Consider the following 144179-nt stretch of genomic DNA (forward strand, 5'->3'; position numbering starts at 1 on the left):
TTAGGTCTGTATCAGTGTACTGTCATTTATTCCTATAGTCGTTAGAGTCAATTCTCTTTTTCTGGAGCATTCTTTAGGTATCACTTTCATTATTTCCATATTCATTATCTAATCTTTTAGAATTACAGAATTTTAAAAAATCATTGTGGGTAAATGATACCTTTCAAACTCTGACATTTTTCTTTTTAACTGTTCTTTGTTCATTAATGAAAATCTGTGACTCGAGTCTTCAGGCAAACAAAAGTTTTCTCCTTTTGAATGTTAGTAAACTTCAGAGACATTACAAGGAAACCTTCTTTTTTGTTGACAGTTACATACCCAGCACCAGGCTGCACGGGGCTAAGCCGTCTGGCAGTGGCGGGCCTCTCCAGAGAAGGTAGAAAGTAGTGAGTGCCCAGCTATGCCAGTTGTGTGGGTCACGGCTGGAGAAATCCATTTGTCTCCAGCAGCAGCCTGGGTACCGAAGTGGGACCTGCAGGATTTTGAAGGGGAGGGAAGAGAGGGGAAGGAAGCAGATAATATCAAAGGGCATTAAAAGAATGCAGTTCCTGCTGACTGCTTCAAGCAGTCTGCGCATATACCTCTGAGAGTATCCCACTCAAGATTGCTCCACGGGGTCCACAGCACCCCCAAAACCCCAAGTGCCAAATGCACACCAGCTCCCACTATGTGGCTGGATCCCTGTGCATGCTCATGATGGGGCAGTGAGAACAGGTCTGGTGATGAGAGTGTTCTCAGAAAAATGGACCAGGGTCCCTGCAAGGGAGAAATCACCAACTGGAGCTGTGGAGCTATAGCACCACCTTCTGGAAAACAGGTTTCCAGCAGCCAGCCTGGTGAGTTACAAGAAAAGATGGAAGAGTTTTAAGAATTCTGCCACTAGAGGGAGCAGAAAGAGTGGAGCAGCTTTGCCCATTCAAAAGTCGAGGAAACCTGATGTAGCAACCCCGGTGAGCAGCACTCCATTGGAAGGCAACCAGTAAAGGCTCAGGAGGGGTCTGCTACTTGAAATGCGAAAACAGCAATGCAAAAACGAACATGAAAATCAACTATTTCACCCCCAAAAGATCTCAGTAATTCAACAATTGAGCTCAAAGACATAGAATACTGCAATCTAGCTGATAAAAGAATTCAGAATAACTGTTCTGAAGAACACAACTAGCTACAAGAAAACTCAACACAATGATATTAGGAAGGAAAATACATAACTTTTTTTTTTTTTTTTTTTTTTTTTTAAGATTTTAGAGAGTGTGCATGAGTAGGGGTCAGGGAGCAGAGGGCAAGGGGAAGCAGACTCCTCACTGATGGTGGAGCCCGAAGCAGGGCTTGATCCCAGGACCCTGAGATCATGACCTGAGTTGAAACCAAGAAATGCTCAACCAACTAAGCCACCCAGGTGTCCCAAACAAAAGAATAATTTATCAGGGGCACCTGGGTGGCTCAGTCGTTAAGCGTCTGCCTTCGGCTCAGGTCATGATCCCAGGGTCCTGGCATCGAGCCCCGCATTGAGCTCCCTGCTCCGCGGGGAGCCTGCTTCTCCCTCTCCCACTCCCCCGGCTTGTGTTCCCTCTCTCGCTGTGTCTCTCTCTGTCAAATAAATAAAATCTTCAAAAAAAATAATTTATCAGATGAAAAACATAAAAGAACCAAATTCTGGAGTTGAATTCAGTGAATGAGACTACAATAGAGAGCCTTTGTAATAGAATAGAGCAGATGAAAGACAGAATAAATGACTTAGAGGATAGGACTTTTGAAATAATCCACAATCCAGAAGAGGGAGAAGGGGGCAGAAAATTTATTTTAAAAATAACTGAAAGCTCCCCTAAACCTGGGGAAAGATTTGGACATCCAAATTCACAAAGTTCATAGATCACCCTATTATCTCAATGTGGAAACACCTTCTCCCAGACACGTTACAAGGAAACTACCAAAATCAGAGAATCCTAAAGGCAGCTAGGGGTAAAAAGAGCGTAACTTACAAAGGAACCCCCATTAGGCTATCAGATTTCTCAGCAAAAAAAGGCCCTATAGGCCGGGAGAGAGTGGAATGACATATTCAAAGTGTCAAAAAATAAAAACTGCCAGCCAGAGTTAAAAAGACTTGCCCAACAGACAAAAGCTGTGGGAATTTATCACCACTAGGTCTGCCTTGCAAGAAATCCTGAAAGGAGTTCTTCAAGCTGAATTAAAAGATGCTAATCAGTGACATGAAAACATCTTTATACTGGTAAAGGTGAAAAATACTCAAATTTAGAAAACTCTAATTCTATAATAGGATAGTATATTAGCCACTTAACTATATAGTATAAAGATTAAAGAGTATTAAAAGTAACTTGCTACTGTAATTTGCTAACAGTACGCAATATAAAAAGATGAATTGTGATAAAAATGTAGGAGTAAAAGTGTAGAGCCCTTAATAGGCAAATGAAGATCAGCTGCTATCAGCATAAAGTGGACTATCCCATGTGTGAAATGTTTTAGGTAAGCCTCATGTTAATCACAAAGCAAAAATCTAGATTGACAAAAGATTAAAAAAAGGAAACATATACACAGGGTATACCCACCATGGAAAATTACAAAGGTGAAACAAACAAGAAGGAAAGAGGAATCAGTAAGATGGCAGTTGTAAATCCCTACATATCAATAATTACGCTAAATGTAAATTGAATTCACCAATCAAAAGGCACAAAGTGGCTGGATAAAAAAAAGTAAGACCCAACTATATGCTTCACACAAGAGACTCACTTCAGCTTTAAGAACACACACAGGCTCAAAGTAAAAGGATGTAAGAAGAAATGACATGCAAATGAAAACCAGAAGAGCAGGGATAGCCATACTTAACATTAGACAAAACAAACTTTAAGCCAAAAATGGTAACAAGAGACAAAGAAGATCATTATAGAATGATAAAAGTCATTATATCTGAAGGTCAGTTCAGATATAATGAAGATCAGTACAGCAAGAAGATGTAACAATCATAAATATGTATGCATTCAACATTGGAGCACTAAACAGATGAAACAAATATTAACAAACCTGAATGGAGAAGTAAGACCAGAGAATAATAGCAGAGGACTTTAATACTTATAGCAATGGATAAGTCATCCAGACAGAAAATCAATAAGGAAATGTTGGAATTGAACCATACTTTGGACCAAATGGACCTGACATATAGAACATTCCATCCAATACCAACAATATATTATTCCCAAGTACACAAGGAACATTCTCCAGGATAGATTATATGAAAGGACACAAAACAAGTCTTAGCAAATTTAAGAAGACTGAAATCATACCAACCATCTTTTCTGACCACAATGGTATGAAACTACAAATCAACAAGAGGAAAGCTGGAAAATCTATATGTGGAAATTCAACAATACTTGTGAACAACCAATGGGTCAAAGAAGAAATTAAAAGGGAAATAAAATTTATCAAATGAAAATGGAAACATACCAAACCTATGCAAAAGCAGTTCTGAGAGGGAAGTTTATAATGATAAATGCATATATTAAGAAGTCAGATCTCAAACAGTCTGACTTTATACCTAAAGAACTATAAAAAGAACAAACTAAGCTCAAAGTTAGCAGAAGGAAGGAAATAAGGATCAGAGAAGAAATAAATGAAATAGAGACCAGAAAAAAAAATAGAAAAGATCAACAAAGCAACTTTTTTCAAAAAGATAAATGAAATTAACAAGACTGTTCACTAGACTAAGAGAAGATTCAAAATCAGAAGTGAAAGAGGAGACATTACAGAAATAAGGATCATAAGAGCCTACCATGAATAGTTACATTCTAACAAATTAGATACCTTTGAAGAAATCTATGAATTCCTAGAAACAGAACTCACCAAGACTGAATCAGGAAGAAATAGAAAATCTGAACAGAACAGTAAGAGACTGAATCAGTAATCAAAAACCTCCTAAGACAGAAAACTGCAGGACCAGATGGCTTCACTGGCAGATTCTACCAAACATTTGAAGAAGAGTTAGCAATCCTGAAACTCCTCCAAAAAAATAGAGGAGGGAACACTTCCAGGCTGTTTCTATGAAACCAGCATTACCTTGCTATCAAAGCCAGATAAGGACCTACATATAAAGCTAAAGACTTATAACTCTGATGAATATAGATATACTCAACAGTGAAAAATCAAAAGCTTTTCCTCTAAGATTAGGAACAAGACAAGGATGCCCACTCTCATCACTCTTAATACAAATGTTGGAGATCCTAGCTAGGACAATTGGGCAAGATAAAGAAATAAAAGGCATCCAAATTGAATAGGAAGAAGTAAAAAATTTTTTAAAAAGATTTTATTTATTTGAGAGAGAGTGTGTGAGCACGAGCAGGGTGAGAGGCAAAGGGACAAGCAGACTCCCTGCTGAGCAGGGAGCCTAAGGTGGGGCTCGATCCCAGGACTTCGGGATCATGACCTGAGCTGAAGGCAGATGCTTAATCAACTGAGCCACCTAAGTGCCCTGGAAGAAGTAAAATTCTTGTTGCAGATGATATTTTATATAGAGAGAATCCCAAAGATTCAATTAAAAAATTGTTGGAACTAATCAAATCCAATAAAGTTGCAGGATATAAAATTGACATAGAGAAATCAGTTGCATTTCTAGAACAGTGAAACATCTGAAAAACTATCCCATTCAAAGTAGCATCAAAAACAAACTGAATTTACCAAGGAAGTGAAAGATCTGTATAGTCAAAACTACAAGACTTCATTGAAAGAAATCAAAGATGACACAAGCAAATGGAAAGGGATTCCATGCTTATGGATTGGAAGAATATTGTTAAAATGTCCCTATTACCCTAAGCCATCTATAGATTAATTACAATCCCTACCAAATCCCCAATGGCATTTTTCACATAGAAAAAAAAAATCCTAAAACTTTAATGGAACCGGAAAAGACCCCAAATAGCCAAAGCAATCATAAGAACAAAGCTGAGGCATCACACTTCTTGATTTCAAACTAAACTACAAAGCTTTAGTAATTAAAACCACATGGTACTGGCATAAAAACAATGCACACAGACCAGTGGAACAGAAGAGAGAGCCTCAGATGGAACCACTACATATATGGTCAAATAATATTCAACAAGGCAGCCAAGAACACCCAGTGGGGAAAGTAAAGTATTTCAACAAATTGTGTTGGGAAAACTGGATAAACACAGAAAAGTGAAACGGCCCCTGATCTTTTTTTTTTTAAGATTTTACTTATTTGACAGAGAGAGAGAGAGCATGAGCTGGGGTAGGGGCAAAGGGAGACTGAGAAGCAGACTCCCCAGTGAGCAGGGAGCCCAACACGGGACTTGATCCCAGGACCCCAGGATCATGACCTGAGTGGAAGGCAGACGCCTAACCAACTGAGCCACCCAGGCGCCTTGGGCCCCTAATCTTACACCACCCACCAAAATTAACTTGAAAACGATCAAAGACTTTTAAACATAAGACTTGACACCATAAAACTCCTACAAAAAAACAGGAAAGAAGTTCCTTGATACTGGTCTGGGTGATGGTTTTTTTGCTTATGACACCAAAAGCACAAACAACAAAAGCAAAAATTAACAAGTGGGACTACATCAAAATGAAAAGCAAATTTTGCACAGCAAAAGAACAACAAAATGGAAAGGTAATGTATAGAATGGGAGAAAATATTGGCAAAGCATATCCTGGACAAGAGATAATATTCAAAATATATAAATAGTTCTCGGAGAAAACACTAAATGGCGGATGGCACTGGTGCAGTGGGAAGGTCTGGAAGGCTTGGGGGCCCTGGAATGGGAGGCCGTGGTGGCTTCCGCAGAGGCTTGGCAAGTGGCACGCAGGGCGGGGGTTGTGGCCATGGTGAGGCTGCGGCCAAGGCCAAGGAGCTCTCGGAGACAAGGCGAAGGCCAAGAATTGGATCCCTGTCGCCAAGCTGGGGTGCCTGGTAAAGGACATGATCAAGTCCCTGGAGGAGATCTCTCTCTTCTCCCTGCCCATCACGGAATCTGAGATCATTGACTTTTTCCTGGGGGCATCCCTCAAAGATGAGGTTTTGAAGATTATGCCTGTTCAAAAGCAAACCCATGCTGGCCATCAGACCAGGTTCAAAGTATTTGTTGCCATTGGAAATTACCATGGACACATTGTTCTGGGTGTTAAGTGCTCCAAGGCAGCGACAGGCATCCACGGGGCCATCATCCTGGCCAAGCTTTCCATCATCCCTGTGTGGCAAGGCTACTGAGGGAATAAGATCAGCAAGCCCCACACCACGCCGCTATGGCTCTGTGCCGCTGCGCCTCGTCCCTGCCCCCAGAGGCCCTGGCATGGTCTCAGCCCCTATGCCCAGGAAGCTACTGGTGATGGCCCGTATTGATGACCGCTGCACCTCAGCCAGGGGCTGCACTGCCACCGTAGGCAACTTTGCCAAGGCCACTCTTGATGCCAAGACCTACAGCTATCTCACCTCTGACTTCTGGAGAGAGACTGTTCACTAAGTCTCCCTATCAGGAATTCACTGACCAGGGCGCCTGGGTGGCTCAGTCGGTTAGGCGTCTGCCTTCCACTCAGGTCATGATCTCAAGGTGCTGAGATCAAGCCTCGTATCAGGCTCCCTGCTCAGCAGGAAGTCTGCTTGTCCCTCTCCCTCTGCCCCTCCCCCCCACTCATGCTCGCTTTCTCTCATGCTCTCTCTCTCTATATATATCTCTCAAATAAATTAAAATCTAAAAAAAAAACCAAAATGGAATTCACTGATCATCTTGTAAAGACCCACATCAGAGTCTCCATGCCGAGGACCCAGGCTCCAGCTGTTGCCAGGAGGCAGTTTTACACAAGAAAAATAAAGTGAATTAAAATCTGTTAAATAAACGTGTATGTGTGTGTGTATATATATATATATATATATATATATATATATAAACAACTCACACTACTCAATAATGAAAACCAATCTGATTAAAAAATGGGCAGAGGAACTAGACATTTTCCCAAAGAAGACCTCAAAATGGCCAACAGGTATATGAAAAGATGCTCAACATCACTGATCATCAGGGAAATGCAAATCAAAACCACAATATCACCTCACACCTATTAGAATGGCTGTCATCAAGAAGACAAGAAATAACCATTGGTGAGGATGTGGAGAAAGAGGAACCCTTGTGCACTCACCATTGGTGGGAATGTAAATTGGTGCAGCCACTATGGAAAACAGTATGGAGGCTCCTCAAAAAACTAAAAATAGAACTACCATATGATCCAACAATTCCACTTGTGGGTATATACCCAAAGGAAATGAAAACAGGATATTGAATAGATATATGCAATTCCCTGTTTATTGTAGCATTATTCACAATAGCCAAGATATGGAAACAACTTAAGTATGCCTGTCAACTGACGAATGGATAAAGAGAACATTACACACACACACGATGCAATATCTTCAGTCATAAGAAGGAAATCTGCCATTTGTGACATGGATAGACCTTGAGGACAGCTAAGTGACATAAGTCAGAGATGAATACTGTATAGTATCATTTATATGTGGAATCTTAAAGCCAAACTCCTTAAAATAGTAACATAATACTTACCAGGGGGCTGGAGGTTGGGGTAATAGGAGAAATGTTTAAGTGTACGAACTAGCAACTAGCAGATAACCTAAGTCCTAGAGATCTAATGCACAGCATAGTGGTTATAGATAACAATATTGTATTAGAAACATCAAACTTGCTAAGAGACTGATCTTAATTACTCCTACCACAAAAAAATAATGTGAGGTGATGAAGATGCTACCTAGCACTATAATGGTAATCAAATTATAAGTGTACCAAACCAATATGTACACCTTAAATTTACACAGTATGTCGAATATATTTCAATTAAAAAAAAATTGTAGGTGGTTTTGACTGTGCAGTTTATCACACACTGTAATTTAACCCTTATAACAACTCTGTTATAGATGAGGAAACCATGGCACAGAAAAGATACAGAGAAAACTTAAATCCTTGTATATTAACAAGGATTACAAATATTACATGTGGTTGATCAAAGATTCAAACCCGGGCAATCTGTCTTTGAACCTTTGCTGTGTAATGGAAAGTATTAAATATAATGGAATAATTAGTAAGGTGCCTGGCCTTTAAGTGTTACAGCTGAGTAGAGGCAATGAATATGTAAATTACCAATCTTGTTACACTAATAGAGGTGTAATAGTGATTATGTAGAGCAAGAGAAACGCCCAGTACCACCTGTGAGGTTAAGACAGGTTTCCAGGAGGTCACGTTGCAGCTTGAGTTTGTCATTCGGACGAGAAAAGGATGTGCCAGGCAGAGGAAACAGGAGAGACAGAGGCACTGCTGAACGGAAGTGTGAAATAACTGGGCATGTTTAGGGAACTGCACATATTTGAGGAGCACAAGTCTGTGTGATAAGCCTAAAGGAATGCTAGTTGGATCAAACAGAAAGCTGTATGCTGCATATAAAATGGTAGAAATACCAGAGTTTTAGTTACACTAGTAGTTCCTTTGTGAGTCAGGCATCGCCACTCTTAACCAATACTTGGTTTTCTTCCCCTTCTCGTCATACATGAGACAGGAGCTTTCAGTCTTTTTGTGATCGGTTAGGGCCGTGCGACAAATCCTGCCAATGGGGCCCTACGTGGTCTTTTCATGTGGCTACAGTGACTGCTAAGGCCTCGCGTCCCCGTTTGTGGCTTACAGGACTACAGCTCCAACAGCCCAGTTCTTGGAGTGCTGGTCTGTAGCAAATTCCTGCCAGTCTGCATTGGGCAGATAGCATGAGTAAGAAATAATCCCGGGGCGCCTGGGTGGCTCAGTTGGTTAAGCGACTGGCCTTCGGCTCAGGTCATGATCCTGGAGTCCCGGGATCGAGTCCCGCATCGGGCTCCCTGCTCAGCAGGGGGTCTGCTTCTCCCTCTGACCTTCCCCCCCTCATGCTCTATCTCATTCTCTCTCTCAAATAAATAAATAAAATCTTTAAAAAAAAAAAAAGAAACAATCCTTTTTTGTAAAGCCACTGAGATTTGGGATTGTTTAAAATTATATCCAAAGACCTAGCCTCTCACAGTCTGTTTCTGTATCTCTTCTGTCTTAAGCCCTTAAATCTTTCCTGAGCTCTCAATCTGTAAAACCAACTTCAGACTGTTCGTCTCCCCATGAATGTCTCATCACACCTCAAATGTAGTAACACCCCAAACTGAACTCTTTGTTCCCTCAAACTCAGGCTTCACTTACTCAGGATCTCAGTGAAACGTACCAGCATTTACGCTCTGGTCTAAGCCAGAAACTTCAGCTTCCTCCTAGGCTTTTCTTGCTCTTTCAATGTCCACATCCAATATTTCATTCAGGCAAACTTTTATTACCCAGATAGGGCACATTCACCCATCACTGACCGCTTATGCACCCGATGTTTCCCTGCTCCAAATGCTCTCCTCTCCTCCCTCTTACCTCCGAAAACCACAAGACTATTCCTAAAATCCAGTTCAGGGATGCCTCGGTGGCTCAGTGGGTTAAATGTCCGCCTTTGGCTCAGTTCGTGACCCTGGGGCTGTGGGATTGAGTCCCACACTGGGCTTCCTGCTCAGCGGGGGTCTGCTTCTCCCCCTCCCCCTGCCCCCTGCTCATGCTCTCAAGTAAATAAATAAAATCTGTAAAAGAAATAAAATCCAGTTCAAATGTCACATCCTAGAGGCTCTTCCTCACCTGCCTTGGCTGATTTAAGTGATTTTTGTTTTCTCATAGTGCCATGTGCATAGCTCTACCATAGCTCTAACCACTGCCTTGGTGTTTTTTTGTGTTTATTTATTTATTTTAGAAAGAGAGAGAGCAAGCACGTAAGTAGGGGGAGGAGCAGAGGGAGAGGGAGAAGCAGACTCCGTGCCAAGTGTGGAGACATGGGCTCAATCCTATGACCCCAAAATCATGGCCTGAGCTGAAATCAAGAGCCGGACACTCAACTGACTGAGCCATCCAGGCGCCCCCACTGTTTTGTTTTGAATTGACTTGTCTGTGACAGAAAATGTCTGGTTTAGTTCTGTTCCCTATGTTGCTCAGCAAAAGGACTGGCCCAGTAGAGATTCAATACCTCCTCGATGAATAAGAAGCATTACTGGGGCACCTGAGTGGCTAGTTGGTTAAGCGTCCTGACTTCGGCTCAGGTCATGATCCCAAGGTCCTGGGATGGAGCCTTGAGTTGGGCTCCCCACTTAGGGGGAGTCTGCTTGTCCCTCTCCCTTTGCCCCTCCCCCAGCTCATGCTCTCTTTCTCAAATAAATAAAATCTTTTTTTTTTTTTTTAAAGATTTTATTTGACAGAGAGAGAGAGCACAAGTAGGCAGAGCAGCAGGCAGAGGGAGAAGCAGACTCCCCGCTGAGCGGGGAGCCCGACACGGGACTCGATCCCAGGACCCTGGGATCATGACCTGAGCCGAAGGCAGACGCTTAACGACTGAGCCACCCAGGCGCCCGCTCAAATAAATAAAATCTTAAAAAAAAAAAAAAAAAAAAGCATTACTAACATATTTTTGGGTGCATATATTAAAATAATTCAACAGAATGAGCACTTGTTATACCTAATGGGTTGCTGTATATCATGCATCCAGAAGGAGCAAAGTCTCAAAGAAAGTAATTCTATACAGAGTGAGGGTGATTTATCATCAAAATTTAACCTCATGCCTTAAAGACCTAATAAGCAAAATTTCTAGACATAAGAATGTAAGACAAAATATTAAAACAGAAAAAGGGGAAAAAAACCCAAAGCCTTTTAAATGAAAACTATACATGACAATACTTATTAGATGTATAACACCCGAGCAAATCTACAATCACTGGGCTTAAGTTTGCATATTTTTAAATGATTAGTAAATATCATCTGGGCTGACATCATGTTTGTTGTGATACCATATGAAAATGCCTTCTAAGCTATACACAGTATTTCTGGTTCATGGACACTATGAAAACTCCCTGTGTATAGAATATCTCCTAACTATGGCCCACCAGTTAATATCCAGTCTCTGCAGCTGTTCCGTCATCCCACAGTCCACTGCCGTGGTAGTGCCACCAGCTGTGACCACCCTCAGCTCCTGACCTGAACTGAAATGACAGGCCATCTCCTACAACTGCTCCAATCAGCTCCCCTTCCTTCTGACTTATCACATTTTCCCTGCTCTTCTCTTTTAGAAAGTAATTTCCCCGTCCTTACTAGGGCTGATCCTTCATCCCGTCCCCTCTTCAAGGGCTTTCCTCCAATGATAATACCGTCTTTTGCATACGTCCCTTTCAATTACCACCTTCCTCTCAGCCTACAAACCTCCTCAACTCTTCCCCACTTAAAGTCCCTTTCAATCTCCAAGTTTCCATCCTTTCCTACACCATGTTTTCAAAAATAACTTTTTCTATTTTTCCCACTTCCCAAATTCTCTCTTTCAAAAGAAATCTGGCCTCTATTTCTCATCAGTATTCAAACTACTCTCAACAACCTTGGTCAAATCCAGAAGCCTTTTCTTAGTCACAGAATCGGGTTACACAATAGCCCTAAGAGATTTTTTTTAGAGATCATCTCATCTAAATCTACTCCCTTTATTTATATTGAAGCCCAAATTAAGAACACAATAAAATACTATGCAATCAGAAATGCTGATGAACTATGTACTGTTTTTGCCCTTTTGCTGAGATTGTGGGCAAAGAAAATGAAATTTGAAAGGTGAAGCAGCAAAACCTTAACAGCAGCTGCAAGATTGAATCTAAATTGGCTATCTTAGCTCTGAATTGCTCAGAATGATCGATAATGTATCCAGACAATTTCAGAGACTACCTCCTTCACGAGCAAGATCTCAGAATGCAGTTGACACTGCAACAGGATGGATAGATTGAGAATTTGATGTTTGTCAGGAAAGCTTTCATTTCCAATTCTGAAATGCATTTTGGTGAAAACTCCCTTCACGATCCTGGGAAGTGGTGACCTTTTTTTTTTTTTTTTTTTTTAGGATTGCAAGCCAATTTATTTTAGATTGAAGGTAAAAGTTTGATTCCTTAAAAGCACTTATCACAGTCTGTAATAACTTGCTTTTTTGTTTACTTGGTTTCTTAGGGGTGAGGGCTATACTTGTGTTGTTATTGTATTTTTTAAAACCTGGAACATAGGAATGCCTGGGTGGCTCAGTCGGTTAAGTGTCTGCCTTTGGCTCAGGTCATGATCCCAGGGTCGTGGGATCAAGCCCTGCATTGTGCTCCTTGCTCCGCAGAGAGCCTGCTTCTCCCTCTGCCTCCCCCCCCGCTTGTTCTCTCTCTCTCAAATAAATAAATAAAATCTTTAAAAAAAACCCCAAATATTTCTCAAACAGTTCTTAGAATATCTGCATTAGAATCACTTGGGAATCTTGAGTCCAAGAGGCTGGGAATCTAACTTTTAAAATAGCTCTCCTAATTGTTAGTCAAGTTGGAATATGTGACCCACTGTCCTAGAAGGCGAGTGTGTAATAACTAATATTTGAGTTGCATAAGCACTGTAGTGAATTAAACTATTCATGACCCTCTGAATAAAATACTATGGGGAATAGATAAAAAGGATAGTTCCTGCTTTTAATGAGTTTATGACTAACTTAAACAGAAAATAAAACCAAGTTCAAGAGACTCTTGTAGGCAGGTGCCTGAGTGGCACAGTTGGTTGGGTATCCCACCCTTGGTCTCAGCTCAAGTCATGATCTCAGGGTTGTGAGACTGCGCCTTGTGTTGGGCTCCGCACTTAGCGTGGAGTCTCCTTGAGATACTCTTTTCCTTCTCCCCCTCCTGCTTGTGCTCTAAAATAAATAAATAAATCTTTAAAAAAAAAAAAAAGAGCCAGAGAGACTCTAGTAGGGGGAAAAAAAAAGTATCAGTGAAATGTTTGTCAAAGTTACTAAAAGGACCAAGTAGAATAAATCAAGAATGTTTTCAGGAAGAGGTAAAATCTAAGTCAGGTTTTTAAACAGACTTCAGTGGATGAGAAGGAAGAGCTCAGTATAATTAAATAATTTTACTATGGAATTTTCAGTATCACAAGGCACTAGAAACTCAGTAATAGTAAGTCTGCCACTGTAAGCTTCACTGTAGAGCAGGCAGAAGCCAGACAGGAACTTGACAAACCAACTTGACTTACTGATCTAGTTTTCCTTAGGGTTTTAATAGCAACCTGTCAAATCCAAAAATTCCTAAAAATTGAATCTCACTGGCTTACCATTTGACCTCTTTTATGTGTTTCCCACCTGAAAATAGGGCCAAATATTTACTATAATTAAGCAGTGGGTTGGGAGGACTTCAACAAACACACCTTTAATTCTAATTCACATGTGTGCTAAAACAAGGGCAAAGATTTAACTAGAATGGTTATAATAAAAAAAAAAAGACAAAAACAAATGTTGGCAAGGATGTGGAGGAATTGAGAAACAATACATATTGCTGATGTGAATGTAAATTGACGCAGCTGCTTTGGAAAACAGTCTGGCAGTTCTCCAAAAAGTTAAGCCGTGTCACCGTATGAGCCAGCAATTCTACTCCTAGTATTATACCCAATAAAATTGAAAACATACGTTCATACAGAATCCTGCTCACAAATGTTGATAGCAGCATTATTTATGATAGCCAAAATGTGGGAGCAACCCAATGTCCATCAACTAACTGATGAATAAACAAAAATGGTATATCCATACAACAGAATATTACTGAACCATAAAAAGCATGAAGTACTGATACACACTACTCCACAGATGAACCTTGAAAACTCTGTTAAATGAAAGAAGCCAGACACAAAAAGCCACATACTATATGATTCCTTTTATATGAAATGCCCAGAATGGACAAATATATTCAGACAGAAAATAGCTGTAGTGGTTGTCAGGGGTTGAGAAGGAGAGGGAATGGAAATTGACTGGTAATGGATACAGGGTTTCTTTTTGGGGTGATGAAAATGTTCTAGTATTAGGTAATGGTTATGGTTGCATAACCTTGTAAATATACTAGCAATTACCGAATTTTACATTTTAAAAAGGGTGAATTTTACAATATGTGAACTATATCTCAATTTTAAAAACTGAAGGAAAAAAAAGCAACCATGCAACTCAAATAACAACTTACAGGCAAACTCTGGGATCCTCCAATCAATCCAAAATGGCAACCCCTTTAAGCTTGTCAAGAATTTAGCAGAAGGAATAAAAGCTGAGGATAAAAGAGTAAATACTTACACACTATGATTGGAAACAAGGCAAGGGTGTCTCTTTTACCATCTCTATTTAATATTGTATTAGAGACTGAAGCCAGTACAATAGGTTCTGCCCCACCCCCAAAAGTTCCTAAAGGCATCCAGATTGGAAAGAAGGAAATAAAACTATTTGCAGAAACATTATTGTCTACGTAGAAAAATCTTATAGATCTACTAAAAAGCTACTAGAGTTAATAAATGACTTACAAATTTCTAGGATTCAAGATCAATCTACAAAAATCAACTGTATTTCTACTACAAAGCACTGATGAAAGAAATTAAAAAACCCAATAAATAGATAGATACACCATGTCCATGGATCAGAAGGCTATCATTATTGTTAAAATGTAAATTTCCCCCAATTTGGTCTACTATAGATTCAATGGACTCACAATCAAAATCCCAGCAAGCTTTCTGATAGAAATCTAGAAATTCCAGTATAAAAAGGCAGCATTCAGATCAGTGGGAAAGGATAGATTATTTTAAAAATGTGCCATCACAAACAGCTTACCACCTGGAAGAAGTAAGATTGGGCCTCTACATTATAGTAAACGAATTCAAGACAGATTAAAGCAAATGTAAAAAATTAAATAAAAATCTCACAAGAAACCCAGGAGACTGTAAGTATAATTTAGGAGCAAAAGAGACCTTAACTATGACTAGAAGGTCTGAAATATAAAATTAGATACATTTGACAATAGAGCTTTCATATAGCAAAATGTGTGTGTGTGTGTGTATGTGTGTGTGTGTATAGTGTATGGGAAGCTTGTGAATTATCTTTGCAACTTTATAGTCTAAAAATATTTCAAATAAAGTTTAGAATAAAATGCATAGCAAAGTTAATAAAGTCAATGGTCAAATAATAGACCTGAACAAAAATATAACAAGAAACAACTAATAGCTATAATATATATAATGCATAGCTATTATAATAGCTATAATATGGGGCACCTGGGTGGCACAGTTGGTTAAGCATCTGGCTCCTGGTTTTGGCTCCGGTAGTGATCTCAGAGTCGTGAATGTCACATCGGGCTCAGTGTGGAGTCTGCTTGAGTCTCTCTCTCCCTCTCCTTCTGCCCCTCCTGCTTGTGCTCTCTAAAATAAATAAATCTTTAAAAAATAATAGCTATAATATATAATAGCTACAATAAAGATCTCTTTCAAACTGAACAAAGAGAATTCCTCCCCCCCCGCAAAATAAGCAAAAGATATAATACTCAGTTTAGAAAGCAGCAAATCAAATACCACCAATTCCCCTCCTCCTATAAAAAAGAAAACCACCCAAAAAGATCTACAAATTCAGTAGTGGTCAGGGATACATAAACATAAAATTAGGTAATACATATTACTTTATACCAGTCTTGTAAAAACTATAAAGCTCTAATATTTACTCTCGGTTGGACACAGGGGAAAGGGGACTCATGTATTATTAGTGGAACTGTAAATTTTGACAGCCTTTTTCAAAAGGCAATCTGATAACCTTATTCAATTTAAAACTATATATACTTTGCAACCTAGCCATTTGATATCTGTGAAACTATTTCCCATAATGAAAACTACCAGAAAATAGGACTTATATATGAGGATGTTTCCTGCACTGTTCTGTAGTAGGGGGAAAAAAACCCAAAAGTGACACCAAGAGAATGCCCATCATATGCAGCCATTAAAAAGAATGAGTTGGAGCTATACCACTTGACTTGGATTAATTTCTGTAAGATATTGAGAAAATCGAGAAAATGATCAATGTATACATGCACTGTGCGTGACTAAGTAACAGGGAGAAAACTATGCTATCATCTGCATCAGTTATGGAAGAAGGAAATGTGGGAAGGAGGGGCTAAGAAAAGGTAGAGCAAAGAAAAAAGGGAAAGGAAAAAAGGGGGAAAGGGAAAGTAAATGTTTTTGTGTGTACATTCTGTTTATAAACTCTCAGTAGTAATTGTCTCTAAAACATCAGTCTGCGTGTTACCTCTCTGAAGCACATTTCTTCACTAGCTCAAAGTATCACATTTCCTTCAAATGAACATACAACAAAAACCCCCCAAAAACCAAAATTAAAATGCCTTGGCTAAATCAACCCTGAAAAATGTGTGCCAGTGGCTGTCACACATTCTACAATATTTATGACCTAACATACATGGTATTAAACCTTATTAAAAGTGACTGCTTTTTCAGTCACTCTCTTGTTTCAAACAGCTCATTCTAGTGCACAGTGTAATGAAGAGACTGGTCACCAACTCTGAGGCCTAAGTCCATGAGCATTCTCATTCCTGTTGCTCAGTTATTCTGTCCCATCACAGCAAGTACATCCTCAATCTCCTCTTCGTATATACTTATTAGTACATACTTATAGAAAAAAGAAAAGACAAGGTCCTTGCCCTTAAGAGCCTACAGTTTCTTTCTTTTTTAAGATTTCTGTTTTCCCAGTATGCTGAATTCCAAATTTGGAGGCACCTGGTGCACATGGTGTGTAATACCTAAGTTTAACTTCCTCTATGCTGGATAAACGGTAGCAAGAATAGTAGGCAATTAATTAATTGCCAATTATTAGGCAAAACCCTGGAGAGAAAAAAACAGTAAGAGCAAAACTATGTGGTCACCATAGAGCCAGGAGAATTTACACATTCTAGGTTTAGTAAACTCTTACAGAGGAGAGGGGCTGCCATTCCTTACTGCTCATATTATATCCACGAAGATGAACTGCTTCTCAACCCTGAAAACCTGGCTTTCTGTAATATTAAAAAACAAACAATTCAGAAGGCCCACACAGCCTTAACAGCAATTTCTACCAAGCATTCATAAAAGACGTAATTCCAATCTTATGCGCTCTGATACAGAAGTTTATCTCAGGAGGCTGGCTTAATATTTGAAAAATCAAATTCATATTTTAACCATAACCATATTAACCCTGGTTAAAGGAATAAATCCCATTTACATTACATAATTACATGAAAGGAATAAATCACAATTATATGACAGATGTACCTCCTCAATAGCAGCCAATAAAATTCAACATATTTCCCAAGGTAAAAACTCTTGGCAAACGAAGAGTTACAAGACAATTTGATAAAGGGCACCTACAAATATATCTGCACAAATATCACACTTAACGGTTGAAATACTGAAAGGTTTACTTGTTTAACAAGTAAACAATGCCCCCACAGCCACTGCTATTTAACACTTTACACTTGGAAGTCCCAGCCAGTGCAAACGGGCCAAAAAAAGAAATACATGATGAAAAAATCGAAGAGGAAGAAACAAAACAGTCTGAATCCTGGCTTTGCCACTTACCAGCCATGCAACTCTGGACAAAGTACTTAACTCTTTGCCTCTGTTTCATCTGTAAAATGGGATATTGAATACCTCCTTCACAGAGTTGTTCTGAAGAGTAAGTAAGTTAATATTTTAAAAGTACATAGAAAGTGTCTGACACTTCAAAGCACTGTAAAAGTGTTAAATAAAAAATAAATTATTCACAGATGACTGTGTACACAATCTCAAAGAAGCTAAACTATTGGAATTAAAAGAGTAATAATATTCCCCAAGACATGAAATCATTACATGACAATCAGTTGTATTTCTATATACTATTAGTAACAAACAGAAAATGGCATCCAAAAAGTATCAAGTACCCCGGGGAATAAAATTAATAAAAGACACGAAAGATCTTTCTACAGGGATAATTATAGACTTAATACTATCCCAACACAAACTGGTAGAATTCAACAAAGTTATTCCGAAATGGTTATGAAAACGTAAAGTGTCAAGAACAGTCAAGAGATCCTCCAAGAAAAACAAGGTGGCAGATTTGTCTTACTAGTTATCAAATTCCAAGATTGATGTCTAAATAGTCTGTTAACTCACCTCAGAGAAGGTATCTGTCTGGAATGCTCATCCATTTTGGTATGTCTACCCAGTTCCTCCCTCACTTCTTTTAGATCTTTTGCACTGTCATCTAGGAGAGAGACCTTTCCGGTTTGCTCTATATAAAAGAGCACTACCCAACATTCTAGTCACTTTATTCCACACCCCGTATTTTTCTTGGCACCCATCATCTGACATCATTTTAAGCTATGTGTATGTGTTTTTCATGTCTCTCTCCCCCAACTATAAGCCCATTGAAGCCAGGGTGTTTATTTGATACAATGCTGTGAATCTCCAAATCTACTTTGTTATTTTGTTGAATGAATAAATTGGCAGAAATCACAAAAATTCTGACTGGCATATGAAGTATAGTGTTTAAATCTGAACTAAATTTAAAAACTGCAAACTCCCTTTCACTATTCATCTATTAAATGATGGCTATCAAAACACTCTAACTCTCCCCAAGTTTAAAATAATATTTTGAGCATTCAAAACTGACCAGTATGTAAACACTGGCTTTTAGCAATGATACCTCATACTTTAATAAGGGAAAGGAATGAAACAAGCCCATAAAAAGGGACCACATAAAACGTAGCCCTGAGAATCCTGATGACTCTGATTAGAAAGGCAAAATGATTAGAGGAACAGGAGTTTAGGTATTTTAATCATGTAGGAATTAATAGCTATGATGGTTTTCAACATGTTATTTTATCCTTTGGTGATCAAAATTGTATTTAACTAGATAATATGCTATAGAAAGTCTTACATATTTACAAATTAACCCAATTTTTGGTGAAAATAAGAGTGATGGATTGTGTGAATTTAACATAAAAGCTAACTAATTCAGTGCTCGGAAGATATGAATTTGTACATTCAAGAGAATCCAGTTAAAATGGTGGTCTACATAATGAACAGTAGGGTATACCATTTTAATCTTTGTATTCTCTCTCACTACTATGTGATGTTTTTTCCCCATAGACCTTAAAGAAAGCAAAGTACAAAGGGTCTTTCAAAGATTTTGGTGAGTTAAGGCCTGTCTTGAACCCTGGAGTATTCTCTTGTTCTAGTCTAGTCCTAGAGTTGAGCTCCAGGGGAATTTGGCTTGGTCCTCAATTAATTCAAGTTTGAACGACTCCTGGGAAATGAAGGAACTTCTGAAGCCAGCTGAAACGTTTAGACCACTTTTTTCAAGCAAGACTGGGGCGGTACTGGTTGAAGGTACAACCAGAAGAGGAATGGGTAAACTGAATGCACTGACCTCCTACATGGCACCAATTTTGCTGTATTCCTCCAAAAATTGTTTAGCTTTCCATTTAATCTTTGGCCTTTTATAGAAATGTCAAGAAGTAGTCAACATATTCATACATACTACTTTCATTAAGTATTAACTATGTAACAGGAAATCAGAAAAATCACCAATGCATTTTAGAGAGGCTATGAGGATAGAAAGCATTTAATTACAGTTACTAGCTTAAATTTAAACGGCTCTAGTTTCATGATCTAATGTTGCCAGAGTAGAATCTCTTAGAATAGTCTTTTAAGATTTTTTTTCTGTTAAAATGAGGATTTATAATACTTATCTTTTCACAATTTAATGATAGATTTATTTTCCAACCAATTCACTTTAAAAAATAAAACATGTTGATGAATAAAGCAGCTTATTTCTGGAAGAAAGGCAGGTATCAGACATGAAGAAAGGATTCATTGTGTGTGAACATTGTTGGTTGAGAAGTTCAGCAAATGCTTCCTTCTGGGCTGAGACCAGTATACAGAATCATCTCAATGGCCTGCAATATTTATAAGTAACTGCCATGTGGCAAATGAGTAATCTTATTCTTATAAAAATACCTGCACACAAACCATAAGGCAGCAATACATTAGTATTTACATTTATTTAATGTATGCAGTTTACACACTCACTATTGAACAAAATTGGAATGCAAACAAATATACAAATACCATAATAAGCATTATCAAATGATAACTGGCACTAGTGTTATAAGCATATTAATGGACCTGGTGAGAAAAAGTGGTGGAAGAAGACTGCAGCCCATGGCATTTTTCTTTTTATCAAAAGAAAACGCTCAGTAGCACCATAATGGTAATACTTAATAGAAACACGTAAGATGGAACATCTCAACTGCTATCTTTGAGGTTAACCTGTTTTATTTAAGTGAATTATACAGGAAGGTAACAGTACAGGCAGTATTTTGGCCAACTTCTGTTTATGTCAGCTGAACACCTTCCACAAACAAAAGCAAAAGAAAATAAAGCCAGCCATACGTGGACCCCTCCTTAGTACTTGGTACAAACTCTGCACCGCGCTTGGATTTCATGATTGGAGAAGATACGCATGTGTTAAAACTGAGGTTATGTATTCACTAAAGCCTGAGTGTGTCTTTGGTAGGCTAATACTTTTTCAGCATTGTTACTATTATTCATATTTATGTTTATCTATCTTGTATTTGTCTACATAATCCAAGGTGGCTAGAGAGGACATAATGGAAAACAATATAGCAAAATCCTCAAACAACTAGGCCCTTAAGATCCAGTCTATTCCAAAGGCACCAAGAATCAATGGGGTGCAAACTTCCCCTTGGTGGAAGGTGACTTTTTTGTAATACTTACAAACTAACGGAATTTTTTTTTGTAGTTTTATCTTATTTGGTGCTGTCACTATACCTTTACATTTTGCTTCTAAGGTGGCATCAACAATATACAAGATTATATAGAGTACCAGGTATTTCTATTTCAAAGTTGTGCAAAAACTGCCACAATCTTGCTCAAAGTGTCTAAGTATCCAAATGGTAGCAAATGGGCTGCATTAAGCTTTATATATCTACATTGCGTATGAAGAAAAAAATGAAATTTATGCCCAGTTATGAATAGAAATGTTACAAAGAATATCATATACTGAGAGTAACCTGCAAGGTTCATTAAACAGTATCCCTTAGTGGTTTCAATAAAATGTCACTAACCACTTATCCCTAAGCCTCAAGTTTTCTTCATGAGAATGTTTCTAACTGCATTAGTATTTTATATTGATTATAAATTAAGCCAAATTTCTATCTAAATACACAAGTGTGTGCTTCAAGCAATGTTTTGTGGCAAACACACAAAACATACTTCTCCTAAGAATTATTGTCCTTACAATAATGCACTTTTAAAGCCTTCATTTCATAGTTTGGTAATTAAGATCCACATGAAACACAATGCTTTGCTGAACATAGAAAATGTATCTGCATTAGATTATGTAACCCGGCATTTGCTGGTAACTTGAAACTTAAAGTAGTCACATGTAGTTCAACCAGCTCCAAACAAGGTTGTTCAGTGGTAATTAATTTGCAGCATTTATAGGCCTAAATTTCAGTCTGAATTGCAACTTTTAATTCCATTGTCTGATGTGAGTGGTTGTTATTTGTTTCTTTTAGTGCATCACCAAAATATAAATCAACATTGGGTTTTATTCCATTGTTACCATGTTCTTCAGCAATATGATTCAACTGTGGAACTTCTGAACACGAGGCAGTTTTGGTAAGCACAGAAATGCTACACTGATGTGGGGAATTTTCCAGACGATCGTTTTCTACCTCAGGAAGAATGTTAACAGTAGCAAAGCGGGCATGATAATCATTGGAACCATGACTACAAGAAGTTTTCATGCTTTCTAGGTCAGAACAACTAAATTCAGAAAAATGACTAGAGTGGGAATCAGCTACAGACGGCATACTGTCACTGAGGGATGGTGCCTCAAATTCACTTGAGTTCGTGCTCTGTTGTTCTAACAACTGTGCATCCATGTCCTCTCTGGTCTCATTTATCTTCATGTTACTCTTTTTCCTCAATTTACCACTTTTTGCTTTCTTTCCTGCTGTTGCTTCTTTGGACCACTTGGTGGCACCGGATTTACCTTCAGGCAAGCCACTGCATGAACCACCGGGATGACTTCGGGGGGCACTGCCATCCTCCACACTACTGCTTCCACTGTTGTGCCTGAATTTGGATGGCTTCGATTCAATATCTACTTGCACCTCCATACTGCTGCCTTCTCTGGAACAGGAGAGTAACAAATATAAATACATTTCTAACCTCCTTTTATCTTTATTGAGATAACAGCAAAGGGAGAGGAATTTCTGTGTGAAAAATTCAATACATAAAAGCTATCAGAATTAATGCAGAATATGTTCTATTAAAATATTACTTGAAATAAGAGGACTGTATTTTTTATTATTTTTTAAAGATTTTATTTATTTATTTGACAGAGAGAGAGAGAGAGCGAGAGTGCGCACACAAGCAGGGGGAGCAGCAGAGAGAGAGGGAGAAGCAGACTCTCTGCTGAGCAGGGAGCCCGACGCGGGGCTCTATCCCAGGACCCGGGATCACGACCTGAGGCGAAGGCAGACGCTTAACTGACTGAGCCACCCAGGCTCTGTATTTATAATAATGTTTCAATTAAAAAAAAAAAATAGAAGTAGATACATTTATTGCTTATGCTGTTCCAGGCACTGTTACCTTCTCCATTTTTTTTATCAGAACAGCTTTATTGAAATATAATTTACATATCACAAAATTCACCTGTTTAAAGTGCACAATTCAATGGTTTTTATATAGTATATTCACAGAGTTGTGCAACTACCACCACCAACTAACTTCAGAACACTTTCATCATTCTCAAAAGAAACCCTGTATCCACTAGCAGTCTGTTGCCATCCTTTCTTGCCCCCAATCCCTGGTAACCACTAATCTACTTTCTGCCTCTCTGGATTTGCCTCCTCTGGACATCTCATCGCTTTCTTTTCCTGGAGAACCTAACAGTTGGTAACCATTATTTATGATAATTTTGCCTAATGATAGGAATAATTCTTTTAAAATTAATTTTAAGGGGGTGCCAGGGTGGCTCAGTCAGTTAAGTGTCCGACTCTTGATTTCAGCTCAGGTCATGATCTCAGGGTTCTGGGATCAAGTCCTGCGTTGAGAGTTGACTTGGGATTCTCTCTCCCTCTCCCTCTGCCCCTCTCCTTGCTCGTGCTCTCTCTCTCTCTAAAATAAATAAAATCTTTAAAAAAATAAAAACAAAAAAATAAAATTAAAAAAATACTTTAACTGTTTAACAGTTCTTTCCTTACTTGTCCAATGGGATGTAGGAGTTCAGAATAGAGCCTGCCATTGCTTTGGTGCTGGCATTATCACTAACTGTCCCCAAGCTGACTGTGCCAGATTCTCCACTCAGGCTGTACCGTTCTTTCTGTACATCTGCTTGCACTTCCAACCTTAAAGAGCAGGGAGCAGATAAAAACTGAAATTACATACGATATCAGACTACTATACTATGTATCTTCAAATAATTCAGTTAAGACCCCTACTAATAAGAAACTATTTTAGAAACAACTATCAGCACATTTTTTTTAGTTCCCTTTTATTTGATTATTCAAATTCTACTGCAGCACACTGAACAGTACCAGCCATCCAAATAAAATAGGAAAAATTAGCTGTTTGCCAAGTAAGGTAGTAAAAGAGTAACACAAAAAGGACAGAAAGGATTTTAATTAAATATGCCTGCCATGTCTGAGTGTGAAACAAACTCTGAATATATTAAAAACCAGTCTACATGACAGATCAGTGATCAAAACATCCTGAGCCTCTATATATTAAAAACGATCCTCTAAATTTAATACCCGATTCTTTTAAAAAGACGTAATAAACACTACTATAAGTTAAAAGAATTTGTGTTTAAAGGCATAAAAGCAAGCTACCTAAAAAAATAATAAAAAAATAAAATCAAACTACCTAAAAATAAGATAAATATGACCAACTTATCTTTTAATTCATGCATACTCTCCCACGTTTAAAAAAAAAAACAACAAAGCTAATTAACAGAAGTAAAGAATAGTGAATTAGAGAGGAAACAAAGGAAGACAAAAATGCTTTAATTTCTCCTACTCCTCTGTATGGCTGTTAGTAAGAGACTTAGTGAGAACAAAATAAGCACTAGCACATTAAAGGATTCCAGAGGACTAGACTACCCTGGCCTCAGCTCACACACTCCCACACATCCTGACTCCACCTGCTCCCCCCAGGCCTCAGCCAGTGTCTCCTTTTCTAACATCTAGCACTGCCACTTTCAGAGGTAAGGTCCAGGCTTAAGCACTGCCTTTACTGTGTCCACCAAAGCAGCTCCAGCACTGATTCGTAACATCAAATCTGACAAATGCAGTGAAGAAATTAGCAGAATGCTATGCCTTAGACTTGGTTTTTACCACACCATGGGTATATAACAGTATGAAAGAAAATTCAAACGAGCAAAAATTTTACTGTTTACCACTAAATTTCACTGTTAATATTACTGTTTTCAGCCCTGACACAGGATTATATGTAATCATAATGATTACATAATTACATAATCTTCAAAATTCTCATCTAATAATTTATAGTTAACAGAAGGCAAAAAGAAAACAGAGCACATTTTTCTTACCTGTTAAAACAGTTTACCATGGCGCTTCCTGACAGACTCCCTGTTATACTGGCTCCAGCTAGGGCCATAGTACTAGCCGTCTCACTCAGGTTGTCTCGAATGGCTCCTATTCGATCCATGTGGCTTCCACTTGCACTCAAACTGCCAGTCAGACCACCAACACTTCCCTCCCCTATGCTAGGGTTGTGTCTTGCTTCTGCTACTGAAGTTGTGTCTAAATGCAAATATTTCAAAGAAATTAAATAAGTGTGATTATTAACTTCCCTCTTCTTAAATTCCCCCATGATTTCAGATAGGACATTTTATTATACAACATGCACAGGAATAGGAAAGACATCTGAAGTCAGGAACACGTAACTATGGGGTGAGAGGAAAGGGAACTATCTCAGAGTGTAAAAAAGGATTAGGGACTGGCTTTCGGTATTAAATGGTCACCACGTTTTTACCTTAATAGCCTTGTATGGTGAGAGATGGTAGCTACACTTGTGGTGAACATATCATAATGTAGAAACTTGTTGAATCACTATGCTGAACACTTGAAATTAATATAACACTGTGTGTCAACTATACTCATATTAAGAAAGAAAAAAAGAAATGGTACAATAGACCAAGAAGAAATGGGAGGAGAGAAGTGGTTTCCTCCTTTTGTTAAGATTAAAGATATTAGGATTTTTATATGCTAATGGAAACAAATAAAGATGGTGAAATCAAGCACCTACTATGTTCCAGGTTTTTTCTTTTTTTTAAGATTTTATTTATTTGACATAGAGAGACACAGCGAGAGAGGGAACACAAGCAGGGGGAGTGGGAGAAGGAGAAGTAGGCTTCCCGCTGAGCAGGGAGCCTGATGCGGGGCTCGATCCCAGGACCCTGGGATCATGACCTGAGCCGAAGGCAGACGCTTAACCAACTGAGCCACCCAAGCGTCTCTATGTTCCAGGTTTTAAAAACACAATAACAAAGAAGACATATATATATATATGTCTAGCCCTCATCCCCAAGAAATCAAGTAAAAAAAAAAACAAGTTATTACAGACTGTGATAAGTGTTTTTAAGGAATCAAACTTTTACCATCAATCTAAAATAAATTGGCTTGAAATCCTCAAAAAAAACGGTCACCACTTCTTTTAAAAATCCAGAAGATTAAGGAATTCTTTAAAAAATCTGACAGCTGAGGGGCGCCTGGGTGGCTCAGTCGTTAAGCGGCTGCCTTTGGCTCAGGTCATGATCCCGGGGGGTCCTGGGATCGAGCCCTACATCGGGCTCCCTGCTCTGCAGGAAAGCCTGCTTCTCCCTCTCCCACTCCCCCTGCTTGTGTTCCCTCTCTCACTGTGTCTGTCAAATAAATAAATAAAATCTTAAAAAATAGGGGCGCCTGGGTGGCTCAGTCATTAAGCGTCTGCCTTCGGCTCAGGTCATGTTTCCAGGTCCTGGGATCGAGCCCCGCATTGGGCTCCCTGCTCCGCGGGAAGCCTGCTTCTCCCTCTCCCACTCCCCCTGCTTGTGTTCCCTCTCTCGCTGTGTCTCTCTCTCTGTCAAATAAATAAATAAAATCTTTAAAAAAAAAAAAAAATCTTAAAAAATAATAAAAATAAAAAAATAAAATAAAAAATCTGACAGTTGGAAGATTTACCTGACTCTGGAGGAAAATATGTGAGTTTTCAATAAAGGTTTAATTTAGAGAGGTTATTATTCTCTAGATCAATAAAGTGGGCCAAAAACTGATTTCTAGATACGTTCTACAGATCCAATTGTCTACAAGCTATTACAAGATCTGATACCACTATATTCCATAAAATTATCTGGGGGAAGACTATTCCAGGCAGAGGGAACTGCAAGTTTAAAAGCCTAGAAGTGGAGTGTACTTGGCATCCTCAAAAACATCAAGGAGGGGTGGTATTAAATAGGAGAGTAAAAAGAGATGAGTTCGGAGATGCAACCCAGGACAGATCACGTGGGGCCGTATGGGCCATGATAAGGATTGTGGGTTTTTCCTTCAGTACAGTTGGAAGCACTAGGAGAGTTCTAAGCATAAGAAAGACATGATCTGATTTATGTTTCAGAAGTATCACTACAGCTACACCATGGAATAGTGAGCAGAAGATGAGAAGTTGATGGATCAGCTAAAGAGGCTACTACAATATTCCAAGAAAAAGGACAGTAGCTTGGACTAATGGAATAGCAGTGGAGAGGGTGAGAAATGGCTGGATTATGGCTAAATATTGAAGGAAGTACCAGAATTAGCTGTCAGATCAGATGTAGCGTAAGAAGGGAAAAGGAGGAATCACTGTAAGTGAAGATTTTTGGTCCAACCAACAGCAAGAATGGAGAGGCTACTTGATGAGGTGAGGATGATGGAGAGAACAGGTTTTAGAGTGAAGAATTTGGTTACAGACAAGTTAACCTTGAAATTCTTGTTAGACATTTAAGTGTAGATTAACGAGGAGAATTAGATGTACAAATGTGAAGTTCAGAGGAGAGTTCTAACCTAGATACAAATTTATGAGTGGTCAGTCTACATATTATTTAATAGCGGAGATGACCCCAGGGAATGAGTGTAGATGAAGACTGAGAAGAAATGGCTAGGAGATACAATGAGATGAGAAATGGTTTCTCAAAAGGTAAGAAAAGAAAATGTTTCAAGAAGGAGGGCATAGTCTACCACGTCAAATGAATTGTTACATTAAGATGAAAACCAAGAGTTGACCATTAATTATCTGGTAACATGAAGGTCACTTGTGACTCTGTTTTGGTGGAGTGGTAGAGACAAAACCCTGGAGTGGTAGGGAACAAATCTGATTAGAGTGGGTTCAAGAGAGAATGGGAGGTAAGAAAGTGGACATTATCTTTGCACATCTGCCTGATTATTTCCTGAAGACAAATTTCTATAAGAAATTTCTATGAGGGCCTTTTCATTCTACAGGTATTGTTCTAATTCACATTTCTTTGAATAACATTGCGTTAAAGATACTCTCTATTCACTGGCCATCTGTATTTCTTCTTTTATGAACTACCTTTCTCTTCATATCCTGTTCTTACCAATTTGTATTGTTTTAGGCAAAATTTAAGATTAAAAGTCTGGAATTTCTAAGACATTACATTCCCAGTGTAGGTTAGGTATCTAGAACTCTTTCACCCTCTTTCATCCATTCACCTTTCCCAGGCAATTCATTTCACTGATGTACATCGGGATGAATGTTACTAGGCCGAGTGAAAGGAGGGCAATGCAAATTCTAATTTGCATGTTATCTATTTCCCCAACTTAAACTATTAATTAAGTACATCTTCTTCCTTTGCTTAAAAGACTTACCTACAGCTGTGTTAGTTCCACCAACATTTATATCATTTTCATCATCGAATTCAATCCTGACTCCTTTTCCATTGCCTGCTGAGACTCCACAACCTCCACTTCGACAGAGGGAAATTGGAACAACGCCGTAGACATAGGCTAACATAATAGGAACACCAATACCTAAAGAGGAGTTAAATTAGTAATTATAAGTTAAAAAATAAATCACAGAAATATGAGTTCTTAGAAAGCCTTTTCAAGAGAAAGTGTACCAGAGAAAAGTGCTGTTGTTCTCCAACCCTTGCCCAAAGTAGATTTTCCTAACTGTTAAGGGACACAAATAAATTCAAAACTTTTAAACTTTCAGGTGACACACATGAGAAAAAAAAGATGTAAACCTTTTTGTTTTTAAGTGCCAAGGCTCTATACCTATGAGGTGAGGGTGGGTATCAGCCAATAAGAATTTACTAATTATTCTAACTCTAGGCTCTTGAGTCTATAATACTTTTAACCAATACAGTTACTCAATGAGAGGCTTTCTGTAGGCTCAGTTTAAACTGTCCTTAAATAAATAAAAAAGTAACTCTCTTCTCTTCCACAATATAATGCTTTGTCTTAAAAAACCCTTCCATAAAACTTAAATTCTGTAAAATCTGAGGTAATCGGTATTTGTAAGCATTTTCTTACCTACAGTTACTGCAGCTACAACTGGAGATACTATTACAGACAACGTTACACCACCTGTTATAGCCAAATTCCGTTTGTGCTTTGAAACGTCTTTGCCTTCATATCGATTGTGAATCTTGAATTAAAAATAAAAATGGGGTGGGGGTTTAAAGAAAAAACACATTACATATTTAATTTAAATGAAATAGACCTACATTTGCTAGTAATTTAAAGTGATTTCTTTTATAATTTCATTCACTTAAGTGTCCTAATTCAAGATGATCATTTTATTGTTCTTAAACCATATTCTTACACATAATTTAGTACTTATTAATAATTTCCTTAAATAAGACAGTGATTTAATAGATTTTACTTTGTGTTTACTTTTAAACAGTCTTCAAGAATAGTAAAATTATGTTTTGAGCAAAGAAGGAATTAAGAATATTATTTTCAACATAGTCATGGATTGGATGTTTGACTAATAGGATTACTTCTAAGAAATTTAGCATTCCACAGGTTTCTTTCTAAATAAGCATCCCTAGCGGCAACTGGGCGGCTCAGTCGGTTAAGTGTCTGCCTTTGGCTCAGGTCACGGTCCCAGGGTCCTGGGTTTGAGCCCTGCACTGGGCTCCTTGCTCAGCGGGGAACCTGCTTCTCCCTCTCCTCCCCTCTTGTGCTCCCTCTCCTCCCTGCTTGTACTCTATCTCTGTCTCTCACAAATAAATAAATAAAATCTTTAAAATAAGTAAGCAAGCAAGTATCTCTAAGTGGTAAAAGTTGGCTTCTAGGGAAGATTGCCACACTTTTTTTTTAAAATTGACCTTAACAATCAGTACTAATAAGCAAACACCATAAGTCAATTTTTTCCCTCAGATCCTTTTTTATAAAGAAAAATATTATCGGGGCGCCTGGGTGGCTCAGTCGTTAAGCGTCTGCCTTCGGCTCAGGTCATGATCACAGGGTCCTGCGATCTATCCCCGCATTGGGCTCTCTGCTCGGCCGGGAGCCTGCTTCTCCCTCTCCCACTCCCCCGCTTGTGTTCCCTCTCTAGCTGTCTCTCTCTCTCTGTCAAATAAATAAAATAAAATCTTTAAAAAAAAAAAAAAAAGAAAAATATTATCAAATGACTCAGAATCCTGGGGTCTCATTTATAGCTCAAAGTAAAAGGCAGAAAGAGGAGAAAAAAAAAAAAAGAGAAGAATGCTGCCAGAGGACAGGAGTTAGATATACTTAGCATCTTTGTACAGTACAGGTGTTAATAAATAGAATTTAATACCACAGTGGAAGTGGCTTGTGAGATATATCAACTTCAAGAAACAGCCCAGTATCTTTGGTCTCATGGTTTGCAAGGGCTTAAGCTCATAAAGTACATTTCCCTTCCGTTTCAAGACATATTCAAAACAGCCCTCAAAAGTGTACAGATAGTCTCTAAAATAAAATACTTGAGTTATGAACAATGTTACAGGTGAGGTTTAATAAGATTATTATTATGATGATGTGGTTATCTCGAAGGCTATAAAGTATAATGAGTCTTGTGGGACATATGAAACAGTGAGAGAGCTAGGTTGGGGAGGTGGGCGAAGCCTGCACGGGACAAGCAGCACTCACCTTTCCTAGTCAGAACCCTGCCAGCACTGACTGTACGTGCCTAGGGAATGGGCCTCCATACTTCCCGAAATAGTCCATGCAGGCAGAAATGGCAGAGCCTCCCAAGGCCTCTTTCACTATCCTTCAGTACTACAGCTAATTCTTGCTCCTCTCCCCACTACCATTCCTGAAAAACTTAGCAATGAAGCAGAGAAAAGTCAAAGCTGAAAAACCAACAGGAATCTTCCAGAAAATTTTGCATCCTTAAGCACCAATGGTCAATTACAGTGATCACAACATTCTATTTCTGGTTCAACTTAATTTTTTCTCTTCTACTGTTTTGTGCCACATTTTCTATTTGTTACTGTAAATAAAGACTAAGCTTTTAGATACTTTATCAACTTAATGCATTTTCCTGGGCTGGTTTATAACCCTAAACACCACAGAGAACATTGTTTCAATGGAAAACTAATTCATCGACCTGCAACCCTTTGGGTATATGTTTGAAAAAAGGAGACTTGTAACTGCACCTAAGACATGAACAATGAGGTAAATAATCTCTCCTCTATAAATTATTTGTAGGTGTGCGCAGTACAACAGTCTCTCCTTCCCTTCTACTTCTATTTCTAAGTATCTGAATAAACAGTTTTGTTTTTAGCAAAGCCTTGCTTTGGATAGCTACATGAAAGATTATATAATCAGCTACTATGTTTGGGACCTTAAACAAGTTTAGTTAATTAAAACCTTCTGAAATAAACATTTGGCTCATAAGTATCCATGTTTATCCTTGGTCCTAAAGCTAATTTTAAAAAGATAGTATGTATTGGGGCGCCTGGGTGGCTCAGTTGGTTAAGCGACTGCCTTCGGCTCAGGTCATGATCCTGGAGTCCCGGGATCGAGTCCCACATTGGGCTCCCTGCTCAGCGGGGAGCCTGCTTCTCCCTCTGACCCTCCCCCCTCTCATGTACTCTCTCTCTCAAATAAATACATAAATAAATCTTTAAAAAAATAGTATGTATTGTTATTTTTCTGATTATAAAAGTAATATATGCTGAATATTTATTAAAAAATGGGGCTGTTATATGGAAGACGATCAGCCTCCTCTTCAGTTTAGTCCCAAAAGTCATAACCAGAATTTAATGAAACACCCAGGCACCCCTTAGATAATTGCTAAAGTTACTTCTCAATTCTGAGATTCCATTAATGTAGACAGCAGCAGACTTCTTAGCCACTTCATAAATTATTCCTTTAACCTTTCAAAAAAGAATTATTGCCTAGCTAACGAAGTATAATTCATCACTCATAGGTCAGTGGTAATTATTGGTGTTTGGACTTACACAAGACTGTTATAATCTACAGAACAGCGTATTTACTAATAGCAGTAATCTAAGAAAATAAAACCTTTGAACTAAAGTTGAAAATAATTCAGGAACTGGCTATTTATTCTTCACCTTGAGGGCATGTGTTATTTAGCTATTAACTTTTTATAGACCTAACTTTACAAGGATATACCCATGAGAAAAATATCAGGTGTGTCCTTCAATACTTTATACTTGAAGTTAGAAAAGAAATGTACTAAAGTTTTTGGATTCAGGTAATTTTACGGCAAGTCTACTTTTTATGCATACATACAAGTCTGCCAAACACCGAAAATTTAATATCTTATAAAAAAATAAAATAGTTTTATACTGAAGATACTAAAAATTATCTTTCAAGACAAATAAAAAAAAAACAAAAGAAAAATCATCAGTCTAAAACCTGAAGGTTTGAATAAGATAATGAACTAGTAAGGAATTAAGCATTTTACCTTACGGCCCACATATACAGGAATGCCAATAATCATTGCAGGGATAGCAATGCCAGCTATCAAAGCAATTCCTACGGGAGCACCAACAAGCGTTCCCAGCTGCCACAGTATCTTCTTCTTTCGGCTCCAGGGCTTCTTCCCCCAAAAAGTACATCCTGATGGACTAATGGAAAAGATTATAACTGTTACTGCTGTAAAACATATTAACAAATGACTATAATACATTAAAGCAATGACTCTAAAAGAAGAATTCTCATACTCAGAAATGAGGTTTTCTTTTCTTTGAATTCTGAGTTCATTAAAAGCCAAAAAAATCAATATAAGAACCACCATCAGTTATTTTAAAAGGAAATCAATAACTAGAATTCAGGTTAAATATTTATCCCTAGTCCTTCATTATCCTGAAAATGTTAGGTTAGTTTTTGAAGAGCAAATTAATGCAAAACATGCTTATTTTTAGGCATACAATTATCTGATTATATCAAACTCACTTTGTGGACTGAGGGAATTTATGTTTAAGAAAATTAAATGGAAATATTTATGACCTAGCATAATTACATGGGGGTATAAAATACTAGCTTCTAGTTTAACAAAACAAACAAAAAAAGAAGAAATCTATACTTCCTATTTTTGACTAATTAATCCCAAGTGACTAGGCACAATTATTTGGTTCCTTTTACATTCTTTTAAAATAAAATAAAAATTTTATTTTTGTTTAAAAAATGTTTTTTCCATTCAAAGATACATCATGAATTTATGTCTCACATTACCTGATGTATGTAACTAGAACGAAACACATCCCTCTTAGTATCTTATAAGCACCAAGTTTAAAAATCCTCAAGATAATACGGTCTCCAATTATAATATAAAATATTTAGATATAAATAACTCTCCCCGCCAACCCCAAGTACTAACCAGGCCCAACCCTGCTTAGCTTCCAATATCAGACAAGATTGGGCACATTCAGGATGGTATGGCATAGACTAAATAGCTCCTTCTATAAACTTACCTTAGATAATGTAAATCTGAGATTTCTTTCATACATAACCAACAAAACTCACAACCACAGACAGCACAGGTCATGTGATTACAGCTCCCATCATTCATCTTTATTATGTAAGCAGCACATCGTGGACATGGCTTTATATCATCAGCTATTAGGAAAATAGAGACCTGCTTATTATATAAAATTGGTCTAAAAATAACAACTTCTAGTAGATAATTAATCATAGCAATGCCAAAAAATCTTAACATACAGTTTGTTAACTAATAGCTTTAGCCAGCTATTTGTAGTATTTTTTCAAAGGAAATGCTACAGAGAACATCTATGTAACTTCTTTAAAAAAGTATTTTTCTTCCTTTCTGAGAAAAAGAACATGTTTTACATTAAATTTTCAAATTGTAAACATCTTCAAACACAGCAGAACAATGAGAACAAAGAGCAACAAAATAATAAAAAGAGAAAGGAGAATCAAGGACAGCCCTAGGCAAACTGCAAACTACATAAAGTTTGTCTTTGTTCCTACCCCATAGCTGTCTTCTCTGAGTGGCACTTCATATTCTAGAACTTTTCTAACCATCTCTGCTTTATTAAAATGTAGATATTCTTTATACTACAGAATAGTTATCTTTATCTTTTTAAAAGTCATTTATTCAAATGCTGTTGCTGTACCCTTCTTGTATAATAATATGGTTACAATGCACAAAGGTGCCAAGTTAAAATCAAATGGTACATAACTTTTGGAATCATTGACATAAAGTAAGAGTTATCTCAAATTATACAACTACTTTGAAACTTGGCATCTATTTAATAGCAACCAGTAAATTATTTCACTATTATTAGTAGCCAGCTATATTTTCCATTTACACACAGTTAAGAAAAGATATGCATAGTACTAGCTTCTGAATTCAAGTACTTGTTCCACTTTCTTACATGATAAGCATTAAACTATATTTTCCTTTCTAAAAGTTTTACAGTCAAATTTTACCTGTGCTTTATCAGTGAATTCAGGTTTCCTTAGTGCTTCTTTTAGGGCCAAAACTGTTTTTTAACTTAAGAACTGGTCAATGCTCACAATTAGTATTTTAACAATTTCAAACAATTTTGAGCAAACTGATAACTCTATGCGGCCAGACCAAGACAAATGATAAATACTAGAATATAAAAATTAAAAATATTCATAAGTCACGATTTAAATGATCCAAAGAACAGAAAGTCTGCATTAAAAATTTTTTAACATTGGAGCATGAATTTTAAAAAGCTGGCTTTTATAGCAGATATAATGTCTAGTACATCAAATTAAAGAAACGCTAATACTATCTGCTTAAGTGGCATATTAACTGATAAACTTCCTCATTCCAGAGTATACTCAAATAGTAAATATCTCAATTAGCAGTGGAAGTAAAGAGATTCGACTTTGGCTCTGATACATGCAATCTTCAGAACAAAATGAAAGGTGACATCCCCATTCATTCTTATGGTTCTAAAACACAAAACAGCCTTTTAACATGCTAAGATTACATGTTAGAGAATTAACACCATAAACAATGTATTTTTGATGTCTCTTTATAGATCTATATCTGCATGTATCCATTCTGTGTACTTATTTATCTACAAAAGGCTGTTTTGTCTTTGTCTCCTAAATTAGAAATTTACTGTGCACATTTTATCTCTCTCTCAAAATATTCTCAAATGCAAAAATCCTAAATAGAGTTGTTTTACTGATTAGATGGTCAATTGATGCCCCCCTCCCTGAACACCCTGAACATCAATTAATCCATAGCAGTTTTGTTTGTTTTTTTAAGATTTTTGTATTTATTTATTTGACAGTGAGAGAAAAAGAACACAAGCAGGGGGGAGCAGCAGGCAGAGGGAGAAGCAGGCGCCCCGCTGAGCAGGGAGCCCGATGCGGGACTCCATCCCAGGACCCTGGGATCATAACCTGAGCCGAAGGCAGATGCTTAACGACTGAGCCACCCAGGCTCCCCAATAGCAGCTTTATATTAAAAAAAAGTTTTCCAGGGGCACCTGGGTGGCTCAGTCGGTTAAGCGGCTGCCTTCGGCTCGGGTCATGATCCCAGGGTCCTGGGATCAAGTCCCGCATCGGGCTCCCTGCTCAGTGGGGAGCCTGCTTCTCCCTTTCCCTCTGCCTGCCTCTCTGCCTACTTGTCCTCTCTCTCTGTCAAATAAATAAATAAAATCTTTAAAAAAAAAATTAAAATTAAAAAAAGCTTCCCACTTCTCTTTAAGGTATGTTTGGCAAGGCTTTTTTTTTTATCATTATATTTTTATTTACGGTTAAAATATGGGTTATTGTCATGTTAGGGAAAAAAAACAACAGGTTACAAAACAATATACAGTTCTCAAAATTTGTTCAAAAACTTTCTCACCCCCACCATATTACCTGTAAGGACTTAAACAAAATGTTAATAGTGGTTATCTCTTGGGGTGGTAGTGGTAGGAGACAGAGATGGGGGTCAAAATCCAATTAAATATATATATATATACACACACATATTTTTAAGATTTTATTTATTTATTTGACAGAGAGATAGAGAGCACACGTAGGCAGAGAGGCAGGCAGAGGGAGAGGGAGAAGCAGGCTCTCCACTGAGCAGGGAGCCCGATGCAGGGCTCGATCCCAGGACCCCGGGATCATGACCTGAGCCGAAGGCAGCCACTTAACCAACTGAGCCACCCAAGCGCCCCTAAATATATATATATATATATATATATATTTTTTTTTTTTTCTTAGTTATTTATTTGACAGAGAGAGAGAGAGACAGAGAGAGAGGGAACACAAGCAGGGGGAGTGGGAGAGGGAGAAGCAGGCTCCTGGCTGAGCAGGGAGCCCGATGCGGGGCTCGATCCCAGGACCCTGTGATCATGACCTGAGCCGAAGGCAGACGCTTAACGACTGAGCCACCCAGGTGCCCCTAAATATATTTTTAATAAAGGGGGAAAACACAGTAACAAAAATGAAAAATACATAGTTCATTTAAAATGTTAACTCCAAGTGCATAAACTCCCTAGTAGTTATAGGAAAGTATCTCATGTAGATGTAATACTGTTACAGTTTAAAGATAATTTTGTCATAATACAAATTATTTAATGTACCAGATGATTAAGCACACTTATTTATCTTCAGCTGACTGATCAGAAAGAGCCAATTAATTATTATCATTATGTCAAGCAATTATTAAAAGTGCAGCCAATTTTTCAATGTATCATGATAACAGGAGACAAAAAAATACCAAGATATCTGGAATAACGGGAATTAATAAAATCATTTTAGATGGTAGTTCCCTTTCCTCCTTTTTTCCCCATAAGGCAATGAGTAGCCAAGTTTTTCAGAGATTCGTCAAAAGAAACTATCACATAAACATTTGTCCTGAGAGCTTTGATTTTTAGAGCACTGGAGGTAAAAATGCATACACTTTAAATTTTCAGAATTGTAAGATTTCTGAACATGGAAAAATTCCAAATGAAGTTTTTAAAATAATCACCCTGGGAAGCTATATTTATTCCAACAGTGCTACTAACTGGCTCAAATCCTTTGGGAAATTTTTCTTTCATAGTTACTTTCAAAGCTAGTTAATATATATATATAAAAAAAAAACATTCTCATGATCATATATATATAGTCACATCTTACTTTGGATCCACCCCAAACCAGTGATTCAACTTGGTATGATATTCTAGCTGTTAGACTTAGCTCCAAAAGAACTTCTGGTCACTTCCAGAAATCAAATTGACATTAAGAAGATAATTTAAGTGGCTGTATTGGGATCTAAGGTTATGACCAACAAGGCATTCCAGAGTAGCACTGCTGAAATAAACATAAAATCTTCCACAGTGAATAGAGTGAGAAAGATCAACATTCATTTGGATGACTAAATCATGACGTTTATTTTAAAATTAATAACAAACACAAATCTCTAGCAGGTGACTGGTTTCTCTAGTTTCTCTACCTCAAATAGCCAGAGCACCTAGTATGTGTCAGGAAATGTTTCAACCTTACAGACATTAAGTATTATTAGTATCTTCATTTTACAGATGAGACAACTTGCTCAGGGTCACACAGAATTAGTGGAAAAAGTAGGATTTAAATCTAGACAGACTGATTCCAGAGTTCAGGCTCTTAATACATATGTCCTGTAAGCAATCAATAAATACCCATGCCCATGCTTAGAAAAGAGGGATATTGTTTCCAAATGGACCACTCCATGGCTACAGCTGACCCTAGAGGGTACAGTTTAGGTATATCAGGTCTCCTCTGAATTACTTCTGGACCCATACCTACAAATTATTATTAATACCTTTAAGGTTCACCCCAAATCTTCAGGAAAGGAAACAAACAAGTCAATGAGCAAATTAGCATGAAAATCTGTGTACGTTGTATAAAGTATTAAATGTTGAATTTAAAGTTTACTTAATTTTAAATCTGACTTTAATAGCATGAAGTACATGACTATCTCAGTATACTGCTAGTAGGAATGTAAATGATTTTCTTGACAAGTTTCTGTATTTTCCAAGTTTTTCCATTTTACAATCAGTGAGAAAAGTATTTTTCTAAAAATGACTGAAATTCCAATAAACAGAAATTCTATAAATGGGAAATATTAATTTTTCAATTTTTATTCAAAGAACATTAAGAGGTTCAGAATTTTTTTTTTAATTTTTGAGATTTAGGAGATGCATACATTGTTCATATATAGATCCCCAGGTAATTTAAAAATTCCTAGCCAAAGACACAAAATTCTTAGTGTCCCATAAGGTATGATTCTGAATCCTTGATCCTGGAATTAGATGAGACATCTGTAAATAAAAGATGATTTTTAAAAATCTTTGCTAAGCTTTGCATAATATACTTTTATGAACAACAGTTTCAGACCATCCTCAGTTATCAGTTACATCAATCACCAAGGCACTTCCTTTTTTCTTTTTTTACAATAAAATCTTTCCAACCTCAATACCATTTTCTCCCACAGTAAAGAATGAGTGCTTCTGGGACAGAAATACTAACAACACATAAAACACTTTTGAAAACTGAAGGGATGAAAGGTAATAACAGGAACTATTTGAATACTGCATTTTTTATTAAGGTAACTATAACGCTCTGTTTGTGTCAAATATTTTATTAGACAAAGTTAGACATAAATACCTGCTGCTCCAGACTCCTGACTATAACTAATGGATGAAGAACGTATAGTTCTCAGACGTAAGCTCTGGGCTCTCTCTTGTCGAGCAGCATCACAGGTCTGATTGGGGTGCCAAATCTGTTTACAGTGGTAGCAAAACTCTGTTCCACAGCCTTCTCGCCCACAAGTTAATTTTGGACAGCTAGCACATCCAAATGCTATCACAGCATATCTTCGAAGAATAAGAAAAATGATTTAAAACGGGACATAAAAGAAGAGATATTAAGTAAAACAATTATCCAACTGAAAAAGTTTTCTATTTATACATGAGCAAATAAGTCATAAACCCTAACACTATCTCATCAATATAAAAATGGGGAAAAAATGAACAGTTCACAAATGAAGACATACAAATGGCTAAAAACATTTTTAAAGTTCAATTTTTAACTTCTTTCAATTTTTAACTAAGATGTCAAACTGTATAGTTAACCTAACCCCAATTTTATAAAAATTAAATTAGTATTATATGCACACAAAAAAGACTAGAAGGAAATACACCAAAAATCTTAACAGTAGTTTTGCTGGTACTAGAGTTCTAATTCTCTTCTTTATATATTTATACATTTCTGATTTTTATAATTACTTGTTACTTTTAAAATCAGAAAGATTAAAGTATTACTCATTTAAAAATATAATGACTGTGAGTCAGCTACACCTATCAGTTAATGGCAAACTGTGATAATTCATAAATTTTGTGATTATCTTGTATTTATGCATAAATTCTCATATTAATGTTTCTAAGATGCACAGTAAAAGTGCTCTTCGGTGCCAATCTCCTTCCAAAAAGTACATGAACTTGATTTTCTCAATTCGAAAATTTGTTTTTTCACTTCAGATTAAAAGACTGACAACAGTAGATTTATGACTAGCCCTAATACCTATTCTCTGAGTTAATATTTTGGCACTTCAATAATTTCTCACTTAAAATAAATTCTGGGCACACTTGGACATTTATCCCAGAGAAATGAAAACTTATGTACAAACATGTACATAAAAGCCAAAAACTAGAAACAGTCTAGATGTCATTCTTCACTAGGTGAATGCTTAAACTATGGTGCATATATATGGAATACCACTCAACAACAAAAAGAAACTATTGATACACTTAACTCTGATAAATCTCTGAGGAATTATGCTGAGTGAAAAAAGTCAATTTCAAAGTTATATACTGTATGATTCCATTTATAGAACAGTTTTGAAATGAAAAAATTTTAGACATGGAAACAGATTAGAGGTGGCCAGTGATTAGGGATAGGGTTGGGAAAGCAAGAGTGAGAGAGAGGTGGATGGATTTATAAAAGAACAATAGGAAACATCTTTGTTGTGATGGCATGGTTCAGTACCACGTGGTGGTGAATACACTAATGTACGGTGATAAAATGGTATATAACTAAATATACATACACACATAACACAAGTAAAACTGAGAAATTTAAATAAGATTAGTAGATATGTTAAGAAAGAAAAAAAGAAGAAGAAGAATGTAGCAGGAGGGGAAGAATGAAGGGGGGGAAATCGGAGGGGGAGAAGAACCATGAGAGACAATGGACTCTGAAAAACAAACTGAGGGTTCTAGAGGGGAGGGGGTTGGGAGGATGGGTTAGCCTGGTGATGGGTATTGAGGAGGGCACGTTCTGCATGGAGCACTGGGTGTTATGCACAAACAATGAATCATGGAACACTATATCTAAAACTAATGATGTAATGTATGGGGATTAACATAACAATAAAAAAAATTAAAAAAAAAAAACTAAATAAGATTGGTAGATTATATCAATGCCCATATCCTGGTTGTGACGTTGTTTTACAGCATTGCAAGATGGTACCACCACTGGGGCAAACTGAAGGATCAGGATTTCTCTTTATTATTTCTTATAACTACACATGAATCTACAATTATCTCAATAAAACTTACCATAAAAAATGTCTGGGGGTTCTGGTTCTCTTTGAAAGAGACACAAGTCTTATCTATGTATCAAACATTTCCTTTTGGCTGGAAATTGAGGGGAGTTTTCAGGGTCCTCTTGTTATTGGCAATTAAAATTAAATAGTAACTGTAACTGCTATTTTTATTAAATTTCAAGATAATCTGTAAAATTAGAAAATTTTAAGAGTCGGGAAGTTCCTCTGCTTTTGGACCTGTTGCTCCCTTAGTATCTTACCTTTTAAACTTAAATTTTACATCTTTTTTTTTTTTTTTTTTTCAAAGATTTTATTTATTTATTTGACAGACATAGAGACAGCTAGAGAGGGAACACAAGCAGGGGGAGTGGGAGAGGGAGAAGGAGGCTTCCTGCCGAGCAGGGAGCCCGATGCGGGGCTCGATCCCAGGACCCTGGGATCATGACCTGAGCCGAAGGCAGACGCTTAACGACTGAGCCACCCAGGCGCCCCCTTAAATTTTACATCTTAATTCCCATTTTATTTTTGATAAGCCAATTCTCCAGTTACCATCGCTATCATAAATGTCTTCAAGCATGATTAAATTAAAGGCAATTTATATATCAACATGGGGTAATTTAGCAAAGTTTAATTTCCCTGAGGGCTTATTCATTGCAGTTATCAATAAAAAGAAAAAAGTCCTCAAAGACTCTACACTTTATTTTCTATCAAATTATAATCCTAAGCAGTCTCTAAAATAGTAATTTCACTGAAAAGGAAGGAAATGATTTTTTTTTTTTAAAGATTTTATTTATTTATTTGACATAGACACAACGAGAGAGGGAACACAAGCAGGGAGAGTGGGAGAGAGAGAAGCAGGCTTCCTGGAGCAGGGCGCCTGATGCGGGGCTCGATCCCAGGACCCTGGGATCGTGACCTGAGCTGAAGGCAGCCGCTTAACGGCTGAGCCACCCAGGCGCCCCATGATATTCTCTTCTAAAACTCTTTTCTATCCTAGCTTTTCTTGAAGGAAGGAGGGAAGAAAAGGGACATGGAGAAATTTGTGTGTGTGCAGGGGACAATGATGCTAAGACCAACTTTTTTTTAAGGTCAGTCACAATTTATAAAGGCAGAAGAGAAGTTTAGGCTACCTGGTCAAAATTCCACTTCTACCACTTATTATCTGTATAGTTTCACATAAATCGCATAATATCCTTACAACTAAGTTTTCCCAAAACATAAAACACGGATTCAAAGAAGTTTGGCTCAGCCTCAGTATTTAGCCAAAATCAGCTTCAGCTTTATCCTTGATCTTTAGAATGCCAAACAAGCAATTCACCATTTCAATGACAATTCTAGTACCTCTGCATCTGTGCTTGATTAATGGCCATGTGATCACACAAGTTACTATCCTTTCTATATCAATATAAATAATGTATGGAAGGCGCCTGGATGGAGCAGTTGGTTAAGTGCCTGACTCTTGGTTTTGGCTCAGGTCATGATCTCAGGGCCGTGAGATAGAGCCCTGTGTTGGGCTTGTTGGGCTCTGCGCTCAGTGTGGAGTCTGCTTGAGATGCTCTCCCTCTCTCTGCCCCTTTCCCCTGCTCTCTCTCGCTCTCTGAAATAATTCTTAAACAAACAAAATAAACATTGGTAGGCATTCTAGATATAGAATAAAAATCTTATTGCTTCATATGGTGAAATTTTACTGAAGTATAAATGCACACTGTGTTGGAAGAATAAAATGCAGTAATTATTAGTGAGAACTGTGAAAGCCAAATTTAGATAAAAACTTAACTTTCAAATCATTAAACAGGGATACAGATTAACAGTTAATATGAACATTGAGAGTGCTATAACTAAACTTAGGAGGAATATACCCTTTCTGAGTAAATAAATAGTTATAAAAATATACAAGGTAGATTAACAGAAATTAGGTTATATCATAATTCTAACCTTTATAGGTTCTTCAGTATACTATCATATCACTAAACAAACTTAAGAACTGACTTAATTTTTAATTAATGATTTAAGCTATGAGTCTTTAGAAAAAGTCCTATTAGGGAATTCTTCACATTTTGACAAGAATGAAAAGTAGAATGTCAACTTTGCTATTTTAAAATTTCATGACAAGAGAATTTCCACATCTGGTACAATATCCATGAAAACATGAAAGGGTATGGTAAGAAAACGGAGGTCTCAAAACACATTTTATTCTCAATAATCAAGCTTCAAAAGAGCTTCACAAGTTGCTTGAAGATAAAAATTCCTTACAGTTTTGAGTCTAGAGACTTAAGCTTGTTGAGAATAACTGCTTATAAATAGTGAATACCTATTTGGATTTTTTAAATATGCAGTATAATTATCTGGAGCAAACTAAACAGCTAACATGTAGACTAGCATTCCTGCACGATGATGTCAGTATTTAACATTTGATTATTTTTTAAAATAAAATTTTACATTTACTTTTGTATCCCATAAGTTCATCACACCTTAATTAGTGATATTTGACTTTGGCCCAGAGGAATATTAATTTAATGTCTGGTCATTTGTTGAAAATAAATGTAGGTTTGATGCATCTCAGAAATTAGGATGTAATAATAAAAAAGAGTTGTGATATTTAAATAAAACTGTGTGGGTGTGTGTGTGTTGTGGAGAGAGAGAAAGAGGTAGGGGAAAGCGGGGAAAGGGAAACAGAATTCATACATAGGAAATCATCATATGTACTCAAATATTAGAGATAAAGTACCTCGAACTTGTTTTATACTACTTCCCAGCATTTCTTTTTTAAAGAAAAAGCCGAGAGATCCTACCCCAGAATTAAACATTCAAGTCCCATTCAATCTGTACAAGTTACAAAGAAAAATAGGCTTCCATCCAAGTACGAACCAGGCCCAACCCTGCTTAGCTTCCGAGATCAGAGATCCGTGCGTTCAGGGTGGTATGGTAATCCTATTTTCATGTATATATTGTTTTGTTTTGATTTTTTGATGAATAAAGGTAAGGTAGTTTGTCTATCAGTTTTTTCTTATGCTAACAGTTATTGAGTACTTACCAAGTAAATGTTCATAAACATTCAATCTTAATAATAACTTTGTTAGGCATATCTATAATACAGCAAGAATTAAATGTAGCAGTCACATATTTTGAAAACAGAATGTTAGGCCTCTTGAAGAGGATTTTCATTGTGTGGGAGTCAAACTTATTTTCATTGGAAAACAGCTGTCAAATTACAATGGAAGCAAATGGTAAAACTAAATTAAATATAAAATGCTTCCTTTAAAGAAAAATTTCAGGAGTGTCTCTGTTCTGGTGTATTAAGTGTTATGTGGGAAAAGAACACCCTCTGCAGAATGTTAGGGATAACCGAGTAATACTAGTTAACCTAACATCTTTGGCTTAAACAGTATCCAAATCTTGGTTTAAAAGATGGCTCCATTTCCTTCTACGACCCATTATTTAACTCAAGTCTTACTTTCCATCTCTATTCTTCCATTTCTATCTACTTAAAAATGTTTAAACCTTCCTATTTAGCAGGAGTGGAGGGACAGGAAGAAAGTGGGAAAGATAAATAGGGATTGAAATAAGGCAGTCTTTCCAGAAATATTTTCTGTTCACTGGATTGGCAACAGGAGGTCTATACTAAGGAAGTACTCAATGGTCAAGTTAGGAAAATGCTAAGCAAAATTAAAGTACCTTTTCATTTTTAATTATAGGATTTGCTAAAAGAATTTTTAACATACCAGTGATCAGTATATAGTATGCACTATTTCCAGAATTTATTTCACCATGACGTCTATTTCCTGGGAGAGTTTCACAGTACTAGAGTTCTACAAATTACACAATTGATAACAGAGGAAGTAGGGATACCAGCTAGGTATAGACACTATATTGTGTCTACAGCAAATTCCTTATGAAGGAACTACTTAAGTAAAAAGAACAAACTATACCTAACATGAAATCTAATCCTAAGAAAAACATACCACTCCCCAATAAAAATTTTAATTAAAAAATGAGAAAAAAGAATGAAGATTATCCAGGAGTCAAAGATACCTTCCCCCCACCCCCCAAAAGTAAAGCTTTAACACAACCTTTAGAGAACAAAGAAAATATAATCACAAATACTATTTGATCCAGTTAGGGGGGAAAGTCAAGTTTTGTATGAAAAATCAATAGGCTCATGTTTCTACTTGCTAGAAGTTACTATTATTCCATAGAGGAGTGACTTGCTTAAAATGTTTGGGAGGTCTAGATAATGTTAGGCTCATCTCCTGGTTCCCTCTTTTAGGAGTTGCTTCCTCTAGAGGATGCCTTCTGTTGTCCTTTCCACTACATGCTACAGGGGAGATGTCGAGAACTGCCCAGACTATTTGGAGAAGTCAGTCTAATTTAGGGGTGGTGTCAGCAAGCCATTCTGGCTGCATATCTAAAGCCACATTCTTTAGTAGACTAATTAGTAAGAGAGAGCTGACACGTCTCCTATCATATCAGCTTGGTTCTGATTGAGGGTTTGAGGGAAATGTTATTTTTATTGATTCCCTTAAAACCACCAAAAATTTTAGTATCAATTAACAATGTCTGGTGTAGCAGCAGAATATACTGAATTACATAGCATTAAAATATATCTAGATCAATTTTATGGTTAGGAAGAATAAACTAAAAAGAGCAAACTCAGCTCAAGCAGTTTTCAAACTCTAAGCTCCAACTCTTAGAATACTTTTATAAATGCCTATTCTAACAGATACAATTTGTCACTAGTTATGAATTACAACTTCCACTGAAACACAGTTTACTCATTATGGCTCCCTATACACAAAACCTGCTGTTTTCTAAGTCACATGTATTTGTTTCCTCTGTGGAGAAAATCACAAGTTGGATCTGTTCTCTGTATAAAATTTCTAAAAGGTCAGCCTACAAAAGCATTTCCAGCATGTCAAAAGATGGTCAAGTTATGGCTAAAACCCTTCTTTGTAGGATGGAAATAAGAGCTATATGGAAATTAACTAGAATTTAAAGATACATATTGTTCAGTTCCTAAGCCAATGGCCCCATTTTTTTAATCCATTATGAACAGTATCTTCCACCAGATTTAGAATCATTAAAATGTCAGCCAGTTTGACACTACACAAACCTGATTACAGTTGATCACATTGCTTTAAAATGGCTTACTGAAAAAAAAAAAAGTAAAATAAAATGGCTTATTGACAGTTCCTAAGATATATGAGTTATGTCAGTGGCATATAGTCAGATTGATTCATTCAACAACTCTTTACTGAGCATGGGCTAACCAGCAATTACAAAGAAAAATCAAATACTTTATTCTTTTTTGCCCTCGAGAGGCTCACAGACCTTATTAAATCATTAACTATATTCTTGTATAATAAATGTTCTTGTATATTCAAAGCTCCCCAGCAAAGTCAGAAGCACTTACATGAGATAACAGGGATAACGTATGCTGGTAGAAGGGTGGCCAATTGAAACACATGATGACAAAAACTAAAATGCCAACTTTTTGCTATCTGCCTACAATGTATAAACTAGGCTTCCTGGGCAGAAGGTAATCAGGTATTTTTACTCAAGACAGGTTCTATGCATTCCTTCCTATGTGCCCCTCACCTCAGCCCAACAATTCTCCTAGCCACGGCCAGATTCTTCTCTGAACCTGTGTAGACTGCATGTTATAGAAGCAGTTTAGCTAACTTCACCCTGGTTAAATCACAGCACACAGGTTTGGCTCCTTCTCAAGAAGACTTTTCCAAAATCCTTTTTTTAAAACAAGTTTAATTTGTCCTGGCCCTCAGAAGAGTAGAAAGAATATTAGGTCAGAAACCCTGAGAGATCTCAAATAGAAACCAGGTCAGCTTTTCTTTCTACTCTAAGCTAAGGGCAATATTTCTCAAAGCGTGTTAAACTACATGTTTAAGTAAAATTAATGTCAGATACAGAAAATGGTCATATTGATAAATACCAAATGCAAAAGAAAAAATTCATAATTTCACATATAGCATTTCTAGAAAAAAGCCTTTCAAGTGTGTTGTACAACGGAAAGGGTTAAATACTACATACATGCCAATGGTCCTAGCTGGCTAAGTATTTCTATTACTCACTGCCTAACAATCAGATATTTACCAGTATTCTTTATGCCAGATTTAAATAATAAATGGATTCTAAATAAAATATGTCTCTCTGTGGATTCAAAGATTTTAATAAGTTCCAAGAGGGCAGGGATTTTTGTTTTTTGTTTATTATTAAATTTCCAAGTACCTGGCACACAGGTGCATGCATAAAATATTTGAATGACTGATTTTAAAAAATTAAGGCAAAACTTCAGAAATGGAAATAAGAGCTACAAAAAACTTGCTGTGTACTAGGAATTATGCTAGTAATAAAATTAGAGGTCTAACCCAATCCTTATAACAACATGATAGGATAGAGATTTAAAATCAGGTCTACATGTGCATGGTAAGTAAAACTGAAACCTTTAATGAAGGCTTATGTAGTATTCCATGTTTTCAAAGTACACATACAACTTTTCTGTTACTGGCTGATAGTTTCTGCGTAACGCAACTATAAAGCCTACAATGTAATCAAGTATGTAAAATATGCTCTTAATCTAGAGAGACAACATAAATCAAATATAAATGACAATACATAAATAAAAGTAATGTTGACATGTTTTCTTTGTCCTTTATGGGTAAGACTACTGACAACCACCAAACCAAGAGTTAATTTATAGTCAAATTAATCAAGGTTAATTCTTTGTTAAACTTATATAACAATCAAGTGGTTGTTTTCATAGTAACAGAATCTATTAAAGTAGGTGGTTCTATTATTTTATATTTTATACTTGAGTTAACATTTATCTTCTCCAAAATACTTAGAATATTAAGGCATTTTACTTTTTTTTTTAAAAAGATTTTATTCATTTATTTGAGAGAAAGAGACAGACAGAGGGAGAGCCAGGGGAAGAGCAGAGGAAGATGGACAAGCAGACTCCACTCAAGCCCAATGTAAGGCTAGATCCTACAACCTTGAGATCATGACCTTAGCCAAAATCAAGAGTTAGACACTTAACCGATTGAGCCCCTAAGCCATTTTATTCTCTGACAATGAAGTCTCAATAAGAAGAAAACGGGCAACAATAACCCAAAGTATGAGTTTATGAAACATTTTTAAATTTTACTGAGAAATGTCACCCACACAAAAAGGATTTATACATAAAAACAAATACCCCTGTATCTACCACACAAACTAAGAAAAGTATTAGTAGGGTGATCATATAATTAACAACCTAAGCTGAAACACTTGAGAAGGGTAATGCAATTAAAAATTATAGCAGAAGCATAAACTAAACTATCTCTGGCAAATCAGAACCTATGTTTTACCTCATTTATCAGTGGCTTTAGAAGCCCCTTGATTGCCCCTTCAAGTTCACATCCTCCTTTCAACAGGCAACCATGAAACTAAATATATTCATCCATTTTACTGTTAATGAACACTTTTTTCTTGTTTGCTATTATGAACATTCTTTTTTTTTTAAAGATTTATTCATTTTAGAGAGAGAGTGCATGAGCAGGAGGGGCACAGGGAGAGGGAGAATCTCAAGCAGACTCCCCACTAAGTGCAGAGTGGTGGCGGGGCTTGATCTCACGACTCTGAGATCACTACCTGAGCTGAAACCAAGAGTCGGATGTGTCACCCAGGTGCCCCTATTATGAACATTCTTAGACATGTCTCCTAACTAGATGTCTCCAGGCATACAAGAGTTTCTTCAAGGTATTTCACTAGGAGTGGATCTTCTAAGTTACAGAGTAAATGTATATTCAATTTTAATAATAATATGGCAGCAAGTGAGCTAATCTTACACCTGTATCTTCTTTTATTTATTTTAAAGATTTTATTTATTTATTTGACAGGGAGACACAGAGAGAGAGGGAATACAAGCAGGGGGAGTGGGAGAGGGAGAAGCAGGCTTCCCGCTGAACAGGGAGCCCAATGCGGGGCTCGATCCCAGGACCCTGGGATCATGACCTGAGCCGAAGGCAGATGCTTAACAACTGAGCCACCCAGGCGCCCCACCAATATTTTTTTAAGTTTAAATTTTTCCTTTTATTTATAAAACTTTCCTTTATAATCTGTTTTGATTTTGTCCTGGTGTGTTATGTGTAGTGACAACCTATTTTTTCCCCCTCAAATAGGTACTTTTCACAATTCAGTATGTTGAAAAATCAATCCTTTCCCAGTTGGTTTAGCATGTTTCCCCTAAAATCCAATTCTTATATACACAAGAATCTGTGTCAGCTGTATCTATTGTGTTCTATTAAGTTGATACAGTTGATATCCATTAGGAACACATGATCAATCAACACAGCTCAAGAGAATATACCTATTTAGTGAACAGAAAATTTGTGCCCAGGATTTACTGTCTCAATCTCTTGGGGCCATAGCTTCTGACACTTAAGCTTTTAATTCATGCCATCATTTTCAAACTTTTTCTTTTAAAACTATTAAATGCTTGAAGAACTTGTGAAGTACTTTTTACCCTGGGGTTCCATGATAGTTAGAAAACCACATTCTTTATCCAGACAAAACACAACATAAAGGCATATTCCTCACTATCTGAACTCTTGCTAAATGAGTATTTGCTATAATGATTTGCAAAAAGTGTTTTTAGTTAAAATTTGCTGTCCAACTCGAAATCTAATAAATGTGCATGCTTGCATCAGTGAAAACGCTGTGCAGGCGTCCATGGGACCAAGAGTGATACAACTGTATCCAAGCTGTTCTTTTGACAGGACACTGTCTCCTGCTCAAGTTATTTAAAGGTATTGTTCATTATCCCTATTTCTTCCAATCTTTTTCTTGAGAGTTGAACTCTTCATGGATCCCAGAGTTTGCTTCTGTCATATACCTGGAAGCACAGGCAACCTTGGCCCGGTTTAGAAAGTATCTTTAACATATTATTTTATTATTTATATGTTTTAGCACAAGCTCCCTGCATTAGAGAAAAGCACAGTTTAAATGTGATAATGAATAGTATTTCTAAGTCCTTCACACAACTAATGAATTCATAAAATTTTAAATAATCAGGTAATTTTTTAATGCTTTATTTCCACTGAAATCCTTGGTGGACAGTTAAGTGTTAGTTATACCTGGGAAAACTGGTTGGGATTTGCAAAGGCTGGAAACATTAATTTTCTCATTTAAAATGAGAGAGATAGGCTAGATGAAATCTGAAAAGTTGCTACTCAACAAGCTTTTAATAATAGATTTGATTCAGATGATGAACCCTGAAACTTCATCTGAGAAACTAAACTCACATTCTACCCTTGTTTCGGCTTACCCAATAATCTTGAAAGTTCTGGGTTTTCCCCAATTCTTAATTATACATAATCTCTAGCTTGCTAATGGTATGCTAAATAACATCCAGTGTTCACAGCTTTTGTTATTCTTGAAAAGCATATGACTTTTTAGTCCTAGTTATGACAACCCTACATAGTAAATGCTCTATAAAGAAAAGATGCTATTAGCATAATAATCAAATATATAAGCAAAATTATTTTAAATCTTGAGACTAGCCGTACTTATACCAACATGAACACATGTCACTGTGGCACACATTAATGTGTGTCTTTTGAAAGGGTCATTTGAGTTTATACAATCAAAACACCCCACAACCAAAACCAAACAAAACCCCTGATCATTTCATCTGCTACACTAAAAGAACAATTTTCCAAATGAAGGGGATAATCAATTTTGCCCACAACTAGATCCTGTACTCTACCATCTTATCCCTTTCTTCTGAAAATGCTCAAATGAGTATGTGATGAGACACAATATAAAAATGACTAAGATAATATTCCTGCCATTAGCATCTATGTAACATTGTGCCTGGCACATGGTATGCACTCAATGTAAGTTTGTCTACTGAATAATGAATCACCTGACATGTTAAGATTCTTCTTTTGAGTAATAGCTAATTCTTATTTATCCACAGAAAAAATATTAACTCAAGAAAAACCAAACAAAATCTTACCCACAGTCTGGAGCTGGACACCACCTACAATCAGGATCTGCAACAAGCCACCGTCTAAGCATAAATTCTTCATATTTTTCCATCAAGACATCATCACTTAATATCAAGCGAATATCATGGGGATTAAACCGTTCAGTACATTCTGGGCAACTGATATTAACTCTACTTTCAGAAATTTCTATCCTTAGATATTGTCGTAAGCAATCCACACAAGATCTATGATGACAAGTCATTATCTCAGGAAATCTGTCTTTAGAATGCCGCAAAAGGCACAAAGGACACTCTATAAAGTCTCCAATTTGTTTGCTGATAGAAGTTAATCCATTGTCAGAGGAGGTATTTGTAGAGAAAATGGAGTTCTTATCAGTACACATTTCAGAATGTATACTTTCAATGCTCGCAATTCCATCCACCCCGCCATTAAGCTCCCTGGATTTACGTTTGTTATCCTTTTTTCTCCGAAACAGAGAGCCTATTGAAATTCTTCTTTTTTTGGGTGCCTTTTTCACTGAAGGCAAGCTCACAGACGAAGCAGAAGACTGAAGATCACGATCTGAACCCATTTGCCGATGTAAACTCATGTCTAAAATGCTCATTAGAATTGAGTCAGGGTCTGTGTTTACACACAGCCCTTCATTATATTTAGAAATAAAACCTATTTCTCGTTCTTGCATTCAGATTAAGTCATGATGTAAGAAAATCCTACTTGGTTCCTTCAGCGAATTCTTGAAAAAGCTTGACTTACAGAAGACTGTTATCATAGATGGTCTGAAAAACAAAACACAACACCAAGATAATATTCTTAGTCTGCATGTTTTTTAAATAAACTTACAACCTTACTATGAAACTCCAAACCAGTATGTTCTTTAATCATTAGAGTTTTTTTTAATATGACCAATTTACTGAGTAGTCTACACGAGAATGTAAGAATATACAGTGAACACTAAAACAAGTATTCTTCAATCTTAATATTCTAGATTTGAACTAACCTTACCATTATTAAAATCTCATTAAGAATTTCTGATCATTTTCACTGAGACTTCAATGATTCCCCATTGCTTTTCAGATTTTTTTTTAACTGACAATAAAATATACATGCAAATACAAAGGGTTACTAAGTATAGCTTATACAATCTTGAAGAAGACCAAAGTGTGTGTGGAATTAAGGAATTAAAAGGACATTGTGGTACATGACAAGGCTAGATACAAAGACCAATGGAGCAGAATACAGTCCAGAAAAGAAGTCCCACATATATGGGGATACTTGATTTAGGTCAAAGATGACAAAGGCCTTTTCAAAAATAAAACAAACAAAACAACATAATACTGTTTTACTGGTTACCATCTGAGAAAAGGAACTTAACCTATAGCTCACCTCATGCATAAAAATCAATTCCAGTTGGTTCACAGATCTCTAAGTATGAAAAGTAAAATATCATAAAGCTTCTAGAAATCAACAGAAGAGAATATTTCTGTGAAAAGACTTCTTAAACATACAAAAGTATAACCATAAAAGAAAAGACTGACAAATTGGGATAAACTCAAGGGGCAGTATTAAGGGAGTGGGACAAGACAGTTGCCACATATAACTAATAAAGGACCAAGTACCCAGAATATGGAAAGAACACTTACAAATCAAGACAAAACAGACAATCAAAAAGAAAAATGGGCAAGGAATTTAACAGGCACTTAACAAAAGGATATGAAAAAGTGCTTGGGGCACCTGGGTGGCTCAGTCGGTTAAGCGACTGCCTTCGGCTCAGGTCTCGATCCTGGAGTCCCAGGAGCGAGTCCTGCATCGGGCTCCCTGCTCAGTGGGGAGTCTGCTTCTTCCTCTGACCTTCCCCCCCCTTGTACACTCTCTCTCTCACTCTCTCTCTCTAATAAAAATAAAATATTAAAAAAAAAAAAGAAAAAGTGCTCAACAGCAGTTGTCATCAGGGAGATACAGATTAAAGCTACATTGAGATACACACCCAGCAGGATGGCTAAATTTCAGACTGACATTTCCAAGTATTAGCAAAGATGTGGATTGCTGGTGGGAGTGTAAAATGGCACAACTACTTTGGAAAACTGTTTAACGGTATGTACCAAATTCGAACATATACTCTATTACCCAATTACACTACTAGAAATAACTACACAAGAGAAATGAATGCCTACATGCATCAAGAGATACATAACAATATCAACAGCAGCATTAGTTATAACAAGCCAAAGTACTAGATGCAACCCACACTTCTTCCAACAATGTAATTGTATATATTCACATTCTAGTACACTAGAAATCAATGAAAATGAACAAAATACTGCTTCACACAAAACAAGAATGAATCTCACAAAAAGACAGCATACTGTATATATAATTCTATTTAAATAAAGTTTAAAACCAGGCAGAACTAATCTATGATGATAGCAGTCAGGAGTATAGCTACCTTTTGTGGGGAGGCACAAAGGGAACTTCGACATACGTAGTTGTTACAAAGGTATGTTTACTTTGTGATAAATCACTGACATACAAACTCATGTTTAATACACTTTACTGAATGATTGTTGTATCACGAAGTTTAAAAAAAAAAGCTTGAGCTGGTATCTACACATATCCTTGAGAAAGTCGTGTTGATTTCCCAACACAAAATCTAGAAAAACATTTCACTCAGGCAAACATTATTCTTGTCCATCAGTTTATACCTTCCCATTATTTGCAGTATTCTTTGCTAATTCTGAGAAAAATACAGGGTGTAATGGTAGGTTCTACTAAAATTTTCTGCATATTTTCTTCCATGTTTTTATTTTAACTTGCATCTCAAAATGTCTTCTATACTCCACAGTGAAATATATTTATCATAGAAGAGAACTAGAGAGGGAATCTATCTTGGGGAACTTATCATAAGAATTTGTCACTTAAAATAGTAAACCAATTGGTACTTATCAGTATCACCTGGGAAATTTTTCAAAATACACACTTTAAGAAACTTGATAGCCATATAGTTTTTTTCTCCAAAAGAGAACCTTGTAAGAGTGAATAGAAGTTTTGTTTTTTTAAGATTTATTTATTAATTTGAGAAAGAGAGAGGGAGAACACACAGGGGTGGCGGGTGAGGGAGAGAGAGAATCTCAAGCAGACTCTCTGCTGAGCGCAGAGCTGGACATGGGGCTTGATCCCACAACGCTGAGATCATGAACTGAGCCAAAATCAAGAGTCGATGCTCAACCAACTGAGCCACCCAGGTGTCCTTTAAAGTACTCTTAATCTTTAAACTAGGATAACGAGCAAATTGGAACATGTGTTCATCCTATTTAGGAAATCCTTCTAAAACATTGTGCAAATACACAAATATGCCTCAAAGGAAAAATAAACAAATCCTGAATACTAAAACTTTAATATTTCTATATGGTAAAAAAATATTATAATGTAGAAAGTCAATGATAAATTAGAAAAACGTGTATAACAATGAAAAAATTTCCCTACTATACAAACAGCTTTTACACATTAATAAGAAAAAGATATACAACCTGATAGCAAAGATACAAGGATGTTTGAAAAAGAATTATAAAAATTAGATTGGACACAGTTTTTAACAACCACCACAAAGAAACAAAATTCAAACATTAGATACCCTCTTTATGCACATTAGATTGGCAAAGGCTGTAAAGAGTTGGTGAGCGTGTACTGTTAACATCTCATATACTGTTGGGAGGAGTGCAAATCAGCACAATTTGGGGGAACCAATTTGGCCTTATCTATTAATCTTCAAAACGGAAGTATTCTTTGACCAGCAATCCTACATGTAAAACTTATCCTTCAGAAAATATAAGGACACAGGTGTGTAAAGATAATGTGCAAGGAAATTCACTGTAGCCTAGTTGATAGAAGCAAACAAAACAAGACCAAAAAACCCACACAAACCTGAAAATAACCTGTGTCTAACAGGGGACTGGTAAAAATAAATGAACCAGCCACGATTTATGTGCAATGATATAGAAAGCACTCCCTATATAATGCTAAGCAAGTAACTGCAAAATAGTGTGTATAATATGAGCGCATTTTTGGAAAAAACATATCCACACAGACTTACATATACGTACACAATTTTTGGAAAAATATTAAGAAACCATTGACAATGGTTACCTAGGGAAGTACAATCTAGTATTGACTTTCTGCCTTCTGCAGAGTTTAAAACTGTATCAGATCATCCACTACTGAGAGTTAAAAAAAAAACTAATTGAACCCCACAAGCAATAACAAAAAACATATTTTGCCCTAAAGCTAACCAATCATAATAAGGACGGGGTCCAGAGTTTGTGTGTTTTATATTTAGGTCAGTAAATTAGTGGCATACTCTGATTAAGAACCACTAATACTAAGGAGACTTAAAACACTCTCACTTAAAAAACAAAACTCCATAGGCCTTGCCTCTGAAACAAGGCTCCTTGTTTTTCATTACTTTAGGTACAAAAAATAAAAGTTCCATTAAAAACAACTCAGGGGGCGCCTGGGTGGCTCAGTCAGTTAATCGTCTGCCTTCAGTTTGGGTCATGATCCCAGAGTACTGGGATCCAGCCCCTCGGATCCAGCCCCTGCTCAGCAGGGAGCCTACTTCTCCCTCTCCCTCTGCAGCTCTCCCTTCTTGTGCTCTCTCTGTCAAATAAATACATAAATAATCTTAAAAAACAACAACAAACAACAACTCAGTTTATTAGTCATTGTCAGCCACAAGGGTTATGGTGAGGTACCCCTTAACCTATAGCACAGAGATGACAAGAGAGACTTACTTAAAAATCCACATAATTTAATGACTATCTTTCTGCAGAAATAATCCATGGAAGTGTCTATAAGTGTGTAACTCAAGAGTACTGGGGATGCCTCAATCAAGGGAACTTTGGCTAACTTGGGATTTCTAAGACTACACCCTAAACCACTAAGGAAAAAAAAAAGTACTACAGAAATTCTGCCAATCTGAACAGATGACAAAATGTGTGAAATTAAAAAAACTTTCAGTGATTCAGGAACTTATTTTTAGAAAAAGTTGACTTCATTCTCCAGTGAAAAATAATAACCTATTATCTGCATCATTTAATATAGTACTATTCTTTTTGAACTCAACTTTTTTTTGAAGTAAACTATCAACTATATGAATCTGTATTATGTTCTGCCTCTGAAATGCACGGACCATTAAGACAAAAATATTATTTGAGTTTTAAAACAAATGGCTGGGTTGCAGGTTGGAAAAAGAAGGGAAAATATGTTGTATATAATAGTACCACTATAGCGTTTAAAAGTCCTTTTTATCTGCGTCTTATTCAAGCCTCACTGTTCGATAGAAAAGTTTTATTAATCTTATTTGATAGGAAAACTGAAGTTCAGAGAGAGTAAATATTGCAAGGTAAGTAAATGATAGGGTTAAGGGAAATTCAGGTGTCCTGATACCTCGGCCTCAGTACCATTATCTGCCTGCAGCTGCCTTCATGAAACAACTTCTCTAGTCACTATCAGGATATCAAAAATTATCTCAGAAAATAAAAGACAATTACATCTTACACATCATCTGGGGCCAGTCTTTAACTATCCTTCAACTCCATGTCTCATTCAAACCATTCCTCCTGTCTGAAATGCCACTCCCTTTCTCTCCTCCTAAGCAAACTGTACTCAACTTTTAAAACTCAGATGAAACTTCATTTTGTTTACTTTTTTCCTGATTATCTTTAATTTTTTAATAAGCTTTTAAAGGTAGAACTTGAATATTTGTGATTTCTTTAATACAACAGAGCCAAGGTGGTGTCATGAACATAAACATCATGAACAAATGCCAAATGAGTATTTCTTAAAATGACACAATGTCATTGAAGTGATGATACTATTCCATAACCACAAGAAAACATCAGTCTTGTTATTTCACTGTCATACCTCCTAGGCACATATGTGTTCTATTTATTTTTTTTTTATAGTCCAATTAGTTCATACTAGGTCTACAAAGAGAAATATCAGGTCTACTGTATTAAATACAGAACAGATTATTATAAAAACTGCTATTTACATGGTATAATAGAATAGTTCATACCATTTCAGAGCAGGAACAGATGATGAAAGGCAGTAAATGTACTAATGACATAATTTGAAATATCCTCAACTCCTAATAACCCCCAATCTTGGAAGCTCTTCAAATTGATGTACTAGCAGAAGGATTTATCAGGCTGTAATGCATTGATAACAAAGCAGTGAGGGGGAAAAGATAACTGAAGTTGCGCTCCATAATGTTATGGTTACTGGCTTAGTGGGAATACCCAAAATAAAAGCAGGGATCTGTAATTAAAGACGCTAGAAGAGTTTAGTTACTGAAACAGAAAAGAATAATAAAACACAAGTAGACCCTAAAGTATGTATTTTCAACTAAGTATCTACAATCATAATCATTGTCACATCAATGTCACAAGGAATTCTAGTCACCTGTTAATTAAACAATGAGAAAGGTCTCTCCTCTCCCTCGTTCTCAGTATAGCATAACTCCAACAAGTAACCAAGACTACCAATTGCTGCTACACACTCATGCCCCTAAAGAAAACGGCTGGAGAGGGACGCCTAAGTGGCTCAGTTGGTTAGGCATCTGCCTTTGGCTCAGGTCATGATCCCAGGATGGGACTGAGTCCCCCACTGGGCTCCCTGCTCAGCGGGGAGCCTGCTTCTCCCTCTGCCCGCTGCTCCCCCTGCTTGTGCTCATGCTCTCTCAATCTCTCTCACAAATAAATAAAATCTTTTAAAAAATGGTTGGAGAACTAGTTTTATTGCTGGCAAAGGAGCCCCACTTTTGACCTTTTAATGGACTTCAACTGAAGAACTGGTATTGAGAAGGACAGAGACCCGCACCTGTTCATCTAACCTTCCCTAGTTCAGGGTTCATATCCCTTTAAAGTCAAGGTCTCTTGATTCTTACTTTTTTTACTTTTTGGGGGGTGGGCAGAGGGAGAGGAGAGAGAGAATCTTAAAGCAGCCTTCACGCCCAGTGCTGAACCCAACATGGGACTCATTCTCACAACCCTGAGATCATGACCTGAGCCAAAATCATCAGACGCTTAACCAACTGAGCCACCCAGGTGCCCCTACTTTTTTCTATCTCTTGAGAATATGTGAGGGATTATGAAATAGGAATGGCCCAAAACAAAGGTATTTCTACCAATATGTGTCAAAGATTTAGTAAAAGTGCTGATAACTTTGTACTGACTCATAAAATACATCTAATTTGACACCACACTATTTTTTATACTTTGTAAAGATTACAGAAATTGAGCATTCCAGTTGAAGCATCTAATCAACAATTACAATATTGTTTTAAATGAAAATATGTACCAGATTTTAACACTCAATTTATAAACACAGGATAGACAAGAACAGTCAGAAGGCTCAAATCCACACAAAGAGTAGCCCACAGTTTAAGAAAGGCTGTATGTATCAGTCAGGGTCCTGGCAAAAAACAAAGCACTCTCAAATAGGTAACTGAAGGGCACACTGAAAAAAGTGTGGGCAGGGTTAAAGGAACCAAACAGGGGTGGCAAAGTACTCAGGAACCCACTGCCACCCTTTGGAATGAAGGGGCAGGAGGAACAATTACTGAAGAGGAGCTGTGCAATAGCAATTGGAAGAACAATATCCAGCTTCTCTCTGTGGCTCTCCAATATCCTGCCAATGCCTCACATTGGCTAAGTCCAACAAAGGAGCCCAAATGAAGCAGTTCTTAGAAGTCAACTCCCTCTGGTACACAGAGCAAGGCAGAGATGGGTTAAGAGTGGATCTGGAGGTGCAAATTAAAAAAAAAAAAAAAAATCCAGTACTGGATGTATAAAGAAGAGAATTTGGGACTCAAGACCTGGTTTAGCTACTTTTAGTTATAAAATCCCTATATAAACTATAATACTGAGTCTGTGATCTCCACTACAAAATATGGACGATACCACTCACTTCAAATAGATGTTAGGAAAATAAAGTGAAGTTGACATGTGCTGAAAGTACCTAACAGAATCTGGCATTATACTAAATGTTAGCTAAAATGAAATGTAACACAAGCTTTGTATCCGTAGTGCCCAACACAATGTGTAACTTATAGCAGATGCCTAATAAACTCTGGCTAAATAAACTGTGATGCAGAATACACATAAGTGGAAATGAGTAAATGAGGATTCTATCCATATCTTTACTTCTGGTTTGCTATCAATGTACGATCCTTATTAAACTATATCCAGCTTTTTACACTGTGAAAAGACAAGAACCTTTATCACACGAGTGCTACAGGAGAAATAAAACATGTTAAGTATCTTGACACTATGTCCCTTCAAGAATTATAGATTTAAGATTTCTCCTACTAAACATCTCCTAATCATAAACACTTCAATAGCACCTAATAGCCACCCACATGCTAAATAATTTAAAACTAACGAGAAGGTATTCTGGAATTGTAGAAGGCTGGGCAAAAAAGCTTACGGAAAATAAAGCACTTCCCAAGAAAAAATTCCTTTACACTCCTGTTTTTGCCTCTGATATTCAGCTAAAATTAGGTTTCTTCTGCTTGGAAAGGCTAAAATATAGAGAAAATCCAAAAATTCTGTGTTAATGGTCTAAATACTAAGTGAAAAAAAAGTACCTACAACTTCTAATTTCAATTTTTTTTAGATGTTTGACATCCAGATGTTCTGCACCTCTAAAAACTTGCATGTAACGAAAGTAGCATGGAACAACATTTATTAACACTGTTGAAGAGAACAGCTAAATATAAAATCATTTTCTTGTTTTTAAGTGAAGAGGAAATAGGCACAGAGATCCCTACCAGAGTTCCTATACTCACTAATTTTGGTTACTAGTGAAGCCTGAGCTATCTTATATTCAAGTCAAAGAGTCAAGAAAGAAGATAAACAAGACTTTCTATTTTAGATGCTGTATTCTGTATAAAAAGCATAACAGGCTATTAAACTTCAGCAATAAACACTTATGTTGGGAAGTTGGGAAGAAGATGAGGAATAAAAAACTTATTCATTTCAATGGCTATATATTTGCTATTATATGTGAGACCAGGAGACAAAGAGGGACATTTGCTTTGGTGGGAAAGATATTTATAGTATTTCTCATGTGTTTACAAGTCATTTATATTTCACTTTCTATGGCCTAACCACATGCTCATATCCCACTGTTGGACTTTTCCTTACTGATGTGTAAAACCTATTTATATGTAAAGAACACTTGCTTTTATGTGTCAAAAATATTTTTAAAAAATTGTACTTGATTTTATGGCAACTTTCCAATGCAGGTATTTCAAATTTTCTTAATGAGTTCAAATTCACATATCTTTCTTTACGACTTTTGGGTTCTATACCTGTCTTGGAAGAGTCTTGCCTACTCCAAGAGTGTATTTTTAAAATGCTCTTGTGTTTCCTTCTGGTACTTCTATAAGTGAATTTCCTGGCAATTACTTCTTCAAATATTTTTTACCCTGTTTCATCTCTCCTTCTGCCATTCATATGTTAGATAGTTTAATACTGTCCCATTGGCCATCGAGGCTCTGTTCATTTTTTGTAATGCTTCTTCTCCATTCTTTCGATTGACAAATATTTTTTTATTGATCTTCAAGTTCACCAATTCTACCTCTGCCATTCTCCAATCTGTTGTTAAATCCATTCAGTAAAATTTTCATTTCAGATACTGGACTTCTTAGTTCTAGAATGTCTGTTCCTTTTTAAAGTTTCCACTTCTCCATTGAGATTACCCATCTGTTCAGTCATTATCATGCTTCTCCCTTTAAGTCATTGAAAATATTACACTTGCTTTTTAAAGTCTGCTAATTCTGCTAATATTAGCTTCTGCTACCATTTGGGGAGAGATGGTATTGTCATTAAGTCGTATTTTCCTGATCCTAGTAATTGCCTATTAAAACCGGATATTGTGGATGTTGTAGAGACTTTAAGAGTTTCTTATCTTCTCCTGAAGAGTGAGGATTTGTATTATACCTGACAGTTAAATCAATGGCTAATCAAGTTGGACTTGTGGAGGCTTGGTTTACACTATTTTAGAATGGGTCTTGAAGAACACATGTTTACCAAGTCCCTTTAATTTGGTAGGAATCAAAAACCAAATTGTCTCCCCTGCTAAGGATAGCTGCAGTATCTCTAGTCAGCATTTTCAGTCTTACAGCTGTTGTTTTCCATTGAGCTCAGTGGTATCTTCCATGCACAATTCAGGATTTTAAGGCATTCCTACTGTAACTCCCTCCTTTCTGGAATCTGTCAATTTCCAGCAATTCTGGCACTCCCAACTTCATTCCTTGACACCTCAAACCAGTAAGACTGACTTTCTGCTTGATTTCCAGCTGCCCTGCGCTGCATGGTCTTTTCCCCAAGAGGAAATCTGTATAAATTTTTTTTGAAAACATCTGACAGTTTTCCAAAGTATATCTTCAACTAGGTTCTGAGATACAGTATTCTTGAGTCTGTATATGATGCTGTCATAGGAAATCTTAGCCTAACATTAAGTATACATTATCTCTAAATTATAAATTTACTGTACAGCTTTTTTTTTTTTAAAGATTTTATTTATTTATTTGAGAGAAAAATAGCAAGAGAGGGAACACAAGCAGGGGGAGTGGGAGAGGGAGGAGTAGGCTTCCTGCAGAGCAGGGAGCCCGATGTGGGGCTTGATCCCAGGACCGTGGGATCATGACCTGAGCCGAAGGCAGACAGTTAACAACTGAGCCACCCAGGCGCCCCTACTGTACAGCTTTTAAAAACTGATCTTTAAAAGGTGTTCTTGCATTATCCAATACTTGCAACTGTAATGGCTTCTAGGAATAACTAAATTTGTTAAGCTTTTTGCCTTTTTATAAGTAAACTGTGTAAGTATTAATTTAGTCTTTCAATAAATATGTCCAATGTCTATCATGTGCCAGATATTCTTCTAGGTAGTAGATATATAATACCAAAATAGAAATAGGCAAGGCCCCTGTTCTGTGGAATTTTCATTCTAGTACATCTAAAAAACTGAAAAAAGACATTTCAGACTATGTCTTCCCCAAACAATGGTATGGGTGATTTTGCAAAGACCTACATTATAATAAAATGATGCCCTTTTTTCATATACATAATTTTGAAAGAATAACTGATTTTATATTTGGGCATATATAGTAGTCCCATAATCTAAATAAATACTTATCAAATCCATTTTAAAGCTTTCTTTTAAAAAACTATATATACCCTGAAAGCAACTCTGTTTTTCAATACAACAATGGTTTTCTGACACCATAAGTAGCTGGCAATTTAAGTTATACAAAAAGGAATCACTGGTTATTTGACCATAAAAACCTACTATAGAGAACATTCATTTAGGTCACTGTGCATAATTTCAGGAACCAATACTGCTAAATAAACAGTGGGGGAAATCTTCAAAACCTGACTCATATCTTTGGTTCTACCCTTCCTCCAGTGTTAAATAAAGGTTCCTAAGGCAGTGAGAAAAGTAGTATCTATCTTTCCGTAGTATCTCCTATATAGAGAGTTGCAAACAACAACCTATCAAATTTAAATATGGCTAGGTACAATTTAATGTAGTGACTACCCAAAATCAGAATTATCATAATCCATCTTTTGATCAGACCACAACTAGAAGTGATGTATTAAAAATGATGTGTCCTTAATGATGTAATGTATGGTGATTAACAATAAAAAAATTAAAAAAAAGAAGGTGTGTCCACACATAAGCTAATTTTAGCCCAAAGTAAACAGTGCTTTTGTAAATCTGAACTACCTCATTAAGACAAGTCTGAGGCATTTAATTTTCTTGGATTTTCATATATGGCTTTCTCTAAACAGAGATAAATCACTAAAGTTTATTATAACAAAGTTTGCTTTACTCAAAAAGATTATTTAAATGTCTAAAGTTTTTTTTTTTAAGTTATATCATTCATTTTGCCAACCTCAAGTCTGGAAATGCCCTATTTTCCTCTAATAGATCTGTCCCCCAATATAGCTGCCAAATTCAGCTATTGTAGCAGTGCAGGTTCTGGGCATAATTCTTGCTGCCCAAATAATATTAAGACACACTCTTTTTTTTTTTTTTTTTTTAAGATTTTATTTATTTATTTGAGAGAGAGAATGAGATAGAGAGAGCATGACAGGGGGGAGGGTCAGAGGGAGAAGCAGACTCCCTGCTGAGCAGGGAGCCCGATGCGGGACCCGATCCTGGGACTCCAGGATCATGACCTGAGCCGAAAGCAGTCGCTTAACCAACTGAGCCACCCAGGCGCCCCTATTAAGACACACTCTTATAAAAACTCTGAATTATTAAACATCTCTTTATACTACCTGTTAAAGTAAAAATATAATAGGCACAACAATAAATTTTTGGAGAAGGATAAAAATGCTTAAAAATAACAGCTAATACATGGATAGGCTTTGAAAAAATCCATGAAATCTCTAAAATGGTATACTAAATTGTGAATAACTGTATATTCTAGGGACAGAATCGATAGCTTTCAAGAGATTCTCCAAGGAGTCTAAAGTGTAACAAAAGGTTAACAGCTACCGCTGAGATGTTGGAATTTAATTTGCCAGTAGTAGTTAACATCAGTTTCTGTAAATTTTCTGCTCTCAGTAATTTATATTAGTATGATATTTGTATCTGTACTAATTGTTAGCTCAGTTAGAATGCACTTGTATCCCATTAAGATTTGAAGCTGCAGTTCTTTCCAAAAGAGTTAAGTTTTGGGGAAGGTTAAAAAACAACTCTCATCCCTAAAACAAATGTCTCAGGTTCATAATGCAAGAATAAACATGAGGTATGTATACGGCCTAGAATAATCTATCACATGTTTAAAATCTAAAATTACATAAATAAAGGCTAATCAATATTGTAAATTCAAAGGACAATTGAATATAATATGTATGTAAAGATATTTAATGTTATTATGTCATCTTCACTTAAAATGGCAATTACCACTGGAAAATGTTTTTATCATTCCTCATAAAGTAAATCAATGACAATAAAATGTAATGGACACAGAGGTAAAATATTTGCTGTCCAATAAGAAACAATCAGCAAGGGTGCTAGAAATACAATCTAAATGCCTTTCAATTATTTGAATGTCTCCTCAGAAACATGAGCATATTATATGCAGCTCTAAGGAAATCTGGGTTCTATTTATTGCTACCAAGTGGTTTTGTGGCTTTGGTTCAGTAACCACCTCTCTGTACCATCTGTAAAACAGGGAAAACACAACTGTGGCAGAGATGATGTTATATACGCACCTGTTTCATTTTCCTCCCAAGCACATAGGAGGACCACATTTTCCATTCCACTTGCTGCTACATGCGGCCATGTGTCTAGTACTGACCAATGCAATGATGTATGCTCCTTCCAGGACTGGTCTCTAAATCATCCCTTCACACATCTTTGAACTCTCTCTCTTCCCACACTGGCTTGCTGAATGTAGTAATCCTAGTGGTGACTCCAAGCAGGCCATAGGGGCAGCTGAGTCACAAGATGGAAGGAATGTGGATACCTGAGTCATCCACATGGTTCTTTGTGTGAGAAATAAACTTTTATTCTGCTCCACCATGAGATTTTGGGGTTGTTTCACACACAATTATCTTAACCTACCTTTGTGGGGGAAAATAAAATGAGGTAAAAAATTTAGAGTAGCTGGGGGGGGGGGCAGGGGTTTTTAAATACTATACACATGTGGGGTAATGACAGCAACTTTTTATCCAGAAAGTAAGGCATGGGCTTTGGAGTCACAAGTCTGGGTTCAAGTTCAGCCTCTGACACTTACTGTGCTGTGTGACATTGAGTTAAATTACTAAGACAGTTTCTTCAACTATAAAATAGGAGTAATAATAATAATACCTGCACCCCACCAGATTAGGATTAAATGAAATAACATATACAAAGAATGCAGCATAGAGTATGGCACATATTAACTACCTTACAAATATTAGCCAAACTAATATAAATATCTAAGAAGATGGCACAAATGTAACTAAACCACCTACTGGATAAAACTGTTAGAAAGATTATCACACTTTAAGGTTAGATAAAACAAAACAAATTGTTGGCTCTGAGAGGGCTTTTCTAATGTAATCAGAAAAGTTAGCCATTTGGAAGTTTGGGATACATCATTATAGTATATTAATTTCTCTAAGGCAAATATAAATGTTTTTAGTCTTATGTTTATATAGCTACAAACCTACCTCAAGTGGTCTGATATATTTTTATTTTGATAAAAATATTTTGATTTATTTATAAATCAAATATATTTTGATTTATTTATTTATTTGTCAGAGAGAGAGAGAGTGAGCAGCAAGAGTGGGAGAAGCAGGCTCCTTGATGAGCAAGGAGCCCATGCAGGGAGCCCGATGCGGGACTCAATCCCAGGGCCCTGGGATCATGACCTGAGCCAAAGGTGGACACTTAACTGACTGAGCCACCCAGGCATCCCGTGGTCTTTCTAATATTAAAAATGGACAATTTTGATTCAACTACTTATAAATGGATGAGGTGGGGGTAATTCAAACAGATCATTAGCACAGGCAAGTATCAGTTTCCAGCAAGTTTTTTAGAATGATTCAAATACACTATTTTGAGCTCTGTCCTTTAAATAGTTTCTACAATTTCACAGAAAAAGAAACTAAAAGTTCAGAGCACACTATTTCCATATTCCACAAAGCCTCTCCAAAGAGATAGTTCTTAAACAGCTTCACAAACATACACATGCCACATTTACCTATTGAAGCCTATTCTTGGGAGGTAGAATAGAATGGTACTTCGTGGTTTTAATAATACTCATTACAAATAATACTAATTACTTAATCTATTACAAAAAGTAAGCTGCTGCAGAAAGCAAAAGCATTATTCATTCCATTTTTCCAATAAGAAAAAGATTAAAAACATTTTGGCTGCCTCATTCGAGGCCCTCTTTGTTCAGAAGGGCAAAGCAATAGGGAAATAGGAAAGCATAATGCAAAATCCTGGGCATGACAGAGTACCCAGAAACATTCAAAATGTCAGGCATGATGGAATGCCTAGAGACATTCAGAAGTTTTAAAAAAGGTTTTTAAAAAAGTATCTAGTTGTCAAAAAATTTTTGAACTGGTTAAAATACTCATTGCTACAAATTAACAGAAGGGAAATACTAACCTTGTCTGAAATCTCAGCCAGGTCTATCTACTTTTTTGAGTTTCAATTTCCTTATTTGCAAGTTGAAGTAACTGAACCAGATAATGTCAAAGGCCCCTTAGTAACACTATGATTCAAACAGTTTTAATATACAGCATACTCTAAGGTTAAAAGTGGATAATTAAAAGATTTTTCTGAGATAATTTTTGTTATAAAAATACCTCCAAATTCTCTAAAATGTTAATATACTCTTTTGTTTTTTTTATTTTTATTTTTTAAAAGGTTTTTTATTTATTTGACAGAGAGAAAGACAGCCAGAGAGGGAACACAAGCAGGGGGAGTGGGAGAGGGAGAAGCAGGCTTCCTGCGGAGCAGGGAGCCCGATGCGGGGCTCGATCCCAAGACCCTGGGATCATGACCTGAGCCGAAGGCAGAAGCTTAACGACTGAGCCACCCAGGTGCCCTATACTCTTGTTTTAGTAAATCCAGTGGAATGAGTATAATCTTTGCCTTTCTGATAGCCTTCTTCTGAGACCAAATACAGAAGCATATATGTCACTGAACTAGAATTACTAAGTTGAACTGAAAGTCAGGATACAGGACTTCTCTTGGCTTTACAACTCTCCCAGAATGTGCTTCACTCTTTTTCCCTGTCTATAAAATAAGGGAAAATGTGCTATCATCTATTTCATTGGATTAGTATTAAAGTATATCTTTGAAACACTCTGAACTACTCAGACAAGACTGTTACAGAAGAGATTTTTTTTCATTAGTAACTTGTCATAGCCAGTCTAAGTATAAAAGCAAAAGAAAGAAGCTCCCATGAGACTACTGCATATGAAGGTCTTGTTACCTCCCACATTGGAATCAGTTACAATGAATAAATCAATACAAGATGTTCCTGTAGTAGGAAGAATCTGGAAAGGTGAGCAGGTCCACTGCAGCACCAGATTTTAAATCTCTGATCTACATAAACACTGCCTGAACTAATCTATCCTTCAATTTTTGTTTATATGAATAACCAACACTTCTTAAACAGGCATTCTTAAAATAGTGAAATAAAATCCTTTGGAAAGAGGGGTAGGGACTGATAAGTGGGTGTGAAGGGGGAAATAAAACAACCATTTAGAAAAGCCTATCATCACAAGATATATTATGTATAGCACAATGACCAATTCTTTCATCCAAATCAAGGGTGGCAGTGGTTACCTGATAAGCAGTTCTACAGAGCCAAATCAAATAGATGTCTCCTTATGGCAAACAATACCATAAAAAAAAAAAAAAAAAACTTAAAAAAATTTTATTATGGATGAATATCCTTTGGCTTTTTGCATTAACATAATACACTTTACTAATGTCCTTAGTAAAAATTTCTGGCATCATGTAGTAGGTTGAATGATGGTCCTCAAAAGATATGTTCCCACTCATGTCTGGAACCTGTTAATAATATCTCAGAAAAATTTTTAGTAGTTTATTTAGAATCACCAACCTGGAATGATTTGTGGAGATAAGATAGGAGTCAGGCCTTGAAAGAAGAGCAGGACCTTAGATAAGCAGAGAAGATGGAAAAGGGTATTCCAGGCAGAGACAAAGGCCTAGGAAAAGTCATGGGGGTGAAACTATGGATGTTTTATTAACATATTTACCAAACAGATTAACTGGCTTCAGTGTGGGTTTTTTTTGCAGAATGGTGAGAGACTAAGATTAGATTGTGGAAGGTTTTGAATGCCATGAAAACTTGAAATTTATCTGTGAGAAGCAAATGGAGATTTGTAAACAAAAAGATTAATGTGATCATTCAGAAACCGGTGATTAATGAAATTTCAGTCTGAAGATAAGAGAAAGTGGTCTGAAACTTTGGCTCTACCACAATAGCTGTGTGTATAAATCTTTAGACCAGCACTATCCAACAGCACTTTCTGAAATGATGGAAATATTCTAGACCTGCAAGGTCCACTATGGTAGCCAGTAGCCGCATATGGCTACAGAGCATTCCAGATGTGACTGGTGCAACTGAGGAACTGAAATTTAAATTTTTTTAAATGTTAACTAATTTAAACTTAAATAGCCTCGTGTGGCTAATGATGATACATTGGACTGAGTAGCTCTACACTACAGTTTTCTCACTTATAAAATACAGAAGTTAAATTAGAACACTAGTGTCACTAGGATAAGTTCCACAGCCAAATAAAGTTGGTGCCGCATTCCGAGAAAAAGTAAATGAGTATTCAAGCAGATGCACCTGAGCATGACTAGGGCCGTTCTAGGTTTTTAACCTTTTCATTTCACTCTTTGTAGCTCTGTGATTAATTTAAGAGACCCACTCTGTCTTCTGATTAGTGATTTTTCAAATTGGTCTTTAGGTTGATGTTTCCTGGGAGTCTGTAGTAAATATCTAATGCATCTAATTTAATAGAATTTCTGTGGAAAGGAACAAACATTTCATGTAAAATGCTCCTAGAGCTATGCTGTTCAGTGTAAACATGCACTGGATCAAACACTTAGTATGAATAAAAGAATGTAAAGTGACTCATTAATATATGCTGAAATGATAATATTTTGGACACACTGGGTTAAATAAAATATATTATGAAAATTATTTTCACCTGTTTCTTTTTACTTTTAATTTATCTAATAGAAAAATCTTAAATTACACTTACAGTTCGCATTAGACTCTATTAATAATGACAGCCCTGCTGTAGAGAAAGTTATGAAATAGATACCTTACAATATACATAATTTACTAAGTTAGTACATACTTATTCAACATCTATTACTGTAAAGCTTTATGCTAAGTGCTGAACAAAGGGAATGGTCCCTGCCATATAGAGTTTAAGTTAGCTCCTACACTTCTTTTTTTTTTTTTTTTTTTTTTTTTTTAAAGATTTTATTTATTTATTTGAGACAGAGAGAATGAGAGAGAGAGAGCACGTGAGAGGGGGGAGGGTCAGAGGGAGAAGCAGGCTCCCTGCTCGGCAGGGAGCCTGATGCGGGACTCGATCCAGGGACTCCAGGATCATGACCTGAGCCGAAGGCAGTCGCTTAACCAACTGAGCCACCCAGGCGCCCAGCTCCTACACTTCTAATGCACATTTCACATATATTATCACATTTGCGATAACGCATAAGGATAATTTAATTTTAGAATATTTTACTATTTGGGGGAGCAAATGCCAATATTTGACTTAGAAATTACAAAATATAAAGCATAAAGATTCACATTAATGGCTATTTTTGTGATACATGCTATATAATGTTTATCTGGAAGCCTAATACTATCACATTCCCAATAGCTTCTCCCGGTTTCTTGATCCCTCCCTCTAACTAGTCTGCTCCCTCTTTATGGCTCACCTCTCCCAGAAGGTCTCTTCAACTGGCAACCTGCCTGCTATTCACATTACAGCAGGGCTATTTATACTTTCAGGGGTCTCCAAAGAAGGAAAGAGGTTGAAAATGTAAAGTGTACATAATTTTGGGCAGCCAACTCCAGTTTTTTGGACCCAAGACTGAGATTTGAAGTTTCTTTTGGGCTTAAACTTGGTGATTTCTGTAGGATTTTGCTTCATAATCCAATGCACAAACTTATTTGAGAGATAAAACAACAACTCATTAGTTTTGTCCCACTAAGGCTTTCACATAAGAAAACTATTCCAAATAGGACTTCTAAAACAAATTAACTAGTAGTACTTCTCTAGCAAATGGTTTTTAAAATAAAGTAACAGGTAACATCAATGGGTCAAGAATATCTATGTTTTGGGGCGCCTGGGAGGCTCAGTCGTTAAGCGTCTGCCTTGGCTCAGGTCGTGATCCCGGGGTCCTGGGATCAAGTCCCCCCACCCCCACCCGGCATCACGCTCCCTGCTTGCTGGGAAGCCTACTTCTCCCTCTCCCACTCCCCCTGCTTGTGTTCCTGCTCTCGCTCTCTCTCTCCCTGTCAAATAAATAAATAAAATCTTAAAAAAAAAAAAAAAGAATATATATGTTTTTAAGGCTAATGGCATTGCTGTCAAGAAACTGTTATCAATAAACTAAAAGTTCAGGTTGTATTGACAGCTACAAAGAAAGCAATACAAACAAAACTACTTTATCAAAAAGTGGTAATATTTCCCACTTTAATAGAGAAAGTATTACTGACATATGATAGCTATTGAGAAACAAATGAAGTACCCAAGTTTCAAACACCCCAAATGATTTCACTGCCCTTTTTGGTTGAAGTCTACCACCATCTGAAATACAGATGTGGTTAGCAAAGGAACATTATCCTCAGTCTATAGCTGTGCAGGTGTGGTTATATACATAGTTGTTTCAATGTTATACATCTTCTACCAGCAAACAAAAAGCTATTATGACAAAAAAAAAAAAAAAAAAAGCTGAAGAAAATAATAATTACTCCTGATTGGAAAAAAAAAAATTGCCTAAGGAAAATTTAGCTATTCTCCATAAGTAATCAGATTAGCATTTTGCTAAAAAGGAGTCAAACCAAAACCTTTAAGCTAAAGTACTTCATATATGATCATGGGTCCTTTCAAACTACTAGTGCTAACTTGCCAAATATAACGCAATCAAATATAAGTTTACAAATTCAACTTTTCTTTGGTCTTCAACCCAAAATGGTTTATTTTTCATATAGGCCTCAAACAAAAGAGCATAAAGCTTAGTGCAAAACCAGTCTGCATTTGACAATCGACTGTCACTTGTTAGTAGCATCAGGAAAACAAATAATTCCCTAAAATTTCCTTTATAACCTGAAGAGAGAATATAAGGAGACCATTCAGATGTAAATGTAAAATTTATCCCCAGCTTACTCTGTGCCCAGCACTAGACTAGGGACTTTAACATGTTATCACAAATATTTGTCCTCCCTCTTCCCCCCTTGATAAATTCAGAAAGCTACACTTTCAATCCTCAGTGCCCTTCAGATTAAAAAAGCAAAGCAAAGCTGGGAGGGTGGGAGATGATTACAAACCAAAGAATTTCTGTGATAAACCTAAATTAAGTGTTTAAGATAAAATCAGAACCTGCCATAATATATAAAGATTCCTTCAAATGCTAAAAACGTTTGCTTCAAATTATCTGTATTTAATTCCACCTAATAACCCCATAAGAACAAAGAGTATCTTTCAATCTGATCCCATTAAAGATAGGTGGCCCCAAGTGTCTTACATTCACAACTGCAAAAATATAACTTTATGACTTTCCCTACTTCAAATTTATGAAACGCATTTATTTTCCACTAACATGCTGAGCTATCTTTAAGAACAGGTATTAATCTTAGTATCTTTCATACATTAGGTAGGAAAAAAATATGGTTTCATTTAGTCAAGTAAAAAGGCACCCCAAATTCTACAAATCACCAGGAAAATTTTAAAAAGAAATTTCAACACTGGTTAGATAGTAAAATGGACTGTTCTTTATATAAATTAATGATCAATTGAGGCCTTCCCCAAATGAAACAATATTTTAAGGAGCTACTCTCTGGAGACTTGGGTTGTGTTTCAACTCCTAAAAGGCGCTGCAGTTTTAAAAAGTTAATCTTACAGGAATCCTCCTGGAAGTCAACAATATTGAAAAAAATGTTAACATTAGTTGCCAAGTATAATTTTTTTCCCCTCTGAAAGACACCTTGTGGTGACAATAAAATAGTTTCCATGGAGGCATGAAATTTAAACTTGTTACACTGTATAAATAAAAAATAATATTAAAGAAAAAGGGCTTTTTGTTGTTGTTGTTGCATAATTTGATTAAGTCCTAGGACTTAATTCCAAATCTTTACCATGGAATTCCAAATAGCAGGGAAAGAACATTTGAAAATAAGAGTTAACAATAGATCATCGCCATTTTCTACACAGAGAGAAGTATTTACATTTTAATTCAGTTCAGTTGGGTGTTAAGGAAGCATAAAAAGGCAAATACGGTAATAGCGTGAATTATAAACAGACGTGGAAAGCTGCCTATTAAGACGGTTAATGGCAAAACTGAAAATGAAAATAAGGCATACCGTCATACTTCGTATAACCAAGAGTCAAGGAATCTAGGTTAAAATAATAAAAAATGAGTAAGACAGCCATGTTCTTACAAAAAGAAAAAAAAAGTGGAACGGAAAGAAAAGATCACAAACATTTTAAGGCAACCATGGGGAAAGATTGCTTTATGCCTCCACTGTTTACTAACATTTAAAACTAGCATTTCTAGTCAACACCTGGGTTTGAAAATAGCAGCAGCACGGAAACATTGTCTTTTCCAACGTAAACCCAACAGAACATTCTGCAACGTTTTGAATGGTAAACATTAACCAGAATAAAGCACCGTTCGCGTATTTCCACCTTTAAGGACCAATGGGAAAAATTAGGACCTTTCTTTCTCCCATATATAGCCTTAGCCCCTCTCTCCCCTCTTTTATTTATTGCCCTTGTCGCGGGGCTAATGAACCCTAAACTTCTTTTTCTTCTTCCCATTAATGGAAATGGGGGGAAAGAGCAACGAGAGAGGGAAACCCAGATGACAGGGAAAACTGGAAATTAAAAATCGTGGCGTTTCTTGCTGGGTGAAGGCTAGGAACACCCTGAAGGTTTAGCAAGAGAGAGACAATCCTGGATAGACCCCTATTAACGTATACTTTAACCCCAAGGCAACACCGTTTTTCGTCTGTTTAATTTCTGCTTTTGAAGGGGATGGCAGTTCTCCCGGATGAATCCTCCCGGGTGCATGCCACCCCTTCCCTAGAGCCCCCTGCAGCAGAGGTTGGGGGCTCTCGCCCCAGCTCTGAATTCGCAGCGAGGCCCGGAAATCGGTCCCGTTACAGCCGATTTCACCCATCAGGAATGCGCTCCACCCCCGCTGCCTCCCCGCGGCGGCCGCCCTTGGTGTCGGCAGCTTCAGCCGCCCGGGAAGTGCTGCAAGGGAGCGCCGCCTCGGCCCGTCACAACACTGCTGGGTTGGCCGCCGACTGCAGACTGCCCGGGCCGGGAGGGCAGAGCTCGGGGCGGATCCCACGCTCCGCCTCAGTCTGCGCGGCCCAGGGGGCGCCAGCGCCGGGTGCGGGCGGTGGACGCGGACCCAGCCCGAGGCCTGACCCCCAGGACCGGCCCCAGGACCGGCCCCGGCCCCTGCTCCGGGGCCCAGCCCGAGAGGGGGCGCCTTTCCCGTGGGATTTCTGAATCCATTTCCGTTCCGGGAAGGGGCGCGAGGGCAGCTGCCGTGCCGGAGCGCCTCGAGTCGGAAACGGGAGCCGCCCCTGTCCTCCCGCACCCAGGCGCAACCTCTTCCAGTGCCGCCCGTACCTTCAACTCCTCAGAGCGGCGGCGGGTGCCGGAGTGCGGGTGAGGAGGCCCATCTCTCGGCGGCGGCGGCGGCAGAAGCCGAAGGAAGTACGGAGGAGGGCTCCTCAGACCCGCCGAGACGCCTCTCAGCTGGGGCGGGGGGAACGCAGAAGAGGGGTCCCGACGGCCGCTTTCCCGAACTCCTCCTCCGCAGTTCTGTCTTGACGGCTGTTCCCGGGAACCAGCGCCCCAACTGCCATTCTCCCCCTGCTTCAGCCCCCGCTGTCTCCGCCTCCTCCTCCCACTCCTTCCTCCCGCCCCCGGCCACCCCGCCCCGCCCCGGCGCGCCGCCCGCGTGCCGTGCGTCATGGCGTCACGCCCACCGGGCCCGCCGCGGGCGGCTCTGGGATGCTGTCGTTCACTCGCGCACGTTTGGCTCGGCCCGTCGTGGCGTGTTCCGCCTGCGACCGGGTGGTTGAGAGGGCAGCGTCCCGTTCATCCCCTACGCGGGCAAGTCAGCTGCCCTTTCTGCCTCTGGGCAAGCAGCACTTCGCCCCGAGCGGGCGGGGCTGTGGAGCAGGTGTCGCCTCCGAGGATGGTTGGGGTGGCTGGAGCTGCTCCCGACGCGGTGGTAGATGCTTGGACTTGAGGACCCTGGCTTTTGGCATTCCGCACGCCATTTATTATTCGTTTCTTTGTGTTCTCACGGTTCACCTGTTAGGTTGGCAGCCCCCAGGGAAAGCAAGGCCGGGATGTTGCTGCGAGTTTCTGCTCCTTTCTGCGTGGAAATGTCTTCCCCAAGAGTGGCGGCGCTCCCACCTCTTCGTTCTTACAGTTTGAAGAGACCTCATTCTTCCTCAGGGGCTGCTAGCCCCAGCACTTAGCCACGATTTAATACCCTATGTGAGGGTGCAGAGAATATCTGCCACTCGCCTCTTCCTTTCCCCCACATCTCTTAATTTCAAAATCGCTTAAGTATTCAGAATTCATACTTCAGTACTTACGGATACATTCTGAGTTACATTAATCCAGCTTTATCTGTTCCATCCCCTCCTATCCTTTAAGCCAGTCATACATCTCCTTTGAATTTTTTAACCTGCGTATGGTTTAGTATCAGTTCTTTTTAGTTGAATAAACATTCAGTACAGACCTGGTCCATTCCTTCATAGTTGATTTCAAGATTTAGAGTCACTTTTCCTTGGAATACTGAGAAATGGAATGTGATGGATGCTGGACAGAATGTCCATTCGCCATCTGTTACTTAACTAAATATATCACCCTATCAGTCCTTGTTTTAGTGTGTCTAATTTAAATTAGAAACAAACCAAGGAGCTATGGTCTTTCAGACAGTACTTGGTATCTTTGGTAACCCAGTAAATGTTTACCAATTAGAAAACTAAACAAGCTAAGCAGTTTAGGTCCAAGTATTTTTTTTTTTTTTTTTACCACAAATCTTAAAGGAAGTCATGATGGGTATGTTTATTTTCATTTATTGGAAGTTTTAAAGCTGTTATATATTCCTTTAAATACTACTTGAAGGCTGCCTACAATTTAATCAATGGAATACTTTGTACAAGTAGTACAAGAATAGTATAAGTTAAATGGATTTATGGAACAGTACTCATACATAATATAATCCTTAAGAATATATCAACATGCTGAACATTTCAGAACAGATGGGGCATTGGCTTGGAAGGAGGTTTTGAGGAAAGAGGCTGTGCAAAGTGGAAATGGTCTTGTACTCTGCACAATTGTCATCTTTTCCAGGGATGCCTTTTCCCGCTTCCTGAAAACTAGAGGGATTCCCTACTCTTCACTAAGGCAACATCTATTAAAAACAACAACAAATATATATTGAACATCTCCACTTGAATCCCCACGGGTACCTCAAACTCAGCCTGTCCAAGACAGAACTTCTCTTTTCCTCAAAACTTGTGTCTCTCATTCACCCCGGCCCAACCCAGAAATCTAGGATTCTTCCCAAGCAACCCTGGTTCAGTCACTTCCAATTCATAATTAACCTTAAGTTCTGTTAAATATTCCTGTACTCTCTCTTCTATATCCCCCTTCTGCCTTTAGGGCAGTAATTTCCACTTTGCACATCAGAATACCCTGAGGGGCTTTAAAAAAAGTCCTGATGCCCAGACTGCCTCCACCGATTAAGTCAGAATCTCTGAGATGGCGCTCAGGCATGAGGCTTAAAACAAAACAAAACAAAACCTCTCCAGGTGATTCCAGTGCATAGCCATGGTTGAAAACCACTGCTAGGGCCTCATCATTTCTCACCAGATTACAGCAAAAGCATAATATAATAGTATTCTCCTTTCTTTCTCTACTGTCTTCTAATTCATTCAGAATCAATTCAGTAAATATTAATTGAGTGCCGTGTGTGTGTGTGTGTGTGTATGTGTATGTGTGTGTGTGTGTGTGTGTGTGTGTGTGTGTGTAGGGGGAGAGTTTCCCAGAAACTGGGAATACAGCAATAAAAAAGACAGCCCTTGTATCTGGTCTCATAGAGCTTACAGTCTAGGGGAGTGGGGTGGCACAGTTGGGAAAGGCAGAAAAAACAACAAAGAAATAAAGGAAAGGAAATAAATTTACCTGTGTGACACATAGAAACCAGGGAGGCTGTTACCTTAGTTTAACGTCTCAAACTAAAGTCTGCTCCTCTGACATTTGCGCTGGGTTCTTCAAGACAAGAAGGAGGCAAACAAGTTAAGGGGTGGGGAAGGTAGAGGGAACAGCAGGTGCAAAGGTCCTTGCAAGACAAACTTGCCAAGTTCAAGGTAGCTAGAGGCTGAAGCATAGTAAGAGGGAGTATACCACATGGGATTAGAGAGGTATGAGGAACCCAGATTATTTAAGACATTTTGAGATCATGATAAGGAGAATTCTAAATGGCTGGTGTGATGTGCAGTCAGACACAACAGATTTTTAAGTGGAATGACACCTGATTTACCTCTAGAAAGGATCACTCTGGTTGCTCTGGGGATCAGATTGTGGCAGAGCAAGAGTGGAAGCAGGGAGATCAGTTATGAGGCTACTTCAAGAATCCAGGAAAGAAATCATAGTTCTTTGGACTAAGGTGGAGACAGGAGAAGATGGTTTTGGTATTTGTTTTAGAGGCAGAATTGGTAAGACTTGCTTGAATGGAGTGAAAGCAGGGAATGAGAGAAAGAGAACAACGCAGCTACTCTTTATTGAATACATGTTACCTGACAGGCACTGTTCTAAGTGCTTTATAAGTATTAAGCCATTTAATTATCATAAGAGTCCCAAAAGATAGGTACTATTTTTTTTAAACATTATTTATTTATTTATTTATTTGAGAGAGAGAAAGCACGCGCACAAGCAGGGGGAGTGGAAGTTGGGTTGTTCTCAGGACTAAACGAGTAAAAGCAGATACAGCTCTTAAGCTTGGCATGTAGTAAACCATCAGTAAATACTAGGTGCTTTTACTACATAAAGGGAAGCTGGCTAGAGTGGGAGTTAATCCAGCTAGGATTTTAAAAATGGGGTCATCTGCATCCCTGCTCGGGTGGTTCTCTTACTTGTTAGGACCATATAGGGAATCTGGAGAGGAAAGGACTTTTCTCTTCCAAATTGAGAAATCTAGGCCCTTCAATGGAAAAATCCTTCAGGTGGCTGAAAGCTGAGTTGCTCAGATCCACCTCTTCTCCCTGCTCCATCTCTCACCACCTTCCATAGGGGAAACGGCACCATATCCTCCCCAAAGCCAGCCCAAGGTACTCTTTCTTGTGGGAAGACTAGACTCCCCAAAGGGCTGTTAATCAGCTTTTAGGGTGGTATTTGTCAAAGTCCAGGCTTGAACCGCCATTGCCAGCATCACCTGGAGCACCTGTTAAAATAGACTCCTGGGATCCATCTCAGACTTACAGAATCATCATCTGTGAGGTTGGGGTCCTGGAATCTAGTTTTTAACAAACTGTCCGGGTAATTCATATTACACATTTAAGAACTACAGCTTAAGAGCTTCAGCCATTATGATAATATCCCAACTTCAAGCAGTTTTCTTCCACAGGATCTCTCATTGGGCTCTTTAGGAAGGAGGGTATCTCATTCCTTTTCATGGGACCCATCCAGTTACCTACAGTCTGATTCTTTCTCCCTCCCACCCATTATCAGAAGTGATATCTCCTTTAACCTTCTCTTGGTGGAGACTGGATCCTCAGACCCCTGTTACCCATTGCTTGTTCCAGTCTTTCTTAATTACATTTCCTATTTGTTTGATTCATGAGTTAGCCTACCCTGAGTTGGTCACCTGGGCTAGAAATCCCCAGAGCCCCCTAAAACTAGAGCTGATTAGACTTACTGCATGTGGGACAGGGTGAGTTTGGCTGACTAGATCCACAGTGGTGGGCTGCACTGGAAGCAGGATGTCAGTGGGTGATGAGCAAGGACTTAAAATGACCATATGTCCCAGTTTGCTCAGAAAAATCCTGGCTTATACCTGTTGTGGGGGCTTAATTATTGATGGTACCCCTTTCACTCTCAAAGAGTCCTGGGTTAGACACATTATATCATCAGCCTGGTAATGAGCCTCACATCAAAACCAACAGTTGCTACCCTTTAGCTCTTGGCTTGTGTCTAGCCCACCCTCTTCCTACCTTCCCAGTCTCCAGTCCCATGCCATGACTCTTTCCTCTCAGATTTCCTTAATGAATTTACTTTGGTGTAATACTTTGGACTTACATTAAGAGATTTATAAGAAAGGACCATGAAAATTGTTGCTATATTTACTCTCTCTGACTGTATCTGGAAAATGTTTTCCTTTGATTTTAGCACCTGGAATAGTTATGTTTCCCTTTTCCCTTGTTTATTAACCCCCTTTGTTTTGTCTTCTGGATACCTAATTGTGGAACTGACAGTATTTCTCTTGGCTATGAGGAAGTTTAGAGCTGTATTATGTGGCCTCCTTCTGGCCTGTATATAAGACTGAACAGGATGCACGTTACCTACTTAAGAGTGACTGTTTCCATTTCTTCACTAACTTCAGATTTAATTTCTCTGGTGCTATGTTGTATGTATCCGTAAGTCATCTTTTATCCTTTTTGAAACAAGGCAGGTATAAAAAAATGTGTATGAACACATGCCCACAAACAAACTGGTACTGATTGCTAGTTATATAACCGAAAGGGATTATTTTAAAATGTACACAACGAATAATTTCCTCACTTCAAAATATAGTATTAACAAAATGAATAGCATTTTAAGTAATGCTGGATTTAGCATTCTTCAACTACCTCATTATTTAGAAAGTGAAAAGATTCAAACAAAAGGAAATGAACAAAAGATTAGATTAATTTTCAAGCTGCAATATTTTTAGATATGACCCAGAACCTTATACCAAATAATGCAACGAGGAACACTCGCTACAGAAACTGCGTTGCCTAATTAGATAGCATACAGGGGTGTTTACCTTCATAATGAAATCCTGTGCTGTTGGACGTGAAGAAAGGGAGAGGAGGGGGGCAGGTCAGGGAATCAGATTTGAGAATGTGCACTCCAGATAATAATAATGACCCATGAGAAGAAGTCTTTGGCCAGAAGTATGTGACCTGTAACAGTGTCCAGACAATTATTTTTACTGCTGGCCTTTACAATATGAAAATATTGCAGGAGTCAGGGGAGGGGGAGGTTGGCTCCCTGTGGTTTGTAGATAACATAAAACCACATAAAGAAATTCACTTTAATGAAACTACTGAGAAATACATTTTACAACTAGTTTATTTTGGAGGTTGCACTGAATTTACAAGACTCAACCCTACATAGTCTATGTTATTTTATGGATAAATCGGGCAAGTAGTTAAATCTGCTTCAAAACATTTTCACCCTAAATTTATGGAGATCATGCTGATTATAGTGGTCTCTGCCCCTTATCAGCATGAATATACCCATTTACCTTTCTTAAAATACAAAACTTTCAGAGAAGAAGGGAACAAAGCCATGTAGCGCCTGAAAGAACAAATATTAACATTTTTTCTTGTATTATTTTTTAAAGCAAAAGAAATGAAACATTATAGAGTTGAAACCTCCTTTTTACCTCCCTCCACCCCGGTCCCATTTCTCTCTTCCCCAGGTAACTGCTGTCCTGAAAAATTTTGCCCTTCTGGTTCACATCCTTCTACGACATTAAGTGCATATTCCCAAATAACATATTCTCTTGTTTTATGTTCTAAACATAGTTTTTACTAAACAACATTTTTACATAAACGATATTGTATCAAATGTATCATTCTACAGCAGCCTCCTTTTCTCCCCCTACTTAACATTGTTTCGAGATCTACCCATGTGGATACATGGAAATCTAGTTTATTTTAACTGCCGTATAAATGAGCTTTCTTATACATGTCTTTTTTGCACATATAGGAGAATCTCTCTAGAGTACATACCTAGAAGTAGAATTACTGAAGACACTCTTTTAAAACTTGAAAAATACTAGAACCTGTCTTATGGCTGTCCTTTATTCTGATTATACCTGTAAGTGTTAATACTCAGTGGGTGAAAAATATACATGTGTGTATTTGGATTCTCAGAGCTATTCCAGTAAAAGGTCTAAAATTATTAACACAAGGGATGAATGTTCATAAATCAAGGTCCCTATATGCCTGTTTCCTCATCTTTATAAAAATGAAGGTAATAAAACTACCTCTTCAGAGTTTCTGTGAGAATTAGATGAAGTGATAAATATAAAAGTATTTAGCACATGGCACTTAGTATTAGCTCAGTAAAAATGAGCTATTATCAATAGTGTTATTTTAAGATGAGTGGATATTGGATTCAGTGGCATTCAAGTGTGTCAAATTGTGTTTAATATTTTTGGCAGAATCTAGCCCTGAAACAATAAGAAGATACAAAACATTTAAGCAGAGAGAAAACAGTAGGAAAGGCAACCAAGCACAAACTAACCCCTGTTGGCAGTGGACAGCCTGTCTTTGCAGGTGCCATCCTCCCCTCCACCCCCCACCCCCTGGCCCTTTTTTTTGCCATCCATTCTGTTCAATGGTATTGCCAATTTAGCTCCATGTATGCTAGCCAGGAAACTCATCGGCAATTACCAAAAACAATTCTGTTTTTAGTATGGTTCCAATTTTAAAAATCCCATCTACCTTTGCCAGGGGAATCCCATCAGAAATGTGTTAGAAGACAAACAGTTATTTCCTGGCAAATGTGGTCAGAATCCAAAATGACTAATTAGAAGTCTGTGTGATGTAAAAAGGTGGACGAGAGATGACATGCAGTACCTTGAATACATCAACTGGTATTTGGGGCTAGAGGGAAGAATTTGTTACCTTGCTAAAATTCATACTTGGGAGTTTGAAAACAAGACAAAACGAAAGACCATCGCAAGTTTGGAGCTAAAATGACCGTGTCAAGCCAACATTCCTATCAGTGATCAAAGAGAATAAGGTTTTCAAATAGTTGAATAACTAAGCAAGTGAGAAAAAGATCTGAAGTCTCAGGGAGAAAAACATCTGAAGTCTCAGGGTTAGTGATCTGTATTCAATTTCAATTTGTTTCTAGGGGTTTTATATCCTGTGATAAAATCAAAACCTTTAAACAATATATCTCAAGGACATGAGGGGAAAACTGAATAATTACTACAATGCTGTCATTTTGAGATTGTTTGGTTCAAATGAAGATTCTCACATGCTAAAGTTGTATTACAATTTATTCTTACCAAGAAGAGGGTGCCCGATCCAGATTTTGTACAATGCTGGTTCTGTATGTCACAGGAGCACTTTTATTTTATTTATTTATTTATTTTTAAAGATTTTATTTATTCATTTGACAGAGAGACACAGCGAGAGAGGGATCACAAGCAGGGGGAGTGGGAGAGGGAGAGGGAGAAGCAGGCTCCCCGCTGAGCAGGGAGCCCGATGCAGGGCTCAATCCCAGGACCCTGGGATCATGACCTGGGCCGAAGGCAGACACTTAAAGACTGAGCCACCCAGGCGCCCCACAGGAGCTCTTTTAAATGATCTCTGCTTTTCAGTGTTGAATAGAAGAGAAATAATTTGGGAGCAAGCATCTGAAGATTTAGAAACAATACTTGAGACATTCTATTTTCAGAAGTACAAATCTGCAGCACAATCAAATTCAAGGACGGATGACTAAAGTAGATGGTCAATCACCAAGAGGTATTTCTTTTGTTTCCACCTTAATATTTTATTGATTTACAGACCCAATAGGAAAACAAGTATAGAGTTTTTCTTTTTCTTTAAAATGAACAATGGATTCTCCTGAAATACTACATTTAGAAGACTTACATAGGAAGTCTGGAGGAGAGAGGAAGTTCCTTTCATTCTCTTCTCCTTCCAAAGCCCACTCCCATCTTGCTCCAATCTAACAATGAGCACTGTTTTCTCTTGATTCGGCTTCTAAGGTACCTTTGCACTGATTTTTTCACAAGTGAAGGATTTCCAGCCTAAGGAACTAAATATATGAATATATGTATTTGCATAACGTCATAAAAAATTTAAAACAAATGAAATAGAAAGAACCTCATAAATGACATTTCAGGAAGAGGTGATAAGAAAATTAATTCAAAAGATTCATCTTTTAAACAGAAAATCCTAGAAAAGAAAATATGTTTGCTATCGAAGACAGAGAACTTCCAACTAAAGGGTCTTAGCAGAGGGTTTGATTTTTTGGGTCTTCCAAAGACCAAACACACAGTCATTCTGGATTTTGTCTTCCTATATAGTATCTGCTAATTTGTCCCTCTGTTTGACCTGACCAGTTCCATGGTCTGATTCTGGTCGAACTGTGTCATCTCTAGGTCCTTTCCTTTCAGTAACGGCCCTCTGGATAAGATGCCTATACCCAGGAATTTGGCTCTACTTTCCTGCCCTCAGCAGCTCCAAATCTCTAGCCTGTCTCCTAGGCCCCCAAGCCCAGTATTTACCAGATCTTGGCTCCATCCTACAGCACAGAAGATAGAACATACCTAACCATTGGATTTTCCAATCATTGTTATCAACCCCAATATTGCAGAAATACCCACGGATGTTTATGATGGTGTATTTGTATTATACACACATATCCAAATGTTTATACACATTGATACACAGAGAAAATTTAGGGTAGCTCATAATTCTAAAAAAATTATTTTATTTTTTTCTGAGCACCCTGGTTTTCCCAAGGGCTTTATTTGGGCAGACCTGGGGACAGGGAGGCTCTGCATCTAAAAGAAGGTGTTGGGCCTCTTGGTGGTGAAGCCTGGCTTGTGCTGGCCATGCAGGACCCAGTGAGGCAGCGGGAACTTGATCTTGGAGTCCTGGAACTGCTTGACGGCGGGTCGGCGGCACTTGCTGCCTGCAGTCTCCTTCACCTTCATGATCTGGATCGAGTGGGCCCGGTGGGGTGCCAGAGCCCACATCTCAGCACAGGGGACAACGCCTGCAGTGGTCAGCTCCCGGCCGTGTTGTGGGAGCCCTTGTGGGAATCATAGCACAGCCAGATGCCAACATTCTTTACCCACAAGGGAGATTTCTCCAACCCCTGTCCACAGTCAACAATTTCCCCTGAAGACTGCATCTTCTTCAGCTGAGACACAAAGTGCCAGAAGCAGAACTTGGTGACCACATGATTAGGTGCAGAGATTCGCACCCGATAGAGGGGTGGAGTGCGACATTTGGGGTGGGCAGGCAGCTCCCCACCACTTGTACTCTTGCAGTGTGCCCGAGGCCTTCAAGTCGTTCTCTCTGCCCTCCCTGCCACCCCAGAAAGGATTAGAATAGCTCATAATTTTAATAGACATGACACACGTCAATCATGTCTTTAATTTCCCTTCTTCTTTCCTCCCTTTTTTGTTCATTTGAATAACATACGTGACAGATGTCCATTGACAAATGAATGGATAAAGAAGACATGGCAGATATATATACAATGGGATATTACTCGGCCATCCAAAAGAATGAAATCTTGCCATTTGCAATGATGTGTGGATGGAAAGAGAGTGTATTATGCTAAGTGAAATAAGTCAGAGAAAGACAAATATCATATGATTTCACTCATACGTGGAATTTAAGAAACAAAACTGATGAACATAGGGAAAAGGAAGGAAAAATAAAATAAGACAGAGAGGGAGACAAACCATAAGAGACTCTTAACTCTAGGAAACAAACTGAGGGTTGCTGGAGGGGAGGTGGGGGGGGGGATGGGGAAACTGGGTGATGGACATTAAGGAGGGCACTTAATGGGATGAGCACTGGGTGTTATATGCAACTGATGAATCTCTAAATTCTACCTCTGAAACTAATAATACACCATATGTTAATTAAATTGAATTTAAATTAAAAAATTTAAAAACAAAAACCATACTGGGTGACAAGAGAGAACAAATCAGACACAATCCATGTCTGAACAGTCACAGAAGCGAGAGTAAAAATTTGAGTCGGATGCTTACTTAGCCTGTGACAAAGTTATATGCCACACTGGTGTTTTAAAGGGGCACATTGCCTAAAACCCTCAGAAGTGCCTCTAATCACATGACCTTGACAGTCTATTGCTGCTTCCAGTAGGTCTTCATCTTTGACCCCATTTCCGGCCTGGCTTCCATCACTTTTGCTTGCATACTGAACCCTCCTACTCCTTTTCCATCCCACTCTCTTGGTCTCACCAATTCCAATCTGCCTGCTTTTCCATTCTAGCTTCTGAACTTTGCATACCAGCTAACCTCAAATTTGCAACCCCATTATTCATTTCTTACTGATTTCTAACATAGCTATTCCCAGCATTTCCTGTTCTTCTAAGTTCCTAATGTCCACATTCTTTGACTCATTTTGTTCAACAAATACAAATTGAGAATCAACAATACGCCACCTGCTATGCTAGGCGATGGGCATTACAGTAGGGGACAAAACAGACCCAATCCCTGCCCTGACAGATCTTACTGTCTAGTGAGGGAAACAAAGATAGCTGCCCACCCATTCTGCTTTGCTGGAAACATCCAGGCCTTTGGCGAGCATCAACCTCTTCGTCTTCCCTTTCTCTATGTCATCCCTCTTTGCTTCTTCTTTGTCTCTACTTTTCCTACTATCTCAGAGGAAGAGTCAATCTTACTTACTTTCCCATATGAGCTCTTGAATTCATTCCCTTCTTCCCTCTTCCAATACCTTACTCCTTACGTTTCTTCATACTTTTTATTCTGAAATAAATGATATTATCTTAAACCCTTTAGACAGTCTGTATTAAATACAAAGCTGTATTTTGACTTTCTTTGATGAAAGAAATGCTGAGTACATTTGTTAATATCTTCAAATTCAGAATTGGCAGTTTCTTTGAGTGCTGATATTTTTTCTTTTTGAAATCTGTGTTCTGTCCCAAAATAATCAGCATAGGAGCCGGTGGATTAACATTCTTGGATCTGGTCTAAACATTCTAATGAATAGTTCCTTAGCAGATATGTCAGGATCCCTTCTTTTTAGATGATTTTATTGGATTGCCTTCCAGGTACTTTCTATTTCTATTTGCTATAAAAAAAGTCCCACACATATAGGCTTGGTTTTTCAGTTTTTAATCTTAGATTGGCTAGCAAATACAAGAAAACTTATTTTCCCTTTCTGATCTCCTAATTTTAGATTGGTAAGGAAGAGTATTTCAGTATCTAGGAATTCTTATAGAAATTTCCTGTTAGAGGGGCGCCTGGGTGGCTCAGTCATTAGGCGTCTGCCTTCGGCTCGGGTCATGATCCCAGGGTCCTGGGATCGGGCCCCGTATCGGGCTCCCTGCTCAGAGGAGAGCCTGCTTCTCTCTCTCCCGCTCCCCCTGCTGTGTTCCCTCTCTCGCTGTCTCTCTCTGTCAAATAAAAAAAAAAAAAGAAAAGAAAAGAAATTTCCTGTTAGATTTAGTAATTACTTCTCATACACAATTTACTGCACCAATTCGTGAAAACCTCTCTCCCATAGGTGATGTCACCCACTACTTTACTGTGATCATAACCTGGAAAATCCTGAGTGTGTGGTCTTTCAATTCCAGTGCCTTATTTTTCAGAGAGAGGGTGTCAGAAACATCTGGTTCCTCTTTTTAAAATACTACTTTTAAAAAAGGGCATCACATGAAACAAGTTTGGGAAGGTGAAGAGAACATCACTGATGGCTTTATTTCACCATTGGTCTTCAAGCCAGCATTTCTTCTTCAGGGACACAGAATATGGGAGCTAGAAGCACTAATATATTGTATTTTTATTGCTGTTGACACAATGTGACAGTGAGCTATTGTAGAGATTTGTGGGAAAACTGAGAAATAAATCCAGTCGAACAGGTAAGGCCCTTCAGATACTTGAGGTATGGGTCCTACACTATAATAAGAATCTCAGACCTCGGTCCTTCTTTCAGGGTACCTTCAATACATGTATTACAGGAGACAGGATGCAAGGGCTGTTGGTATCTACCCCTGGTATAATGTACCTTCCTTCTCTGGGTCAGGGAAGAGGCTCCACTTTTGACTACATCCTCAGTGTCCCAGTTGCCCATTTTCTTTAATGATCATGATTGGCACTTTCCCAGAGCCTCAAGTACCTAGGACCTCTTGGTACAGAAGCAGGCTCAAGCTAATTGAGAGCAGCCCTGGGGCCGAGAAAGCAGTGGAGATGAACTGAAGCAAAGGAGCCAGCTCCAATCAGGGAGAGGCCGGCAGTTAAAATCATTGAGTCAAAGCGACAAGGTGAATTTCAGTTCACTTTGTAGTGTGTCTATATGCAAAGGGTCTAGTCCAAGGGACCTGGGGCAATGTGTAGGAGACGCTTCTGGGGATGAGCATCTTAAGGCAGTAAGGGGGTATGTGAATCTTAGATGAGAGAGGCCCTTTCAAATTCTGGAAGCAGATGTGTAGCCCCATGAAAAGGGTCTTCTGTGAGCCAGATGTGGGAGTCATAAGGGAGTCAAAATCCTAGATGACACAGCTGAAGTACGGAGACCTTTAGTTCCAGTAAGGATGTGGAGTGGGGGACATCTAGAATCTGGGACTTGGGTCAAAGGCTCATCAGACCATTTGGCTACATGGTGATGAGTTAGAGCTCTGACAACTCTGCTGTAAAGTCCAGACCAAATGTGACCAATTCCAAATGCCTCTGGAGCTATCCTGACTGATGGCTTTTCATTGGCCATGGGAGGGGGGTGGAACCGCTTCCTGGCACCAGCGTCTGCTCATCTGGAACGGCAGGCAAGAAGCTAAAGTGGGGGCAAAGGTTGGCAGTAACTGACCTGGAACCACAGGTCAAAGCTTATCATCTGGTACACACATCTGTGCGCATGCACAACACCCATGGGCTAGAAAGGCTGCCCCATTATTAGTGGTGCAACATATGACCAAGGCATTAGCAAGGAACAGAAACCAGATCATTCAGGAATAGGCATGAGCGCTGGCCCACACATAAGCCAAAAACCAGTTGGGTAAATGGAATACCAGAGGGTTTCCTTCTTTTGCAGCAAGGTCTACAGGCCTTATACCACCTGGTTCTAAAGGGCCACATTTTGGCAGAGCAAGTAACAGGATGGAGCCTGAAAGAAACAAGAAGAAAAGATTTAAAAGAAAAAAACTAGGAAGTTCCATTCTGTTGGCTCAAAAAAGTACCACTCGCATAATTACAAAAAGCCTGACTTGGCAACCATTCATGAGTAAAAAGACCTGGGGACTTTGTTGGTAACAAGCTCAACATGACTGAGTTGTGATATGGTTGTTGCAAAACAAACAAACAAACAAACAAACAAACAAAACCAAAAACACACACACAAAAAAACCCCAAAGCCAATGAAATCTTCAATTGCATCAGCAAAATATAGTGTCCAGATAAAGGGAGGCAATGGTCCCACTGAACTCAGCAGTGGTAAGGTCTCATCTGGAGGCTTATATCTAAGCACCTTTTAAAGACAGACATATATAAACCAGCATGAATCCAGAGAAAGACAATTAGGCCATAGAAAAATCTGGAAACCATGTCACCTGATACATGATTAGAAAAACTGGTTGTGCTTGGACAAAAGAGAAAAGACTGGGGCAGGAATGTGTCTTCCAACACATCAAGGATCGTCTGATGAGAGGAATATCTTGAAGGTTTGTTAATCCAGAGGACAAACAGACTGAGATGAGAACTGGGTTTCAGCTTACGGACAAGCAGACATTTTAAAGAAGCAAACCCAGATGACGATAAAACTACTTTCCAAAATCATGAACTATCTGTTACTGAATATGTTCAGATCGAATTTGAATGGTCCTATAAGGGGTCCTAATTTTGTGTACGTGGATTGGGCAGGGGAGGCCCACATAAGAGGAGTAAGGGGGCTGGATTAGCCCTAGGAGTCCATAATTACTCTCCACCTCCAGTCTTTCCACCTGAACGCCATCCCTTCCCATTTCTTCCAGAGTTTGCTTCCTTGACCGCCCCCGCCTTGTCTAGTATCTTAACATTTTCTCCTTCCAAAAATCCTTTCCAATTTTTATTTTTAAAGAAAGGAACAATCTTCATTTGATCTTTTGTTTTTGCTTAGAGTGGAGTACTATTATTGCTTTTACCTGTTCAGCATCTTTGTATTTGGAAATGGTATCCCGATTTCTTTGGGTGAATACCCCCCTCACTCTTGGGTCATAAGATTAGAGTGGTATTAACCACCACCACTCCTAGGGGTGATCATATGACCTTTGCCTGGCCTACTAGTATTTCAGACAGTGATTAATTCAGGGATGGGCATGTGACCTAAGCTGTCCAGTAAGAATCAATTCTAAGGGTTTTTTTTACTGGAATTATTAGGACATGCTGGGACCACTTGTTTGTTCATTGTAAAGCTGGAGCTGCCAGAAGCCAGCATGTGGAAAGAGTCTGCAAGAGAATGAAGCCAGCACAGAGAAGTGGGTGTGGAGGTGGAGAAAGAGAAAGAATATCCTGATGATATTGTTGAATCTCTGGACTTTCCAGTTACTCAAGCCAATAAACTTCCTCTTTGGTTTAAATCTCTGTCTCTTGAAACCAAAATAGTCTGAACAATATGTTTGGGCTCTCTGTTTCTTTCTAACTTCTCTCGTTCTTCTCACTTCTTTACATGGTGTCCGGGGCCCATGGCAATTTGCCCGGCCCGCCTCGCCAGCTGCATCTCTCCCACCAGCTTTGACACTGCTGTAGGCACTCAGTGCTGGTGCGGAAGGGGCAGGCTGGCTCTGTGCCAGTCCTTCTGAAGTCTGACTCCCTTGCAACATTTTTGCAAGGAACCTTCTTTTCACTCCTACATGCTTTTGTCTCTGAGTGTTCCTTTCACATTAATTTGTTTCTCTCTATGGCTCTTCCATTTTTCTATTAAGTTAGCATCCTGGTAGTCATCTGAGACATATTTATTAAGCACCTCCCAGCTGGGCTAGATGCTAGTGATTCAACAGGGAGGTCAACGTACATAGCCCCTGTCATCCTGGGCTGACAGTCCAGGGGAGAACTCTAACTGATGCAGCTGTATCCAAATCACAACTGGGAGAGAATCCAAGCAGCTGCCCTTTTGAACCTTGATTTCACACAATGTAGGAAAGCCGTCATCATACTCTTAAGAGTTACATTTTCCCATTGCAGATGTATGATACAAAATTCGAAAGGAACAGAAGTATGGAGTGAAAATTTTCTAGAGGTAAAAACCTCTGTCTTACCCCTTCAGCACCCCTTCCCCCAGCAACTATTATTAGTGCCTTATGTATCAGTCCAAAACAAGTCTGTGCACATGCAAGCAAATATATACATATATATGTTCCCCACTCCCACCCGTTTTACAGAGAGTCTTGGCACCTTGCTTTTTTACTCAACAATATATCTTGGAAGAAATGCTATATCAGTACCTACAAAGGTACACTGTTCTTTTTAATGGATGAGTAATATTCAACTGCACAGAGACACCCTACATTACTTAAATGATCTCCTGTTGATATACCTTAGGTTGTTTCCAATATTATGCTCCTACAAACAAATTTGCAACAATTATCTGAGTTATGTATTATTTCATACTTATTATGAATTACCTGTAGGATAAACTCCTAAAAGTGGAATTGTTGGGTCAAAGAATATGTCTAATTTTCCATATTGATATCTATTGTCCACTTATCCCCCAAAGTGATCACATAAATTAACAGTCTATCAACAATAGGTGAATGCCTGTTTTCCAGCATCCTCTTTGACGAAGTCTATTATTAAGCATTTTGGTCTTTGCAGATCTGTTAAGTGAAAATGCTAAATCATTTTCATTTTAACTTACATATTTTATTATGAGGTGGAGTATCTGTTTGTGTTTAATATTCACTTGTATTTCCTTTCCTAGAACTATATGTTCATGTTCGTTGCCCATTTTACTATTAGATTGTTCACCTATTGATTGGTATATACACTTTATATTTTATGGAAACAAGCTTCTTTTCTTCCACATGTGTTGCAACTTTTTTCTAGATTGCTATTTAACCTTTCATTTCATTTAAATGTTTCTTTTTTTGCTTTGTCGTGTTTATTTTTGCCAAGAACATGACATCTTTTAATCTTCTCTCTTTTTCATCCTCTGTACATTGATAAGTCTTAAAATTTGTTCCTTTTTACTATTCTGTGATGGGGGAAAATGGGCAGACCATTTATAAGTGAGGAAGTACAAGTGGCTAATAATAAGCACATAAAAATTTCATCCTCACAAACAACAAAAAAAAATACAAATTGGTTTCATTTTTTTACTCTAGCAAATTAGCAAAGATAATTAGAGTGAAACCAGCCTAGCTATACTCTGTTGGCAGGAGTGCAAATTAGTTCAATACTTTTGGAAAGCAAATTCTCAGTAAATAGCAAGAACTTTAAATTTTTGAAAACTCTTTATTCAGTAATGGCACATCTAGAAATTTATCTTATGGATGTACCATCAAGATGGACAAAGATTAATGCCTGAGATGTACAGGGGAAGAATTGAAAGCAATTCATAAATTGTTGTCTACAAGTAAATTACAGTGTATTCATACCAATGAAGGCCACACAGCTACCAAATTAAAGCTCAAAGCTATTAAGGACACAGGAAAATTCTCACACTCTTATAGTAAAGATGGGATACAAACGTGCTTAGACCACTAACTGCATTAAAATAAATGAAAAACTGGGAAGAAATGTCAAAGCAATGGTTTACTTGTGTTTAGAAAGACTATGCACGAAATTTTTCTCCTTTTTACTCTTCTGTGATTTCTCAAATTTTATAATGTGCATGTATTATATAGTCTGATAAAAATCAAAATCAAAATAAGCACACACGAAAGGAATGTAAACCTATTTCTAGGATTTATTCTTTTTCTTTGTGCTTCCACAGTGACCACATAGGCCTTTATTTATTTGTCTTCCACATTGGGATTGTTGTATTACCCAGTCTTGCCTCCTCTGGTCTCCTCCAATACTCTGTTAGATTACTGGAAAACACTATCATGACTCAAGACCGCACAATGTCTTACTCCCTACCGCATGATGTTTACATTACTCAGGCTAGTACATCAGCCCTCCATAATTTGGCCCCACTCTACTTAAATCATCCAAGTGGATTTCCTGCTACTCTCCAGGGACATCCTGCACCCTAGAGTGGTCTTGTCACTGTGCCACCCCAGGCCTTTTCTGTGACTCTGCTCACTCTCTGCACTGTTCTCGTAACTGCCTTCCTCGTACTCCCTTTGTGCCCCTCTCTTACACGTCCTTAGGAGGCTCCATCTCCTCCATGTCGACCTTTCACCCCTGGCCCCCTTGGTGGAACTCTCAGAGCCTGTCCTTTTCATCCTGGCTGCAGCCTAATGCCTCACGGTTCTGCCACCATTTCTCATGTGCTGAGGTGGACTCCCCAGCTGTTTTGAGAACTCTGTGAGGGCAGGCAACGCTAATCATAATCTTCTTTTCTCTTCCCACTTGGTTTCTGCCAAGTGCTGAGCAGAGGGAAAGCCTGGCCAACTCCTGAGGAGGCTGCTATGATGAGCAGGTTCGTGGGCAATGTCCTCTTCTTTCCCCTGTTCTTTCTCGGAAGCCTCTCTTCCGAGGAGGCCCGGCCCAGTGGCAGAAGCAAATTAGAGGAAGTCCTGGAATGGTGGGGTTCTCAGCCCTGGCTACCTATTATAAGCATTTGGGGAGCTTTAAAAAATATAACTGCTTGCTCTCTTCCTTCCCCCGCCCTGCTTGGAGGTTTAGAATTTAATTGGTCTAAGGCAGGAGAGCACTGATGTGTTCTCTAAAGCTCCCTAGCTGACTCTGGTGGTTTCACTAACTGAGCCCTACTGCTTTCAGGCCCCAGCCCTTTTGGCATGCACCCCTTCCAGCACTTTCCTGTCTTATTTCCAGGCAGGAAGTCATCCTAGCACTGGCCAGAGACTCCAAAGAGACTGTCTTTAGATAAATGCCCTGGCAGCAGCTATAGCCTTTGTTGTTTTTCAGAGGTGTTTACTTTCAAATTGACAACTGTCTGCATTGGAGCCTGCTCTGAAGATTGCCTTGTATGGGTTGCCTTTCAATCTAGGCACCAAGGGAAGCTAATGAACAGACAGGCCAGCACTAGGGTTAAAATAAGCTCAGATCCCCCCAAACAAAACACTATTGTGAATGGTACAGCAATCTGATCTGATCGAAGCAGTTTGTTTCATATGGACATGCAATACATAATTTGTGTGGCAGAGCTAGAATAAAATATCAAAGAAAAGAGAATATATATGTACAAAGAGGAAAATCTCAACCATTATCAACTATTATAAAAATTTAACTCACGTATTAGTACACAGCCTACTTATTTATATAATAACAAAAGCATCAATAACATTTTTTAGCACTCTCTATGCACCAAGTACATGTTCTAAGATTTTGTGTTTTTTTTTTTTGATTGTTTCATTAATCTGACAACCCTATGAGATAGATATTATTATTACCCTCATTTTATAGATGAGGAAATTGAGGCACTGAATTACTAAAGAATTTGCTAGCTGGGAAGTATCAGAGTCAGGATTACAAAACTTTCACGGCTTCTGTTCTTAACAACTTTCTAAGACTAATTCCTATTTCAAAGGAAAATGAGATTTTTTTTTTGATATCCAAAGTTTCTCAAATATCTGCATATGTATTAAATACCTTCCATTGGGTGCCTGAGTGGCTCAGTCGTTAAGCGTCTGCCTTCGGCTCAGGTCATGATCCCAGGGTCCTGGGATCGAGCGCCACATCAGGCTTCCTGCTCAGCGGGAAGCCTGCTTCTCCCTCTCCCACTCCCCCTGCTTGTGTTCCCTCTCTCGCTGTGTCTCTCGCTCTCTGTCAAATAAATAAATAGAATATTTAAAATAAATAAATAAATAAATAAATACCTTCCATTATTTTGCTTTTATAATTCTCGGTGAAAATTCTTCCAAAGTATGCTATACACATCACTGCTTCTTAAATAGAGGAAAGCGAACACAATTTAAACTTTTCTTAAAGACTCCATGCAAGCATCATAGACTTTACTTACTTGGGGGAGGCTAGATGGAGCCTGGTCCTCTCAGGTTTTTTAAATTGCAGAATTAGGTAATTCTGACCCACTGCACTGGACGAGTGCGGTGGCCAGCTTTTCCCTCAGCCCTTTCTTAAGGTAACTAGCTACACTGCTCACAGACCTGGCTGAGGCATTAGCCCCAGATGGCTGTGCTCTGTTCTGCGTAGGCCTCGGAGTTCCTCAGCCACAGCTGATGGCATGGAGTGGACACCTGCCCTAAAGCAGCCGTGTTCCAGGCTGGCCAGAATTCTACAATATGAACCAGTGGGAGAAGGTTAGCCAAAAATGGGCAACATGGTCCAGATTCTCCCTTTGGGGAATTTGCACTGGGAATTGCTAGTTAGCAGTGGGAGCTAAGAGGACATGTATAGAGAGAGCTGATGGGGGAGAAAAAACAAAAGTTATGAGGAATTAGATATGATGGTACATGGACGCTGCGCGGTAGGAAAGAGAGAGAGAGCAGGAGTCACAAACTCTACCTTCAGCAGTCCGGCAGGCTATGTGGCTGAGAGAAGAGGACGTGGTGAAGGTCATGGGGCCCAGTAAAGATTCCAGAGACTCCCAAGTTCATGTCCCACCCAAAGACTGGAATTCTCAACAATGTGGAGGCACCATGCTGGCCAAACAAAATGAGTCTGCAGGTTGAAACAGGTCAAGAGATGGTCGTTTACACATTCCAAAGAGAGGATGAGGAAGACAGTTAGGTATGGCCAGCCGCAGCCGGAGGGGACAGCTGAGTCACATAAATAACTCATCACTGAGGTGACGATGTGCGAGCTCCTGATGCTAAAGTCCTGGGGTAACCTTGGATTCTTGATGGTGTCTTGGTTCCAGTCTTCCTGAGGTTTGGCTTGGTGACAGCGCCTGTTCTTCCAGAGGCTTGGTGATCTGGCCTTCAGTGGTTCCCACGAGGCCCTGTTGGGCTGACATCCCTGTTTTCTTCGTTCCTTATAACTCCTTCCCCTAATATTAGATGTAACTTGAGCTGCTCCTTGGAACTAAAAGAGCCTAAGGAAAACACTCTACATGGCCCCAGATTGCTCTCTTTTTTCCCCCTTGGAATTATTGTTCTCCTATTTATAGTTTTTCTGTTTCTCCTTTGCTGCTAGCCTGTCAACTGTCACTTTTTATTGCCATAGTGTGTTTGCTGGTACTAGCCTTTCTGTCTTTGTTATTAAGGCTACTTGTAGACTTCGACTTTAGATCTGGAAGCCTGATGGAATTGAAGAAAATTGTAAGTCAACGGGCAATTAGAGAAGGGTGAATTTTATACTATGTCAATTACATCTCAATAAAGCTGTTACACAAAATTAAATAAGCAATGAAAGACTTTTAGTGTCATGTGAGCTTTAGTATATGTTTTGGAAATGCAATTTGTTCAGATGTCTTTCTTGTTTACTTTTATACTTTTGGCGCTAGTCCAATCAGTGAATGTCTTACTAAAATATCCCTCGGTTCTGAGGAACCAAACACACTGGAGCCGGCACAAGTAAAGGAAAGGAGATTTATTTTAAGACATTATACAGAACCCAGCTGAAGAAAGTATGCATGGTCAGACAGATTCTCTCTCATTCTGTCTCTTTCTTTCCCTCTCTCTGACTAGCTGCTTGGTCTCCTAATCTCTCTTCGTCCTTGTTTCACATCTGTTCCGTTTTCCTCTCTGCCGACTGGTTATTCTGCTTCTCTGTGAAGATTTTAGTTTCTTTTCCCTCCTAACACTGGCTAGCCCATGACTTTGGGTTGCCCTACTGCCAGTTTCGACAGTGACTCTTCAAGACCTTGCATCTTCATTGCCAACAATATCCAATTCCACCTCCGTGTCTTTGAAAATGTGATTGACCCAGTTTGAGCCTGGTGTCTCTGCTCCTGGTCAAATCAGCTGGTCAGAGAGCTAGTTAGTAGGGCAGGGCTCCTATTCCTGAAAGAATGCCCTCACAGTCTGCAGGCAGCAGGCTCTCTGAAGAGATTTTGACAGGGAGGAAATGATCGGCATTTCCACCTGGGGGAAATTTCTAAATTTCTGAGCTGTATTTTGTTATTACATATTTCCTTTTCCTCTTCCTTGTTTTTCTCCATTCAGTGCTTAGAGTCCTGCTAACAATAACCAATTGTTGGTGGTATTACCTATCACCATCTGGAATTGGTCAATAGTCACTATCTTGATTTTCATTCATATACAAATATGAAATATTGAGGGCAACAAGATAAACCTCTTCTGTTCTTTTTTTTAAGGTTTTATTTATTTATTTTTGCTAGAGAGAGAGAGAGCACTCGAGAGAGAGTGAGCATGGCACGAGCAGGGGCGGTGGGCAGAGGGAGAAGCAGGCTCCTCACTGAGCAGGGAGCTTGATGATGCGATGATGCAGGGATGCGGGGATGATGCGGGGCTCAGTGATGTGGGGCTCCATGTGGGACTCCATCCCAGGACCCTGGGATCATGACCTGAGCTGATGGCAGACGCTTAACCAACTGAGCCATCCATGCATCCCCTCTTCAGTTCTTTCTTATCACACCTTAGGATCCTACTACTCAACTAACTTCGTAAAACTTTAGTTCATGTTCCACTAAATATAATGCCTATTTCATTTTTAACAATATACCTACGAGCTGTTGTTGATGTTTCAGTGCAAAACCGCTTAAAACCCCACATTGCATCTACACGGGGATGCTTTCCTGACCAAAAAGTTGTCACTGTTGTAAGAATGTTTTGACAGTTTGTCTAAAATCACTACTTTGTATTGTGTTTCCTTCCCTTCACAAATGTATGAAATAATTACGAGTCAACTATTGGTGGAAGAGTTTATTATTAGCTTTTCAAAAGATGCCAAGTGTTAGAGGAAATTTTTCTTCCAGGCCAAGACAGGAACAGTTCTATTTCAAAAACAATAAAATGCAAATTAAATGTTTTTCCATTTTTAATGGAGCATTGAATGGTTTACAAAACATTTTTCTCACATGTGACTGAACTTAATACTCAAAACAACTTGCTGAGGTTAGTACTGTAGTATCATTTTGTAGCTGGAAAATGGGGTCAGAGAGGTTACAGGACGTGTCCAAAGTCATATTGTGCCAGATAAACACTAAAGTCTTTCTGCTCTCAATCTTGTGGGTTTTGTGTGGCACTTTGCTTTTCCTTTGCTTTATCCCTAATAGTTTTTGGGGGAGGGAGCACTAGTTAACTATTTCCAAATCTGCAAATTCTTAATATAAACTCCTCCGTATAATCTCAGTTGGGTTTCTCTAACTCCAAAGCCCATACACTTTATGATATAACAAAACTACCGCTTCATTATTTATGCTAAATTAAGAGTGATGGATTGAGGGTTCCCACAGCCTAAAACAATGTTAGACCAGTCCCTCACAGTTGAAATCACACATACTATTTTATTTTATTTTTTTAAGTTTTTTTTTTAAGATTTTATTTATTTATTTGAGAGAGAAATAGTAAGAGAGAGCAGGAGCATTGGGGAGAGGGAGAAGCAGGGCTCCTTGCTGAGCAGGGAGCCGGATGTAGGGCTTGATCCCAGGACCCTGGAATCATGAGCTGAGCTGAAGACAGATGCTTAACCAACTGAGCCACCCAGGCGCCCTCACACATACTATTTTAATTGTAATATCAGTGTATCCCTTTCTAACTCTTTCTAACTTTGTCAGGGATATAACCCTAATTATGGAGATTAAAATAAAATGTAAATCTCTACTGAAACCATTCTTGCAAGGATTTACTGTTAATGCTATCTAAAAGGAGCAAATCAGTCCCCTAGATGAGACTGTGATTGTGTGGTTGTGGTGGTTAGGATATTAGGCTACTTAAAAGAAGAAATGTTTTTTAAGGAGATAAGTGCATTTGCTAGTTATATAGCGAATAGATCCTATTAACTACCCAAAGGGTTATTATCACTAACGTAGGTAAATAGGGCTTCTAACTTAGAAAACCCTCCTTAGTCTTAGCCTTTCAAATTATTCTTGGTATACAAAAGTAGTATAATGATGCAGCTTTTTAAAAGTCTCTCATTCAGACTTTTCATGAATTTAGTTTTTTTTTTTTTTTACTTTTCGTGAATTTAGATTTGCTTTCCTCTCTATTGCTCATCTCTAAAATGAGCAAGATTTTGCTATGTTTATTATTATACAAAGGGCAGACATGAGATTGGAATTTAGGTCTTCTGTGTTCACAATTCCCTGAATTTTGTTTGTTAATATTACATTTAGTGCTTATAACAGGATTCTCAGGACTGTGCCAAGCAAAGGAATTTAATAGTTCTTATGGTTTACAGAGTATGAGCAAGAAATAACCCACATGTAATAAAATACTAAGAAACAGAGGGGCACCTGCCAACACACGAATTGTTTTTATTTCAAATCACTACTTCTTTGTGTGACTATATTCCTAATCTCTTTGCTTGGAGGCTTTTAGGATCACTTGAGGAAGAAAAATAATCTAGACACTTAGGCAACATTTTAAGAGAGAGGAAAGCAGGTATAGCTGAGGGAAAGAGCTGAAGGGTTGAAGGCTGCAGGGCAGAACTGAGAGGAAAAGTGAGAGAGAAAAAAAAAAGTAGAGAAACAGAGCATTAGATTTCTGTTTAGACTGAAAGGATTAAGGTAGATGTTAAGAAGAAGTGAGAGGTTATTTAAATAAGACCGCAGCATTGGAAAACTTTGAATGTAAAGAGAGGTAAATAGGGGCGCCTGGGTGGCTCAGTTGGTTAAGCCACTGCCTTCGGCTCAGGTCATGATCCTGGAGTCCCGGGATCGAGTCCTGCATCGGGCTCCCTGCTCAGCGGGGGGTCTGCTTCTCCCTCTGACCCTCCCCCCTCTCATGCTCTCTCTCTCTATCTCATTCTCTCTCTCAAATAAATAGATAAAATCTTCAAAAAAAAAAAAAAAGAGAGAGGTAAATAGTCGCCTTTTCACATGCGAGTTTGTGGAAATGTGAATTAAAATTAAACGTGTAAAAGCTAAACAATAGAATTATATGTTTGAAGGGAGGATTTCATTCCAGAGTATGAATAGAAATCGTGTGTATCAGGAACCTGGGTGGCTCAGTCGGTTAAGCCGCTGCCTCAGGTCATGATCCCGGGTCCTGGGATCGAGCCCCGCATCAGGCTCCCTGCTCAGCTGGGAGCCTGCTTCTCCCTCTCCCTCTGCCTACTTGTTCTCTCTCTCTCTCTGTCAAATAAATAAATAAAATCTTAAAAAAAAAAAAAAGAAATTGTGTGTATCTATAACTGTATCTATGTCCGTAGCTACAGAGAGACATAAACTTTATATTCATAGTTACATATAGAGCTTCTTAGATATAATCTTTGGTAATGGGGTTCTAGCATTTTACTCATATTCTCGATTCTGTATTTTTGTATTTTTCCATCACAACCGAATAAAAATTAACCAGTTGAAGTCTAAAAAGCATTTGGGGAACCTGAAGATTTGTTCCTTTCTGACAGTCACGGTTGTCTTAAGTTTGTAAGACCAATGCTTCTTATTCCTATTAGTAACACTTTTATTTTATATTTTACACTCTTTCAGTAAAATAAAGGCAAAATGCAATAAATGATTCAAATAATTGTCCAAACACTCTGAGACAGAGAAAGATGGCAGTATTTTTGAAACTGACCTGTTGTCTACCAGGCAACTCCCCCCCAACTGACCACAAATAATCATTTGAAACAATGAATCTGAGATGCAAAGGATACAGGTTTGGCATGTGGAGGCAATTTAGGGGCATCATCTAATATATGACTATGGAATGAAGTCAAGGAAATCAAGTGAAAGGTCTAAAGCTGAAATTATTTCTTCAGGAATACTTGCAATGTATTTGGATGTATATTAATAAAAAAACTACAAGAGATTAGGTAGAAGGAGGATATTTTTTAAGTAAAGGAAAAAGATAGTAGAAATTTATTCTGAAAAAAGCAAATGTCTTAGCAAAGGTTCAAAAGATTTGGGGCATTTTTATCTTAATCTCCATCGGGCTAAGTGCCTTGGACTTGGGAAGCCTTGAGAGACACCCGGCAATTTATTTCCCTTCAATGGGCTTCATTTTCCACACCTGACAAATGAGAAAACTATTCCTTATTGGGTTGATGTAAATATCTGCAGGAAAAATACATGAAACACTAGTGCAGTGACTGACACAGAGTAGGCCCTTAATAAATGGCAGCTATTAGATGGATATTTTAAGGAATAGTGACTTCTGATGATCACGGACTGCTGTGACCATAGTTAGCAGAAGGCTACTCTGATTGGCACTGGGGAAAAGTCATACCAATAGCAGCAGGAGTTATTCTGTGGCTTATGTCAGCAAAAGCTGGTTTACAGGTAATATTTTTCAAAAACAGGTATCTTATGGTAGTAATATTTTCAAGACACTTTCCCTTCATCACCCTGTGAAATGGCTCTTGCGTACATCCTCTTCTTTCCCTTCCTACTGCCACTGCCCATACTGAGGTTCATACTCTTTAGCCATCACCACGGCAAAATCTTCTAACTAATCCCTGTCTCTAAACTCTTCCCTCTACACATGGCCTCTAGTCAAATCCTTTCAAAACTGATTTATTATTGACTTGCCCCTTAAGAACCTGTGATAGCTCCCCGGTGTGGACCGAATGAAGTGTCCATCTTCCTTGCTGTTTTATTCTGCCTTCCACAATGAGGGCCCCCGCCCACCTCTGCAGCCCTATTTCCTCACACCCTTGCTTCTAAAACCCTATCCTACTGCCACACGAAAAAAGAGATGTTTCCAGAATAAATCCTGTACTTATGACTTCTGAATCTTGACTTTTTCTGCTTTCTGTTTTCTTAGTCTAGAATGTCCTTTCCCTGGGTGGAATTCCAAACACCTGACAAGGGTCAATTCAAGCCCTATATCCTCTGATGAGTAGTATGCCAAGCTGGAATCAGTTGCTTTCTTCACTGTTCCTGTATATAACTTTAAGTCCTACACTATGCTGTATATTGTGATAATGAATTTGTTTCCTTTCTAGACTGTAAGCTCCTTAAAAGCAGGCAATTTTCTTATTCATCTTTGAAAAATTTCCCTCCTGGAAACTATTGAAAGATGACTGAAGTTATGTACATGGTAAGTGACTAAGGTATAGGCTCTCCTGAGGACTAGGAACTGTATCTGAGGTCCTTTTCATGACTGTAGGTTTTTGTCCTATTAAGGTACTTTTCTAGAAGCATGATAGGACAGACACTGCCAGGATGGCTCAACATATGCAAGCCAGTAAATGTGATAAACCATCACATCAGTAGAATTAAAGATAAAAATATGATCACCCCAGGAGTTGTAGATAAAACATTTGACAAAATACAACATCCTTTCATAATAAAAACTCTCAACAGATTGGGTATGGAAGGACCATACCTCAACATAATAAAGGCCATATATGACAAGCCCACAGTTAACGTCATACTCAACGGTGAAAGATTGGAAGCTTTTCCTTTAAGATCAGCAACAAGACAAGGGTGCCCACTCTTGTCACCACTCCTATTTAACATAGTATTAACCAGAACAATCAGGCAAGAAAAAGAAGTAAGAGGCATACAAATCAGAAAGGAAAAAGTGCAGCTGTCTTGTTTGTAGATGGTATCTTATATATAGAGAATCCTAAAGACTCCACCCAAAAACTGTTATAACTAATCAATGAATTCAGTGAAGTTGCAGGATACAAAATGAACATACAGAAATCAGTTGCACTTCTATACACTAACCATGAAATACTTGAAAAAAAAAAATAAAACAATCCCATTTACAATTGTATCAAAACAATGAAACACTTGGAAATAAATTTAACCAAAGAGGTGAAAGATATATACACTGAAAACTGTAATCCTTTGATGAAAGAAATGGAAGAAGCCACAAATAAATGGAAAGTTATCTCATGTCCATGGGTGTGAAGACTTAGGATTGTTAAAATGTCCATACTACCCAAAACCATCTGTAGAGCCAATGCAATCCCCATCAAAATTCAAATGGCATTTTCCACAGAAATATTAAAAACAATCCTAAAATTTGTATGAAACCACAAAAGACCCTGAGTGCCAAGGCAATCTTGAGAAAGAAGAATAAAGCTGAAGGCATTATACTTCCTGATTTCAAAGTGTATTATAAACCTGTAGTAATCAAAACAGTACTGGCAGAAAAATAGACTCATAGATCAATGGAACAGAACTGAGAGCCCAGAAATAAACTTGTGTATATTCAGTCAACTAATATTTGAAAAGGGAGTCAAAAATACTCAATGGGGAAAGAATAGTTGTTTCAATAAATGGTGTTGGGAAAACTGAATAATCACATTCAGAGGAATGAAATTGGACCTCCTATCTTACAAAACTCACAAAAATTAACTCAAAATGGATTAAAGACTAAAACACAAAACCTGAAACCAGAAAACTTCTGGAAGAAAACATAGGGGAACAGCTCCTTGACACTGGTCTTGGCAATGATTTTTTTGGATAGGATACCAACATTTGCACAAGCAACAAAAGCAAAAATTAACAAATGAGACTACATCAAACTAAAAACCTTTGGCACAGCAAAAAAAAAATAATTAACAAAATGAAAAGGCAACCTACTGAATGGGAAAAATATTTTCAAATCATGTATCTCATAAGGGGTTAATATCACAAATATACAAAGGAACTCATACAACTCAATAACAAACAACATAAACAAGAAAAACAACAACAAACCAAATAAAAAAACAAAACAAAACAATCCAATTAAAAAATGGGTAGAGGGACCAAATAGATGATTTTCCAAAGAGGATGCACAAATGGCCAATGGGTACATGAAAAGGTGCTCAACATTACTATTCATCCGGGAAAGGCAAATCAAAATCACAATGATATGTTATCTCATACCTGTTAGACTGGATATCATCAAAAAGATAAGAGATAACAAGTGTTGGTGAGAATGTGGGGAATAAACTACTAATACATGCAAAAACATAGATGAATCTCAAAAGCATTATATTAATGAAATAATCCAGACACAAAAGCTCCTGTTTGATTCCATTACATGATATTCTGAAAAAGTCAGTTTACGGAGATAGAAATTAGATCAGTGGTTGCCAAAAACTGGCAGTAAGAGAAAGGGGACACAAAGGAAATTTTAAAATTTGTCGTGGTTAGGGCCGCCTGGGTGGCTCAGTCGTTAAGCATCTGCCTTCGGCTTGGGTCGTGATCCTAGGGTCCTGGGATCGAGCCCCGCGTCGGGCTCCCTGCTCAGCGGGAAGCCTGCTTCTCCCTCTCTCACTCCCCCTGCTTGTGTTCCCTCTCTCGCTGTCTCTTTCTGTCAAATAAATAAATAAATAACATCTTAAAAAAAATTGTTGTGGTTAATATGTGACTGTGTATGTTTGACAAAACTCATAGAGCTGTATGCCTAATATAATAAACCTGAAAAAATATGTATCCTAAAAAAAAAAAGCCCTCCACCATGCATCCTACTCTCAGAGGTCTCTGAGGGAAGAGACTTTTTCTGCGTAGTTTGCATTCAGCTAATATTTATTTACTGCTTATTATGTGTCAAGTGTGCATGACTTGTTGGAGACGAAGGCGAGCAAGACAATTTGTCTTTGTCTTCAGTATATTAGCTTGAGGGTTAGTTACAGCCTGGTCCTATTCCTTTTCTTTTCTAGCAATCTTTACAGAAGAGTCAACTAAACATAATGCCCATATTTCGTCTTCCTACAGTCTAGGTTTCCCCCCTCCATTTTAGTAAAATTCCTTTTGGTAGGTGACCAAAGACTTCTTATGGCCAATTCAATGGATGCTCTTCAGTTCTTACTTTATTTGACGTTCTATTGATATGTGAACTGTTCATTCCATTCTCCCTGCAAACTCTTTCTTTCCTTGATCTCGGAGGCACCACTCTGTCCTGATGTTTGATTTTTCACAGACTTCTTCAATGGCTATTCTTCTACCCAGTAATTTTCAGTATTCCCCAGCACCCTAATCTCTTAGGGTCTTCTCTCTTCTTCTTCTTCTTTTTATTTTTAGTAGGTTCCATGTGGGGTCTGAACTCAGGACCCTGAGATCAAGACCCAAGCTGAGATCAAGAGTCAGATGCTTAGCTGACTGAGCCGCCCAGGAGCCCCTCGGATCTTCTCTCTTCTTACACCACGTTCTTCTTAGGAAGCTGCCCATACTTTCTCAATAATTCAACTAATATGTATGTATCTAGCTAGAAATTTTTGTTCATCTATAACAGAGACCCCCAAAATAGTGGCTTCAACAAGGTACAAGTCTGAACATAGGCAGTCTAAGGCTGGTGCAGAAGCTTCATGGTGTCAACAGGGACACAAGTTTCTATCTTTCTGCTCTGGTATCCTTTATTTGAGGATTTCATTTGCAAGGTCCAAGGTGGTCTAATCTGACAGACGGACCTTCAGCCTAGAGGCTGCAGGAAGTGGGGATGAAGATGAGCACCTGCCCCTCATCCCTGTACTTTTAAGGACGATTCTTGGAAATTCCACAGAATGCTACAATGAGAATTTAGTCACAAAATCACAACTAGACTGGGATAGAGGGCCCCTTATTTCTGGCAGTATATGTCCAGCTAAAAATGGAGGTGCTGGAAAAATCACCACTTGGTAGCCATCCTAGTAAATATTGATCTGGACAAGGATCATCAGAGAATGTTCAGTCTGGGGAGGAAAGTTTGCTGAAAAGCAGAACATTTATATGGTCTTACAATATTTCCCCACAGATTGCTTATTGGCCACAAAGGGGGAAATAGTAACTACACAGCGGAGAAACCAGACCGGGTGATCAAGATGAACATAACCAATGAGGAGCAGCCAGACATCATGTGGCTTCCAGATGTGACCCCGTGAAGGACATGACATTGCTTATGTGGTATTCCATCTGGAAATGCATAACCTGAATCTAATCATGAGAAAACATCAGACAAACCCAAATTAAGAAACAGTCTATAAAAGAACTGACCTGTACTTTTTAAAAAAATGTCAATGTCATGAAAGATAATGAAAAGCTGATGAACTGTTCCAGATTAAAAGTGACTAAAGAGACATAACAACCCAATACAATTCGTGATCCTGAACTGCATCTCCTACTGCAGGAAAACAAAATGCTATAAAGGACATTACTGGGACATTTGATTAAATTGGTGGGGAGATTTCAGAGAGAAAATGAACAGGACCTGATGACTAAGTGTGCTGATCTGTTTTTTTTCTCTCTATCCCCAGGGCCACTGTCTTAGTTCAGGTTCTCAGCATTTCTCCCCTCAGCCCTTTTATAGAATTTTCTAAGTAATATAACAAAGTCTTTCATCTTTCGTCTTTCTCTTCTAATCTGTCCTCCATATTGTCACCAGAGTGATTTTTTGAAGCACAGATCTGATTATGCTGTATTCCTTGTCTTTGTCCGTTCAGGCTGCTATCACAAAAATACTATAAACTGGATGGCTTATGAACAACAAACATTTATTTCTCAAAGTTCTTGAGGCTGGAAGTCCAAGATCATAGTGCTGGCAGATTGAGTGCCTGGGGAGAACCTGTTTCCTCATTGAGGACTATCTTCTCCTCATAATTGCATATGGCAGAAGGGGTGAGGGAACTTTCTTGGCCTCTTTTATAAGGGCACTAATCTCATTCATGAGGACCTGAATCACATGACCTAATCACCTCCCAAAGGTGCCACCTTCTGATATCATTATGTTGGAGGTTAGGATTTTAACACATGAAATTGGGGGGAGGGACACAAAGATTGAATCTATAGCACTCCTAATTAGAAAGCATCTGTGGCTTGTATTGCTTACATTTAGCCTGCTGTCCAAGACCCTTCTCTATGTGGAGACAGAGCTCCTGTGGGTTGTTTCTCTCCTGCACTGCCATCTCAAATGGCTCCAGAAGGATCAGTCTCTCCACCGTCACGACACAACACCCAGGATGACATAATGAGGCCAAGGATGAGATGGAATAAGCCAGCAAGATAGAAAGTAATTTTGAAGCTTTTATCTAGTTTTGAAATATAGGCTAGACTATCATCTGGAAGGACTCTATTAAATTTTTTTAAAGGAATTAATTTTTCAGAGAAATAAATGTCTACTGTTTGTGCCAACTCAAAGGAAAGGGCAAATGAAGATGGGCTTGTTGGCTGGCTTCCATTCTAAATTTCCTGTGAGGCTATTAGATGCAGCCAGCTAAGGATCTCATTATCTTGGTCAGAATTATTCTATCAACAGTCCTTTTTTTTTCTGTCACAGCTGGTGCTGAGAGCCATATGTCATAAAACTCCCTGTACTCCCAAAGTTTAGAGCCCTTGCTCAATGGAAAATAAATCACTGTTGTTGAATCAAGTGACCCATGGGGTTCCCCAAAGAATTTTCCTTCGTATTTTATAGTTACATGGTGAAAACTCATGATTTTTCTTACCCATGTGGCTTTTTGCCCATTTCCCATCTACTTCTATAATTTTTCCAAAATGTTACTCCATTAATCTGTTCAATAAACAAAGATTGCTTACCTCACTTGCTCTCAGGAATAAGGAAGCTTCACAGGAATTACATTTAGTGATGAGTTGACACAATTCTTTTCCTCTGGACTTACCAAATAAGATGACCAGCAAACAAATACTTGTCTAGAATTGAATACAGAAGATCCAGGTATTATATATTAATATCTAGTCTACAGGACACAATAATATAGTCAAACTTACATTTTTAAGGCATCAGCTTTAATTATTATTAAGCATTCTCTTAAAAGTCAAGGGTATATTAATTTAATGAATAGTGGGAGAGGATTGGGACTACAATTGTGATTTGCTGGGTGAAGATTATTCTTTCTGTGCCATGTATTCTGTCAAGTCAAGTAAAATTGTAATTTGTGACCAAACACCATGCTCATCTCCACATAGGAGAGATGGTTTACAGAACTCCTAATAGCTTTGTATTCCAGAGGGATTCTACTACGTTATTTTATAACTAATCGATGTGTTTGGTATACTTCTATTTCTACTTTGCTCTGTGAATTACAAAAGTCACTTACCTTGTATTCTCGGAGTAAGTGAAGTAATATATTATCTGTGTCAACAGCAATTTCTAAGCTACAGATCCATGTAATATAAGTTTTATCCTTAGACTCTTACATCATCCAAGATTTACAATTAGAGTCCAGGAAATTGATGAAGAAAATCTGAGTTACTTTCTTACTTTCCTAGAGAATACTACTAGCTCATCAATATTTATGCGAGTTTCCAAAGAATTGCCCCAAATCGTATGTGTTAGATGCTCCCAGATACAACAAATTAGTGATTACTCTTTTAGAAGATTTTTTTTATTATGTTATGTTAATCAGCATACATCATTTGGTTTTTAAAAATTTTTTTATTGTTATGTTAATCCCCATACATTACATCATTAGTTTTAGATGTAGTGTTCCATGCTTCATTGTTTGCGTATAACACCCAGTGCTCCATGCAGAACGTGCCCTCTTTAATACCCATCACCAGGCTAACCCATCCCCCCTCCTCCCTCCCCTCTAGAACCCTCAGTTTGTTTCTCAGAGTCCATAGTCTCTCATGGCTCATCTCCCCCTCCGATTTCCCCCCCTTCATTCTTCCCCTCCTGCTATCTTCTTCTTCTTCTTCTTCTTCTTCTTCTTCTTCTTTTTTTTTAACATATAATGTATTATTTGTTTCAGAGGTACAGGCCTGTGATTCAACAGTCTTACACAATTCACAGCGCTCACCATAGGACATACCCTCCCCAATGCCTGTCACCCAGCCACCCCATCCCTCCCACCCCCACCACTCCAGCAACCCTCAGTTTGTTTCCTGAGATTAAGAATTCCTCATATCGGGGCGCCTGGGTGGCTCGGTCGTTAAGTGTCTGCCTTCGGCTCAGGTCGTGATCCCAGGGTCCTGGGATCGAGCCCCGCATTGAGCCCCACATCGAGCCCTGCATCAGGCTCCCTGCTCCGCGGGGGGCCTGCTTCTCCCTCTCCCACTCCCCCTGCTTGTGTTCTGTCTCTCACTGTGTCTCTCTGTGCCAAATAAATAAAATCTTTAAAAAAAAGAAAGAATTCCTCATATCAGTGAGGTTATATGATATATGTCTTTCTCTGATTGACTTATTTTAGTGATTACTCTTTTAATGGGACAGATAATATCACCCTACCCACCTCACTTAAGGCTTGTGAGAATCTTACGAAGTAATTTACAGGAAAATGTATGAAGTGTTATTCTAACATTAAATACTGTTATTAAAAATAATAGTTTCTTAAGTTACACATATGATCGGAGAATTATGAATCTTGAGAAACCATGTAATACTATTTTCTGATAATAGGCAGACATATATTCTGTTCACAAACCAGGAGGTGTAGGTTCCAAAGCTTGGTCATTCCTTGCCAAAGTGAAATCAACCAAGCTTGGAAACCTGTCTTAAGGTGAGCCTTCTCGGGACTGGACTTCAACTCTCTGAATTGTCCCACTGCCAAGGCCTTATTTCAAGTTTCTGGGGGGGGGGGGGCATCTTTTATTAAGCCCTTATTTGATCTCTTCTCAAAAATAACAGTCAATGGCTGCAACAGACTCAGCACTGGAAGGAAGGGGGTGGGGAGGCCTCCTGTGTTCAGTACAGCTGTGCAGGTGTTTAAGGCTGTTTAAGGATCCATTCTGACTGGTCAGAGCCTGTGTTAGACATACTAGGAAGTAGAGGCATTGTTATGACCATCCCTATTTTAAAAATTAGGGAATCGAGAGGTTAACTAACATTCTCAAGGTCATATATCTAGTTAGTGCTAGGCCAGTGTTTGAACTCAATCTGTCTCCAGGCTCTATGTCTTAACCTCGAAACTATTGACAAGTAGTTGAGCACAAGGCCTGCGGAAGTCATAGCCAGGATATGTGGGGGAATCAGATGAATGGAGAGGGTACAAAGGGGGTATGGCAGAACCCCAGAGGCAACTCCGTCTGCCCTACCCCTGGAAAAGGCCTGGGTGGAATATTGGTGACTGAATATGTGTTCAAGGAGCATTCGGACCAGATGGGACCTTGAGAAATAGCCTGATGTCTTCCTTTTACAGATGAAGAAAATGCAGTACCAGAGAGTTTATATGAATTGCCTAGGCACACTGCTCATTCATTAATTTAATCATTTAGTCAAGTATTGTACTAGGTGCTAGGAAAACAAATAAAATTATGAAACAGCTAAAAAACTAGAAAAGACACATGAGCAAAATGTGTGAGAATCCAGAGACTCTCTGGGGGAGTCCGTGAAGGCTTCCCAGAAGAGCTGGGATTTGGGCTGAGTCTCGAAAGATGAGCAGGAGTTTGTCAGAGGAGAATGAGAGGAAGATCATTCCAGGCAGGTCCAGCTGGTTGGTGGACGAACACAGTCTAAACCCCTGTATGCTGACCCAGTCCAGCACTCATCTATCCATACTGCAGGGAAAGAAATCCTCAGTCTTGGGAAGATTCTTGACAGGAATCTGGAGAATATATCAGGAAAATATATACAATTGGTGGTACTTGTGAAAATCTTAAATCATTTCTACTTTCCAAATGCAAAGATTTCACATCTCTTACTGCTGACTTAATTATAACTTGCATCTAAATTGTAAATTGTATCTAAATTACATATAGAAGATATTTTAATATATCTATCTTTTTTCCATTTTAAAACCACAGAGATAATTTACTGTACAACTGTCTCAAATTACTTTTATAGGTTTTTTTTTTTTTTTTTTGCTTAAAGATTTCATGGGAAAATTGTTTTTTTACGATTCTTTTGAACTTCATATATGATTGGTGAAGTGACCACTATTTTTCAATTCCAATCTCTGTTTGGCAAAGCATTTCTTAATATTTCCTTCAAGAAAGATAATATATTTTATTTTCTGCTAGGATCCTAACTCTCTTAAGAAAGTATGACTGGCTAGAGCCCCCAGGATTCAGTCTCCTTAGTCTTGACTAGCTGCAAAAATATATGTAAAATTCATGGACTTTGTTATTTTTTAATTAAATGATGATTTTCTTCCAAGTTGTTGTTTTCTTTACCTAAAATAGTAACTGATTTGGTTAACTGTGTTTTGAGTATGTGTTAAGCTTAAACCCTGACAAGGGCTCCTGGCAAAGGGGGTACATTGGAAGTCAAGACCAGCCTGAGCCTTGCGAGGCTCAGGAAATGAAGACTTCTCTTGCTTCGCACATAGTGGCCAGTTGGGCCAGTAGTCCTTTTGGTTATCCAAACACAGGGCTGGTCTTTTGTGAGAATGTAGAAAAACTTAGAATACCAATTCCAGTTCAATGTTTGCCTTGTAGAGGAAGGCTTATCACTCAGGGCTGGGTTCTTTTTTTTTTTTTTAAGATTTTATTTATTTGTCAGAGAGAGAGAGAGAGAGAGCACAAGCAGTGACAAGCAGAGGGAGAAGCAAGCTCCCTGCTGAGCAAGGAGCCCGATGCAGGAACTCAATCCCAGGATGCCAGGATCATGACCTGGGCCGAAGGCAGATGCTTAACTGACTGAGCTACCCAGGCGTCCCAAGGGCTGGGTTCTAGTTACACCACTAAATTAGCTTTGAACCCATGGGTATGCCAGGACTTGGACCCAGGCAGTCTGACCCCAGGACCCTTGCTCATAACCATCAAGGTGTGTGGACTCCCACTGTGCACCTCTGCTTCCAGCCTAAATTTAGAAGTCAAATCACATGATAGCCCTGGTGCCCTGAATTTCCCATGCTTGTTGTCTGCCTCCCACCTCCCCATGAAGTAAAGAACTCTTCTTCCCTGGCTGTTTCCAGCAATTTGCTAAGGTAAGGGATGGGGGGACAAAAGTGCTCACATACTTGCTTTTTGTCAGTGTCCAGCCTGTTCTTCCTCTTCTGTTCCTATTCCCATCATCAATGTTTACTGTCTGGGGAGATGCTTAAAGGTGCCTCATGATTGTCTCAGACCATGGTGTCTTCCAAAGAGTGTTATAAGAAGCAGCATATAGGGGCGCCTGGGTGGCTCAGATGGTTAAGCGTCTGCCTTCGGCTCAGGTCATGATCCCAGGGTCCTGGGATCGAGCCCCGCATCCGGCTCCCTGCTCAGCCGGGAGCCTGCTTCTCCCCCTCCCTCTACTGTTCCCCCTGCTTGTGCTCTCTCGCTCTCTCTGTCAAATAAATAAATAAATAAATAAATAAATAAATCTTAAAAAAAAAAAAGAAGCAGCATATACTTGTATAGCATTTACTATGTTCTAGACACTGTTCTAAGGGCTTGGCACGTATAATTCATTTGAGCCTCTAAACAGCCTGGTGAGGTAGGTACTATGTTATCCCTCCCTTTTATAGATGAGGAAACTGAGGCATGGAAAGGCTAAGTAACTTGTTCAAGGTCCAGGAGCAGAGAATAATGAAGCTAGTCTGACTTCGGTGCCCTTGGTCTTAAGCACATAGGTATATTGCTAATGTTCCAAGACATGTTCCCAATGCGTCCAATAGTTGAGGTGGAATGAATGGCTCTGGGCTCCTTTCATTAGTGACAAGAAGGGCTTGCTCCCAACTGGGGCTACACTCGGTCCTCTCAACCCCAGGCACCATCTGTGCTCAGATTTTCTCAAACACTTTGATGGAAACAACTCCTTGGTTTTCTTGAGTAAATGTTTCCTAAGGAATATTCATGTTTCCATAAGCACAGGCAATGGTTTGCCTGCACTTACAGGTCAGTCTCCTACACGGAAAACCCAAAAGCAAACATAAGTAAAGTCTGTAATGATGCAGCTGCCTATTGCGTACAAAGCATTTCATGTTCATTTATTCATTTTCTCCCCAATAAATATTGATGGCTCTGCACTCTGGCAATATGGTGGTAACCAAACAGCCCACATTCCTGCCTCCATGAAAGTCATATTCTTCAACGGAGCACTTCAGCTCCTTGGAGTCGTGCCTCAACCGTGTCCACATTAGAAGAGGGTCTGTGCTCCACATTTGAATGATTAAATGGCCGCACAGCCACTTTCATGGGCCTGCAAACTGTGTAGCTCCTCGGGGTCCCATGCTTAGAAGGGGTGTTTGTCTCAATGCTCTGCTGTCATCATTTTGGATTTCTTATGACTTTATGAACAAGGGTCCTGCATTTTTATTTTGCACTGGGCTCTACAAATTATGTAGCTTGTCCTGACTGGTCCTTTAGATCCCCTGGCCTATGATATTGAAAACTGCTTGCCATCTTAAAATGGGGTTGTTTCTCCATTCACATGTCAGTGATCTCTGGTTTAGGTTTCCATCAAAAATCAAACTCAAGGGGTGCCTGGGTGGCTCAGTTGTTAAGTGTCTGCCTTTGGCTCAGTCATGATCCCAGGGTCCTGGGATCAAGCCGCGCATCGGGCTCCCTGCTCGGCAAGAAGCCTGCTTCTCCCTCTCCCACTCCCCCTGCTTGGGTTCCCTCTCTCACTGTGTCTCTGTCTGTCAAATAAATAAATAAATAAAATCTTAAAAAAAAAAAATCAAACTCAAGGTCCCAAGATGATGGCCACAGGGTTACTTCCTCCTTCCCCATCTCACTCCAGAAATCACTGTGTTTTGCTGGGCATCAGTTGGTTCCTGTAACTTTGACAACAAAGATCAATTGAAGACATGAACTTGGATTGGCTATTGACTAAAAATAAAATAAAATTCCTTGACAAACTCAAGGAATAGCATCTCACCCCAAACCATTGGCTTAACATCTTTTCGCATGTGTCATCTTCCCACCTGTAATCATTTATTCTTTCTTCTTCTCGTTTCTTAGATAGTGATGGGGGTGCTGAGCTCTTTGTCCCTTGGATACCACATGGGACTGAGGAGATATGACACAACTGAAAAGAGAGATACCTGTGACCCTGCGTTTAGCCAGATTGTGATATAGGCGACTGGACTCTAGATTTTTCCATGACCTTTATACCTCCTCAGTGTCCACAACCCATTTGCTCTTTTTCCTTTCTTAAAACTTGCTCTGTGGAAAGTGGAAAAGAGATACAATCAACTAAGTTTCATCAAAATGCAAATGACTGGTAAGACTTAATGTGTACTTCCTCTCATGATATTTCACTTTTAATTTCGTACAAACCCCATTTGATAATGTTCAAGGATGAAGAGCTGATAGGATTCTATGCCAGTGAGTGGGTGCTAGAGGCTGTGTGGGGAACGATGGGGAAAAGAGAGAGAAGAAACCTTTCTACTGACTCTTAGGAGTGGTCCTGAAAGACCTTTCTGCCTCAAATAAAATGGAATTGCTCTGCCTTTTTGAATCTGTAGGTTGTACGCCAGGTGGAAAAGGTAAACTGAAAACTATGTCATAGATCTCAAAGCCCAAAGAAATAAATAAATGTTTCAAATGGTGACGGCGGCATAAACATCTCCGTGAATTAGCATGGAAGGAGACTGGTCCTGTCAGTGCCCTAGTTCACACTCCTGTGATGGTCTGTTCTGACTCAGACTTTTCTTGAAGTGGGGGAAGTCTATCCACAGGCCTCTCGTTTTCCTTCCCCATGAGCCCCTTTGTTGCCGTCTGGCAAATTATGTCTCCATGTTGCCGTTGGTCTTCTGGCAGCTGTGCCTGCAATTTTGAATAAAAACTAGCACAAAGTTGTTGACTACGATGGACCAGTAGTCTAAGAATATACATCACGGAGAGACAGGCATGTTCAGTTAATTCAATGGAGTCAGCTCCCGGGAGTGAATGCATTGGAGTACCGTGACATCTTTTTTTGTTGTTTTGTAATTTTATTTATTTATTTGACAGAGAGAGACACAGCGAGAGAGGGAACACAAGCAGGGGGAGTGGGAGAGGGAGAAGCAGGCTTCCCGCAGAGCAGGGAGCCAGACGTGGGGCTCAATCCCAGGACCCTGGGATCATGACCTGAGCCAAAGGCCAACGCTTAACGACTGAGCCACCCAGGCGCCCGTACCGTGATATCTTCTGCCATGATTTTTTGTGTAAGGTTAGGCGAAGTGCAACTATAATGAGAGACTCTGAAAGAGAGGGTCGCTGTCATCGGACTGAATTTGTCCTTTGAGCTTTGGAAAGAGCCTCTGGGGGGACCAGAGGAAGCAGCTGGAAGGAGAAAAGGGAGCAGCAGATGGTAGAATACTGGAGTTGATTTGGGGGGCCAAATCATCCCCTTCCGGAGAAGTGAAGCAGGGTGCACAGGACCAGATAACATGGCTGTGGGAAGCCTGACCCCTGTTCAGGCAGGGTGGTGAGGGGGGGCCTGGACTTCCCATGAAGAATGGGGTGGCATCCTGAGAGTCAGGGGTGGGTGGCATAGAGGTGGCATTACATCATCTATTGGACACAGTATTTGGTAATAAAAAGAGGCTGAAAGTCACATGATTTGCCTTTTAGGGCTAATAGAGAGAGGCAAATGTTAAAATATGGATAAGCATCAAAAGACAGATGTCAAGTGACAGTATTAAAACCTCATGTACTCTTTGGGGGCATCCTAGGTTCTCGTTCCTGAGTGGAACTACAGGCATATTTCTTCTCAGCGGGCCAGAAAGCAGAGGTTTGGTGGCAGAACACCTAGAAGGTGGTCTGTCAATGAAGCAGAGAAGACCAGCAGTTTGTGCATGGCAGGAAAAAAAGAAAAGCTTCCCTGGGGTTGGCATGTTCATTAGACAGGAATATAGTGGTGCATGGGGTAGGGTGGGGGGCTAGGCATGGATTGTTGGGGAGATACAGAGTCCCTATACACTTAGGAGTTAAATGGACCTCACCTTTAAGACCTGGATGTGTGGAGCCTCACTTTGAGGCACGGGTCAGTTTGGATTGAGTAGAGGTTTACAAAATTGGAAAACCTATTCCACTAATATTTTGGGGAGAAATCATACTGTCGCCAGTCTGTTGATCTGAGAAACACCTATGATGTAATATTTTACTATATCTTTTTACTGCCAAATGAGAATGATCAACTCAAACCTTCCTCCTAAGACAATGTATAAAAAATGCTTAGCAGAAATTTGTTGCCTAGAAACAATTTTCATACACTTAAAAGCTCTCGTGTAATTAAACCACAAATCAAAACTTGCCCCCTTGTGTCAAAAAGGAGAGCCTCCTAGACATGCAAGATGGAAAGAGGACTATTGCCATCACTCTCCATGAAGTGACTGGGACTTGGACAAGGTATTTTGAGAGAAGAACTACCAGAATTGGGTGATTAACCACATATGGGGGTGAGGGAGAGAGAAAGCAGAAAGAAGAGCCAGTTTGGGGGAGAAATAATGAATTTTGTTGCAGACATGACATGGCCAAGCTTTCGTCATGTGGGAGCATCCAGCAAGCCTGAGGGGAGATGGGGACTGAAGTTACAAATGGGGGTCCTTCGCTTAGAAAGTGGTCACTGAAGTCATGAGGGTGGGTGAGTCCATGAGGCAAGAGTAGGGAGCCAAAGAGGAGGATGGAGGTCAGGACGCTAGAGACGGCAGCCATTGGGGGGTAGAAGGAAAAAGAAATGCAGACTAAGAGTGCTGGGAATGAGGACTGAGAAGTGAGAGAAAAACCATACTGTTGCTATGTCTCAGGAGGGGAGAAAGAAAAATGATCGAGACCATCAAGTGACCAGTTAGTTGACTGATGAGGAAAGAAGTTCTTAGACTTGGCAAATGGAACTCATAGATGAAATTTAAGGCTACAGCTTCATTATATTCCTGAGAATGGAAGCCAGATTACAGGGGGTTGAGGCATGACTGATTGTGGAGAAAGTCTGTGAGGATTTTCTTTTGTGAAGTTTGATTTGAAATTCCAGTGCCAAAAGGCAAAGATGAAAGGTCTGAGTCATTGACGCAAAATTGGGTTTATTAGGAAGGCACTGGGGGCCTTTGGAAGGCAGTGAGACAGAGAAAGGCAAGAGAGGTTTGTCAATGCTTTTTTTTTTTTTTTTGCAAGCCTATGCAGTTTTCACAGCTTTCTCTTATGCAGTTCCTTATTTCTTCCTTCCCAGAAGCCCCGGAAGGCAGGCATCAGCATTTCCGTCCTACACACGAGGACATTGAACCTCCACGAAGTTGTGGCTTGCCCGAGGGTGTCACAGCTGATGTGTGGGAATCAAATCCTGTGTCCTTGTTCTCTGTATTCTGAGATGTTTCAATTTACAGTTAATGAGAGTCTTTCAGGCAAAGGACTTGGATTCTGGGCTTCAGGGTTCCTGTATTTGGCCAAAGTTGATTGGGATATATGGTTACTTCTCGGGGATAATTATTCCATGTTTGTTTTGGTGAGGAAGGTAGAGGATGGGTCAAAAGTCGGCTGGATTAGTGTGGCTCAGACATGTGAGGTAAAGAGCATTTACTTTTTCTTACCGCGGAGCATAGTGAGAATAGCAGCTCTGGGCAGACTCTTGGGAGGCTAAGTAGAACTGAAGAGGACCAGTAAGTACCAATAATGCTGGAGTCCAGAGTGCTTAAGGGTACAAAGAACAGGCAAGTCCTCATCAAGTAACAGGACAGAGTTACCATATAAATAGACACAATCACTATCATAATTGCAAAATTGCCCCAAAGAAATAGTCATTTAAGGGTTGTTTTGGCAGTGTTTGGCCCATAGTTTTGGTTCTAAATGAGTGGATGTTAGTTGAATAAAATTACTGAATGAATGATAGCTAATGAAAATATTCTCGAATGAAATGAATTCAGTGGGGAGTTCAAGAAGAAAAAGTGTAGAATGTGTATGTGTGTGTATGTTGGGGAGATTTTCTCTAGGGACCTGGGCAGCTGGGACCAAGACCCCAGGGTGGTGGAGTGTAGAACATACGTAGGAAGGCGGCTTGGTGGAGATGCAGCCTGAGGTTTTGGTAAGTGAGCCATGGAAGAGAGCGATCTGAAAGATCAGTAACCAGCTAGTTGCCACATTTTCTTCTTTTTCACATCTTTGAGGGAAGCTCATGGGCACATACCTTGTTCAGGGCTAAGACTACAGTCTGCAAACTGTTGTTTGCAGTTGGAATTTTAATCCCAGCACACCTCCAAGCTAATTCACCTGGCTTTTTTTTTTTTTTTAAGATTTTAATTTATTTATTTGAGAGAGCGGGTGGGGGGGGGGGCGGTGGAGAGCACAAGCAGGAGGGAGGGGTAGAGGGAGAGGGAGAAGCAGGCTCTCCACTGAGCAGGAAGCCTGGTGCGGGGCTCGATCCCAGGACCCTGGGATTATGACCTGAGCCAAAAGCAAACGCTTAACTGACTGAGCCACCCAAGCACCCTTGCCCTGCTCTTCTGATGCAGCTTTTACCCCACTTCCCAGTCCTGGTATCCTACAAAAACCTTGGCACAGAGTGAGAGAGATGAGGCTCTGATCTCGTATACAGGAAACTTTCAGAGTAAGTGGAACCATTGCTTTCTGAAAAGATGGTATTTTATGCAGTTAATAAGGCACAAAATACTCAGTTTTTGAATGTTAGTCAAGCAAAACCCAAGAGCCTAATTTTACAACAAAAGAGCAAAGAAACTTCAGCTCATTACAAAGCATGGGCTGTTACTCCCTTACCCTTTTGTGTCCTGTTTAACAGATATATATTGCCTTTTGTTTTGTGGAGACAAAAATGAATGCTATTGGAATCTTTCCTAACCTCATATATATTTCAATTTTCCCCACCAGATTAGCTTAATGGAAATAGAAACAAAAGAAAAAGGTACATTTTTTTACATGACACAGGAATTCTAATGGCAATTACATATCAAAGTGGATATTGAAGATATTTATATTTCATCTTGATGTCAAGTTTCTTTGTTTATACTACTCAAAGAAATGTTTATAGAATGTGTAATATGTGGTCTTCTCTGATTGCATTGTTTTTCTATTGATAAAATTCTAGAGCATACAAAAGGATAACAAATGCATGTTGAACTTGAGTGGAAGGGGGTTTTAATCTACGATGACTTGCTCTATTTTATAACCTCTCATATTTTGTCAAACCAGCCTTTGAGTGTAGGCTGATTATATTGTTTAGTTCTGCCAAAACATACAGCTATTTAGAGTGAAATATTAAGTTACTTTTCCACCATAGTTCTTTGCTTAGAATATCTATCTAGTTGTAGATAAATTGGGTTTCTAGATAAATGGACTCCATGTATTCAAGGATGCAGTAGGGTGTAGTGCAGTGGTTAAGGGAATGAATAGTGCAGGGTTAGAAATAGAGGTTCTGGAGTTAGATGACCTGAGTTCAGATCCCAACTCTGCTGTTCACTATGGGGTTCCCTATTGGGGTTCCCTATTGGGGTTCTTGGATGAATCAGTTTATCTGTGCGGATAAGAATACTTGCCTTAGAGGGTGATTGTAAGGATCAAATGAGTTAATACATATGAAATACTTAGAAAAATTCTGGTCCTTAATAAATATTCAATTATTGTAAACTATTATTGAAGGGCTTGGTTTTAGTTGTGACAGATCCACCATTTATGATTCTCTGAACTTTTTTTTAGTAACATCTTTACTGAGATATAATTCAATACCACATTTCACATAACATAAAATTCACCTTTTTTCCCCCCCTCATTTCATGATATATCTGCAGGAAAGTCTATCATCATTATCTATCTATTTGGATAGTTTTAAGCTTAAGCGTTGCCTTCAAGGAAGGAGGGGATAATCTCAGGAGTACTGTGAAGAAGGCTTCCTTGTTAGCTAAGGACAGGATAATACTGTGCTAATTTTAACATGCCTTATAAGAATTTTTGCCCTTTGGGGGCACCTGGGTGGCTCAGTTTGTTAAGCATCTGCCTTTGGCTCAGGTCATGATCTCAGGGTCCTGGGATTGAGAACCACATCAGGATCCTTGCTCAGAGGGGAGTCTGCTTCTCCCTCTCCCTCTTCCCCTCCCCCTGTTCATGCTCTCTCTCTCTCTCAAATAAATAAATAAAATCTTTAAAAAAATAATTTTTGCTCTCTGGTTTTATGTTGTGGATATTGAATATATGAGTTCTATGGGATTTTGTGGTAATACTGTATATGATTTGTACCATTACTGGGAGGATAAAATACAAATTAAGCAATGTGAACTATTTCCTGAATGATTCAAAAATAGCCAGTTTGAAAAATGTTCATCTAATTCTTTTCATGAAATTTCTTGCCTCTAAGTTAGCCTACAGAGAGACTTACCTTTCCATGTCCATGCAAACTGTCTTCTGAGCATTTGAAATATTTAAACTTTAGACATTGTTTTATACATTTGGAGTACCTAATATCATTGATAATCAGTATTTCAAATGCTGACTGTCCTTCTGGTGACTCAGGAGAAAATGTTGTTTTCAAGGTCTTAATTTGTACAGTAGGCAGAATTATGCCTCCTCAAATATGTCTACTTCCTGACCCCTGGGAACCATGGAACATGGTACTTTACCTGGCAAAGGGGGAGTAGATTGTAGAGGTAAGGAATTAAGGTTGCTAATCAGTCAACTTCAACACAGAAGAATTCTTCTGGATTATCCATGTGGACCCAATGTAATCACAAGTGTCCTTAAAAATGGAAGAGGGAGGCACGAGAGGAGGGGGTCGGAGAGAGAAATGTGACGACAGAAGTGAGTCAGTATAATGGGATGTAAGAAAGGTAGGGCCTACCGTTGCTGGCTTTGTAGATGGAGGAAGGGGACCAGAGCCACGGAATGTGGGCAGCCTCTAGAAACTGGAAAAGGCAGGGAAAGGGATTCTCCCTCTAGAACTTCTACAAGGGAACCCAGCCCAGCCAACACCTTGATTTTAGCCCAGGGAGACCCATTTTGGACTGCTGACCTTCAGGACTGGAAGATAATACATTTGCATTGTTGAAGTCACCAAGTTTGTGTGAGCCTTTAATATGTTCATCTATTATAACTCTCCAAGAGATAGCATTCAGCATTTCCCAGTTTTTCAGCAGCAAATAGAAAATTAATATAATTTGTAAATGTTCCATACATTCGGACTGGTACTGAATAGTCCAGTTTTTCCTAGTGGGTACCATTCTACCATTCTAGCCTTTTGGATGTGAAGAAGAGAATTGTTTTTTGTTTTTTTTTATATCTGGCAAGGTTTATGAATCTACCTTCTGCCCCAGGGCCACAGCCAGCAATCTCTTTGATATTTGTCTCTTCACCTGTCCAAATCCCATCAATTAACAGCCCTTGTCCAGTGTCTGATGCTATTTTTCACATGGGCACGTCTGTATAAACTACACAAGGACACCGAATGTTAAATTCTTTTAAATTTATTTGCAAAGGGTCACTTATTCTCCAAGGATGTTTTTGGTCTCTTTTGCTAACACGGAGGACATTTTGTAATGTCTTGGTGAAAGAGAAACTTCCTTTGTCCTCTCTCTGGGCAAAGCTCCTTCCCCTACTGTCATGCTGAGGTAGCAGGGGATGCTTGGTCTCCCCACAGTTACTGGCCTTGACACCACTGTGTGGCACAGGGGGGTGCAGGGATCCAGGGCTCCCCTGGGACTTTTGAGCCTGGGGACCAAGAGCAAGGGTTTCAGTCTCTCAGGTGGTGAAATAGTGAACTATTAGGTACAGGAGCAGCAAGGGGGGGCGGTCATCTGAGAGGCTAAGACTGAAGAGAGAAGCAGGGAAAGTGAGTGAGCAAGAGAGTACAAGGAGAGGAAGACCTCACAGCATCTGCGTTCTTGGCACCACTTATACTCGAGGCACAACTAAATCACAGACCCTCCCCAAGTTTATTTATGTGAGCACATGAGATTTTTGGGGTCTTGTTTTGTTTTGCTGAACTTAGTTTGAGTTGGTTGGGTTTCATTCAGCTAGGTTTCAGTCTGGAAGGGAAAGGATCTTGATAGAATACTTGGTGGAAAAGAGATAGAGTCCAGGGAACTCAGGTTTGATCTTCCTTCTAACTATGAGTCAGAGGTTCCCTATGTGCTAAAGAGACCATCAAATAATTGATAAGTCACTGTTGCACATTTCTTAGAATGTTTGCAGAATCCTTCCACAAGTCATTATCATCCTGGTGTCTCGTGTTTAGTGATTCTCAAAGAGTGTTTCACAGAACCATATTTACTAAAAATGACCTGCGAAGGAAATACAGTAATGAGGGTACAAAAACTGGGAAATGCTGTTATCTCTTGGAGACTCATAATAATATAGAAGAACATATGAAAGAGTCTAAGAAGCCTTGCATTAAGTAAAACTTTAGTCAGATAGTTTACAAAAATAATTAATGGAATTTAGATGTATGAAAAAAAGCTCAACTTCACTTATAATAAGTAAACACAAATTTAAACATGCTATTTTAACCAATTAGATTGGCAAGTATAAAAAAATTATGTGACTACACTGCTTTGGATAGGATATGAGGAAACAGGAATTTGCGTGCATGGTTGATGGCGATATAAACTGTTGTATCATCTTTGGAGGACAACTGACAATATTTATGATAAAAATGCACACACGAGGCACTTGGCTGGCTCAGTCGGTGGAGCGTGCAACTCTTGATCTCGGGGTTGTGATTTCGAGCCCCACATTGCATGTAGAGATTACTTAAAGAAATAGCATAAAATCTTAAAAAAAAATACACACACAATTTGACCCCTCCCTTCTACTTATAGAATGTTATTTTATAGATATGCTTCTGCATTTGTGTAGGAGTATTCATTTAAGCTTTTTTTTTTCCCTAGTAAAAGACTTGAAATAACCTGAATGACCAATATTGCACAGGTTATAAAAATCATGACTCATCCATATAGCAGAAGAGTATGTGGCCATTAAAAAAATGAGATAGATCTAAAGCAGAGTTTCTCAATGGCAGTACTGTTGCTGTTTCAGGCTAGATAATCCATCATTGTAGGAGGCTGTCCTGTGCATGTAGGATGCTTAGCAGTATCCCTGGACTCTAGTCGTCAGTAGCACCCACAGCAAAATGTCTCCAGATTTCACCCCTGGTTGACTACTACTGATCTAAATGAACTAATATTTCCCCTAAGTTATATTTAAGTGAGAAAAGGAAGATGCAGAAGTGGGTATAATATGCTATCATTTGTGTAAGCTATTTATCTATAGCTACCTATATCTTGATTAAATAAGAGACATAGGGGCGCCTGGGTGGTGCAGTTGGTTAAGCATTCAACTCTTGGTTTTGGCACAGGTTGTGATCTCAGAGTCGTGAGATCAAGCCCTGCGTCAGGCTCTGCACTCAGCAGAGTCTGCTTGAGTTTCTCCCTCTCTCTCTGCCCCTCTGCCCTGCTCTCTCTCTCTCTAAAATAAATAAATCTTTAAATAAAAGAGGCTTATAAATGTATACAATGGCTCTGGAAAGATACATAAGAAACCGGTAACAATTCTTAATTCTGTGAAGAACGGGGGCACAGAAGGTGAAGTGAGAAGAAAGCTTACTTTGCATTCTAGGCTCTTTTCTACTATCCAAATTTTTATCCATGTATATGCCTTACTTTTTTAAAGAAGCCTAGAAATCGGTTTAATATTAACCCAACAGCTCTTAAAAATATATAATTTCACAATTTCTTTTCCTCTGAATAACATCCAGAATGTACTTGAGGAAACATTTCCTTGATTCACTTTCATTGTATCATTTTTGAGAATCTAATAGTTTTCTTGTTTGAGTTTAGGAAGTTTAGTTTTAGAAGACTTTGATCTGAGAAGTACAGGGTAGCCTATTTTATGAACTTGACTTAAGCAGAATGACTGTAATTGAGTTCAGTTATGCCAACAGGCTAAAAGTTTATTAGTCTTGCCTGCCATCCAAAAAACTCTGCTGGTGCAAATAAAGTTGCTCTTTCCATACATACAGCATTCACTTTTAGCTGACCTAACATTTTTTTCCTTCCTCTGTCTCCTATAAACCTGACTCCCAGTGGTTTTGCATTGATATTCCCGCATTTGCTTGTATCCTTGCTAAACTCTTTGCTGTTGGAGATTAACGATGGTACTTTCTTATTAAAATAATCATTTGTTGAGAGTATAGTAAGTGTCTAGTACTGCAAAAGACAGTTGTGAGCCCTATTTTTGTGACAACAACCTTGCAAAGGTGATATTCTTATTCACGTTTTACTGATGAGGAAGCTAAGATTCCAGAAGTGACTTGCCCAAGGTTACTCAACTTTGAAGGGATGCATCTAGGATTCATTTGAAGGGTAACATATCTTACCCTTCAAAAAGCCTGTGCTCTTTCTACTCAAGTCTGATTCCTTAGTCTATTCTGCTGTCTCAGGTCTTCTCTTTCCTCAACAATTCTTTTTCTGCTACTTTAAATGCATCTCAAGCAAGATTTTTCCAATTCCTCAAGGATTGTGCTAAAAACAGTCAGAGGTTGATAAAAATTCTACTAATGTATGCCGTAACAAAGCTGTGTTGTCAAGATTCAAGTCTTATCCCTTGTCCTCTGTTACATTTTGAAACAAATTTGCAAGAAAACCCTGAATAGTTTGAGCCTGTTATTATTTTAATCTCCGTTGATGAGATACAACAGCCCAAACTGATTAAATTAGAATGCAATTTGGACTTGACAAACTTGCACGTCCAAAGGAATAAAATGTACAATTTTTCACGTATGAGTTCTAAATATTCCAGCTGTCCAAGATACATTTGGGTGTCTGCAGTTATTTGCAAACTGAATTGTCTTTGTTCCCCAGAATAGGGAGGATTTATTCATCTCGCATTAACTAATCTCAACCACATATTCATTGTTCACGAAAATCTGTGTAACTCTTCAAAGGGCTGAGGTACAAATGCCTTTTGTTTAGCAACAAAGGAAATCAGCTGAGCCTAATGTTAATAGTTTCCTCATCCAGTTGCTCTTAACAAGATACACAGTCCATTAAGCTCTTGTTTAAGGCCTTGGGCATAAAATGAGAATTTTTCAGCAATTAGTTTGGCAGAGTTTCTTGCTTTTGAGATCCCTGAAGCAACCAGTTAAAAATCAGCAATGGCTAATTGGATAGTTTCCATTGTGTTTCTTCTCACGTTACTTTATCAGGCCCTTCCTTTAGTCGTTGTCAGCCATTTTAGGTTGCACAAATTAGTGTTTTCCAAATTACCTTCAGGAGGAAGCTAGTCCCAAGAGGTGTTCTATAATAAAAGAGTTTCATAATCAACTAAGTTTGGGAAATGCTGCATTCTACATCTCCTTTCTGGATAGTTGCAATGTGCATGCACAAAAGAAAGACTCCACAAGGTCCCACAGTAGAGAATGTGCATAACCCAGTTTTTCTGAAATTTGTTTAACCAAAGGCTACCCTCTCTTTTTTTCTTTGTCTCCTTTTCTTTTTCTTTTTGTTTAAATGTGTGCCATTTCTTTTTTTTTTTTTTTTTAAGACTTTATTTGTCAGAAGAGAGAGAGAGAGCACAAGGAGGAGTGGCAGGTAGGGGGAGAAGCAAGCTCCCCACTGAGCAAGGAGTCCGATGCAGGGCTCGATCCCAGGACCCTGGGATCATGACCTGAGCCAAAGGCAGACACTTACTGACTGAGCCACCCAGGCTTCCCTCTCCCTCTCTTTTTAAATAACACCTATTGAATCTCACAGAGAATTTCCCTTTGGAAAACACTGACTTAGGTCATTGCAGGGTCAAGAGGGCAGTTTACTCCCTAAGTCCTTCTTATAGTGAGACCATTGAGAATTTTGGGAGATGCAAAAGTATGGTGGATTTTTTACAGTTAATAAGTCAATATTGACACATTACTATTAATCCAAGTCCATACTCTATTCAAGTTTCTATATATTTTTTTATTTTTTATTTTTTTTATTTTTTATTTATTTTTTTTTTTTAAAGATTTTATTTATTTATTTGAGAGAGAGAGAATGAGAGAGAGCACATGAGAGGGGGGAGGGTCAGAGGGAGAAGCAGACTCCCTGCCGAGCAGGGAGCCCGATGCGGGACTCGATCCAGGGACTCCAGGATCATGACCTGAGCCGAAGGCAGTCGCTTAACCAACTGAGCCACCCAGGCGCCCTCTATATATTTTTTTAAAGATTTTGTTTATTTATTTGACAGAGAGAGACACAGTGAGAGAGCGAACACAAGCAGGGGGAGTGGGAGAGGGAGAAGCAGGAAGCCCAATGCGGGGCTTGATCCCTGGACCCTGGGATCATGACCTGAGCCAAAGGCAGACGCTTAATGACTGAGCCACCCAGGTGTCCCAAGTTTCTATATTTTTTTACCTAATATCCTTTTTCTGTTCCAGGATCCCAACCAGGTACCACATTACATATTTTAAAATTTAAATTCAATTAGCTAACATATAGTACATCATTAGTTTCAGATGTAGAGGTCAGTAATTCATCAGTTGCATGTAACACCCAGTGCTTATCACATCACGTGCCCTCCTTAATGCCCATCACCCAGTTACCCCTTTCCCCCTGCCCACTTCCCCTCTAGCCACCCTCAGTTTGTTTCCTAGAGTTAAGAGTCTCTCATGGTTTGTCTCCCTCTCTGATGACTTCCCATTCCGTTTTTCCCTCCTTTCCCCCACGATCCTCTGCGCTGTTATAGTTAGTCCTTGCGTCTTCTTAGGCTCCTCTTGGCTGTGACAGTTTCTTGAACCAGCCTTACTTTTCATGACCTTGACTGTTTTGAGATGCACTGATTGGAATTACTTAATTTTTCCCTTATCCCTCTTGCTATCTGATTTGTGGCAATGAATCAGGGGGGTCCCTTTTACAGTTTGGCATAAACTTGTGCACTAACTCCCCCAAACTGGGAATGTGGAATGCCAGAATTGTGTGAGCCAGGAGCACAAGCAAGTGCTTAAAGGCCCCAGAGTGCAGACACGCATGGCAAGTGTTTTCCTATTCTTTTTGCTTGGACCGCTTTGCTTTTTGTTTTTCTGCTTTCTCTTTTTTATCTTCTTTTGTTACTACTAAATGCCTTGGAGGTGAGGAAATGAGATTTTTCAGCTTTTCACATCCCTCTGTGAGTCCTGTTTAGATTAAATCTCTCCCTCTGTATCAAGTGCACACTCAGAAAAAAACAAAGCCCCGTGGGACATGACTTTGGCAAACACTTGCGCTCTTGTGGTCTTCATCTCTGGTCTTTGTGTTAAAGTGGAGAAATGCTTTGCTAGGCTTAGTCTGGTATTTTAACAATCCCTATTCCTGCGCTCAGAAATCTTGCTCAGAGCTCCCCAGGCACCGAGGATAAAACCAGACCTGGTTTTTACCATCACCGGGGCTTTTCTTTCTATCAATAAAGTAAGACTTATGTTAATCAAGTGAATGTGCTAGCTTTTTAATTTGTAAAAATGATGCCCATGTCTTTTTCTCCCCAGCACTTTCCGTGTTAATTATTGCAGTCTTTCAACATTAAGGTTTCAGGGCTAAAATTGCCGTTTCTTTCTTTTCCAGGGATCCAGTGACTTCTTTTAGATAGTTCTGGCTCCTCAACTTGTTTGCTAGGACAGCCAAATTTTGCCAAGAGTTTTGAGCTCATCTCTGTCAACCGGTCAGTTTCTAAACTGAGTAAATACTACATTGTGTCAACAACAGTTGCCTGGTTAACAATCATCTTCTCTAACTGCTGTCATTAGCTCTCGTCGCCATCTTGTCAGAACTGTTATGCTTTCTTGAAGAAGACATGGTATGATTGTGCCATTTGTGGGGAAAACAGGGAAACTTATACATTTCCGTTAAATCTTTTCCTGACTTTTAATGGATTTGTTTGTTTGGGACAAATCTATTGAGGACTTTGCGTATCCTTCTCACAGCCTCCTTCCTTCTCTTCTCTTGCTCTTTTTTTTTTCTCCTCCTCATCCACTTCCACCTTCTCCTTCCTCCCTCTGTGCTAAGGTGTGATTAAGTCAAATAAAATAAAAGCGTGAAGCGTGGTGTGCACTTGTCAAGTTCTCAGGGAGTATTTGCAGTTTGTGAATCCAGTAGAACTGACCTGAGGCTCTGTCTGGGGATGGGCGGCGGAGGGGGATGGGGACGAGGTTTGCTTGGGCATTTCTGAGTGAGGAATCTTCCGCCATTATTTGCTTACACCAGGGACTGGTGAACTTTTCCTGTAAAGGACCAGATAGGAAATATTTTAGCCTGTGCGGACCATACAGCCTTTGTTGTGACTACGCAGCTCTGCCTTGTCGCAGGAAATCGGCTGTAGATAATATGTAAATGAGTGAGCAGGACTGCCATCCTTCTTCTTTTTTTTTTTTGGCTGTCTTCCAATAAAACTATTTATGGACAACAAAGTTTTATATGATTTTCATTTGTCATGAAATGGTATTCCTTTTTAAATTTTTTCCAACTATTTAACAATGTAAAGACCAGTCTTATTTTGTGGGCCATATAAAAACGGGGAGAGACGAATTTAGCCTGCAGGTTCCAGTTTGCTGACCCCTGGCCATGCCAAGAGTTCAAGATCTCCCTAACACTCGCCAACCAACCAACAACCAAATAACAAACAGCAACAAGCCATAGGCCGGGTAAAAGGAGAGACGGGAAGGTGTGATGGGGAGGATTGTGTCATCCGGATGATGAAGGGGAGGGTGCTCCGGGTAGAGGGACAGAGCTTTGTCTGCTGCCTTGGGTCTGCTAAAGCTAGAGGGTGGGGACAGGTAGGGCCATACCTCTTGGGCATCTTCACACTAAAAACATCCGCCCTTTATAAAGTACTCCCTGTGTACTTGAAATTTCTAACTTACTCTATACTCTCCCACGCAGTAGGTGTGATTGGCCCTCTCTAAGAGATACAGAGCTGATGAACACCCTGCTAGAGTCACATAGCTGGAATGTGACAGAACCAGGATTTGAACTGCGGCCTAGCTGACCCAGGGCTTCCTTCCTCCCCCCACTCTATGCTGGTAGGAAAGAGCACAGAACACGAGGGCAGTTATGGTCCCCATAACCTCACCCTGCTAGAGCTGCCCCCAAACAAGCCTTACGATGCCAAATAAGAGACAGCTTTTAAAAAATGGGCCAGTACTTATAAGGATCTGCAAGCCCTCGGAGCTGCTGACTTCTTCTCCCTGCCACTTTAAGGAAGGAGGCAAAGAGGATAACAGGAAAGAACACTTGATATGGACTCCTGGCTCAGTTGTTTACTACTTGTGTGATTTACTTAGCTCCCTGAGCCCCAGTTTCCTTATCTGAAAAACGGGGAATAAGAGAGTCACTGCCTATCAGGCTTCTAAGAATGTGATGAGATGATGCATACAAGCCGCTGACAGAGTGCTTACCACTAAGTAGGTGCTCAGTAGACGCTGATACCATCGTTCGCTCATTCAGTCTATAAACCTCTGCTGAGTGGCCAGCATGTACCAGGCACCACGTGAGTAAGTATGGGGATGGACAGATGAGTCAGACAGTTCCTGCCGCCCAGGAGCTCACGGTCTAGTAGAGGAACGGACATATAAGCAAATAAGTTTGCCAAAGTGCCACCGAAGAATGTGGGGCCAGAGTGAGAGTACAAAGGAAGGAGTGGCGATTTCTAGGTGAGTGGGAGAAAGGGCACAGGACGGGCTCCAGAGAGGAGGCAGCAGAGTTTATATCCAGGCGACTCAAGCCAATCCTGCGCAAGTCCTGGGGCTGATCACTCACTGATATAAATCTTGTCTCACGGAAAAGATTTAAAAAACCACACTTTTCCTCAAAGCATCTACAAAGTATCTATGCAAATTATGGAAAGCAAAACAGGAAACCAAATGATAGGCAAGGGAAAAACACTCCTTCCTTTTCAAGTCTCTTGTGTTTGTTGCGGGCAGCACTGGAAGTTTCCTGCCAGGATGTTGACCAGGGAGAGGAACAGCCTGACCAAGAGTCATTTGTTCCTCATGAGTTTCCTTAAAAAGAAGCTGATCTCATTTTTCACATTCTCAGTGGCCTTGGGAAACACCTCCTACAAAAATAGAAATCTCCAAAAGAGATCTGGGGAGAAATGATTCCTTCTGGGTCTTAAGGGTCCATATGTGACCATGGCAGGCTGCCTCTGAGTCTGCACGGAATTTTTATATAAGGCACATTTACAGCATGAGGGGGCTGGGGCGGGCTGCCCGAGTTTGTGTTCTGGCCCCCCTATTTAATAATCATGTGACCTTGGGGCTATTGGGAGAAATAAATGGCATGATGCATGGAAAGTGATGACCATGGCATCTGGCCCGAGATATGTTAACACTTTATTATTCATTTTGTCTCCCTTAGAATTAATCTACTGCAGCCTGCGAGGCTGAGCAAAGTCTGTTCCATCTTCCCCATGTGGCTTTGCACTCCCTGTCACTCTATCCTTTTTTTTGTTGTTCAACATGCCACCTTCTTCCCTCCTCAGTCTTTCCCCTGCTGTTCCTTTATCATGACCAGCTCTCACTTTCCCACACCATTGGTCTAACTTCTACTCATCCTTTGCAGCTCAGCTCAGGTGTGGCTTGACCAAGGAAGCCTTCTCCGACCTTCCGGTCTAGGTTAGGTACCCTGGTGAATGCGCCCGTAAGTCCAGGTGCTTTTCCACTGTGACACCCTCACACCTGTAGTTACTTGTTCACAACCAATTGCAAAGTAGAATGTAAGTTACAGGAGAGCAGGGACCACATTTGTCTCACTCATTGGCTCCCCGCATCTAGCTTCGTACCTGGAGTATAATGGGGTGTGTCAGATATCTGCTGACTGAGGGGTAGGCAGGTAGAATTATTATCCCTCTCACAGATGAAGAAACCAAGAACCAAGAGACGGATTCATGATCACACAGCCAGCAGTCTCAGGAGCCAGGACTTGAATCTTGGACTTCTGGCATGAAAGAGAATGGCGCTCCCAGGAAAAAGCCCCAAAGTCTTTGTTTAGAGTGCCTGGACTCATTCATTTCCTCTACAGATGTACAGGAATGTCAAAGACCAGCTACCAAGCCACAGAAGTACTGGGGAGCTGGGCCTTTCTTCAGGTGAAAACCCCCACTTCTCAGTCCCAGGCAGGGTCCTTTCTCAGCCCTTCCATTCTTACTGATGACACAAGTCCTAAGGATTTCTCCTGCTTACCTCTTCTTTCTAGCCTCCCAGTGACTCTTCACCTTAGCCCTCTCTTGGCCTAGACTGATTTTGAGGTAGCACAGAAGCTCTGCATCCCGCCTGTTTCAGCCCCTACTGTTCCTGAGACAAGTACACAATCTACCATGAGTTTTTAAGGGTTTTTACCGCTCAGTGGAAATAGAGTCTCACACACACACACACACACACACACACACACTGGGGAGGTAACAAAACTTTAAGAAATCTCAAAAATCTCCAGGAGTAATTTTTCCTGACTTTCATACTTTCCTGTCAGTTTTCATTTGAGGGGCCTGTCCTGGATGCTCCCACCCCCACCCACACGCTTATGTAGTTGCTGGGGGGAGGCCAGGAAGAAGGGATCAGTCACGGTGCCACTCAAGGTTAAGTTCATAGAAGAAGGTTTTGTAACATAACTCAAAATCAGAAAGAAGAGACACATTTTAATAATAAAGTCCAAAATTTGGGTTAACAGGAAGATGTATGACCTAGTGGATGCTAATGGCAGAAGATTAACCAGAAAGATGATCCCTTCAGTGAGAGCCTCCAGGGGCAGGTGGACCTCATGTGGAGATGGTCTGGCTAGAGAAACAGTAACACAGACTCCTGGGTGAATTCCCCCTCTCCAGAGAAGAGTTACAGACACTTCCTCCAGGTCAAAGATAAGGAGCAAAGCCCACCATGGGAGGGGAAAGGGGAGGAATTAAAGCAAAGGAAATACAACCTTTCATAGATTTGTATTTTCATAGTTTCCTTCCCATCCTCCCTTCCTAGATTTCCTTGGGACAGCTGGTATACTTTATCCCTCAACTCTTTATTCCTGATGTTGGACCTTCTTTACTTACCAGATTTTCATGCAAGATACCTAGAGAATCCTGTTAGGATAATAATAGGTGTGAACCGGTAAGTGGTTCAACTGCCCCAGATCCAAGTTTCATTTTGTGTCAAAACAACAAGAGTCCCTCTCTCCCAAATCTCTCCTACAGTCTACAGGAAAAGTCAGATTAGGCCATTTCTGACACAAGATTGTTAGAGTAAGGAAAGGGGGAATGAGAGAAATATGTTCTCTCCCCTGATGGACATTCATCCGAATGTCTTTTGCCTGCTTGACTAGTAGGGCCATGAGGTATAGCTACCATCCCTGAAAACTGTGGCAATTCCCAGAAAATGTTCTATTTCTGTGGGCTGATGGCTGGAGGAGTGTAAAACATATGAAAAGGAAAGGAGGAAGCTATAAGCCCCTCCTCTGCAGAGCAGGAACCATGACTTAATCTTCATATCCCCACAGCCTAGCATAAAGCTTGGCATGAGATAGTCTGTCAATAAAGATCTGTTAAACTAAATAGATCTTTGGAAATGAGGAGAGCTGACAGCACTGTGATTCCATGCAGGTTGAATGACTGTAGGTAGTGTCCCTTAGGACCTGTCTAAACCGAAGAGGAAGCATAGATTAAAGCCGCTGACTGGAGGCCTGTGTTCACAAAAGGGGCAAGTGAGTTTTGGGAAATTTATGTGAGCAGGATACTAGGGAAGGACCACCACTTAAAATTCTCAAGGTAATATAGAGTGTAGTCTGGCCTGAATGTGTGGGCTTAACCCACACACCCAGAGAGTAGGACCATAATATCCTTAGTGACGGAATCCATTAGGCAAAGGACTCTTGGTTGATCTGGAAGAATGGGATTAAAAAGTCAATCTAGTATCAGCTATAAAATTTAAACTGTAAAAAGTAGTTTAAGTAATGAGATTATGTGCTTCTGGGGATGCTTACCCACTGAGTATGTGTTAATCAGAGAGGACACCACCCAAGAGAGATCCCAGGGAGAGTAGATGAAGAAAGCTATGTTAGAAAACAGCGTGGCCTTTAGAAAAGAAATCCTTCTACTTGGCAGTACCCACAGGAAATCTATTCGTGATAGACCTTTCTGTTGATGGTGCTGTCCTGGGCATAATTCCCAACCCCATGTTCCCTGGGGATACCCTGCAAGCCTCAAATCAGAAAATGAACAGATCTCAATCTACTTTAATTCCAATTTGGAAAGTGGTAGGATGTATTCATACAAAACCAAACAAGAACAGATCTTGATTGGCTATAAAAACATTATTTATCTTGGAGTGTTGACCACATAGCATCATACTTGTTGGCCTCATAGCAGTTTTTGATTTAAACATATCCATGTATATCTCTTAAAACTTGTCTAAGCTATGATCATGCCCTTTAAAAAATTTTGCCACTTTGAGCCCTTTGGTACTACACCATCTTTTCATTATATGGAGACCAAAGAGAGGCTATATTATTTCCTCTTTGGTTAGTGGATGTCTGGGAGCTCTAGGAAGAGCTGGGAATGATCCCTGAAGAATAACATTTGGGCAACTGAGAAGAAAGCTAGGAATGTCAGAGCGAGTGGCAGGCCCTGAAAATGGAAAAGAGAAAACGAGGTTGGGGAAAAGAAAATGTGATCAATGTCAAGGAAGAAGTAACTTGACTTCATTTATTCATTACTTCAACAAATATTTTAAAATAATTCACTGAGTGTGACACTGAGCTCAGAACTATTAGGCAGGGTGGGGAGGTGACAAGGTTCTTGATATCAAGGGGCTACAATTTATTAGGTGATGACAACTAATTATGCAAGACTGTATCTAATTATTCTCCCCACTGCAAAGGGCTCTGTTTCAAGAAGAACTAGAAGATAGGAGAGACTGAACAATAAAATCTAAAGCAAATGGATCAGCAATGAATCGTATTGGTTTCTCTCTATGCCAAGAAGCCTTGGCCATTCAGTTCCACAAATAACTATCAAGCATCTGCTCTACGCAAGAGTTATGCTAAGGGCAATAGAGATTGCCCAGATGAATAAACCTAGTTTCTGTTTTCACAGTACTTGCTGTCTAGGATGGGGATAAAAGAGGGACAGAATAATGAAAAGGCATCACAGAGTATAACTGTCAGGTGAGAGAGATACACAGAGCTATGGGTGCAGCACAGAGAGAGGAATCCCATCCTGTTGAAGCAAAGGAGGAAAATCTGCTTGGGAAAGGTGATATTTGAGATGGGCCTCAAACAATACAGAGGGTGGTGACAGGCAAAGTTGGAGATAAACATTTCAGGAGAACAGGGGTCATTCAAGCCAAGCAGAGGGAGGGGTGGAAGAGAAGGCTGGAAATCTCTTTAAGAGGACATTTATCAGTGACATGTGGGACAAACTGTAGGGAAGAAAAAAATAAATGAGAGAAATTTAAAAATATTTTTAACAGGTGAATAAGAGCAGAACAGAATTTTTATTTTTTGTATTGCTAAGGATTAGCTTTGACTGCAAAACTCTCCAAAGAAAGACTCACGCAAAATGTGAGATTGTATCCGTCTCATGTGAAGGTCAGTTAGACAGGCCTGGCAGGTATGACGGCTCTGTGAAGTCCTCAAGTCCCCAGGCACCTTTGGCTCCCCACTCTGCCATCCCTAGGGATGGTGGGCCTCCTCATGGCCCAGGCTGACCACATCTGGGTCTTAGCAGCAAGATGAAGGAAGGGTCAAAGGAAAGAGAGGGCAAAGAGCAGACACTGGGTGTCTTTTAAGGGAAAATTCCTGGAAGACTCCACATGATACTTCTGTCCCCATCTCATTAGTCAGAACTTAGCAACAGGGCGACATCTAGGAAGGGGAGCTAGGAAATAAGGTGTGCTGTCTAGGGATCCATATTCCCAGCTGAAAAACCAGGGGTTCTGTTACTAAGGGAGATAAGAAAGGATATTGGGGCTTCATTGCCTCTCCCTGACATACTGTCGTTAAAAAAACCCGCAAAATTTGGGATTATATCTGTCATTATTACACTCATCATTACAGTGTTAAATTTCGCGAATTGTAAGCCAACAGCGTGCACCATAAGGAAGCTCCATCCTCCCTCAACACAAATACAGCTTCATTGTCATTTCCACACGGCATTCCTTTGGCTCTGAGCTTCAACAGCCAACTCCCTTCATTCATTTGGCATCGTAGCCCATCCAGAGGCACCTCTCCCCTCTCCTGTCTGCCTTGCCCACCATTGCCTGAAGAATCCTCTGAGGGCATCGGGGACAACATGCGACTGTCCTTAACATGTGACCCGGGGCTCTCCCATGCTCCAAACCTTAAAACAACTCCTTGGCTTGGCCTCCCAGGATCCTCCCAAACCATACCCACTGCACAAACTCAACCAGATTCTCCTTTGGGATACTGCTATTGCATCCTGGTATTTTGGGGAAAATGTGAAGAGTGCTTTGTGCTCTCCTCTTTGGCCCAATGACTTATGCATTTTGTTGCTATCACTAGATGATTAGTAGTCAGCTCACCTAAGTAATATAATGGACTCTGGTTAAAACAGAAGTGGGGTTCCGATGGGAATGTTAAGAATTCCAGAGAAGTAACACACCTGTATTTAAATGGATTAAAAATATATTTAAAAATGGTAAACACATATTCATTATTAACATGAGGAGATAAACCCATGTACCAACTAGAAAAAAAAATTTAAATTTAAGTATAAACCATTCTTTCTCTTTCTTAAATTGTGGTAAGAACACTTAATATGAGATCTACCCTCCTCTTTCTTTGTTTTTATTTTTTTAAGTAAACTCCACACCCCGCGCAGAGCCCAGCGTGGGGGCTTGAACTCACAATGATGAGATCCAGACCTGAGCCTGGACCAAGTGTTGGACGCTCAACTGACTGAGCCAACCAGGTGCCCCGAGACCTACCTTCCTAACAAACTTTGAAGTGTACAACACAGGATTGTTAACTCTAGACCCTATGTTGCACAAGAGATCTATAGAACTTATTCATCTAGCATAACTACAACTTTATTATAACTGTTGGAGAGCAACTGTCCTTTCCCCCTTCCCCCAGCACTTGCAACCATTCTACTCTCTGATTTCTGTATGACTATGTTAGACATCTCGTGTAAGTGGAATCATGCACTATTTGTCCTTCTGTGACTGGTTCATTTCACTTAGCATAATGTCCTCAAGGTCCATCCATGTTGTCATACATGACAGGATTGCTTTCCTTTTTAAGGCTGAGTAATATCCCATTTTACGTATAAACATTACTTCTTTCTTTACTGGGTTAAATCTGTTTGGACTCTCTCTTCTGTCAATCAGTTTTCACCTGTCTTAATCCAGGAAGGTTCTGGAATTTTATTGTCATGTTGTCACTACTTTTCCACTGCTACGATACTACCTCTAAGCATTTATTCGTTCAACAAATTCTTCCCGGTGCCACCTGTGGGTGCTGAAGGCATTTGGCCTTGTCTGCAGACATGGTTTGTTGTCACAGTTCAGGCAGCATTGCCGTCAGGTACAGGTTCGAGACCCAGGATGCGGCTAATGCAGCTCCGGTTCTTGCCTCTTCCTTCCCCACCCCATCCACCTGCAGCTTTGAGCAGCACCACGCTCTCACACCCACCCCCCAGAACTTCACGGATGCAGCTCCCTTCCTGCCTCACCTGGCTCAGTTAAGATGATAATTAGTAGTACAGATGTTAAGGCATCGGGACACCAAGTATCTATTCCATGTGTTCTTTAAAAGCCCCCACTTCCCCCATAGGCCTCTCCTATCCCTTCTCCTGCCCGCTTGGCTGGTGGGGGTGTTGGTTATATTTAGTCTCTGTTCTGCTCTATGTCTCAGCACCAAGTGGCCAGATATTTCCATCACCGTTGTAGCCACTGTCACAAGACCTTCCCTGGTCCTCTTATTCGCTGCCAGAGTTACTCTGTTGACACAAGGCCCTGGTGCCCACCTGGAATGCTGGTCAGACCCATTTCCTGGGGGCCGGATATGTCCCCGCTCTCTCTTGCCCTGCTCTGGGGAGAATTCCTACAATGACCCCTATTCTACCTGTCAATCCCACTGGCTCCCCACAGGCACCTCAACACAACTCAGCCTTCAGTTCTCTAGACCCTCCCAGCTTCCTCCCCATTCCGCCCACTTCGGCCTCTTTAGTGCTCCCTATGGAGGCTCCGCTGAACCACCTCCCTTTTGTGGGCAAACGGCAGCACCAGCCAGCAGGGAGGCTCAGGTCCAGTGGTCATGTGGGCAGAATCATGCCTGACTTTGCTAGAGTCAATCTGTAAGGCGACGTTGCTCTTGAAAATTCCCGTAATCTTTAGGATACCTTAGGGACTGAGACAAAATTAACTTCTTTTGTCATAACCAATCTCATGTAGCTAAAATTTAATGTGTATATAATATAGCAACCTATTATACCTTTTTGATTTCCAAGTTGTGGTACTGTGATATGTAGAGATTATATTTTGGCTTTTTTTGTTCTTTTTTTTTTTGCTGAAGATACCATGGACCAATTTCTGGCCTCCTTCCAAACTTTGAAAGAAATGAATTTGTTTAAGTGTTTTTGGTCCTTCATTTTATTAAATGCCTACCACTCTTTCTCTCTCCCCTTCCTTACTCCTACCAGTTGAGTATTTGTGAGAGATTTGTGAGCAAAATGAACTACTTACATCTACTCTAATTCGTCAATATTATTTGTTAAAGTTGGACATTTCAGCTTACCTTAAGTCTTCAAACTTAGTCTACAAAAAAAATCTCCAAATTTATCAATTTATTCTATTAGTAAATATAGAAATTTTTATGTAAAAACAATTGCTTTTTGTTGCTTAGTATTCAATTAGCTTATAAATGAAAAAGATTAAGTTTCCTCAAACAATTGGCCATGTAATATTTCCTGAAATATTTTCGACTACTCTTACAAACTTAACATATTTGATTTTCTGAGACAATTCATATGCCTGAGGGCAACCACAAACCTAGCAAGAAAAATCTTCTTACATCTCAATTAACTTTTATGAATCTAATAAAATTAATTTATATGTGTGGTAAATTGGGGTTCCCTTCAACACACAAACATTTTTCACAAACATATTCAATTATTTTTACAACTTTCAAATGGAAAAAGATCACAAATCGAATACCAATTTATCATTTGAAAATAAAACTACAAGGCTAATTTGTCAAATTCTCTTAAACATTTCAAACCCTTTAAATAACAAACACAAACTGACGATCACAATGGTCACAAAACTTACTCCTTAAACTTAACACAAGAGTAATCATACTATGAGTTTGACTGGCTTCGCCATCTGCACACTGTTTCTGCATCTTCTCGAGAGAAGCAAAGTCACTGTCACCAGCCAAAAGGAGTGGGGAGGGATTCCAGGCAGGCTGGAGTTCTTGGGAACTACAATACTGATTATCAGCAAGATATATGAAACTGGGCATTTTTCCAGGAGAATTCTACCTGAGCAACGGGTTAACACACTGAGCTGCTTTTTATAGTTGGATTGGTTCTGTCTGCTGTGTCCCCAGAGGAGGAATGTGTCTATGTGTCCCCAGAGTGTCTTTCAAATTTCACCCTTATCTTATTTTTATCATAGCCTCTTTCACTTTTTAACGCATGATTTGGGTAGATAGAATTCTACAGTCCCCCTTGGGGTGTAGCCTATCTTCTCACCAAGTGATTAGAGTTAATTGAATTTTCCATCCCTCTTTGGGTTATAAAACTCTGTGCCTTTAACTTTATCATCATTTTCATTGTGGCAGAGACTGGCTAGGGCTTCACCTATCCTGTTAGCTCTTCTTCCTGGGCATAGGCCTCCGTCGCCTCTCGCAGCTTCCCTGGCACTTAGGTGTGGCCATGGGGCTGACTTGTGGCCAGTGAAATATGAGTGGCCTGGCCCCTCAACCTCCTTCCTCATGATCTTTCCTCTTCTGGAGGTGTGATGGCTGAGCAGCAGGGCAATTTGGGAAGCTACATAGTCAGGGTAGTGGAGTTATAAGTTGGAAGGAGTCTGGGGTAGACAAGAACTCTGTGCTGATCAGGAACATGCATTTTACACTCAGCCTGAGTGAAAACTAGACTTCAATCGTGATATGAAAGCAATTATATATTTTGGGGATCATTTGTTCTTTTAATTACAATGACCACTCATCTCTATTTACTGTGATTATAATGAGAATCCTTAAAGTTGGTGATAGCAATAATGTGGAAATTCACATAATGTTAGTTAACACTGCATATCCTGAGTCCGTGCTGGGAAACATCAAGTGGAGGGATTGGGTACATTATTGGCCAGAGTCATTCTTGGCTGTTACATGAAAATCTGACCTAATTAGCTCATTCTTTGCTAATAGGAACTAAAGCTGTGAGAACTAAAGCTGTGAGACTTGCATACCTTTTTGGATAACCTTTTTTTTTTTTTTAAGATTTTATTTATTTATTTGACACAGAGAGAGAGCAAGCACAAGAGGGGGTGGGGGGCGGCAGACAGAGGGAGAGGGAGAAGCAGACTCTCCACTGAGCAGGGAGCCCAACACGGGGCTCGATCCCAGGACCCCAAGATCATGACCTGAGCCAAAGACAGATGCTTAACTGACTGAGCCACCCAGGTGCCCCTAAATTTTTTTAAAGCACCCAATAAAACAAAAATCAGCAGCTCGATGACAATGAAATCAACTATAATATTCATGGGATAAAAACAAACCTATTGCTTAGCTCTAAATATTCTTGGTTCTGCGATCAGACAGAAGGTTTTCCCGAAGGGTGCTAATACACAGGAAACCCCATGATTCAATGGACAATATCCTTAACAGACAAAACAATATGTGAGCCACCCAGACTCTCCTAAACAGACCACAGGCATCCATGCAAGGGATGAATTTGAAATTGATTAAAGGTAGAGGATTTTTCTTCTAAAAAATCTAAATGTCTTTAAAAATTTAAAGCCTATTACTGTAGTGAAGATCAATTGTAAGCCCCCATTTTTTTTTTCTACAGTGGTTATTTCACACTCTGCTTTTAGCATTTGAGGTTGCAAAAGGTTATGGGTTTCTAAAAGAATTGTCTTCATGCACAAACAGACCTACGGTCAGCCAGCTTTGCACTTGCAGTCACGGTCACGGTTTCCCTTTGTCCTTCTCCCACACCAACCTGTTCTACCGCGTGTGGGCTCCAACTGCCCCAGAAAACATTTGTGTCTCAATGGAGCAACACAGGTTCGATTGTGAAAATGAAACTCACTCATGAATATATGTCTTTCAAAATGGGTTTTGTAAATCTCCCTGTCCCCACTTCCCCAATTTCAAACTTACACCTCTATTAAGTTTCTGTGAAAATAAATGAAATGGAATAAAATAATAAAAACAATAATTTCCCTTTAGACAATACTGAAATACACAGGACAGAGAAAAAGGGAAATGGTGAATATTAAGGTAAAAGGAATGTTTGCTCTTAAACATTAGTAAGGCAGAAGACAGGTATGTAATAACATTCTTTCCATAAATTGTTGATATTAGCAGTGCATTCGAGTAGGGAAAATCATGCTAAAAGGGACTTCAACAAATAGGGGCTTAGAGTTCTTTAATCAGTTTGAAGGCTAGAAGTAGGCTGTATTGAGTCATCAGCTCAATGATGGGATGTCAGGGCTAACATCTCAGCAATTCTCTTGACCTTTCCTTATCAGAGCAAGATGACTGCCCAAAAAGGTTGCTGTAGCCCCAGGTATCACACCACTTTCAGAGGAAGAAAGGGAGAAGCGGGTCACAGTGGCAACATTTACTCCTCTTATCGGAAAAGCAAAAGCTTCCTCTCTATGTAACTGTGTCACATGGCCTTTCTGAGGTGCAGAGGAGGCTGAGAAATTGAGTGGTTAACAACTGTGATAGGTAAGAGAGAACAGGAAAGGCACATTGAAGTGTCAGCCAAACATGTGCCGGCAGAGTGGGTGGCATGGAGTGCTCATTCTTGTTGATCTCCTGACAATGAGTTCTTGAAGCCAAATAATGCCACGTGACATGCTTTTCTTAGTCCATGTTCATCTAAGAATCACCAGTAGAACTTCATGTGTTAGAGAAAGATGATGCTGAACTCTCCCTATGATTGTGCCCTGCTCTCAAGCAGTGACTACCATTAGCTCATCTCCTTCTTCCCTATCTTAAGCATTCCAACACTCACCACTAAATTCTATCTAAACTCTCTAAGAAAACATGCCAAATTAGCCATGAACTTGGATGAGGAAAAAACCTCCTCGTTTCTGAGCATTTAATCTATTCCAAGGAAGAACTTGGAAAATCAGCTAGCAAAGGAATTTTTAGAAAGTAACAAATGTAAAAAAAGAAAATCACAAAGTGCAAACATTTGGAATGTCCAATACAACCTGTTAAAAGAGATTTGGGCTTTAAAAAAGAAAATCATCTTCCCCTTTTAGACTGTGATGGATAATAAATACATCTATGATGGCGCCAAAGGGACCACTGCTTTCCTGGTTACAGAACCTTCACGTTTGGGAGATTATTTTATAAGACAAGGAAATCACAGCAACATCTTGCCACAAAAGAGCGATGGCAGCCCATCCTCTCCACCTCACCTGCCCCCTCGACCCTCCTGCTGAGCTCTGAAACAGCACAGTGAATTATATTTCGCTGTAGCTTAAATGGATCTGGTTTAGCTCTGATCCTGAGCTGGGTATGCGGCAGGGTATGCTGCTCGGTGAACAAGTGAATAGTCCCTAAGAAGAGTGAGCTTAGTAATCCTGGGCTATGTTCAGTTGCCATGAGCAGAATGTCTAACAGAATTTCTCCTCTGTGACATCTTATATTTAAGCAAAGGAATTAATTCCAAGACAGCCACTTGTCTGATTGCACCTCTTCTTACTCAAGACTGGACAAGGTGGTGATAATATCCTGGCTGAGTCTGAGAGCATGCCCCTGTTATGAAGCTTCTGAAGCTGAATAGAGGAAGGAGGGTGTGTATAGAGAGGGAGAAAATTGGGTCCATTGAGTTGTGCACAATGAAACTGCCTTCTAGAAAAGGGCTGCATGTTCCTCAGGTCAGATACACCAGTGCTAACTCTAAGAAAAATCTTCAAAGGGAAAGACTTTTACTTACCTGTCAGTCTAATACCCACTTTGTAAAGCCCATTTCTGTAGCCGTACCAAGGAACAAAGTCCTGACACAGGCTATGGTATGGATGAATCTTGAGAGCACTGTGCTATGGAAAGGAGCCAGACACAGAAGGCCACGTATTGTATGAGTCCATTGATATGAAATGTCCAGAAGAGGCAAATCCATAGAGACAAGAAGTGGATGAGTGGTTGCCAGGGCCTGGGGGAAAGGGGAGAACGGGGAGTAATTGTGAAGTGGTACAGGGGTTCTTTTTGGGGTGATGAAAATGTTCTGGAATTAGAAAGTGGTGGTAGCTGCACAACATAGTGAATCTACTAAAAACCACTGAAGTATACACTTCAAAATGGTGACTTACAAACTGTAAGTTTGTAACATACAAACTGTATGTTAGGTGACAGAGATTTCAATTATTACAAATGCTAACAAAAAAGCACCTCCATAGGAGAGGATGATAATTGAAAAAATAAATGATGACTATTCTATTGCACAAGCAAGATAGAACAATACGTATTTCGGGAGGCTGAATAGTGTGGTAAGAAAGCAGTTGGCTGGAAATCAGGAACCTAGTAACTTGAAGCATCACCTAAAAACTCTCTGGGCCTCAATTTTCTTTTCTGTAAATAAGATGTATGTGGGTTAGAGAAACCCTATTGGATGATTCCAATATTTCCTTTTCGTGCCTCCCCCACCCTGCCCCCATGCCCTGCACCTGGAGGCCTGGTCTTCCTCTGTGCAGAAATCCCAGAACACCAGGTGGGAAAGCCACACACCAGGAGGTGGGGAGAGCTTCCTCCTGGAAAAGGTCCCTCGTTGGAATTTGCATTCCTTCTTGTGTTCCCTGGAGTGGAAATTTGGTCTGTACCCGACACTGCTCCTTCCTGGGGGCCTATAGCCTTCAGGCTGGAGCTGCTAATGACTAGCGATCCAGTGACCGCTGGGTCAACGCTGTATTATTTAACACAGAGACACGTGGAAATATGTCAGCATTTGCACGGGGGAAAGTTGGTGGACATTTTTGCTCATGATCTTGAACTGATTTGGGTAAAATACCTACCGACACCTTATAGTCTTAGCTTTATCTTATTAGAAGTTCTAAAGAGATTTTAGTTATAAATGGAAAAATGAAGAATGCCTAAAAAAAAAAGGAGAAACATGAATTTTTTACTCTTAGATTATATACGTATGTGTTTTTCTATTTTATTTTGCACTTTCATCCAAACACTCCATTGGATACCACACTAGAGATCCTTACAGAGATCCAGTGTAATAAAAACCAGGGAGATAAGGTTCTAGGCTGAGTGTCTAGAGTCAGGCTTTAGATCTGTACCTGGCGTGGGCTCTTAAAAAATTCATCTGTTGTGTGATTTGTTTGCTCATATGTTAAGAGAAATGTACTTTTCAGAGGCCTTTGTGAATATCCAAGAATGTACCTGAAACAGAGCGATCCCCAATGAAAAGTATGCTGAATATCCATCTTGTTATTATTCTCATTATTCACATTGCTTTTCAAAGACTTTCAAATCCTTCCCAAAAATCCTCAAGGGCTTCTCATTGCCTGTAGAACAAAGCCCAGACTCCCTGGGGGTGGGGGGTGACATTCAAGACTATCAAGAGTGAGGTTCCACTAACCCATAGGGGGTCTTTGTGCAAATTAGGAAAGATAGCCCTAAAAACCATTTTAAAGACTTTTGATACATATCACTATATTGGCTTCCAGAAATGCTGTGCTCTGTGCTTTTATTTAGCTCAGAGGTATCAAAGGATTTTTGTATATCTAAATAACCATTTTGTTTTAACAACTCGCACGGTAAAATACTTTATGCTTTGTAAAAGTCAAAATAATAATAAAACTAAAGATCAAAGAAAGAAAAGACTCCCCTTCCTGCAGATGGCGCGTAGCTGATGAGCTGGCAGAGGGCCTCAGGCCGGGACAAACTGCACCACTAGATATGGCCAGGATTTGGTTCCACATTCCTTTTTGGTCTTGCCTCCTGCTGTGTCCTTCTACCTGCTCTTCCTTGTACAATTTAGGACTTTCCTGTCTCTGGGACTTTCCACAGATACAAAACAGCTTCCTCATTGTCTGTCAAATCCCTTTTCATTCTTTAAGACTCACCTCATTCTCTTCTCTGAAGCCTGATTATCCCTGCAGTCAGAGCTCCCAGCGTGATATTTATCCCTTTCTCTCTCTCTCTTTTTATTAGAGGGAGAGAGTGTGAAAGAGCACAGGGAGAGGAGGAACAGAGGGAGAGGGAGAGAGTCTTAAGCAGACTCCACGCCCAGTGCAGAGCTGACATGGGGCTCGATCTCACGGCTCTAAGATCATGACCTGAGCCAAAATCAAGAGTCTGACGCTTAACCAACTGAGCCACCCAGGCACCAGATAGGTGCCTCTATCTCTCTATTTTTAAATTGTCATATTCTAGTTTGCATTATTGACTGGCATTTGCACATATTTCTTTCTTTTTCACCAAGTTATAAAATTAGTTGTTTCAGGATTTACATTTAATTCATATTGGTGGTCTTTACATGACCTAATAGAGGACTAACCCATAATAGGTGCTTCATATCTGTTGGTTGAATAGAAATGAATGGACAAGATTTCAAGGCAAAATATGGAAACGAAATAAAACACATAAACCAAATAAAAAGTCCCTGTGAGACTATTCTACCATCCCTTCTGGGCAGGAACCTCAGCTTCTTTTGCTGAGACTACAGACACACAATTCCAACAAAGTATGGTTCTAACATGTCAGGTGTAACAATTAGGAAGACTGACTTTCACTAACAGTGGTTATAAAAGAGGGCCTCCAAATGTTGGCATTGGCAGTATTGATGGAATAAGTCTGTAGTAGTTATGCATTGTTCCCTCGCTCTTTAGAAGGAAGCATCATACTCTTAATTTTCAAGATCAAATGAAATTGGACTCATTACCCATCCCACTAGGGTTGGCAGGCATGATGAACTGACCTAAGCCAGTCTGGATATTCACAAGTACTGGTTCTTACTGGTAGCGATTTCAGCCTTCAAATAGTTCAGGTAGGTGGCAGCCATAACCACACCCTCTCTTTACAATCAATGTGAGTTTCAGGCTGGATTCTGCCACACATGCATTTATTACCAAGCAGGTACAAGAACAGTCGTGAAGTTATTTTGCAGGGTGAAATCCCAGATTTCTGATTTTTAAGATCTTTGAGAGCATCTTGTTTGAAAGTTTCACCAAAGGTGGATGTGACGGTATTTTATGGCCGGAGTCAGCTAACCTTCTGCATGGTCTCCAAAAAGCATTACAGGACCGGTGCCATACTGAAGGGTGTAGGTACAGACTGCTGGGCTCACTGGATCCTCAGTCCTCGTTTGTGCAAGGCCAGGTGTGCCTGTGCAGATTTCTAGCCGGTCCACACATTCTGCTCACCGTGCACTTCTCCAATGAATAATCACCTCCAACATCCGTTTTGCCAATTAACAAGCCTCTAGGGTTCTGAGACAAAGACCATGGGAGTGTGGGTTTCTAATTAGAGTCTTTCAAATGCTAACAAACTATTGCAGAGTTTATATTCTGGTTCAGATATTTCAAATGCCAGCTAACTGCTCCTAGGGTTTAGAATAAAACTAACGCATACTGTCTGTGCTAAATTGTTTTAAAGCAATTTACAGACAATATGACAGCAGGTTACATGGGAAATCCAATCTCAGTCATGTGGTGGAGATGAGGGGTGGGGATTGCAGAGGGAGGGATCCCCACCTCTCTGTTAAGATATTACTAGAACACTGAGGCTCATGGGACTCAGGAAAGTTGAGAAAGGGTCTCCGGTCTTGAGTCCATCCTGGTCATCACTGACATCAAGATGCTCATTAGCCAAGCCGACTTTGCCCATTTGAAGTTCAGTGCTCATGGCATCTGCACCGTCTAGTCCCCAGGCATCATATAGACAATGTGGCAGAGATCCTACTACTGTTAAGATGCTATGTGAGAGCATACCTTTCCAGAATCAAGGGTCAAGTACTTCTGGGAGCCAGACTATTTGCTTCCTTTTCTCACAGCTACTATCCCCTTCCCTCAGAGCAATCCAATTCTATGCTTCTGACCGGGGTAGCATATCTGAGACCGGTGGTCAGGCACAAGATTCACATTCAAGGTTTTACATGTTTTGAATTAATTGACGATGTGAGAAAATTTGGAAGGTTTCACAATCAAAAAGAAAATCTTTATCATTAAGAGTCTCTTATGGTTTGCTTCCTTCTCTCTTTTTCCCTCTTCCCATATATTCATCTGTTTTGTTTCCTAAATTCCACATGAGTGAAACCATATGGTATTTGTCTTTCTCTGAGTGACTTATTTTGCTTAGTATAATACACTGTAGTTCCATCCACATCATTGCAAATGGCAAGATTTCATTCTTTTTGATGGCTGAGTAATATTCCATCTATCTGTCTATCTATCTATCTATCCACCATATATATATATACCACATCTTCTTTATTCACTCATCAGTCGATGGACACTTGGGCTCTTTCCATAGTTTGGCTATTGTTAATAATGCTATCAATGATAATGCTATGTTGATAATGTTGATAATGCTGCTATAAACATCAGGGTACATGTACCCCTTCAAATCTGTATCTTGGCATCCTTTGGATAAATACCTAGTAGTGCAACTTCTGGGTCATAGGGTAGTTCTATTTTCAACTTTTTGAAGAACCTCCATACTGTTTTCCAGAATGGTTGCACAAGTTTGCCTTCCCACCAACTGTGTAAGAGGGTTCCTCTTTCTCCGCATCCTGGCCAACACCTGTTTCCTATGTTGTTAATTTTAGCCATTCTGACAGGTGTGAGGTGGTATCTCACTGTGGTTTTGATTTGCATTTCCCTGATGATGAATGATGTTGAGCATCTTTTCATGCATCTGTTAGCCATCTGGTTGTCTTCTTTGGAAAAATGTCTTCTGCCCATATCTTAACTGGATTATTTGTTCAAAAAGAAAATCTTAATTTCTGGCTTTTTTCCTCCATAATTGAAAGTTCTGAAATATTTGACCACATGCCTACATGACAGTGACTAACTAGAGCTAAACACTGGCTGCCTCCATTTAGATGGGGCACAAGCTCTACAATTCACTAGGGTCTTCACCAATCCCTATTGCTCCTTAGTGTTGGGGTTGACCATTCATTGGCATTATTAATCACATTGTTTTATTTCTTATCTTATGGTGAAGAGAGAGAAATATTTCCAGTACTTATACCTGTATTGAAATTTTTTTTTTACATCTGGTCCACCTCACTAATACAAATGATCTACCTGCTCCTGGAAGCATTTGTATTTGAGATTTTTGGCCTAGACTTTTGATAGTAAAAAACCTATCCCTTGGAGCAAGGGAAGCCCAAACC

The 144179-nt window shown here is 39.2% G+C and overlaps 2 protein-coding genes and 2 pseudogenes across 2 annotated transcripts in view; 2 read left to right on the forward strand and 2 right to left on the reverse strand.

Annotated features, from left to right (window-relative positions):
* SPAG1 (sperm associated antigen 1) overlaps positions 1-1348 on the forward strand; it is a 69911-nt gene extending 68563 nt beyond the window's left edge. Inside the window, exon 19 of the mRNA XM_032421630.1 lies at positions 1-1348. This exon is cut by the window's left edge and continues 996 nt beyond it. The gene's annotated coding sequence lies outside the window, so the exon portion shown is untranslated.
* A 4339-nt stretch (positions 1349-5687) lies between these two features.
* On the forward strand, positions 5688-6553 carry LOC116643132 (annotated as a pseudogene).
* An 8806-nt stretch (positions 6554-15359) lies between these two features.
* RNF19A (ring finger protein 19A, RBR E3 ubiquitin protein ligase) lies at positions 15360-72771 on the reverse strand. Its single transcript, XM_032421555.1, has 10 exons — positions 72466-72771; positions 50041-50808; positions 38087-38295; positions 32932-33076; positions 31923-32085; positions 28550-28664; positions 27884-28045; positions 24574-24787; positions 23228-23371; positions 15360-22151 (listed from the first exon to the last, which is right to left on the reverse strand). Exons 2-10 carry the CDS (start codon positions 50712-50714, stop codon positions 21461-21463), a joined length of 2517 nt encoding a protein of 838 aa, XP_032277446.1. The 5' UTR covers positions 50715-50808; positions 72466-72771; the 3' UTR covers positions 15360-21460.
* An 8881-nt stretch (positions 72772-81652) lies between these two features.
* LOC116643276 lies at positions 81653-82213 on the reverse strand (annotated as a pseudogene).
* Between the last annotated feature and the right edge of the window lie 61966 nt (positions 82214-144179).

The sequence above is a fragment of the Phoca vitulina genome, unplaced genomic scaffold, assembly GCF_004348235.1.
Source record: "Phoca vitulina isolate PV1807 unplaced genomic scaffold, GSC_HSeal_1.0 scaffold25, whole genome shotgun sequence".
Lineage (NCBI taxonomy): Eukaryota > Metazoa > Chordata > Mammalia > Carnivora > Phocidae > Phoca > Phoca vitulina.

Bases quoted from the DNA above. Each gene is read 5' to 3' on its own strand.
- RNF19A (XM_032421555.1), bottom strand. From the start codon at position 50,714: ATGCAAGAACGAGAAATAGGTTTTATTTCTAAATATAATGAAGGGCTG. The intron at 38,296-50,040 runs GTAAGATTTTGT...TATTCTTCGAAG, and splicing joins TGTCCAGCTCCAGACTGTGG to ATATGCTGTGATAGCATTTG. The intron at 22,152-23,227 runs GTAAGGAAAGAA...CTCCTGTTCCAG, and splicing joins TCCTACATCCCATTGGACAA to AGAAGGCAGCAGTATGGAGG.